This window comes from Dermacentor andersoni, chromosome 1 (assembly GCF_023375885.2).
Source record: "Dermacentor andersoni chromosome 1, qqDerAnde1_hic_scaffold, whole genome shotgun sequence".
In the NCBI taxonomy this organism is placed as follows: domain Eukaryota; kingdom Metazoa; phylum Arthropoda; class Arachnida; order Ixodida; family Ixodidae; genus Dermacentor; species Dermacentor andersoni.
This window is the reverse complement of record NC_092814.1, coordinates 238,866,979-238,988,874: the sequence shown is the minus strand read 5'-3', so window position 1 is coordinate 238,988,874 and position 121,896 is coordinate 238,866,979. Positions and strand designations below refer to the sequence as shown.

At 46.5% G+C, this 121,896-nt stretch overlaps 1 protein-coding gene across 1 annotated transcript; it reads right to left on the bottom strand.

Moving 5' to 3' along the window:
* Positions 1–2,517: 2,517 nt before the first annotated feature.
* Positions 2,518–87,134, bottom strand: LOC126547987 (nose resistant to fluoxetine protein 6-like). The gene is made up of 15 exons (XM_050196051.3): positions 86,526–87,134; positions 23,520–23,746; positions 22,810–22,924; positions 20,882–20,969; positions 18,348–18,445; positions 17,156–17,326; positions 15,356–15,449; positions 15,162–15,254; positions 12,494–12,662; positions 11,985–12,064; positions 11,466–11,588; positions 10,736–10,856; positions 6,757–6,943; positions 4,575–4,720; positions 2,518–3,914 (listed from the first exon to the last, which is right to left on the bottom strand). The coding sequence occupies exons 1-15, from the start codon at positions 86,845–86,847 to the stop codon at positions 3,642–3,644; spliced, it is 2,307 nt and encodes a 768-aa protein (XP_050052008.2). The 5' UTR covers positions 86,848–87,134; the 3' UTR covers positions 2,518–3,641.
* Between the last annotated feature and the right edge of the window lie 34,762 nt (positions 87,135–121,896).

Genomic DNA, 121,896 nt, shown 5'->3' with positions numbered 1-121,896 from the left:
TGAACAATGAACGCTCATGGGTGATTGTAGTGTAAATCGTGCCTATTTATGAGAAGCAAATGCTCAAACGTTCTTTAGATAAGATTTATTTAGATAAAATAACTCTATCGCTACCTTTTTTTTTTTTTTTGTACTCAATGCACGGAAACCTTAACGCGTCATTGCGTAGCGTATTTTGGGCAGAAGACTCAAATGATGACGCGAATATGAAACCTTTGGCGCCAACGTCCGATGGTACCATAGTCCTTATATTTGCTGTCTCGGTAGTAGGAGATTACAAAGCTTTTTCAACGCGATGTGTCATTCATAATACAGCCAGGTGCAAAGGAAAATGCGCCATCACGTAGAAGAATGCGGCACCACAGGAAGAACTAGCTGTTACAATATTCAGTAAGGAATATCATTCTTTACCAAAAGACTCCAATAAAAGTGTCATTATGGTAAGCGTAAATGCTTCGCATTGTAGCTAGTAACGTAAATAAGAATTCGTAAGATAGTCGGGTTCCGCGAGAGATATAGGTTGATGATGCAGCTGTCGGATCCTGTCCACGTATGTTTACTTAATAGTGCATAAGCATGTATACACTGACAGTGTCTGAGCCCTTATCTCTTCTCTCCTTGTTTTGTTGTCTTCTTTATTTCACTCACGCAGTGACATTCTCGTGTAGGTAAGATCAATTGAAAAATGAAATCTAGTTTTTTTTTATTTTTATTGAAGTGGATGTTAGGAGTGGTTGGCGCATTTATGTGGTGGCACCGGCTACTCCTTGTCACTTGGCAGACGAAACAAATTTGCGCAAAAAGAGAGAATAGCGACACTAAATATAAAACTCAGTAAAACACCGGATCAATAAAAAATATACAGTCCAACAGTACATGTGTAGTTATCCTCTCTGTCTTTCCTTACTTCCCCGTTTCTCTATCATTTGCTCTTTAATGTAGAAACACTCTTTCTCTGCCTTGCACAATCGTTAGGCTTTGAATAGAACGCTTTGGAACGGATGCCACGTAGTCGAAATCAGCGGCAGCTCTCTGGCGTTCCTCGTAATTCACCATGTAGGATTTCTACTTAGGTACCCAACTGGCTGCTTACGTCTTCACGGAAGCATATTCATGGCGCACGTGACATTGCAGCTCTGCACTATTATAATGCAAATAAGGCAAGCTCACCCCTCTGGCTACCCGCCGTGGTTGCTTAGTGGCTATGGTGCGGACTGCTAAGCACGAGGTTACGGGATCGAATCGCGACCACGGCGCCCGCATTTCGATGGGAGCGAAATGCGAAAACACCCGTGTACTAAGATTTAAGTGCACGTTAAAGAATCCCAGGTGGTAAAAATTTCCGGAGTCCCCCACTACGGCGTGCCTCATAATCAGATCCTGGATTTGGCATGTAAAGCACCATAATTGAATATTTTTTTGCACTCCTCAGGCTCTAAATATACCCTGCGGGCTCGGTACAGTCAGCAAACCAGCGCCTTGTGACAAAGCGCGGCAGAGAAGGCCGTTCACGTGAGTAAAACACAGAGCTATGCCTCGTCGCTTAGGCTTCTTCGCGCAACATTCACAGTCACCTCCGGGCGTGTTACATACGCTCGTATCCTTCTTGGCGACATAACGTCCCCCGTAGCGCATGCAGCCGACTCCGCCAGCAGTTGATGCATGCAGTAGACAGTACTCTACCTTATCGGTGCGTCACGGTTTTCAGTATGCGTCATCATCGGTAAGAATGAGAGGAAGGGAAGAAGCGCGATGTAGGTGCTTTGACAAGCTGCTTTCCTCGAAATGGTGCCAAGTGCATTCTTTCGAACTCAAATAAAAACAGCCAATTCGAAGCAGCAATTGGAGGCGAAAAGCTAAATAGATATGTAGCGTGGACTGCGTGCGTCTTAGTGCATCAGCCGAGCAACACACATAGACGCCGCGTTGGCTCAGCGACTGTTGCGTTTCGGTTCGGCGCAAAGGGCCGCGGGATCGTTTCCCGACCGCGCCACGAGCGTTCGCCTTTCTGCGGTAGCGAAATGAAAAAAAAAAAAAATACATTCGTCTACTTAGGTTTGGGTGCGCTTTAAAGAACCCCAGGTGGTCGAAAGTTATCTGGAGCCCTCCTCTGCGGCGCCCCGCATTGTCTGCATGTTCGTTCGGTACGTTAAACCCTACTATTTGACTTCATTTGAAGTTACTCCTACTCTTTTTGTGTGAATGAAAGATACCTCTAAATGATTTTACCGCATCGCAACATAATAAGGCGTAGACTTGCGGTCGGTGCTCGCAACGTACATTCGTAAACAAAACTGTGCACATTTGACACAGAGATGCGTCACTTACCATCGTCAGTCCTGCGTTATGCGGCCCTGTTGTCCTTTGCTTGTTCAGATAGGCGTAAATTTGTAATATAACTGTGGATGTCTGTAATGATCGTATTTTGTCTCATATGTAACGTATAACCAGTCCTTGTAGCCGACAGACACCCCTGCAGGCCTTTTTCGATTATTGTAGTCAAGGAAGAAATGAACACGCTTGGACAATTACACATTTATTTACAAAACAAGTTGTGACTTCCAAAAAACAACATCAGTTGCATGTGTGTATGTGTCCTGAGACAAACTGTCATCGCTGACAGTTAAAATGTACTATTCTCTCTGTTCTATATTTTCGTGAATTGAATAAGACACTGTAATAAAGCAGCAAAGCAAGTCATTTGTGGGCTGCTTTTCAATTCGCCATGGCACGCTTTGGTTCCCCTGTTTACGAATAACTGCGCCTAGTTGCTCATGTGCACAAAGTGAGGAATGTGTGGACCATTTATATTTTTAAAAATGGTGTGGTTCTACAAATAATATTATGTAGATTAGTAAAATATACTCAGACATCTCCATGGAAACAAATGCAACCTTTTCAAAGCGTGATCCAGGTAACGACAGCAGAAGATGAACATATGTTACGCTATGGTAGTTCATTTCTGCATTTTCAACAAAGGCGCGAAGCAAGCAGCATGTACTGACCAAGGCGTGGTGGCGCTAACTTCTCAAGTTTTTCTCGAACCTGTTTCTGCTTGACTTTTCCGGACAATTATGACAATGCCACCACACACGAGGGCGCTCGAACAACGAATACCGGTCGTGTTTTTGTTTTCTTGTTTCGCATTCAGATTCCTCCACACTTTCGCCTTCTGCAGTACGTAGCGCTACGTCGGTGCTTCGTAATCCTCGACAATTCGTTCTGCTTAGAGTCCGACGTGCAAGCATTTCAACAAAGCAGATAGATGACTGGTAGCCGTCGCTTTACTTGTGATGCAGAACGCCAGATAAATTAGATATAGATGACATATAACATCAAAAAAATGCTGTGCGCCTAACTTGTGTACGCAATACTAATGATCCGACGTTCGACCACAATGGTGTAGTCAAAGTCTGCGCTAGGTTGTCTATTAATGAAGAAAAAAATATGGGAGGTGTGCGCATAGTGAAGTCGGGGGACGGTGAACCGCCCGTCGTAGCTCATCATCAGTTTTCCGAGTAACAATATACAAGCGGAAACCTTTCAATGTACAAGCCAGTTTCCTCCTCAGAGGCGCTGCCGAGTGTTGTGAGAAGCATGTTGCAGCGACTGCGCGCGCGTCAGTCTGTCGTTTAGGGCTCTCAGAGCCTAGATGAGCTGTTCCGCTCGCCTCCCGCTGATCTCTTGTAGTCATCGGGATAGTGGTGTCCATTGATAACAAAGTCCACGGGAGGCGACTCGGCCGCGTACGCCGAGTTGGACAGGCCATTCCCTGAGCGGCCCTGCTTCTTTGGCGGGCCGGTAAAAGGCCTCAAGATTATCTTCTCCAGGTTAAGCATGGGCACTTCGAACAGCAGTGTGGCGATGAAGGCCGCACCGTACGAGAAGACCAGGTCCGACACCACGTTGTTAGCCTGAGAATAATGAGCAGCAGATGTCAATGGCGGCATCAAGACTCCCTTCGCATTCATTGTTTCTTTTAGAGATCCTCCACTTTCCTTGGAACAATTAATTACAGAGTTATTAGTGCCGACAGCAATCTACAACTCTTTCAAAGGGACAAGAGAAGAAAAAGGTGGCTCGGAAAGTGCGGAGCCTCTAATGCGAGCTGTTGTGCCAATAGTGATATAAAAAACACCCTGAAGCACCTAAATGAATACTAAAATATCTCACACCAAATGCACATAACGGTTCAGGTGAAAAGTAGCTCCCAATAACAAACGCGTCTAATCCTAATAGTACTATATATAGTATAATTTGGAAAACAAGCATTCCGTTAGGCTGTAGAAATAAGCTCGTGTTTAGAGCACATATAAGACGGCATAATGCCTGAAATCGCATTCCTGACCTTTCATCCCGTTGGTTTAAGCGCGGCGGTCTACATTGACGCAAGCAATGTGAAAATCAGCTTTTGCTTTTTACAGCAAGAACATCCCTGCAGAAGAAGGCTGTTATAGAGTCCCATACAGCCCCATTTGGTCAAACGTTAACGTTGAAGTATGTGCTGCAGGAAAAGTTTGATGTATACGATGGATGCGCTCGGCGTTTCGATAACAAGGACGAAATGTACTTGCCATCTCAGGAAAGTGCCTGAGGTAGAAACGCTCCCTCAGCTGGCCTTGCTTGTACCACATGACCACTGGGTGCAGTAGATACGTCATGAAGGTCAACCTGCTCAGTGGGACCAGTGCCTTCCACTGGAGAAACTGGCCAATCCAACCTGTGCAAGAAATGCGCCCGGAGAAGCGACTACGTATGAAATCTGCGTTTGTTATGAGCGGATTAACCTTATTATTCTCCACAGGAAATAGCTGTCAGGGGTGTTTTGTTTTAAAATTAAGGTACCCAGGAGACACCAGAGCCAACATTATCGCACTACGCTATAAAGTCTAAAGTTATCGAATGAGATAAGGGCGTGGCCGACTTTCATCTGTTTGTATACAGTCTGGAAGACAAAATTAGCTTTATAACTTCACAGGTCACGCTATGTACACCTGAAAGATAGAAACGCTGATTTCAGTAACATAAAAAATAGTCCCCTTAGATTTAGTTTAATGCTCATCCAGGAAATCAACGAAAAGGTTTACCGACAGGTTTAGTCTGTTCGAGTACACCTGTAGAATTGGAATGCAGCAGTTGGTATCGGTAGGCTCTACAAAATGACCTGTTAACGAGCTGAATTGCAATCGAAACCTATTGCTGCGAAAGTACAATCAGCCACGCTCAGACACAGCTCTTTCTTTTTTTCCATTAACATAAATAAAAAAAAAACGAGATGCTTGCACCAGTAGATAGTGCCGGCTGTTCCTTTGCGCAAGGGTGCGATGGAAACGCATCACACAATATCACAAAGGTAGAAATTATGCAGATCCCTATGCACTGTGAGAGTCGGTGTGCTCAAAGTTTTCACGAGGCAGCAAGAAATACGGTGCATTGCGATTAGAGACGCGCTGCAGATTTCAGTGACGGACGCAATCCTCACTGACCATGATGGATCTTGCTGAGCAAATGAAAGTTTTACTCAGCATTAAGTCGCAAGACACGACGGACTGCGCCTTGTAGAAACGCGCCACAGTACGATGAGAGACGCGCAGCGAATTTTGGCGGCGAATGCGTCCCGTAACTTCTGTCGTCATCATCAGGTAGAAAACGCGCGCGCTCACTTTTTGTAAGTAAATTGTTGCTATGCGACGCGGCTAACGCGTCGTGTCTCAAAGCGCTGGCTTGCACGAGGGAAATTCGTAAGAGTGTTTGACACCAGGGCATGCGTACGTGGTCTGATTGTTAGAGCATCGGGCTTCTGTTAGAGCATGGGGATTCGCTGGGCCAACTCTGTTCGAAACGTACCATCGGAACTCTAATTTATATGTACAGGGTGTCCCAGCTAACGTCTGCCAAGCTCTTAAACATACAATATACCAGCAAGCGACCAATGTTATTCTATCAGCAGTAACGTACCGCACCGGGAGGATTTTTTTTTTTTTGTAATTGAACTATCGATAATTAGGCGAGAAAAATTAACGAACATTTTGATTACTGAATTGAAGGCGCGAATTTAAATCTAAAAGTAATAATTGTGTTTTAGAACACCCTATTCAGCTGTTTTCAGTGTGCTGTGTCTTGTGTAATTATCTTTTTCCACGTTAAAAAGAAAACGCGCGAAATACGAAAATAACCGCGTGATCACGCGTCCGCGCGCCGCGACACCAGCGGTCACAGGCGTTACTGATTTTGATAGAGACATGGGATCCGACGACCCAAAGCAACACTGGCACTAGGTGAGCCACAACAGTAGCGTAGGGCTCCCAACTAAATTCACCCAACCACGGCTTTTTAGCGTGCATCGAAATACAAATGCGCGAGGGTGATTGCATTCCTCATTCGCGAGAATCCGGTCACCGCGGCCGGGAAGCGAAACCGCGACGTCGTGCTCAGCAACGGAACGCCATAGCCGCTGAGCCATCACGACGGGCTGTCCAGTAAGTTTTTGTACCTATTGTTACATATAGCAATTTTCCTCGCGCCTTAAATGTGATAGCTGAGCCCTATACTACGAGGCGAGTAATTGGTGCAAATCTCTTGCGAAGGCACGATGAACAGGCCTTCTGCTTGACGCAAATGCAATCGAGCGGAGCGCAGATCACGCAAGTCGGTCGGATTACCGCTGAGGAAGATTATATGTGCAGATAACCGACTTATTCTTGGAGCGTTTTACGGTTCGTCGCGCAGCAGGCACGATGCAACAACTTGACGTACCTCCGAGACCAAACTGCGAAGCGAACAGGATGTAGGCCACGGTGGCCGCCCAGGCTGTCCGGTGAGTGATGGCGAACACGTAGCCCACGATTCCCACTGTCTCGTAATGCTCGTGCCAGTCGCGGATCCCGTAAATCATGGCCAACTGAAGCGTGATGGCGGCCGCCCAACCAAGGATGGCCAGCGCCTGCGAGACACCGTCATGAGGTTGCGACCACAATTCTCGTGAAGATTTCTTTATCGCATTAGTCACCACTGTGCAGTCATCGCTGCGGTTAATGAAAGCGGAAATGGTTCGGAATGTCGCTAATATTTTATTTATTTATTTTTATTTATTTATTTCACAATAACCCTAAAGGCCCTCTAGGGAGGGTATTACATGATGTAATTACATCACCCAGCCGCGCCGAACGTACCGGGAACGCACGCATGTGAAATATCTGGAACGAAAACATTCTCATTCGGAGCACCTAATCACAAGTAACTTTCAAATCATCATGAGGTCATCGTTATTATATATTATAGATTCATTACTACAGGGAAAAAAAGTGCCTGTTCTTGGCGGCCACTTGGGGATGCCTTCAAAAAATGTCAGTACCAAGGCGGGTTCACGAAGAAGAGATAAAACGTGCGAGCAATCTACAGCGGACCATAAATGTTTTCGGGACATGGAAATCGTGATAAGGTTGAGACACCTGACGACCTCGCCAAAAAGCCGAGAATTTAGATGAGCAGTGCCATCTTTGTGTGAAGAAGTAAATACTTCTCTCTCTGATTCGAGAGTGGTGCCTTGGCTGCGATAAGATTTCGTTTTTTTTTTCTTTTCTCGGATCTCATGCTCCGAAAACGTTTGCGGTTTGGGGCATCCGCTCTAAAAATACGTTTCGAAAAGCGTATTTTTTATCGTGCTATACAGGAGCCGCTCTTGCTTTGTCGGTTTCGTGTTCTGACAGCTCAAACATTTCGAAAGAGCTTTGCGCGTCGTGGGAGGCGCAGCCATAACGCGTTCCGTTATGGTTGCGCCTCAGCACTCCCTAGCAAGCACTCCCTCGCGTCTGTGCGCCTGAATCTAGCAGCGTGCAAACCTTACCCGAAGTTCAACTTCGTACGCGACTCGCTTCACTTGCGATTGACACCGCGCTAAAACTTCGCCGCTTATTTCTTAAACGGCGTACGCGTATTCCGCGTTGCATAATTTATTCCCTTTACTCAGCGTGCCACCCCTGAAAAAATCTTCGGCACCCGATATTCGCTGCAAGCCGTGGTACAACAAAAGCGAAAGTGGCAGGTCCATATTGTAAACGTGCTTTTCGAAGCAAACGACCGAGCTTGGTACTACCCAGTTCACGAAAGAGGGCGCTTTTTAGCACCATTTTCGCAGCGCCCGCTGGGCAATGCAAGAGCCCCATAGCAAATTAGTGACAGCTAGCTATACGAAGTAAGGAAAGTAGATTTATCGGCCGTATAGACAGGTAAACATAGGCTTACTAACTAAATTAAAAAGCATGGTTATTGGTTGTTCATTTTTTTTACCGAATAGATGTGTTATAAAATTGCGTGAAAACGCATCTTGCATTAAATGTCAACGTTATTAAGATTGTTATTTCTGGATGTCACGCGCGCAAGAGCACACGTGAACGCATCTCATTTGATGACCACAGAAACTAGCTGTAAAAGCGCTAGAGTGAGGGAGCGAGGCAGCAGCAGCGAGCGAATTGATCTTCGTGTTGCGTCTCGCATCAATGCGAACTTAGCCGCTAAAAGACAGCCCGCGGCCGGAATCTGTCCCCGTCGCAGATGGCTTTCAAGATACAGCGGCCGGGCAGGCGCGCGTGGCAGCCCGGGTCGCATAAAGTAGAACGCCCCACCCCCCTCCTTAGCCTCCCCCCCCCCAGATCCTTACGCGTGACGGAAGACGGCGCGGCTCCTCCCCGCTTCCCTCGCTTGCGTGAGCGAGATTGAGCCGCTATCACAGGCTCACCCTCACGCGCTTTCACTAGTTCATATAGCACACGGCGCGCGCCGCTGATTTTATCGCCCTTAGACTTTATACGGAGCCTGACGGCGACAGCAGAAATGCGCTTGGAATGTATATATAATTGCTATCGCAATGAAAAAAAAAAAACTTAGCGGCTGTCATGACCCTCTACACACACTTGGAAAAAGGCACCTAGAGCCATTTATGAATAAGCAAACGTTCATCCTTACCTAATACGTTCCCCGACAGAAAAGGAAAGTGAGACTAGATAGGCGAGTGATATACAACAATTCGCCTTCGACATTGTGCACAAAAGAACGGGCATAACACTACTGGATGCCAGCGCGATGTCACGGCAGGTAGCAAAAACTGCAAGTATTTCACACATCTATTATCGCGTAACAGGTACTATAGTGATCATAAATGAAAGATCAAAGGCAGCAAATGCAGTGTATCTTCATGTTTCAGTGTAACTTCATGATTCGCGCGATTCCAGAGGACACAATGATTTGTGGAGGACATATCAAAAAACGAAATTCCTCTTACGTCCACTGAATGAAGGAAGATATGTCAGAATACGTTGGCAGGCTGTATGACATCAAAAAAGCAAAGCCTAGATGACGCGCTAGTTGTCTGGCAATGACGCAGTATTCGACAATACAAATTCCATTGCCCACCTGAATTTCATGGAGCTCGTAAATAAAGGGGCCTGTATAAAGATCACCTATGCCTTCTTGCTGGCTGTCGACGAATGAAAATCAACGGTACACCGAGTAGACCAGAAAAAGAAGCCATATGGCGTCTAACTACACTCACGAGCTGTCAAACGTGCAAGAGCTTCGATATTACGATGGCGAATAACGTGGGTCCACAAAGGTGTGAACCGCAATATCCGGAAGCAAATGTAGACACTATAGGTGATGTTACAAAGTTCCCCACGCCTTCACTCGAAGTTTCCAGGTGACCAGAAGTGTGCCTTGAAGGCTACAAGCAATCGCTATAATATTTCCATACAACCAGGCCGTGCCGCAAGCCTTATTTCGCTCTGCATGGAAGCTTTGACTAGCAGCGTGGTAACCGAGTACTGGGCATTACAAACCTGACATTAAAGTTGAGGAATAACGAACTATTGCGAGGGGAATGGAGTGCTGAAGGAATGATGAACATAGAATAAAAATCCAAATAGCATGAAATTCTAGGAAATGAAGCATGTCTCTGAAAGGAATCACAGCAACACAGTTTTCTTGTCTCGGCAGTGTACAAGTGATGAAAAGTAAGAACATCGAGACGACGGCAACGCGCACAAAAAAAAAAAAGAAAGAAAAGAAACAAACTTTTCAGAGAGTGTGTGACCATGACACGATAGCACATTGAAAAACACAGATATGGGAGCAATCATGTAGGAAAGGATGTCGTATAGTAAAAACTATACCGGAAAATTGTTTTATACTATAACAACGTTATAGTATAACTGTTATAGTATAACTATTATGCTATAACAAACGTTATACTATAACAAAAGCCATTTTATACTTACGTCTACTTCCGCATAAGGCAGAACACTTTCGCACCAGCGCTTCAGAATCGTAGCGGAAGCAAACAAATAGTTACTCTTGAACACACGTCTCTTGCTGTCAACACTTCACCTTTCTGCAAAGCACTCAAGCGAACAACGATTTTCTGTATGGCGATATTAAAAGTCAAGTGACGATGGGAGGCAATCGCCGGAGTGAAGGTGTTTGTGCGGGTGTTTTTTTTTTCTTTCGCTTTGTTTTGAACGCTGCACAAGCAGGATCCCTCCTGGCCTTTCCCCTGTCCTCCTCACCAGCCCCACTAAAGACTTTAGCAGGTCGACAAAAGTATGAATGTCATCAAGAGCGCCCCTTAGCCTATTGATAAGTTCAACATCCCAAGGACAGCTTATGTGCAGTTTCTGACCCCCCCCCCCTCCCCAACGCCTCGCTCCGCATTCGCTTAAAACACATGTCTTGCGACACATACCTTGCTGAAACGAATTTTCTGCTTCCTGAAGAAAATGAGGCCAAGGAAGAGTCCAACAGCGTAAGGTCCGTAATGCGTGTACGGCCTCCAATGAATGTAGAACGCTTCCTTCTTGATGAGGCTGAAATGAAATACGAACGATTGTCCTTTCTTTTTCCGGCAGCGTTCACACCCCACAGAACACGTCTCCAGGAAAGTCGGCGCGTATGACCGACGAACCATCAAGGACAAGCAGAGGCCTATGCAGCACTACAGAGCAAGTATTACCCCCAAAGTGATGAGCAGCTTATGCTTACACCAACTTTCTGTTATACTCTTCCCCATGCCAAAAAATGAATGCTTATGTCATAAGAGAAGCCAAACGAAAGTTCCATGATGCATTTTACCTTTTTAGTGCCGCTTAAAACTTAAGCATGAAGTTTACATTTTACCAACCAGAATATGATGTCACATTCTTACGAACAGATACGTTCTGCTTGCTCTTATGATAGTGTTGCTGCTCATACAACGACGTTGATGAAACAACTTTGTTATCAATCAGTTCTTTTGTAATTTGGCTTGATCACTTTAAAGGCAAACGATAAGAATAAGTATGGTGGCGGTTTGGTGAAGGTGCATTTTTCTATGCTTATTCGTGAAAAAATAAAGGGATTTCACGGTTCGTTTTCAGTTCGTAAGCGCATGCAAGATAAATAGAAAATTGAAGCTCGCATGGCGCAGATGTACTTACTCGACATCGGGGTGCAGGAAAATCATGATGGCAGGGAAGTTATAATAAACTATTATGACCGCCATTATTATGAAGGACACGACGAGAAACATGAGGTTGATAAGACTTCCAAGGATTGGGTGCCTGCCACAAATAAAGAATAGAGATTGCTGTTAAAAAGACGCGAACTTTTTCTTCGCGTTTATTGTTGACTTATTGCTTTATTTTTGTTATATATATTTTTGGTCGTTCAATCATTACGGTAGGATGTCACAATAGTGATGCATTATTTAGAGAGAAACAGGAACGAAATAACTGAAAAAAAAATTCTGTAATTTCTGAAGCATTATGTCTCTGAAAACACGACCTAAGTTGAAATACAGAATACAAAATACGAATTTACTATAGCTCCCCTTTCACACAGTGATAATAAATTTTAATTAGATGGATGTCTACGATCGGTAACATTTAAAAAATGTATGGTTTATGAAACCCCACAAAATATTTCGCGATGTTGACGACTGCAAAGAATTTCCTTACTTGTACATCGGTAAAACGACTGCAAGCGCAAGAATGTAAAACTGCATGTCGCATTGAAGATACCACGTTGTCTCCAGACACTGCATATAAGAGAAGCACAACACGAAACGACTCGTCAGGGCCGCGGTTAATGGCGACTAAAATGACATTCGCCAATGTCTGTTAGTAAATACGAGAGCCCTCGTTAATTAACTTGCACAGCTAAGACTAACTGGATCGTCTCTGGTTAGAAGCAATAAAGTTCTCCCTGACTACTGAGCTTTCACTACACAGAGATCCACCTAGACCGCGTGTAACAGGCCAGAGCGCAAACGAAAGTTTTAGTTTCAAAATTTACTTTCAGCCATGGTAGAGAACATAGAATGAAACGGCAACTTGATTTCACTTTTGTTTTAGACGATAAAGCTATTGAAGGTATAGGCGCACAGTCTACATGGCAGGCACATCTGCAGATACCGATATACTTTTTTTATGTATAATGTGCCAAAAGTTCAATATAAGGCACTCACAATGGAGTCGTAGGTGGTGACGAAGTTCGCAAAGAAAAGCAGAGTCTGCCACCAATTTTGCTCGCACTTATTCGCCTGCACGTCCGCAATCTCGTGCCACACGGGTCCCCGGCCAAACACGGGCAGCAGAATGATGATGGCCAGAGTGAAGCCCAATGGCGGAACAATCCTAGTGGGAAGAGTGACAGTGAAGCCTTGAAGCGCGTGAAGCACGCAACGATGTTTCACAGAACGCAATCGTGAGATAACCCGCGGCGTCTACAAATATAGTAAGACGCGCCGCTCCTGCCGTCATAACTCAGTCCGTGTCGCCACACATTGATCAAATGAGACCGCGACGATGTTGCTTTCTGTTCTTATAATAATCTGAGCGCAAAAAGGTTAACATGGCCTACACGTTTTAATTACTGTCACTGGAACTCCCGTGGGAGCGACAAATGCACTTTTCTGAGCGATACGTCTGCCTGTTTGGGAGAGATGCTATTTGAACCGAAGCTCAACTGGCGCTGCATGGTTTCGTTTTAGGGAGTGCGCCCATACAGCACTAAAAAAAAAAAAAAAAAACGCACGGTGACGTCAGAACACAAGGAAGCCCGTACAAGGACTTCATGATGGGATGTTTCTGTGGCATTGCTTATGTCAATATTAATTACAAACATAATCGCTAAATAAAAAAGCTAAATAACAAAGTTTATTCAACCCCTTGTTCGCCAAAGTCTGTTCCAAAGCACATAAATCACCCATGCAAGCAGCATTCTCGTAGCTAGCGTAGCGTTTTCATTAAAATTACTCGTATTTAAAAAGATTTCAAGCCACCGTCGTTCTAAGAGGCAGCGATCAAGGTGCTTTGCCAAGCTTCGATAGCCCAATTTTTCTTTTAAAATGAGGATCAGGCGCCGTATTCCGAAAGCTTTTAGTTTGTAAGTGCTTTTTGCGATACATTGGCTGGCCGCCTTTACTAATGATATGTCCAGCTGCTCCTTCAAACAGCTGCAACGTAGCCACGTTTTCGTGAACATGGGCCCGGGAAGCTGTATTCATAAAACTCCTCTTACGTAAGTGCTGCCCGCAACTGGTCGCCGCTGCGGTGGTCCTGTCGTCATCACGCCGATTGCTGTCATGATAGGTGGCCACTCGTTAGCTGACCGAAGAAGAAAAGCTGTTACGCTCGAGGAGTTTTGCCAGTACAGACACAAAATGGTAAAGGCAATCGGAAGTAAACGGCCGGCATTCACAAAAAATTACCTTCCTTATATACGCCGTCTGCGATTGGCTCCCGCCACCGCGGTCATCTTGTTATCGTGCTTGTTGCTCAAAATATGACTATGGGAGCCCGAACGCTGGCCATTGAAGAAGCGCCCTTACGATAAGCGATATTTTGTGAATATAGGTCTACGAGCACAAGGAAACGTCTGAAGCTTTTCGTTTGGGTTTTCCTATTTCCTAATAAACCCAACACGACGATTGGCTGGCACGAGCTCCTATGAAAAATGAAAAAAAAAAAGTTTAGCGGAAAAACGTTTATGTGAATACAGGCCTATGTATCCAATGTGTACAGCGGGCTATATAGGGTAGAGCAAGCGACGTGACGTTAAATATTATTTGTGAAGCGCAGCGAAGAGCAAAGATGTCACTAAAGGCGTTCTCTCATGGCTCATCGGCAGAGATTAACATGACTTGTCGGTGGCCTGATTGTGCTTCAATGATAGTCTTCTAATAATACAAATAATTTAAGTCATATTTAAACGTAGGTCTCCTGGAGTAAAAGATAAATAAAATAAATATTATTTAAGTGAAAAAAAAAAGATGCACAAGTGTATTAAATTAAATTATGCGGTTTTATCTGCAAAACCACGATCTGATGATTAGGCACGCCATAGTGGGGGACTCTGGAATTTTTGACCACCTGGGGTTGTTTAACGTGCACCTAAATCTAAATACACGGGTGTTTTCGCCCCCATCGAAATACGGAGGCCGTGGCCGGAATTCGATCCCGCGATCTCGGGATTAGCAGCGCAACACCATAGCTACTAAGCAACCACGGCGGGTGTACAAGTTCATGGTACGGGCGACTTAATTTAACTTTCAATTTGCAACTAGCTGCCTCGATCAATTATGAAATTAAGCGATTTTATTGAAATGACGTCCACAACCGTTCACACTGTTACTTTAAAAGAAGACATGCCGTGGTTGCTCAGTGTCTATGGTGTTAGGCTGCTAAGCACGAGGTCGCGGGATCGAATCCCGGCCACGGCGGCCGCATTTCGATGGGGGGCGAAATGCGAAAACACCCGTGTACTTAGAGTTAGGTGCACGTTAAAGAACCCGAGGTGGTCAAAATTTCCAGAGCCCTCCACTACGGCGTGCCTCATAATCAGAAATTGATTTAGGCACGTAAAACCCCAGAATTTTTTTTTTACTTTATAGGAAGCTGCTTTTCTTTTCCTTTTTTTTTTCCAGAAAACCTGTTTTTAAGTACTCCTTAAAACTGGTGTTGAAGCCCCTTGTCGTAAAGGGTTATAGGGTTCCGCTGGAGGGATGTACATTTAACAGTGATTCCACCTAAGATCTGTGCATTTATTATTTATCGGTCTATGCTCATTGGTAGCAAAACTTACGTACGATGTATCGACATGAAGTTGATAAAAAAACAAAAGGATGTTCTTACCTAAAAATACGATGGAAAAAGTAGATGAATATGTTGAGACGTCCTTTGTTTTCCGCCATATGCCGCAGAGTTGAATAGGCAAGGGTTACTCCACTAGAAAGTGAGACAAGAGTAATTAGCCAACGAATACATTGTCAGAAATTAGAAAAAGAAATAAAAGTTAGTTTTTTTTACTCGTGGATAACAATACATACCCGAGCATAAAGAATGTGTCAACAGCCAACCAACCATTCATCATAATTTGGAATGGCCACGTAAATGGATCTTGATGAATGTTCTCCAATGACACTGAAAACGACATTGATTGATAAAGTTCAATTTATTCCTGAAAGCACTTAGTGGTGATGATGAAAAACTTTATTTATCCTCATTAAAGGTAAGGGGGCAACGGAATAGAGGGTGGTGGGAGGAACTACTTGAAGTAGCCTCCTCTATCCTCTCAGCCCACTCCAGGATGGCCTCCTGAAAGGTTTAACTACTCTAAGTGGATTATATTGATTACTGCTACCTTCCTCATTTCTACACAGTTGAGACAGAAAAAGAAAAGACTGCGACAGGATGGGTATTGAGCAATTACAAAATATCACTAGTCATTTATAATCACCTCGGCAGGGAAAAGGTTGTGGCTTGGAGTTGCTTTCACGAATGCCTACTCAGCACTAATTGGAATGACTGATAGTCCTGCATGTGACGTTTGCGGATGCGAGGAGAACATTGACCACTTACTGTGTCATTGTCCTCAATTTCAAGCACAAAGACAATCTTTGTCCAACACATTGAGAACAATTAGATGATCGTCCTCTGAGTGAACAGACAGTACTAGAGCACCGTCCCCACCGATCATCGGCTCAGAAGGCAGTGAAGGCACTTTTGTGCTTTCTCAGAACATCTGGTTTGCGCGAGCGGCTTTAACTCAAGTACTGTCCATACACCTCTGTATACCTTCTCTCCCCCTTCTCTCTCTCTCCCTTCCCCTACTTCCTTCCCCCGCGTAGGGTACCCAACCAGACTCTTGACTGGTTAACATCCCTGCCTTCTTATATTTTTCTCTCTCTCTCTCTCTCTCTCGGCAAGGAAAACGTAAAAACGTGGCAGGGGCGAGCATATATTGTGCCACTTTTGTTAAGCAGGTTCGTAGGACCAGTCGTAACTTAGAGAACGCAACATTTTGATGCGTAGAAGTTTGTAATGAATAGAAATCTAAATAGTGTAGGACGAGAGATACAAAGTTAGGGAAGGGTACGAAAGTTAACTAGAACCACGCCCTGTTGGATCTTATGCCCTGGAGTATAGTAAATAGAAAAAAAAAATATTAGGCCTAGAATGGCACTACCAGTATGCATTTAGCTGCATCGCATACTTATCGCGGGTAATTTATAACGCTCTTCTTGCACTAGTTTAATCATGAGCAAGGCATGAGCAAGTGGTAGTCAACGTGGTGAGCGTTCAAGAATGCTGCGGATTCTGTCACGTACACTCACACCTGTACGACGTTACCATGGCTCGAAGCAATCGGGGGTGGAATTCAAAAAGCTTTACATTTGTAAGTGCTGTTTGCCATTGCCCTGTCTCCTTCGCTGATGATATGACGGACAAATAAAGTTTATTCCTATCCTATCCAACATCGGGATTGACTAGAATTAGCTCTTGCGAACAATTCTATAGTAAAATATATTTGTGAATACGGGCCAATGACCGGTATAATGCAGCGATTCCTTCTGCTCGGTTCTATTCCTTTCTTATCGCCTACCGATTTTGGTAACAACGTGCTCGTGGCTTCCATAGGACCACGAACGAAGCGCAAATAAGAAAAGGAATTGAAGTGGAATCGTTATATTATCCCAACCCAAGCTTCTAGTTTCTTATTTCACGGTTCGCGTAATCGCGTAAACGTTTGTAGTGAAATGCATGCCATGCAGTATTCTGAGGTTGAATGAGCTACGGCGCAGTGTCAGAACTGCCCCGGTAGGTAAACGGCGATAAATTGACAGTACCGACGCGTTCAGGGTTCATGAATATGTAGGAGTGGCACAGCACGACCCAGCACATGCTCAGGAACTTAATGCCATGGATGGTGCTAAGCATTCCTTGGGAGGACTTGGTGTTAAAGAGCTTCTGAGCGTTGTCGTAGAAAGAGAAGCACTTCATGACGTCAAAGAACACATCTGCAGAGAAAGGCAAAGAAAATGCGTGTGAATTCAAATGCAACGCAATAAAAGCCGTGGAAATCACAATCAAATGGTACCCCCGTACGGTTCACGCAGGCACACTGCAATGACAAAGAAAAATGTCCTGAGACATACTCTTGTTCTAGGGTACGCGGAGTAATAAGGTTAATCTTGCGGCAGTCCTTGAATCATACAGAAGTCATTGATGCATGTTTAGCGAGTTATCAGGAGCTGATATTCTGAATATCTTTGCAGAACATAAATAAAGGAAGCGTGCATAAAATTAGAGCAACAGGCGACAAAAATGAACCTCATATTCGAAATAAACACAACATTACATATACGTACAATTTTTCAGCACCATACATCAAAGAATAAATTTTTTTTATTATTTTTTTATTTAAGACGCATGGCTCCTCTCACACCGTATGCAGGTCAAGACATTTCATAGACAAAGAATGTCACTACTAAATCCGTCTCAATCTCGTGCCAGCGCGTTATTTTTATTCACGTAGTGCCTGTAGGATCCCTTGCCAGCCCGGAGACAGCCCCTCAGAAGTTGTGGCAAGCTTTAAAATGCACTATACATTCCGCAAGAGTGTGCCATATCTTACAGGCTAATCACGTTGCAAAAGTTCAGTTGCACTGTTTATTCTGGGACATGATTCTCTTGGGGAGAGACCAACGGGGCAACAGAAGAGTTGAGATTACGTAATTATTATTTATTACAAGCGTATTTATTACAAGCGGATTCGAACATAATTATGGTAATCCTAAGCTTGAAACTTGTACATTGTATACAAGAATGTTTTGCGCAAGCAATGCTGAACAGTCCGTAGATCGCGATGACAAAGCTTGACAACTTAGACGGACAGATCTTGTCACTCCATATGCCGCTGGCTTGAGTACCGCAGTAATTTGTACGTGTGTATGGGGCGCGTAATGAACAATGTATGGGACAGTGTATGCAGTAAGACTATGAGTTTCGATGCTGACGAAATGCATCTAGTCTACTCACTCGGTCTTAGGTTCTTTGGATCTTGAGAACATATCCGACGGCATGTGGTTAAAATAGTGCCCAGGACACACAGAATTACCACGATTCCAATGACGATGCTGTGCCAGAGAGCAGAACATAGCGACAAAGAGGTTTCACATTTATTGTGCGCATTCAAGCAATGCCGCCGCAATCACGTTTTCAATCACTCAATCACTGAAGCAGAACAACTTCATGCACAATGCCAATGTGATACGACTAGAGAACTTGACATCCCATCTTTGGAAAGCTACACTATAAACATGTAACATTACGTCTTTGTAAAGCATATCCGATTCTCTGAAATGACCAAATGCTGTAGGGCTTACACCACCCGTTGGAAGACTCCGCTCCACGCTTCTCAGGTGTGCACATGATGCAGCAAGAAGGCAATCACATATGAGCGAGCAGACTGAGAGAGGAAGAGACGAACAGCAGCAGAAGAAAAGAAGTGCCCGGGAACCTTAACGTATTTGGAAAACGCTTCCTTCAGAAAGCCTGTGATTTAGCTGCAGTGATGTTAGTTGTAAAGCTCGGTCACTCGTTTTCTAACGGTTCTGACGACGCTGCATCAGATGAAATAACTTAAAAGGACACTACCAAAATACATTAAGTTAGTCTTACATTATAGACTTGGAATTTCATGAAGGTCAGTATTCCGTTCAGCGGAAGCATCATAAGTGGCATAAGCATCATAAGTCATAAGTGGCGCGCAACCAGAAATCAACTAGAGACGCTACCTTGACCTTCCGCATCAGCTATCCATGATTCCAAACATTTTGTCAGCGTTTACTCACGGCTAGCCAATTGTTTATCAATACAAAAAAAAATGTTGCAGCGTGTTTGTTACTAAGATCAATATCGTAACTGTCCCAGAATTTCTCTGCGCGGATAAGACTTAAGTACGTTTAAATAGCGCGAAATTCGTGAAGTCAGACTGACATCCGCACCACCGCGTTCATGCGCAAAATTCAAAAAGGACAGTTGTCCGTTCATTTTCTTCGCTCGTAATCAACGTTTTCTTTGAAAAAAGAAGTGCGAGTAAAGGTTTCTAGACAAGTTTAAACTGGTGTATTAATCGTCTGTCTAAGCTTGGGCACGGAACGGAGAGTATATCGTTGAACATACCATCAGTAACACGTAGCGGGGCACTTGCTGAGCGCTGAGAACTGGGAAAAGAGTGTGAAGGAAACCGATCATGGACGTAAAGAGCGTGAACCCAAGGAACAAGTGGCCACTAGCGCAAAAAAAGAAAGAAAGAAAGAAAGAAAGAAAGAAAGAAAGAAAGAAAGAAAGAAAATACCAGACGCCAGGACTAGAGAAGCCAGAAAAAAAAAATTGTGAGCGTACGTCACGAAAAACGTGTAGCAAAAAAGAAAATTTCTTATGCCAGCCGTAAGACGCATAGAAAAGGATAATGAACTGGGAAGCATAAGCGAGTAGTAATGGGCGGTAAACTAAACCACTGTTTCTCATTTAACCTACTGCATGCAACAAAACTTTTTTTCATTTTCCGATTCGAAATTACCTGCACGCGAAAGTGCAGTAATTATTATGCAAAAAAGAAGTGAGGCGTGCAGACAGGACAAAAGAGTAGAGAAGTGGACAACACGAACGCCGACTAGCAACTGAAGGGAGCACTGAGGCGAAAAAAGAAAGGAGACACAAAACTCATCTGCGCAAGCTCAGGAATGGTAACACCACCTGTCAGTCGGGTACACGTGCCTGTCTACGTGAGAGATAACTGTTAAGGCACTTAATCTCGTCCTTATGTAAAGTAATCGAAAGCTGACTCACGCACGCACTTCCACCATTATAGATATGTCATGCATCTACCATAAGACGCGTATCTTCATTCTTATGCCTGTACAATATCGCGCATTCATCTAACTCTGGCGTGCAGTTACAATCTTGGCAATGTAGGGAAATATTAGAAGGCGATCCACCGGTTAACGACCTTTTATGTTCTATTAGCCTCTGATTAATACCCCGTCCCGTTGGCCCTACGTAGAACTGGCCACAGCTAAGGGGAATCTTATAAACCACACCCATACGACAGTCAGTAAAACTGTTGTTCTTATTGTGCTTCACTAGACAAATATCTGTTAGTTTCTTGCGTTTTACCTGCTCCTTTTTCCTCTGCACGGCAGCGCATCTCTTATCTAGCTTATCGGGAGCAGTGAAAGCAACATTAACATCATATCCACTTGCAACTTTTTTAAGCCTGTGCGACACTGAATGAATGTACGGAATATCCACTGCTCTTTTTTCGCTATTACTGCTTTCTGTAATCACGTCCGTCCCTTTCGAAACCGACTTCTTTAGGCGCTCAGCCACAGTGGCCACTGCCACACCAGTATAACCTGCTTCTAATAGGCAGAAATCACTGTGTAGTGTACTAAGCTGAGCTCTCCTATTGTGGTAGAATTTAGGTAAGCGCAACAACCCTACATCGCCAGAGAATTCACCCCAAATGTTGTGGTACGAATGAGCAAAAAACGAAGAAGCTGACTCACATTATAGCCAACTGGTTCTTCTTGATGGTGATTGGTCCGTCAACGTCGCAGTTGATTGCAGTAGCATTCCAATCCATGGGCTTTAGAACTGCACGCAATGAAACACTGTTTAATTAAAAGAATTTGCACAATCATAACTTCATCGCGTTCATGCAACGTGGTGCTCCCTGCTTTTCGTTTTCTTCCGTTGTCTCTCTTTCTCTCTCTCTCTCTCTCTTAGTCGTACTGTGATGAGCAAGCGCATAAAACCTCATTTAATACTTTATCGAACTTGTTAAAGATAAACAAAATTGATGTAGCCTGGAGTATTTAGCACTGTTTTAGAGAAAGAAAAACCATGGGACAAAAACAAATTGTTCCCTCATGTTCCTCAGGATACTTCAATAAAGTTCTTGTCATTTGTCCCAGAAAAGCATGAAATCGCACAGGTGATAGCCTGCGCCATATAGTTTCCCACAATTATTAGAGAAAACTCTGGCGATGATGCGATCGTTCAGCCACCATGGCGATGATGGGTAGTACATGGATTTGTCTAAAATTAGTGCTTGGTGCTTCGGACGTTGTTGTGGCTTTGTTTATCACGCTTTATCTGGGGCTAAATTTCAAAGCAATTTGAAAGACTCTGCAAGGAAGCATAATCGCTGCTAATTGCAGTGGTTACGCTTGTCCATGCGCCCGTGGCATAATGGTTTCAATATCGGGCTTCTGTGCTAGTGGTCCTCTGCTTGAATTCTGGTGTCGGACAATTTTAACAATGTTTATTTAATAATCTATAACGCAGAACTTTCTTAAAGATGATCACTTTGCAAAGTCTCGAAGACATTTAAAATCAGAAGGACGAAGTTTAGGCAAATCCATGTACTTCCCATCATTCCCATGCAGGCTGCATGAGCCTCTCCCATTGCAGCTCCCGTAGACACTAGCGCCACAGTTCCCTCTAGTAATTATTGTATAAAACTCTATGGCATGCGCAACGTTACGCGCGGGCCACTTGACCTAAGCAATCGCAGCAACACGTGAAAAGTCTGCGTATCACTACTGGGCTTTGTGTGTAGCTGGCCCGTCCGATATGAGGGCGCTTTTGTTCGGGACCTGCTTCTGACAAAAGTAGGATGGCTCGAGTTGAGCCACCGCATTCGGGCTAGGCACAAGGTTTCGTCCCAGCTCCAGCCCGTACAGAGGATTAATGGCCACTGATTTACGCAACCGAAGCCTGCTTCCAACATGCTCTCTTGAACAGCCATCGCGTCCACTCAAATTCCTCTACAATTTTCCTAAAAGATAAGGAAGAAAAATAAAATTCTGCGATGCCGTTTGGCCTATACTTCTGATAATACAAAATGTTAAAAAAACTCTATAATTTTTTTTTTTTAGAAATACGCGGGTGAAACTGCGCCGCAATGAATCACATCACCAAGAAAAGAGAATTGCTTCATGGAGTTTGGGGCGCATCGAAGGTTTTACTGTCTCAGCTATAACTGCAAAAAGTGTGTTCTGCGTCCGTGTGTGCCTCTCTTAAAAGCGTGTTGTGAAGAAAAGCATCTTCGTCACGCAGTTTTTACTTCGAATGCGCAGCGTCGAAAACAAGTTAATGGGGTACATAATCAGTGAATTTTCCGCTATAAATTTTATGGGTCATACATAAACGCGCATCACCTGTCTTGTAGCGGACAAACGAGGTTATTGAGACGTAGATGTTAAGGAAAAAAAGTTCACGCAACCAGAACCAAACTTTAAGTAAAAATTAAATCTGCGCATTTTCCCACTACTGTAAAGGCAGAGAGGATAACCAGATTACAGTTCGCAGTTTGCTACCCTTGTATTGGGGTTGGAAAAGTGAGAGTTGCAAAGAGTGTAAGAGAGAGAGAGAGAGAAGGAGTACGACCATAAAAATTTCCGTCACTGCAGTAGGCAAGAAGTATAGTTACCGACGTTGATGAGGGACTCAATGTCCTCTCCAGAACAGGCAGAAGGAATGCATATGCCCAGCTTTGGAGACAAGTGGTAGAAGTAGGGCGCCCCTCTGGCCATGTCCTCAAGGAGCTGTGTAAAAAAGCATGAGTTTGATCGCAGCAATATTTTATGTCTCGACGCATGTCCAGTCCTAAGCAAAGTCGTAGGATATTTTGTAATATAAATAAGCACAATCATTTATTGATTCCTTGAATTCACTGCCCTCCGACAAACCGAGATTTGTGTAGCATTAGTGCGGCTGCGCATTAGTTCAGCCACTCGAAGCCCTTCCTTGCTTTTCCTTCTCAAGTTTCAGATGGTTTTGTTTTTATTGTTCCCCTATTAGATGAGTGCAGGTATTATAGAACCGTCGTACCCGCCCTTTTATTTAAAAGTGCGTCCTCTATTATCAGCAATTGCAAACGCGGCAGGGGGTTGTAAAGAAAGTTGAGAGACGCCTGAAAAGTTGCGCAACAGCGTTATATCAATCTCGAGAAGCTGAAGGTACTAGACACCACACCTACTGTGTGACAGACAAGTTCGCGAAGACGCTTATGCAGTATGACGCTGAATATTCTCCCTGTCTATTCACCTTACCACTATGTATTGTGATAAATCTTTCGAATAATAATGAAAAACAAACGGTGTGAAGATATGACACCCATTATGCTGGAAGGGTCTTTACCCCTCCTTCTTCCAGCGTGGTGTTGAAGATGTTCTGGTGGTAGTTGAGGCGCTCCGGCTTGGGCGGCATCGGCGCGGCGAACTTGAGCGTGCAGTACTTGCCACGGAAGTTCTCCTCGCCCGTGTGTTCGTCCACCAGGCGAATCTTGAGGCACTCGTCGTAGTTGCCGAAGTCGGACAGCGTGCCCTCCAGGGTGCCGGCCGCCGGACGACCCGTTGAGTCGAGCACTGCGTGAAGCGCGGCACGCTGTTACACAAAAGCGTTACGTTTGGGGCGAGTTGGTTGTACGTGGTTCTTGTTAGACTTTTGCGCGCACAAAGACAGGACGTCGAACGAAGAAGAGACACACAACATGCGCAAACTTCAACTGGCTTTTATTGTGACAGCGACATATATATATACGCTTCCACAATCAGGAAATTCCTGATTTTTTTTCCTGATTGTGGAAGCGTATATATACATGTCGCTGTCACAATAAAAGCCACTTGAAGTTTGCGCATGTTGTGTGTCCCTTCTTCGTTCGACGTCCTGTCTTTGTGCGCGCAAAAGTCTAATAAGAACCATGCTGTTACACGTTCATCGAAACAGGCACCAGAAACTCCTAACTGGGCGGAAGGAAGGGCCGTGATGACAAATTTGTCGTGACTAACGTATTTTTCACTAAGAAAACTCTTGCTATACTTCAGCTTTGACTTGTTGGCGAGGTTCAGTTTTCCTTCGTTAGAGTAGGGATGGGGTCAACCTCAAATTAATAGGTAACAGAAACGAAGACAAACATGCCTGTATTATTCAGACAGTCTTGTTGCACATGCAAAGACAGTGGCAGCTTTTGCTGCAAGCAAGTCACGCGCAGACCTCACTGACCATCCTCTCTATCGTAGGAAGATTAATGGTAAGCCTTTATTTGTAGAATGACGTAAACTAAGTTTTACGCTAGCGGATAACTTCCCGCATGCTTAACCTTAGAAACATGTGGAGAAATACCCATCATGACGGCATAGAAATTCTTTAGCTTCTCGTTGGCGCGGAGGAGGCATCGTACTGGTTACTTTATTGTTAATCGAAGCTTTCCATGAACTAAAGTTCGTTTGTACGTCAGTACACCGCATAAACACTATATGTAGAGACTGTCCCACTATCATGCACCAATAAAAAAAAAGTTCGGCAGCATGTTACACTCCTGTAACACTTGAAGGCGAACGCCTGCTGCACACGTGCTAATCCATTAGGTTGTACGATCGGAGGGGTCAGTCTTCTTGCAAAACATAACGAGCCGCAGTGTGAAGTAAACGTATGGCGCTGTAGGTCGACATCCTCAACGACACATGCCAGTATCTAATGCACTACTACCTAATGGTTATTTCATTCTTTCTTTCGTTCCCTCTTGCTTTCCGTCTTTCTTTCTTTTCTCTTTCTTCCTTTCTTTAGTTCCTTCTTTCTTCGTTCTTTTTCTTTCTTCTTTCGTTCGTTGTTTCGTTCTTTCCTTCGTTCTTTCGTTTCTTCATTAATATTCAGCAATTGTATTTTTGCTTGCTTAGGGGAGTATGAGCTATTCCTGATGATGATATTTTTTGCATCACTGGACTAGACACCGCTTTGTTCGGATATGAGCCATTGCAACGAGCCACTTTGTGCTTTCGGCTTAAAACTTGTTTAACGCGAAGCCTTATACGTGTATGGAATACACTCCAGTGTATGTGTTAAGCAGCCACCTGTAGAAGCCTCCAGTATAAATTTTTTTGCGTTATACTCGATGCGTTTGTAATATTGAACCTATCTTTAAAACGTATTGGTTAATTTATTTTAATTGTTACATCTTTGCATAAAATATGTGACTACCAAACGTTGCACACAAACTGTTTCCTTTTATTTCATTTTTGGGGGGGCCGTTAACTTTTCTGGGGCTATTTTTTTCGCATTTAAAGGAAAGCGAGCGATACGCTATCTGAAAACAGCCGACCCGGGTTCCCGCTTGCGTGTCGCACCATCGCTGCTCTCGGACACATTCTGAACGAACTCAATGCTTGCACAGCATGGTATGGTATGGTAAAACTTTAATGAAGTCCTGCAGGTCGTGAGTCTTCACGAAGCGGGCCGCTCTCACGTGGGAACCGGAAGGCCGAGCCTCTCGGCCGCATCGTGGGCCTGCTGGACAGCCCAGAGTTGGTCAGCCAGAAGAGGGCTGCGGAGAACCGCCTCCCATCTGGCCGAGCTGTTAGCGATGATAGAGCGTGACCGGGCACACCGCCAGAGCATGTGGTCTAACGTGGTTATTTCTCCACAATCGTGGCAGGTAGCATTGGTGTAAATATCCGGATAGATTTTATGTAAAAGCGACGGATTGGGATAGGTATTCGTTTGTAGTAGACGGAGCGTTAATGCTTGATCTCTATTGAGGCGTGGATGAGGAACAAAGTAGGTTCTACGGCTGAGATAGTAGTGTTTAGTAATCTCGTTGTAGGTGGAGGGCGTGTCCCTGTTCTCTGGGTAGTCGGCTTCCGATGGGTCGAGGGTAGCGCGGAGGGCAAGTTCACGCGCAGCCCCGTGAGCCGACTCGTTGAGGTTGGGAGGAGCACCCTTTATCTGACCCTGGTGTGCGGGAAACCAATAAATGAAGTGGTGCGTGATTGCCTTGCCCCCAATAAGTCTGAGGGCCTGTTTGGAAATGGTGCCTTTTTCAAATGCTCTGACTGCAGATCTTGAATCACTATAGATGACATCCCGTGAGCTATCCAGCAGGGCTAGTGCAATAGCCATTTGTTCAGCTATTTCGGAGTCCTTCGTCCGAACCGAGGCAGCATTGGTGATTCCTTGCCGACCATCAACAGCGACGATGGTGAACGCCCGACGTCCCTTACAAGAAGCGGCATCCACAAAGCTGACCTGTCGCTGATCACTGTGTATTTGCCTAAGGAGGTTGGCCGCCCTTGCCCTCCTTCTACCGCGATTATGATCGGGGTGCATGTTCCTAGGTATTGGCGCGACCGTAATGTTCTCACGAATCGATGGAGGAACGTCAGAGAACTCCTCCGCTACTCTATGGGGGTGATATCCGAGTTCCTGCAAGATGGATCTCCCTGCCTTCGTTGATGTGAGGCGAGTTAGCTGTGCGCGCTCCTGGGCCTCTGCAATCTCTTCAAGAGTATTATGAATGCCAAGCTGCATTAAGCGCTCAGTAGTACGCTGCACAGCATGGAATGTCACTAACTCTCATAGCCAATGAAGAAAAGAAACGCTGCAGAAAATGCACCCCTTCAAAGATAGTGCTTAATAGAGAAGCTCGACAACAGCAACAGTCTGCCAAAATTTCGGCACACTCCACGCAAACTAACACACACACACACAGATATATATATATATATATATATATATATATATATATATATATATATATATATATATATATATATATATATATATACATATACATACATACATACATACATATATTTATATATTTATTTATTTATTTATTTATTTAATTCATACTGCGGACACGTGGTCCAAGCAGGGAGGGCGACATATGGTACATACAAAGAAAATCAGATTGACAAAACAAACAGAACAATGAAAAACAAGATTAGGAAGTGGATTGAATTTATACAATTCCATTCGGTTACAGTTCGAGGAAAAAAAGAAAACTTATATGTGTTTGTTCTTGCAAAGTAAGGGGTTAATGCATCATGTCTGCGGTGGCGTGTAGTTCTGGTCGATATCTGCGATAAATGTTCAGATGGGTCAAGGGATAAATTGTTAGTGTGCAGTAGTTTAAGGAATTCAAGTCTCTGTGTTTTTCTTCTGAGTTCGAGTGGTTCAAGGTTGTTAATTTCCATAAGTTCGGTGGGGGAATCACATCTGGAAAATTTGTTAAATATAAATCTGACCGCTTTTCTCTGAATTCTCTCAAGACTATTGATATTAGTTTTTGTGTATGGATCCCAAACTCTGCAAGCATATTCGAGCTTAGGTATAATTAGGGAGATGTAGCATAGCATTTTAACGTTAGGCGGGGCTTTCTTAAGTTTGTGTCTCAGCAGGCATAGTTTTCTAAAGGCTGAAGCGCAAGTGTTAGTTATGTGATCATTCCATGATCGTGAATTGTTAAGGGTCACTCCTAAGTATTTATAGCTAGTGACTTCATGAAGAGGTGATGGACCTAACTTATATGTATAAAGCAGGAGTGATTTCGTATGTGTCATTAGCAGTAGTACGCTTTTATCTCTGTTTAGTGTCATTCCCCAGCATCCGCACCCATGCAAGAATATTATTTAAACTACAACATAAACTAGTTTGATCATGGAGAGAAACAATATCTTTAAAGAGCACACAATCATCGGCAAATAATCGAATCTGTACGCCACCTTCAACCGTGTTTACAATATCATTAATATATAGAACAAAAAGAAGAGGACCGAGCACACTGCCCTGGGGAACACCCGATGTGACCGGAAGGCAGCCCGATTTTTCGGCATTTATCTCAACGAATTGTTTCCGGTTAGACAAATAAGCAGCAATCCAAGAGATAAACATCTGAGAGATTCCTGCATTTTCAAGTTTTAGGATTAATTTATCATGAGGGACCATATCGAATGCCTTACGGAAGTCAAGGAAAATTATGTCTGTTTGTCCGTTCTTGTCAAGGGTTGATGCAAACGAATGAACTACAGTGACCAGCTGTGTGACAGTCGAATACCCTCTTCTGAACCCGTGCTGGAAGTTAGTTAAAATTGAATACTTTTCTAAATATGTGGTTATGCTTTTTGCTATGATATGTTCGATGAGTTTGCAGTATGATGACGTTAAAGAAATAGGACGGTAATTATCTACAAGTAGACGGTCTCCCTTTTTATGAATTGGTGCTATTCGGGCTGTTCTCCAGTCATTCGGTAACTATATATATATATATATATATATATATATTATTGCGTGCTGGTGAACACTTCAAGGGTTAGATCTAGTAGTAAAACATGAATACCCCAGAAAAAGGATGGGAAAACGGAGCCGTGGTAGCTCAATTGGTAGAGCATCGCATGCGTAATGTGGAGACGTGGGATCGTTCCCCACCTGCGGCAAGTTGTTTTTTCATCCACTTTCATTGTTTGTTGGCTTGCTATATATATATATATATATATATATATATATATATATATATATATATATATATATATATATATATATATATATATATATATATACATATATTTATATATATACATATATGGTAAGGCGTTGCACGTGTGCCAAAACCACGATATTATTGTGTCGCATGCCGTAATGGGGGGCAGCAAGTTAACTTTGACCAGCTGGTGTTCTTTTACGTGCACCTAAACCTAAGTTTTATAATGTTTCATGACCACTTTAGAAGCTTACAAACACCACCAATAAGTCGCGACACGAGCTTGCTCAACAATGAAAGGCTCCCAAAATGTGTTCTTCCTACTCGTGTTTCTGAGGGAGAGGGAGGGAAAGAGATAAGTAGAAGGCAGGGAAGTTAACCAGAATAACGTCCGGTTCTGAGGGAGAAGTGAGGTGAACCATCCTACACCAAAAGAACACAGATAGTTGTCATGCTCACGAAATTCAAATGAAACCTGTTAAACTTGTGGCAAATATCATGTCTTAAAATACATATTGGATAGGCGCTTTTCCTCTGGAGTCTTCCCGGGCTCCATACAGACTGTTAAGATCATTGTCATTTATAACGAAGGAGACAAAAATAACTTAGACAATTACTGACCGATCTCAATACTAGCAGTCTTTTCAAAATTTCTAGAGAAATTGATGCATGTACGGCTCTAGTCATTTGCAAATAACGCAAACACAATAACTTATTTTAGATATGGCTTCCAGCAACTCATATCTACACGATTGGCTCTCCATCACCAAAAGAAGTTATATTAAGACATTTGATGATTGAAAACTATCCCTGAGAATATTTATTGACTTTAAAAAGGCATTTCATTTTTTAAACCGTAAGCTCGCCTTCGTGCATAGCGTTCGCCGCCAGCGTTTCCCGGTAAACATTACGGTGGCATAAGCTACGGTTGTCGGGAAGCGTGAGAAGCACTCAGGGATCTTTGAATGCTGTCGCGTTCCACTCTTAAAGGCGAAGCTCAACCGTCCTCCAATTATTAAAAAAATCGCTTGTGGCAGGTAACATAATTACGGTCCTTGTGCTCGATTATTCAGAGAGGTGGAGATGACTTGCACGAGAAATGGAAACATATCCAAATATTAGCATAAATCAACTAAATAACTTATTAATTAATAATTCTTTACGGCACGTACATATTGCAATTTACCATTTGTAGTTCATTGAGCTTGCAAGGCGTATCCACTTGGAATGAATGTTCAGAATTATGCCAGTTTGGAGATATGCGCCATCGAACTCGCTGTAAGCATACACTGTTGTTCCACTTATTTTTTTTTAATAAAACGCTGTCTTATGAAGCACAAAAGTACTTGGAACACCCATGTGTTTCGTCCCGCACTTTGGGAAATAATATCTCGAAATGGGTGTCATCCTCGAAATTCATTTCAAGTGTATACGTCTTGCAAAATCATGGCCTAAAGTTCGTAAATTGCAATATGTGCCGTAAAGTAATTAATTAAGGATCAAATTAGGGAATTCTTATTAATTAGTTTAATGTGTTTTGATTTCTCGCGGCATGTAATGTCCGCCTCTCTGAATAATCCAGCACAAGGACTCTAATTATGCTATCTGCAACAGGTGGTGTTAAAAAATTGCGTAAAACTTAAATATCACCCTGTATGCTACATCCTTTTGTTTGCCTATGCCTTACTTCATAGGTGTGTGCAGAAGATTTCACGTACCAAAGTTGAATTCAATATTTTTGTTCTGATTACTATCCCCTACTCATAGTCCTGGTTCTGTACAGCTATTCTGCACGGTGCTGTTTTGAATGTTTTCTGTTATCAGGATGAATAACAATTGCACAATGTCGGTCACTGCTGTACAGCTTTTTTGTAGTGAAGGTTGGTCAAGCTTCCTTAAAGTTTTTTCCTAATTTGCTACCGGGTTATAGACACGCATCCTCAATAATAAGTAGCATGTTCTTTTTTTTTTTTTTTTTCATTTCGCTCCCAGAACGTTAAACAACTCCAGGTGTTGAAAATTATTCCGGAGTCCCCCACGACGGCGTGCCTCATAATCATATCGTGGTTTTGTCAAGTAAGATACCCGAATGTATGCTGGTAGCTGAACTATTAAAATGATGTTTTACTAGCTCGGGAAATCTCAGCTCTAACAAACAAGAATTAACGACATCTGTGTTTATCTTCGCACTACAGGAGAAAGTAAACGTTTATGGCTATGATGATTTCTTCGGGTAATGACAGATTGTATTACGCAAGTAGCTAGCTTCAAGTTAATTATTTTCGATGAGTAGTTTCAAAGAAACGTAATACGGCCAAGTTTCCTTCGAGTCTTGCAGTCTCTAATGGTTGAATTCCATTTGCAAGCATGAGGAGGGGTAGTGAATCTTGGGTTTTATGTTTACTAAACACAAACGTCGCTACAGCTCCATGACTTCTTTCCCCTTCACCTGAGGTTCACAGATACACAGCATGCTCAGATATGGTCATACAGAAGCTGTGACGTAAAACACGCTCTGTACGCCAACATTTTAGCACACACCGCGATTTAAATTAAATATAAACACTATCGCAGATGGAGTTGTTAGAAGTTACGTAGTATGTTACACGTAAACGTTAAAGGTAGAAGTACCATAGCACAGTTAATTTTCTCGGGCATTCGTTGTACAATCGTTGCCCCATTCCTATAGCTTTTCGTTTGAGAATCCGCAGTATCGCACAATGTGTGCCCCCCGAATAGTGCTTTCAGTTCTTCCAAAAGGACGCACGTTTTCACCAGAGCTTCCGAGCGAACGCTTGTGGCCCACGACTCAAGTTCAGCCACCGCCACGCGCATACGGGTCGTCTAATTTTTTTCCCCTTTTTTTTTCCGCCGCCACTAGCGAAGCGCGTGCAGCTGTGGCAATCAACCAGCGTGGAGGAACGCACCACCAAGCCGCTCGACAACGGCAACAGCGGGAAGGAAGTGGCGCTGGCTCGTGAAAAGAACCGCGCGACTTCCCCCCAGCGGTCGCTTCCTCTTTCTGAAGCACGTTCTCAGCCGGCAGAGCGACGGCATTTCGGGCTCTGGGTGATTGGCCGATTCTTGGCACGCGCTCCTTCTGCGCCACCTGATCCAATGGCCACGCGTTCCGAGCCGGCTGGACGAGCTATAAACGGCTCGGCGGGAAATTGCCGATACATATCTCGGTTGTTAATCGATACCAGCGGCACGCCTCGACGGACGCGCAATTAGATTCTGCAGCAGTGGAATTTCACGTTCTCTTCTCCCTTTAAGAGAATGCGGTGCATCGTCTATCAATTATGCGGTGGATGCCCGTTACTCAATTTTCGCGCTACAGAGATTTCGTGAATCACACACAAAAAAAAAGAAAAAAATCTTGTGCTTCCCATAGCGCGCGCGCGTTAACTAAGCGCTTAATCCTGTGTCGCAACTGTCGACTTGACGGTGCGTATTCATGGAAGACAAGTTTACAAATGTGTGCATGTGATGATCAGTATACGCACTGAAGTCTATTCGATACTGGAATCAGCACATTTTACTAAAGCGAGAAAGCAAGGAGAGGAAAAGCTGGTTGACCACCCTGCCTCTACTCTCCTTACTTTCTGTCTGTCTGTCTGTCTGTCTGTCTGTCTGTCTGTCTGTCTGTCTGTCTGTCTGTCTGTCTGTCTGTCTGTCTGTCTGTCTGTCTGTCTGTCTGTCTGTCTGTCTGTCTGTCTGTCTGTCTGTTTCTTTCTTCCTTTCTTTCTTTCTTTCTTTCTTTCTTTCTTTGTTTCTTTCTTTCTTTCGTTCTTTCTTTCTTTCTTCTTTGCACCCGCAACGAATGAAATAGAACTAGCAGCAAGGATATCAACGGGAGCGCTGTCTCATGTTTAAGTATTGTGGGAATCTTTGAATAAACGAAGTAAAACAACCACTGCCAGAAGCTAGTCAGGCAACCTTAGGTCTTTAATAGGCCATACATACCGACTGTGGTCAACTCGTGAACATCGGCACGGCGGTCAACGACCGCAATAGGGACCAAATGAGAGGCGGTTATTACAGATGCGCGAGATGATGGGCATACTAGAGCAGCGCTAATGCCGTTCGTGGCCGGTACGATTCGCGCGTCTCCTCGCAGACGCCGCTAACACGGGCGGCGCAAGGAGCGCGCGCGCCGAAGAAGCAACCGAAACCGGGACGGACGCTTCGCGCCGCGCACCCGCCAAGTGGCGCAGCTCGCGCACATCTCCGAAAAGAGTGCGCGTGGTGGCCTTCCCACTTGAAAACGGGGCCACCGCACAGGGCACGGCGTGTGGCAATTGTTCTTTATTTAGCGGGACTCGAGCTTATCTCGCCCATTGTTCCCCGATCTCTGCCTGCGCATGCCTTCCAGCTTCGAGGGCGCGAATGCCAGCGAGGCAACAGGTCGCATCCCTCAGTGTATGCGACACTGTCGCGACGAGAGGCCAGGCGTTGCTGAGGAAATTGTGGACCCACGGGGTGTATTATTTAACTCGACGGCCGCCGTTGCTGTGCGACCCGACAGAGAGAGAAGAAAACAAACGATGGAGCGCGATTAGTACTTAAAGACCGCGGTCGCTATACAGTTACCCATCATATAGTATATAGCATTATTGCGTAGTGGAACAGCTTTTGTTTTTTTTTTCGGTTTTTCTTTTTCTAATTTTGTTTACTTGGTACAATGAAATGTGAAGGTCGTGGAACAAGTAAGGTGATGCGAATAAGAAAGTGAAAAGAGCCAAATCATTCCAATACTTCCTATGCGTCTGAGCACCGCAGCAGCAACAATAACAATAAAGCGTTCAGAGGTTGAGTAGGCTCTGTTTTGCCAAGTACAGTTCTCTGCATACCAGGATGGGAATAGTAACGTTTCAGGTCCCAAATTTCGAAACACCGACGCTTTTTTACATTGCGCCCATAACAAAGTGTAGCTGCCGCGACCGGTAATTGTGCTCGCTACATTGTGCTTGTGCAGCAAAATACCATGTATGCATTAAGCTAACGCAACAACTTTTGATTGCGGAAGCTACAAAAACGAGGACTATTCCGACGGGCTGCATAATATTTTCGCTTTCTCACGACACTGCGCATATATGTCAATATCGCCAACGCGCGAAGACGCGTTGAAATAGCAAACGCGTTAAAATCTCGCACGTCGTGACTCAAGGGAAAAAAGAAATATGAAAAGACAAGTCCGAAGACAGCAACATCGCTGATTAGAGGCGCGACATGTACCGTTTGGGGCTGATGTCAATCAAGCGGAGATTGAATAATTATCGCAATGAAATGATGCAGCTTAGGCAGCCAAGAATCCAACCCATATGTTTTCGGCCAGCCACTGCGGCGAATAGCTCGAACATTTTTGGGGTCAGCGCGGTGTAGGACCATTAATTTACGCGCGGCTTCTCTCCCGCCGTGTGCGAGGCAACGTGACAATCCATTGCCAATTCTCTTTTTGAGGCTGCATGCACACCCTCTCCCGTTGAGGATCATGTTTTCCCTCGTCGCCTAGAAACCGCTATTTCAAGTTTTGTCGTGCGACCATCAGCGTTATGTACTTCGTTCTGGAAGTGCAATGAACATATTTTGCTTGTTTGTTTCTCCATTTCTTTCTTTCTGGATTTCTTTCTATTGCATAGAATGAAAGTAATGGCTGCGACGGTTCAATAATCAGGCTCAATTTCCCTTTCTGCTGATGCAGAATAGCACTTCAGGCGACCACCTGCACGTAGTACGAGTGCAAGCACTGCCCTGATATCGAGATTGTCATGTCCTTCATACGCTGTGAACGACGGACCGAAAACATTTCATATATGGACAGGCCCCCAAGTATCTCTGTTAGTGTTTGCCAATTTCTTTGCAAGGGTTGTTCCCTATAGCGTGCCTAACAAAATTTATTGGGCGTTTATGTACAAATGGCCTCATAGAATGCAAAAATACAAGAGACGATTATCGTGTGCGCGTAATAGCACATCGATAGTGCACTATAAAGTTTTATGCTGTGCAACATTCAGAAAATGCGCAGAGTTACCCATACGCCCATTATACGGCCTACACCTTTGGTCGCACTCGCGAGGCCATATAGGACCCAAATTTTATACAAACATATTGACCGCCTTCAAATCACCGTAAAATCCGTTTGAGCCGAGCGACGAATGTACTTCGTTATGATTTCGCTTCTTTTTTATGTATCGTAAGGCTTGTTGGGTAATACTAATTACCGAAGCTCAAATAATAAGTGATTAACCGTTCTATTAATCGATTAAAGAGCTTTAATCGTGATTGATTATTGAATCTGTCAGCTCAGTGAATTTCACATGGGCGAAACGCGCCAATTACGCCCACTTAAGGTTATAATAGATTGCGTGCTCTTGCCGTACCCTCCCACTACAGGGCCGTTTGCCTACGCCAGGGTGCATTGAAGAAATGGCTCTTCGCTCGAGATAATGGACATTTCCCAGGCTTCAGCTTAGCTGCTGTGTAATTGATACATTTGCATCGCTTTCCGTAAATCGCTGATCTGTCCGTTATTTTGAATCCACGACTATCAGTTTGTGTGCAAAACTGATATTGAAGATTCAGAATAACGTACACCATGACGTAAGCCCCCAAGACGTCCGTAATGTAATGGCGGGCAGTGCAAACTGCACGACGTGTGGTTCTGAAGGAATTGCGAAGTGCCCTTTGGTTGACTTCCCTTCCTTTAAAGAACAAATACTTGCCCTTCGCATTCATCTGAGGCAATTAAACGACAGATATTTCGTAAAAAAAGAATAAATTATGGGGTTTTACGTGCCAACACCACTTTCTGATTATGAGGCACGCCGTAGTGGAGGACTCCGGAAATTTCGACCACCTGGGGCTCTTTAACGTGCACCTAAATCTAAGTACACGGGAGTTTTCGCATTTCGCCCACATCGAAATGCGGCCGCCGTGGCCGGGATTTGATCCCGCGACCTCGTGCTCAGCAACCCAACACCATAGCCACTGAGCAACCACGGCGGGTAGACATTTCGTAGAAGAAAATAATCATTGGCCCGTGTCCTCGTTTGTCTGCTATATAAAAGTAAAAAATGGTTTCTCGTGATCCAAATACATATGTGAATGTTTGTGACGGAACGACAAACGCTCGCGCTTGTGCTTGCATGCCTGTATTATTATTTTCTTCTTTTCTTAGCCTAATCTTTCTGCCCCTTCTTTCTTCACACCCTCGACGTAGGGCAGCTAACCGGGTGCAGCCTTGTTAACGTCCATACCTCTCCCTTATCAGCTCTCTCTCTCTCTCTCTCTCTCCTTCTGAGTCGTTATTCCAAAGATACAAGGCCTATTCGACAAAGTATAGTTACATCAAAGCACCGAGCATTGTATGAACTTTAATGTTAAAATCCAGTGTCAAATGCACCTGGAAAGGAAGTCGTATGCTTGTATAGTAAGCCACTAACCAAGGCTCATTTGTATTCCCTAGTTGCACGCGCGCGTGCCTCAGTGCAGCTAAATGTAGAGGGACTGGCCCACTAGCTGAATTCTCTGTAGCTCACTGGCTCGCCATTCAAGTGCACCATTCCGTCTTTCGTGTTGTTTTTTTCTCAGCGAGAAAAACCACTGTTGCATTCTGCGAGGTGGCTTGTTTCACTGCTCCGTGAACTGAAGCGAAAAGCCGCAAGCGTCTTCCGTTATCTTCATAGCCACCAACGTTGAGCGCTGGAAAACTTGTCAAGGCGAAGTCGACTGAGACACTATGGTGAGGAGGTTAACTGTAATCGAAATGGTCCTGTCAAAAGCAGCAAGTAACGGCTAGTGTACTTTACTCTATACGGGTAAAATAGGATTGTGCTGCTACTACTATACTATTATTATTATTATTATTATTATTATTATTATTATTATTTTTATGTTGTTGTTGTTGTTGTTGTTGTTGTTGTTGTTGTTGTTGTTGTTGTTGTTGTTGTTGTTGTTGTTGTTGTTGTTGTCGCTCTTCATAGAACATTGAATCGCGCCCACACCAACACGTACTTGCAAGTAAAAAAAATTCACAGATAAGAAAAATTGTGGCAGAACCCATCTCACGATGACTGTCGACGGTAATGCGTTAGCACTGAATCAACATAGAGACACACCGTATTGCTACTGTTGAAAGTGGTTATGTATGAGGTGTGTGCTGCACTGGTACTCCTCCTTCGCGCTTCTCTAAGAACATCCGGCGCTATGTAGCGCTGCCGCTGCGAAGACTGCACGTGGCCTACGAAATGGGTGGCGCTGCGATGCGTGGCGCAGGCTGAGAAACGTTTCATGCGGCAACCGGGCTCCACCCTCCCGCTTCATTCTGGACACGCTGCGTCATCTAGTGCACTGCTGAGAAGTCCGCACGTGGCCTCCGAGACCAGAAGCGTGGCGCGCCGGTGCCAGCACACACTGAGAATTATTCCCCTTGCTTACCGCACACTATAGGTACATACTGAGTGGCTCAAATAGCGAGAGGTTCTTTGAAGAGCTACACATGCCCAGTGCATTCATGGCGCAGCTCGCTAAAGCGCAACGTGAAATAGATTTATTGAAAAGCGTCTGATATCCTGTGCATTTGCGGCGCAGGCACCCTGCTAATGCGTCAGGTTGCTGTCCTTGAGGAACCCTTGTGACTTGGGTTCGATTCCGCTCAGCATCGAAAAAGATTAAGGGATATTTTTCCTCATCGTAGAGCGGTACAATCCTATTGGCACATGCCTAGATACCCAAGTTGGCATCGAAGATGTTCGTTAAAGAGCGGCACGCCTACTGGCATACCCAGAGCTCCAAGTCGGCGCCTAAGAGTTTCTTCGAGCAACGGTACCTCCCGACTCCCGCATCTTACAGTGACCCATGTCGGCGTGAAAGGTTCGTTGAAGAGCGGCACATATGTAAACATTGCCACATACACGGTGACGCAAGTAGTCGGGAAAACAGTTACATACATACATACATACATACATACATACATACATACATACATACATACATACATACATACATACATACACACACACACACACACACGCACGCACACACACACACACACACGCACACACACATACACATGCATGCATGCATGCATGCCTACATAGCCCTCAGAAAATGCGTGAAGTACCCAAAGAATAACGCATTAAAAGACGAACCAAGAAGCAGAAATGCGAGTCACTCGCATCTATAATCGCATCCACACTTGATGCGACAGCAGTACGGGTTAGAGAATGCTACACTAACCCACTGCCGACATAGCGTATTGCCCCATATTCGTCTCTATATTTTCGAGGCTGTAAATAATCTGAATTGTAACGATAAAGATTGATTGATTGAATAAAGATTGATATGTGGCTCATATGCGGCCGGAGTTTCCGTTACATACGTCGTTAGTGGCATGTCTTTGCCATGGTTCTTAAAGACGACGGGCTTGTGCGACCATCCGTGACTATTAATGCAATTTCTGCAAGACCACACGCGTCAGCGAACTCACCCCAATTTCCTTCTTTCCTTCCCTCCTCTCTCTCCCTGTGATCTTTGTTTTCCCCTTTCCCATTCCCCCGGTGTAGGGTAGCCAACCGGACGTTATTCTGGTTAATCTCCCTGCCTTCTACTTTTCTCTTTCCTCCTCCCTCATCTTTGCCATGGCAATCGTTATCTTTTTCCTGGGATACCTGTGATAGAAGTGTCATAGCTGTCAAACGCTGGCAAAACTAAACTGCGTGTCCTTCCGATTATTCTGGGTCAGGCCCTTCGCACATTTCTGAGGCTGGCAGTCCAGCAAACGCACTTTGTTAGACTGGTGCATTATATTACTATGTGCTGCCGTTAACTTCCCCACTTCTGCATTCACGTACTGTTCTTCCGTTTTTGATTGAGCGAGCTTCGACCATAGCAAGCAAGCAAGCAAGCAAGAAAGAAAGAAAGAAAGAAAGAAAGAAAGAAAGAAAGAAAGAAAGAAAGACAGACAGAAAGAAAGAAAGAAAGAAAGAAAGAAAGGGAAGCAAGCTTGGTTTGTGGAAGTATGATGTAAGTAGACAGCAATGCAGTAAGGTGTATGTTGACCACCTGACTTAGGCCAATGAACTCAGGCAATTGGCGATTGGAGCCAGAACAACGGCCACGGTGTTCTGAAACATCCCCCCCTCCCCCCCCCCCCCCACTTTTTCTCTTCTGACCTCTACGCCTGTGGCATGGTTGCGGGGATGAGCCTTCAACCAACCCCACCACATTGTAGTACAATCCTGTGGATGCGCATCGAGAAGCACTCACAGTGCGAGTAAGCCAGTTTCAAGCCTTCGCGGCTCCCTGCGACGGCACCATGTGAAGCATTTGCCAATTGGTGATGCGGCCGCTGCTTATCACCGACCGGGATTAAAGTTGCGCAACTGGGTCGGCCTACTCGGTCACGCAACTCCACGGAAAGGGAATGCGAAAACCCCTCGGGGGGGGGGGGGGGGGGGGGGGGGGGCAATTGGGGTCTTCCTCGTGAAAAGCTGACTGCGTGCCATTCGCTGATCAGGAGCTTGATAAAGAGTGCAACGAGGCAATTCGTCGCTGCTCAAGGCATGTGTCAAGTTGTGAGCGCCATGCACTTTGTCTGAACAATTTATTGCATGCTGAATGGGTTGCATTAAGATAAACAAGCAATAAACAATCAAACAAATCACTATCTCAACAGAAAATTCGTACATACATTGCTAACAATCATACGATGTTCGACGAAACAGCGCATACGACGGGACGAGTGAAAAACGGACAGGACAATGCGCTCAATATCAACTGATTCCTCATTCGAAGCGACATAGTAAAATTTGCAGGACGCTTAAGCTTCGCCTTTAACAGTGGAACGCGAAAGCATTCAAAGATAGATAGATAGATAGATAGATAGATAGATAGATAGATAGATAGATAGATAGATAGATAGCCCCCAAAAAGTGCGTGATGTACCCTAAGAATGATAACGCATTAAAATTGCCGTACGACGCGCCAGTCAGAACGCGCCAACACAATTCGGTGTAATATTAATGCGTTAGCGTCCTTAGGCTACATCACGTACTTTCCCGGGGTACATTTCTATGCATCTATGTCTCTACCCGTTTTCCCCCTACCTGGGTCACTGGATGCTCCATGGTCAAATGAAACACTTTCACACAGAAATGGAGCACTGGGTATGTGTCACTCGGTCTTTGGTGGTCTTCAATGAACCTCTCGGATGCTAACTTGGGTCAATATACCAGTATAGGCGTGCGCCGTTCTTCAACGAACATCTTTGACGCCAACTTGTAATTAGGCACCTGCCCCTGGCAATCTCCCACTCCACCACGACAAAAAGGAAGATGCGTTTAAATTTCCGAGATGCCCGGAGGAATCGAACCCAAGTCACAAGGTTTCCTCAAGGACTGCAACCCGATGCCTTATCAGGCTGCGCAGCGAATGCACTGGGAATGTGCCGCTCTTCAATGAACTTCCAGCCAACTCGGATCACTGAGTACATGCCACTAGGTGCGCTGCAAGAGCAGCAAGCACGGCAAGCCCCTCATGCATAACTCGTTTCGAAGATAAGGGTATGTTGCGTCGCTATATCGAGTCAGTGCTAAACGCATTATCGTCGACAGTCACCTAGAGATAGTTTCTGCCAAACTATTTATTTATTTATTTATTTATTTATTTATTTATCTATTTATTTATTTATTTATTATATTGTGAATTGTAAATGTTGGCAACAAGTACAATATATCACCGGCTTTAGTGCAAATGTAAATTCTTAAACGAACGAAGCGTGATCATCGGTTAAATGACACACTTCAGCTATATAGCAGCTCGCAGACAAACGAGAAAAGGAGGGGGTAAATTGCAACATTAAAAAAATGAAAAATACTAAAAGATTTTGAATAAGGACATGGAAAATAGATAATATATATCTCATTCTCATAATCTGCAGTGTGGACTCAGAAAACCGTCTTCTAGTGTTCACAGACACTCCACAGATAGTCATTTAAAAAAATTGACCTTTCACAGTCTTGTTCCCCTATTCCACAGAAAAAAAAAACATGATACATCATCAAAGCGAAATACACACGTAAACACAAAATCACACTTGAGGAGCCTACAAAAGAGAACTGTAACATCAGGAAACACACACACACACCAAACGAAAAAAAGGCTGTGGTTCGCTGTATATCAATAACCTCATATTATATCACTATCTCTTAGGAATGCTACCAAAGCCTACAAAGCAGTTTGTTACGCTGATACGTTACTCCAAAGTCCAATAAGCTTTTGCATGTTAAGAGAATGGTCATCAAGTTGGTAGAGTGCTGTTCTCTAAATACGCCTATGTGAGTCGTGTTGGAGACCACTCATTAGGAAGTGTTTTGCATTTTTCCACGAGTGTCCGCATTCGCAACAAGGCAAAGGTGCACGACGTATACGGTAATGAAAACTGCCTATATATGCTACTTATAACCTCAGGCGATGGATCACTGAGTTCATGTCGCGGCTATTGCAGATATGCACTGGGAAGCCTAACTGCGGATCCAGTCTATATCCATCCTAGATCGTGGTTCTGGCACATCAAACCCTATAAGTTTTCTTTTTTTAAGTCTCAAGCAGATGCTCGAAGAAAAATACGAGAATTGCGTAGATTCCTCCCTGGCTCGAAGTGTAGCTGCGGGTGGTTCATGTGGCTCAGCAGTCACCAGATAGGCAGAGGCCATAGTTGGCACTCCTAGTCGAACCCTCAAACGTCGATCCATAATCGATCGCGTACGGGCTTCCCGGGTGAACGATAAACTCTTCAACACTGGCAAACGATAATCCGTACACTGCCGAACGCGACTAGCGTGTATTTGGAAGAGAAATGACACTCCCCATCGAGGCCTCTAGACAAGCAGCGCATGAAACGAATGATCCCGCTCACTTTTTCTTCAACCTTAACCACGTGACTTTTCTAACAAAGTGAAGCATAAAGAACCACTCCAATGTATGTGTGATGACTGGCACAGTGAATGGACATTCCATTTTCAGAAAGCATAAAGTCCTTCAGTTGTTTGCCAGTGAAATAAGGAAAGGCAGTCTTTTCTCGAGATAATTCCATACTTCGAACTGGAAAGAACGAGTACACAACATCAACACCAGATCGCAGTTGCGGCTGCATAATGGTCGGATCCGATCCAGATACCCATACGCAGACATGAGCTGCATATATACTAATGGGCAACGGCGGAGGCATGTGTTGAAGGCAGCTGTGGCATCAAAATATTATGCAAGGTAGCACTGAGGACGCTGCCTTGGGGAACTCTATGAGATATGCAAAAGGGTGGTGTTTCAGGCCAAATGTTGCCATTCAAAGCTGTCAGGTTGCGCGCAATGGTACTTGACCGCCTAAGCATTAATATTCCCTCTAATCCCAGTTTGACGTATCCCGGTTTCACGAGTACTTTTGCCTATCCAACACATTTTCTCTACATATTTTCCTAAGGCTGAATGATTTTCTCTCGAAAAACGAAAAACGTTAGCTTGAACCTCGACTCAATGAAGTTGTTTGTCGAAGAAGTCTCTTAAAAAAATGAGATGTAACTGTGAAGCAATATTTCTTTTCTTACTCTGTCTATGCGCAGGCAATGGAATATATATATATATATAGTGCGTTAGGCGTATCAAACCATTCTATTTTAATTCTTGTTTCATTCGTGATACAGTACAGAGATAAAATATGGCTACAATAAAACACCAATACGCAGGCAGAAGATTAGACCTTGTTCACCTGCACTTCCTTAAAGTTACATTATGGGGTTTTACGTGCCAAAACCACTTTCTGATTATGAGGCACGCCGTAGTGGTGGACTCTGGAGATTTCGACCACCTGGGGTTCTTTAACGTGCACCTAAATCTAAGTGCACGGGTGTTTTCGCCCCCACCGAAATGCGGCCGCCGTGGCCGGGATACCCTGCACTTCCTGCACAGCACATCGTGCGGCACAGCAGGTGTACATCCTGTATCGTTTTGGAACAGTTCGAATACGTACATTGCGCTACTCCCCCGTAAATTGAGGAGTACGCGACATTTACCCGATAGTTTTGCGAGTTTCTGTAGTCTTCAAACACAACGCGTCAGGCCCTAACGGCGAGCGCTTTCAGAGGAAGTTTTAGTTCGGGCCCAACTCCGATGCGGCCCATTCAAATACATGTAATACGCAGAAACGCTTTTCTGAGATAGGTACTGGACTGATTTTAATGAAATTTGTTGTATTTGAGAGAGAAAGTTAAATTCTCGTGACTGTCGGTAGCGGAATTTCGATTTAGGGCTTTGATTTTGTTACAAGAATTTTCAAAAATTTGGAAGTTAAAAAAGATAGAAGTACGAAGTTTACAAATTAATAACTCTGTATCAAGAGCAGATATCGCGATTCTGTAAACGGCATCCACTAGATCATTGAAAGCGGACAAATTTGATAAGTCATTTGATATGTTACGTGAATTCGTTACGTTGTGTACAAGGGTTTTGCAAAAGTTGTATTTCCATATTAATCAATTTTTTTAAGAATCATGTGTGACATATCAATTTTGTCCATTTGGATGTACTACTATATACAATTCACCGAATTGTGATACCATTTTTTTTTTTTGCCGTGTTACGCATTTGTAAACTTGATAGTTTCGTTTTCAGAAAATGTGCAATTTTTGCCAATTTTTAATAAAAAATTGGCAATATAAATCGAAAATTCAACACCAGAATTCACTAGATTTTAGGTTTTTCGTTTGAATGCAACAAACCTCGTCAAATTTAGTGCAGTGGTTGCCGAGGAAAATGAATTCTCCTTTTACATGTATTTATATAGGAGCACCCGGCTAAAGCTTCCTCTTAAGTCCAAGTTCTTGCCACGGTCATTAAGAGATAACACAAGTAAGTATTCTATACCAGTTATCGGCCGCTTTTGCTAATATGTCCAGCAACTGGGCTGGCTGGAATTTATTCTCACGAACAATTCTAGCGTAATAGCTTTTCGTGAATAACGACCCAGGGCCCACATTCACGAAAAGCTATTACACAAGAATTGTTCGTAAAGGTGTATGCCAGCCATTCGCAATGGTGGACATATCACTCAGCAGGCGCCGGACGCCAGGTGAACAAGACACATCGTTACATCTTTCTCGCTCTCCCTCCTTTTCCCTCTCTCCCCAGCTGAATAGAACTATCCTTTACAAAACCGTCTGCTTTGCGTTAAGCAATTTTGCTACTGGTGCGATTTACACGTGGAGGTCCTATACAATACCACAGTAAGCTTCTAGAAAAGGTGAGCGAGCACCCATACCATTAATGGAGCGATTGGAAAGCGAACCACCGAACACCAGTAGCCAGGCAAAGCATGATCTTGCGGAGATACTGCCTTCTCGAGAAAGCTGCTGCAGCGGTGCGACACGGGCCGCATAAGTTCTACACGTAGAGGGGCCTCCTCTGCTTCCACGCTACAGTCAACGTTGTAGCAGACCTCGAGAGGGCGGCCGCGTATCACTTTCCGCTCCACATTCTCCACAGCCACGCGCACAGAGAAATGCTCGACACCGTCGAATTTCCTTCACATTTCTTTCTTGTTTCGTTCTACGGCACCATGCTCGGTGTGCGTGCCTTCATCGCAGCTCTGCTGCTTACTGGAATTTGAGAGGAACCACAGCAATCTGCATTCTACATCTAGCTGCCGCCGCCTGCATATTTTTTTTTCTTTTTAGCCCGCAATCCGTGCAACAAACATATTTAGAAGACAAGAAGCGTGCGCACAGATGGAAACTCGAAAACGAATATAAGCAAAGCAGGGGATGGCGGAAGTCCGTGGCTGCGGTATCACGAACGAGCGGTTGTGAGAGCCGGTCGCGCTCGCTGCCCAGCGTGCGAACGCGCACTGGAGTTTACGCGGTAATGGCGTCTAAAAATATGCGAGTTCCCTGATGGCGAGCGTGTCACCTACGGTAGACGCTTGCAGCGTCTTTTTACGAGGTAAAAAAGCGAGACTGTAGATGCCACGTATACGTGCTGGCGCATTCATGGTCCATCGTAGTGTCTAACGCTTAAACGTATACGGAAGCCTTATACCATGTTTTATCGACTACACCTTTCCGTCTTCCTTCAGACGACCGACGAGCGGTTCACAGTGCAAGCGCTCAGACTACTAACGCTACAGACTAGTACCTCAGAACTTGTCTGCCAGAAAAAAAGTGCACTCATTTGCTTCAATGATATCAGCAGGAAGAATGCGGGATTGAGGGATTGATTGCCTCAGCAGGAGGAAGTAAATCATCGCAGCATATTATTTTTTTATTTTGTTTGATCACATTGGTTTCAACGGTAACACTGTGTAACATCGCCTACGTATTCCAAATAATACACGCCGTTAATTAAAACCCATGAGAGAGAGAAACATAAGAGCAAGGTAGGGATGCTGAGCAGTCAAGAGTCCGCTTGCAAGCCCTACGCTGGGAAGGGAGAAGGAGAATAGAAAGAAAGGGGAGAGTGGGCTAGAGGAAACTAACACGGACAGTGCTACAGAGTCAAAGGCGCTCGCGCAAACTAGACGTTCTCAGAAAGCACAAAAGACCTTCAATGCCATCTGAGCCGATGATCGTTTGGGGCGGTGTTCTAGTATCGTCTGTTACTCTCAGGAGACGAACAGATTGTCAGATGAACATTATTGTCACATGATAGCCTCAGAAGACGGTCATCTAGTTTCTTGAATGCCTTGGACATAGATTGACTTTGGGCTTCTTCAAATTGAGGGCAGTAGCACAATAGGTGGTGAATGTTCTCTTCGCAGCAGCAGACATCACATGCAGGACTGTTAGCCATTCCAATTACTGCTGAATAAGGTTTCGTGAAGGCGACTCCCAACCACAACGGACACAGAAGCGACGCTTCGCGTCGGTACACTCTGGCCGGAGGTCCGAGCAGTTTAGTCTGTGCAGTCTGGTGCACCTTGTATGCGCGGTATTCCATTCGGCTAACGCGAGTGTGCGTGCTAGAATGCGAAGCTGAATGCGAAGCTGGAGAAAGGAAGAGAGACGTAGCCGTCTTCCTGGTTTGAAGTCCGAGCTGCCTTATCTGCGCCATCACCAATGATACTGCAATGGCTTGGTATACATTGAAAAGAGATACCATGGCCTTTTCCTCTCAAGTGATGGATAAGTTGCACGATTTCACACGTCAATTGATCGTGAGTTCCAAGTCGGAGGAACGATTGTATAGATTGCGAGGCCGGCCTTGAAGCAAAAGACTGCCCATTTTCCAGAGCGCTTTGCATTAATCACATGAAGTGCGCCGCGGGGAGCCGTGAGCTCTGCAGCTGTAGACGTAGTGATATGGGAAGTCTTGAACCATTGGGTTATTCCCCTTGTCGGCATAACTACAGCGCCACCGGAACTGGTTGATGTAGTTGAACCATCAGTATAAACGTGTGTGCAGTGGCTGTATTTCTCGTACAAGAGGAGTAAACTAAGTTGCTTGAACATAAACGACGGTAAGTCCGACTTTTTATGAAGTCCTGGGATTGTGAGGTTTACTTGAGTACGGCTCGCACACCATGGAGGAATCGAGCGTCTTGCCGCGGGTGCACAACCTGACGTAAGCGAGGTACGGTGTGCGAAAACAGTTGAACTGAATGTCGTGTGGAGTATTTCTACTGGGAGACGTGCGAGGTGATGGGTATACGGGGCCTGGGCGAAGTGTCTTATGTGCACACGCATCGTTTCAACAGTAATTCGCATTCTGATATGTAAACTTGAGCGATTGCAATAACTTCTGTGGTTGACGTGCTCCGCGGTAGACTAAGGCATATCTTAAGGGCTTGAGCTCGGATACCTCGGACTGTGTTCAGGTTAGTTTAGTAGGAGTTGGAGATGACCGCTAGGCTGTACTACAGGAACCCACTAAATAGGACTCTGTACAGTAGCAGCATAGTGTATTGACATTCCCCAGGTCTTTCCTGCTGGGAACCTAAACATATAGCAAATTGCCGTCAGGCGTTTTCTCACGTAATTCACATGAGGAGTCCAGGAGAGATCTCTGTCAATACCCACTCCCAAGAATCAGTGACTTGTGCTGTACAAGATCAACTGCCCGTCGGTGGATATCACATACGGAGGCATTGCTTTCCTGATATTTGACGTCCTTGTTCCCGAAGGTAGGATGATGTTAAAGTGCCTGCCTAGAAATGTCGACATAGAAATGTCGCCGGCATAGATGGAGAACCGAACGGTGCATGGAAGGATGTCAGCGAGTCCAGTGAGTGTTAGATCGAAGATTGTTGGGCTCAGTACTTCGTCCTGAGGGATCCAATGGTTACTCTAATGCTGGGAGCTTAGGCCATCCTCATAAAAAGGATCTCGTTTGTAGGTAGTTACTAATCCATAAGTAGATCTTGCCGCCAAGTCCTACTGCGTCTAACGTGCTGAAGATCGTTTCGTGTGTTATGTTATCGTATGCTCATTTAAAACCAAAAAACAAGGCAGCAATAACCGTCTGCAGGACTTCGGGCGCTCCACGTACGTCACCAAGTCGACAACGTTATCCATGGAAAGACGGCCACGCCTGAAACCGGCCATTGCGTCTGGATATACCTCGTAACGTCCGAGGTACCATTCTAATCGTGCAAGAGCCATCATCTCTATTAGTTTTCCGATGCAGCTAGCAAGAGCAATCGGTTGGTATGAAGCAATGTCTACAGGTGACTTGTCAGGCATGAGCAGGGGAATTAGGCGACTGGTTTTTCATTCCTGGGAAACCGTGACTGTCTACCAGGAGGTATTGAACAAGATCAGGAGCATTTTCCAAGCCTCTTCGCCAAGATTACATAGGATACAGTAGGTTAAACCGTCGGGTCCTGGCGATGATGAGCACTTGCAGAAGACAAGTGCAGCTTCGAGTTCGTCTTTAGTGAAAGGACTATTCAAGTGGGGTTCGCGTGAAGTTTTGTGAGTGGTCGAGCGTCGATGTTCAGCGGAACCAGTCTCGCCAGCAATTCTTCTGCAGAAATCGTCAGCGACATCAATTTCTCTGCATGATTCGTGAAGGGCCAAAGACTTAAAAGAGTGGCGCTGCTGATAGGTTCCACGGAGACCACGAACAGTTCTCCATATGTGAGAGAAATGTACTCTTGCATCCAAAGACTCGCATAACGACATCCATCTGTGCCATGCGACTTTGTCCATGCGACGCTGAATTTTCTTTGAGTTCGTCTGGCCATCCTCAAGTCATGTACGGATTTTGTACGCATATATCTTCGCTGCGCACGGCTGGAGAAGCTTCGCTCTGCACGAAGCTTCTCCAGATCACTGTAGTAGTTGGTGTGTGTAGACGTTCTCGAAAGCGAATACGGGACAACCTCTAGGGCGCCGTTTATAGTGTCTTATAGGCTTGAGGATAAGCCATCATGACACCCGTCTTCCACAATTAGTTTGAACATCGGCCAGTCGTTACATCGGAGGACGCCGGGTAACTTGGAGTCCGTCAGCCCTTCCATTCTAGTTAAATCGGGACGTGATCATTTAGCCGTGTTTCAATATCTGAAAACCACCTAGCCTTTCTAGTGAAGAAGCGTGAAACAAAGATGAAGTCTAGGCAGCTACTGTAGACAGTTCCACGCAGGAAGGTAGAGCTTCCACCATTTAACAAATACAGCTCTTGATCGGAGGAAAATGACACTAAGATTCTGCCCCTCGAGTTTATCGTAGAGCTTCGATCCCCATATATAGGGATGGGCATTAACATCTCCAGTCATCACGCAAGGCTGCGGAGTCACTGTTGTGATTCGCCGTAACTGCTCGAAGTCTAGCCGACTTTAGGGCAACATGTAGTCTCCAAATGCTGTGAAAGTAAACTTGCCTTTCCTCACTGTCAGACACACGTACTGGTTTTCATGTTAACGTGGCACTGGATGATGAACATACGTAAGATCACGACGTATGAAAGCGATAACCTTGCTGTATTCTCCGTGTGTGGCGTACATGAAGTACTCATACCCGGACAGTCTGATGTGAGCTGATAGGGGCTAATAATGGGGCACTGATTCATGAGCACGAACTATGGAAAGGCAGACATGCGCAAGTTAAGTCATCTGGCATTCCACTGAAATATTGATGCGTTCTGGACCTCGTCAAAAAAAGACGGCTTGTGGCGAGCCATAATTTCAACCAAGGCGCTGGAAACAAAATGCCCAGCACCTGTAGCGCGCTTTGCGCAGACGAAGTTTTCGTGTTGTTTAATATAACGTGAATGACATTCATGAGAGACTGCAAAATGTTAATGACCTGGAGATCATCAGCCAACGTCGCTTCCAACAGTAACCGCAGCCGTCGAGGTCGGTGCGTTTGGAGGCAACTCAGCAACGCGTTGTGCCCTCAGTAGCTCAGGCCAGTAGCTTCAGGACGGGCGAGTCTTTCCGCTTTGTTTGTTTTCCTTGTATCTGTCTTGGTGCTGCTGTGCGTTGATGCGGCAACCCCTCTGACAGAAGATGGTGTGTCACTAAATGCAGCTGCAGTTTTTTGTGAACGTCTTCGGTGTCGATGCCGACGTTGCCGAAGAGTGGCAGCAGCCTCTCAGTGCGTTGAATTGTCCCGCACCATTCGTTTGAGGATCGCGAATTCCTTCCGCACTTGCGGGCAAACCTTTGATGAGGCCTTGTGAGCACCACCGCAGTTAGGGCACTATGGAACATCTGTGCGGCAGTCGTCTTTTCAATGGGACTCTGAGAACAGCGGGCACACGAAGTTGTTCACACAGACACCTTTTGCGTGATCAATCTTGCAACACTTGATGCACTGGAGGGGCTTCGGTACGAATCATCGTACTGGACGGCGGACATTTCCTACTTTGAAGTGGGAAGGAAGATTGTCTCCTTCAAACAAAACTTTCACACAAAGTGCGTTTCCAAGTCTGGAAATCTTCGTAATTAAAGTGCCTTCTGTCGTTGATTTGATTAGTATTGGCAAGTCGTCATTCAGGATGGCAAGATGGCAACGTCGATGTCATAAATGACTCCCGCAGTACCATCATCGTCTGTAGGAATCATTGATCATACCTTTACATTGTCGAGCTTAGCTATATTACGTAGGCCTTGTAGGCCCTACGATGTAACATGTCAACTACTAGAACATTTTTCCTCGAGCTTATCCTCACGTCTTTATTCTCATTTGGTGCTATTTTCTAGAGCAATTAAGAGAGGAAATGCCTGTTTAGGAGCCGCAAATTGGTCGTGGGGTCCACGGGCACGAAGAACACAGTGTGCGGCCAGCGCCGCGGTGAACTCTTCAGAGCAGAAACACTTGCCGACGATGACGTCTACAGAACTCTTCTTTTTGCTGTTCTACTCATCAGGAGTATGAAGTCATCGTCCGAGGAGTCGTAGCTGTCTGAGCATAACTCAGTTGCCTACCTGTCTGTATCACTTGTCGAGCTTCCACGTTTCCTGGACGTTATCCGACCTGAAGGCTGCGCACCCCTTCATCCATTGCCGCAAGAAGGGAGCGGCACGTCTCGTAATTGCAGGGAAACAAAAATAAAATAAAATAGAGGCAACAGTACAAGCGTTTTCCTTCTTCTACTACTTCTTGTTCCTTAGTGAAATGGCGCAACTCACTCTGGGGAATCGACCATGAATAGGGTGGTGAAAAAACTGTTATCAATTTTATTTTTGAGTAAAATAAGGCCAAATAAAATAAGAATCTTGTAAAGTGGAATTAATCTGTCTACTGCTACGGATATGAATGATCAAAATCCAAGTTTGCAGTAAAAATTATGCGAGAATTATAAGTATAAAGAAGAATTTTAGAATGCAATTTTTTCTATCTCGCGCAGAAAGATGCAGATGGCTTCTCAAACGTTTCTGTGGCTGTAACCCAGCACGGTAGCCCAAAAGGAAAGAATTACTGGAAGAGTCAAATTCAAGCCAAGGTTTTGGAAGGGTTCTTCTAAAAATCTTTTCCTTTCAATAATGAACCGGCGGCATAACAAAAAGAAGTGTTGCAGAGAGAGAGAGAGAGAGACAAAAGGGAAGGAAAGACAGGGAGGTTAGCCAGTGTAAATACCGGCTGGCTACCCTGTGCTGGGGAAAGGGGTAAAGGGAATAAAATGAAAAGGAAGAGAGAAAAGAAAACAAGAAAAATGCACACAGTAACGCGATGCTACGCGCAACGATAGTCAAAGGCGTTCGCACAATTCACATGTCCTTAAGAACTTGAGCAAAGCCCTTGAGGCCTTGAGTGCCGAAACCCGTCTGGACCAGTGCCCTAGAACTTTCTCTTCTGTGAAGGGGCGATTGTCCAATTTTTCGAGCACGGTCACGAGCACTTTTCTTTGCACATTGTAACGTGGACAGTCACAGAGGAGGTGCGCGATCCTCTCTTCGCAGCCGCAGGTGTCGCAAGCAGGGCTGTCGGCCATTTCAATGCGGAAGGAATAGGAGTTCGTGAATGCCACGCCGAGCCATAGGCGGCACAGAAGTGTTGCTTCCGCTCGTGGCAACCTTGGTGGAAGACGGAGTTGCAAACTTGGATCCAATCTGTGAAGACGTGTGCGGGAATTCGCTGGTGTTCCACAGAGTTAGCAGAAGCTCGCAGAGATTCACTCTCATTGCATAAAGGACACGAAGGTGAGAGAGTGAAAAAAGAAAACATCCTTAATGAGCATCAGGATGGCTTGATTTGCAGGAGTGATTCCCTCTTCACGGGAATCCATGCACCGTCTTGGCTGTGACCGCTCTCTCAACCAACATGATCTGGTCCAATGGGGGGGGGGGGGGGGGGGGGGTGCTGGACAGCAGCGTCTCCCACTGCTTGGCGGTGGACGGGGTAACGGGTATAGGAAGCAAGATGGGATTTTGTTTGCAATCTACAGCAATGTGCTGGAGTTTTCTTAGCTGTACGAAGGTGATATAGCCAGACCAGACCTGTGGAGGTAAAAGTTCAGTGGGAGGACTCGGCATCGTAGTCTCGTAATCGTTACTTGAATTTTTCTAATGTAGCACCATTTGTTGTTCCAGTAAAAATGGAGATGCGGGAAATTAGATGTTGACGACATTGATTTAGCAAAGTTATTTGCAGTACTATATTTTTTGGATCGGTGCCACAGTATCAAAGCTGACGTAGGTAAAATGAGGATTATGGGACCATCGTGGAGTGCTACTGCGAGTGTATCTGCTTATTCATTTAAGGCTAGATATTTGTGGCCTAGCACTCACACTAAACGAACGAGGCGTAAAGTGGTGGGAGGAGAGAATAGACAGTTTCTAATGACTCTGAAAATTTGGATGTGGTTAGTGAAGAACAAACAGACAGACAATCTGTTAAAATTACGACTAAAAAATTATGGGGTTTTACGTGCCAAAACCACTTTCTGATTATGAGGCACGCCGTAGTGGAGGACTCCGGAAATTTTGACTACCTGGGGTTCTTTAACGTGCACCTAAATCTAAGTACACGGGTGTTTTCGCATTTAGCCCCCATCGAAATGCGGCCGCTGTGGCCGGGATTCGATCCCGCGACCTCGTGCTCAGCAGCCCAACACCATAGCCACTGAGCAACCACGGCGGGTAATTACGACTGATGACAGAAGTGATTGTAATTTGCGCAAAGCTAAGGCAGTTGCGATAATTCCCCATGAAAAATAGGCTTTAGGTCAGGTAGCCGAATGGAAAAAGATCAATTTATATACGGTGATTCAATGCCCACACCTGCCTGCTCTTCAGTGACAGAAGCATCAATTCCCTTCACGGTCTTTGTATCCAGGTGTGTAAGGTCTTCTAAAGTGCCATTCAGATATTTATAGGGCAGATATTTAGCAACAGACAGACAGACAAAGAACTTTAATTACAAGGTCCTGAGAAGCTTTGCCCTAGGGCAGAGCTGCGGGCCGCTCCCACGTGGGGACTGGTAGGCCGAGCCTAACCGCCGCATCGTGGGCTCTCTGGACAGCCCAAGTTTGACGTGAAATGTTTGGAAAAATATAATCAAATTCTCTTTTAGTGCTTGGAACAAAGGAATTTAGTGAGACCACCTCGCATAGGTGAGCATTTAATGGGTCCAATAGTTTCTGTACGAAAAGAACTTGAGGGAAACGTGAGCGATACCATTATACCATTGATCTTTAAAAAATGAGGCCGATTCTATGAAATAATCACTTCGTCTTCCTTCCCACAAAGTATTCAGGGAAGTGCAGGTGGCGTCCGCCCATCGGCATCCGAAATCACTGAGCTGAAAAAGGTTTGCCATGATTCATCCCTAGCTACGTAAAAGCGATTAGTCGTTCGTTGGACGTTAATTTCTTTTATCGTCATATTCCATCTAGCCACTTTGTAGCCATTCTTTGTGTGAACTGCCCCATTTTATTTTTGTTTATTTTTAATTTATTTTAATCCTATGGGATTGCACCAAGTTCCCCGACGAAGCTTCGACAAGTACAACGATTCCGCCGCGACTCGCGGCTGCGGCGGAATGCTACGACCACGAAAGCCAAACCTGGGCCGTCCAGCAGGTCTCGGCAGCTCTTGAAAGACAAATGCCGAGCGAAACCGACGGAACGTTGCCCCTCAGGGCGACCGACCGCGGGAGTAACACGCGCTGGAGTTGAGTAGAGACCACCCGCTGAGAAGACGTCAGGGCCCGCGCCACGGCGCCATTTAGTCATGGTGTCGTTCTGCAGGCGACTACATGAAGTTGTTTCTCTCTCTCTAATCGCCCCCTAGGCCTGGGGCAGTTCAATCTAAATCTGACAAGGTCATGGCGGAGAACAATACAACTTGGTCCTCACTTCTAAAGCAACAGCCAAAGCCAGAACGACAGCGGAAGTCACAACCGAAGCCACAGCTGATGCCACAGCCAATGCCACAGTCGGTGGTACAGCCGATGCCACAGCCGGATGAGATGCCACAGCCGGACGCGATACCGCAGCCGATGCCATAACCGAAGGCGATGCCGCAGCTGATGCCACAGCCGGAGCCGGAGCCACGTCAAGTGATACAGTTGCGCACGGCTGTAGAGCGAACAGCGCGGGTTCCTGACAAATTGCCCGGAGAAGACCGGCAAGTCGTTATGATGCTCCGGTCTCTGATGAATACCCTTCGAATGCTCTTAAATAACTTGCACACTCCGTCAGCGCAAAGTGCAAGTGCTGGATGCTCTCAATTCAGTACTTGCAACTCTGGAGTAAGTATCATGGCTCACCCGCATCATTATATTCGCACTGAAGTCAGAACGGCCGGGGTTTAGCTTAGAAATATACTGCCACGCACTGCAACGTACTGCTGACGCCCACCGGACCCTTGGTCTTCACTGGTGACTTCAACGTGCATCACCAGCTATGAACCACCAAGATTAACGGCAACCTAACGTATCGACGGAGCACTCGCTTTGACTTGACTGATTTCCAAGCACATTGCTGCGTGCACAGACAGTGTTCCCTCTATCACGCTTTCCTCTTTCTGTTCCCCCTTTCCCTTCCACCAGTGTAGGGTAGCAAACCGGACGCTCGTCTGGTTGACCTCCCTGTCTTTCCTCTCTTTGCTATCGCTCTCTCTCCCTCTCTTTAATTGTATCACCCTACAGTATGGTATGTCTGGTATGGAGAACTTTATTGGGTCCTGAAGGTCAACTACGTTGACGCGGGCCGCTCCCACGTTGGGACTGTCAGGCCGAGCCCTTCAGCCACATCGCGAGCCTTCTGGACTGCCCGTAATTGGTCAGAGAGTGATTCACTGTGTAGCATTTGCCGCCACCATTCTTGTTCCTTGTCACAGTCTGTGAAGACCGCGGGGCACTGCCAAAGCATGTGGTCAAGACTAATGATGCCATTGCACTTATTACAGTTGGTTTGAGTTTCCCTCTCCGGATAGATCCTGTTAATAAAATCTGGACTTGGGTATGTTCTTGTCTGTAGCAAACGTAATGTGACCGCTTGGGCTCTGCAAAGCTTACCGTGTGGCAATGGGTATTCCCTTCTGCTTAAATAATAATGCTTCGTGATTTCGTTATATGTTAATAATCGATCCTTGTGTTCCCCGGGTGAAGTGTAAGTTGCTCGGTCTTGAAGAGCACGGCTAGAAAGTCCTCGTGCTGCTTCATTTGCCGCCTCATTGAGGTTTCTCCGAGCTCCGTCCACCACCCCCAGATGTGCAGGAAACCAGCGGATTTCAATCCTCCCACTGTTGACCTTCTCTAGTAATTTTGTTGCTATCCGTGTCACATATCCGTTGGTAAAGTTGCGTATGGCTGTTCTAGAGTCACTGTATATATGTGTCCACCGATTAACCCGGATGGCTAAGGCGATTGCTACTTGTTCTGCTACTGTTGGGTCCTTGGTATAGACGGTGATGGCATCCCGTATGTTACCTTGAGTGTCTACAACAACGGAGGTATACGCATCCTTATTTTTAACCCAGGCAGTGTCAACGAACACCGCCTGCTGCTTATGTTGATCTATGTCTTGAAGGAGTGCCTTTGCCCTTGTCTTCCGTCTCTCGAGGTTATGTGTCGGGTGCATGTTCCTAGGGAACGGGGTCGTCTTTATTGTTTCTCGTAGTCCCGCTTGCAATTGTGTTAATAATTCTCCTTCATTGGTGTGGTTGTTAATTTATACGCCAATTTCTTCAAGTAGCGCCCTCCCAGGTCGTGTCCCCATTAGTCTCTCCTTGTGGGCCACCTGCTGAGCCTCAGCTATCTCCTCCAGTGTATTATGCAGCCCTAGGCGCAATAAGTTATCATTGGCCGTGCTGATGCAAAGTCCTAGTGCAGTCTTTATAAGTCGTCTGATTAAATCGTTTAGCTTGTTCTTATCAGCCTGTGTCCATTGTAGCATGCCAGCCACGTACGAGAAGTGGCAAAAGGCGAATGCATGTACCAATCTTATGGCACTGTCTTCTCCTAGCCCCTTATGCTTGTTGGTAACTCTACGCAGAAGCCTAATGACTTCTTCTGACTTGTTAGAGATGTGTTCTATCATCCTGCAATTAGATCCATTCGCTTGCAGGAGAAGTCCTAGCACTCTAATAGTCTCCACCTGCCTGATTGGTTCTCCATTCTTGGCGTATATGTCAATGCGGGGTTCTTCCTCTGGGATATCACCCTACAGTACGTTGAAGCCTTTTAGTGGTGTCGGCTACTCTTCGTCAGAGCGTCACTGGAAAGGAAAAGCGCAGGACAAGAGTTCGAGAAAACCAACCTATATTGAGCTCCGCAGACGAGTGGATCGACCAATTCAGAAGCAGTGTAAAGTTGGCATATTTAGTTTTATAAACACCTAATGACATCAACATGATGTTTAAAGCCATGGTGCATGCAATAACCTAACTTCACAGGCACAGAGGCGTTACACCAGAATTGCGCACGAACACACAAAAGCATTATTGTACACTATATAACTAAATCCATGGTAAAGTAATATAACCCATGTATAACCTTATCGCACATAGTTAACTTGGATCGAATACACAAAAGCTTTTCATTCTTAAGTGCTGTTTGCCATTGGTCGGCTTCCTTCGCTAATAATATGTGCAATATGATGATTGACTGGCTACTTCTTTTGCGATTTACGAACAGTTATATACTCGGCCGAGAATCACAAGCTCCGCCCATGCAGGATACCACACTGCACCTATCCTCTCGGTCTCCACGCTCCAAAACGTAGTTCCTGAAAGACGCCGATGTTGAAGGAAGTTCGCCTCCGCCGTGACGTCACGGAAATCAGCAAACCCCATTAGCTGCCGCATCTGTATGTATTTTTTTCAGCTAAACAGGTGGCGTATTTGCCACTGCATTCTTTGTTCTTCAACGGCACTGTGGCGTAAAAACTTTTTTGTGAATACGGGCTCCAATGTATTTAGACATATAGTAAACAGAAAGGGGTCTGGCCTTGATCATGTGACACCAGCTCGTGTTTCTACAATGGTCCTTCGCAGTCTTAAGAGGAACAAAGCGTAACGGTGACCAAACACAAGATAGTAAAAATGACGCCGCTGCAGCTCGAGGTTTGGTTGGCACAACACGCACGGACAACTGACACGTACAGCAGCGTATTGTGCGGGTGAGTACGGCGTCTGCACTCTAATCCGCCATTGCGGCGTTGCTTGATAGATTGGTACATAAACAGTTGTCGGAAATGTTGACTATATGCGCGGTATGTTGCCGGCTTCTCCAAAATGTTGAATTACGTTTGTCTTCATAGTACAGTCGTTCGTTTTCACAGCCTGTACCATCATTTGCTTAATAGTTTATTCTAAGCAATGTTAGCATATAGAAAGGCAACATTCCTGAGGCTACGCTTGATAAATCAGGCACTGCATTCTTGCACCAAGCTTTGGACAAGCTTTGGAGGCCGCTGTAGTACCACCAAGCTAGAACAACGAACTCTGCACTTAGAGTAGAGACTTTGGACGTTTCTTCTCAGTGCCCTTGGCTCTCTCGGTAGGATCAGCATAATATCAGTGCATGTATATCAATGCATCATGCTTCACGATAAGATAGCGGTAGCGCTTCAGTAATTAGAAAAATTAAACAGCGTGAAAACGGTGAAACAGCCTCTATTCTGGCGAGGCACGCACTTTCCCGGTGTTACGGAAGGAGGGAGTACCCAGTGTTCAGATGATGCACGTCGCTGATTCGTCATTGTTACGTTTCAACATGTGTCGCTCGCGTTTGAGCGGCGTTGCTCGCTCGCAGTCATTGCCACTATTATCGATCGGCGGCGGCTGACCTCCAAATGTAAGATTCTAGCCCTTCTTGCTATGCGTTACCTTAAGCGTGAAATATCGCTATACAACTCAACAGTTTACTAGGCAAAGTAATAATGCCCTAATAAATATAAAAACGTGTTTGCCGTGTCCATAATATCGCACTGTAATGCATACAACGCTCAGACAGATAGATTAAGCTAGTGGATCAGGAGGAAAGGTTGGAAGCACCCGCTTTCTGCGCGCTACATCATTCCACTTATATATGGGCTAAGCCGTTACGAGCGATAAAAAAAAAAAATTCTGATTCACGCAAAAAAAAATTAAAGATACTAATGCTGGATGACGCATGCCACATTTAAGTTTGAAATTGAAAAAAAGTAAGATTGAAAATACATTTCAAAAGCATATAAACTCAACAAAATGTAAAAGAATAAAAAAATGAAGTTCAGTCGCATAAGCACTCGGTACTTTAAAGCGAAGTTGCACGAAAAAGGAAAGAACCCACACAGTTGCACAATATAGATATATATATATAAAGTGTGCGCGCGCGCGTGTGTCTAGCGTGATGTCATGTATCACCGGGAACACCGTGCCGCGTTTATTGCCAGGTAAAGATGCCCAGCATTCATTAGAGAATGTGATCTCTAGCACCTGTAATTGACAAAACATAAATAAATATGTCGTTTCCCTCAAAGTCCTCGAAAACTGCCTCATAAAGGCCGGGTAGTGCCGGCAGAGAATCCCGTGTGTTCTTTCCTGTAAGTGCTGCCCGCATTTCATGACGCGTTCCTCGTACTTTTTCTGTCCGAGTGGCGCGTAATTGATTAATAAATTTAGCATTGATTACGAAAGTGTTCCCTTTTCTTCCCCTGGCGTGTTTATATTGGACGCGTTTAAGCAGATATTGCAGGCCGAATTCTCCGATTGCGAGGGCCATGCAGCTCCTCTACTTAGAGTTAGCGGCGGACCGCGCGGAAAAACCAGATCTTTCTTTATCGCGGCACGCCGGAGCATGTGCTGCACTCCGCTGTTCTACCAACACACTGAACTCCTTCCGCGGAAGTTAGGCCAACGCGTTACGAATCGCCTCGTTGCAAAACCACCGTGAGGCGCTCGCGCCGCCACGCAAGTCCCCGTGGAATGCGTAGTTACATCAGCCTAACGCTCGACTGCGCAACCGCGACCGCATCAGCACGCCTGTAAAAACCGATAGATAGCTATCAGCCGCACCGCGCTAACCCTGTCGATCGAAACGAGAGGTCTGCTGGGGCACGCGACAGGGTGTCCGCCCGCCGATGAACAGCGGCCAGCGCGCTTTCCCGGCTGCAGGAACCAGACAGGCCCGCGTGGAGGCCTTCGCCAGCGGCTTCCGGGTCGGCGCACGAGCAGCTCGCGGCAACGCTCGGACGAGCCTGTCGACGGCGGCGCGTGTTTGAGGCCGCCGACATTGCGGGTCGCCGCTGTCGGCGCTTTGCACGAGATCGGCCGTTCGCGTTTCCCTTCCGACTGGATTCGCCGATTTCACCGCGAGCTCCCGCGGGAAGCGGGCCAAGCCGTAAAGTCTGCGCCTTCACGTGCCCACTGGCAAGTGCCTGGTGGCGAAGGTGGTTAACTCTCCGCGATCACTTTCCTTTGCCCCTCTCTTGTGGCGCAAGTGAGCCGCCCGTGCTGCTTCTACGCCTCGAACTTATCGTTTTTTTTTTTTTTTTTTGCTTTATGCGTAAAAGCTAGTGGATGAGTTTCGCGCCTTGCTTGACTTTACTGTTTTGCAAATAGCCAGTCCATAAAGTAAGAGACACGTGGGAAAATGCATTCCGAGTTATGCAAAGTTTTAGCCTGTCCGTGAAACAAACCATTGCCCTTTTCGGAATACCGAAATATCGCAGACGCGGACGAGTACTGCCACCACCTTATGGCGCTAAGCTGAACAAGAGTCCAGAAAAGTGACATCGTAACCATCATGTTCTACACAGGTGCAAAGGTGTCGGCACGAACATTGACGCATGGGGAACCATGCAGCGCTGGCCAGGAGGCGCTGCGGCAGCTTGAGTGTGTAACTAAAATATGCTGACAGCGCCCGTTGAAAGACCACGAAGATTTCACGGCATATTTAATGGTAACAGACGCGTACCTGTACTAACGTTTGCTTAGGCCGATGCGTCCAGCCAAGTTCTGTCCGTCGCCATACGCGTTGCGAGAATCGCATGCGCTGCTTCGTTCTAGCTCATCAGTGCCCAGATAGGTTAGAAGCTGGACACATGTGCTTCGAATGAGCGGCGAATATGATGATGCAAAATCGTAGTATGCGTCACTGTAAACTGTGTCCACCACTCGCTAGGCTGTGTGTTAAGCCGCTGCTGTTGGCAGGCGAAGTTTCCGCTCTCGTTGCCCATAAGTGACTTCTTTCTTCCCCAGCACCTCACTCCCCACTCTTATTTTATTTTTTTATTTTTTTTTTGAGTGACGACACTTCATGCAACCCAAGAACAATGATAATGGTTGTTAAATAAAGCATAACGAGCGGCCACCACCAGCACTTCTGCCATTCGCTGTTCCGGTATTCAGCAAAGGCGAATATAGTATGCAGGCAGGCTCGTTAGACCGGTTATGTGATGAGCTCATTTTGCTGCTCGTGTTATTTGTTCGGCTATCTCTAACAGTAGTCCTAAATTCTGTCTCATTAACATTCCATGCGTAGACAACAGGAAGGGAAGAATATGCGGGACTCTTTACGCCAGCGCGTGAACGAGATATACTAGCTATAGGCGAGGGTGCCTTTGTGTGGGAACATGTGGCAGCTGTCAGTTCTTAACGGCTAGTGGCCATCTGGCTGATCATTGCCGTAGGTGCTCGTGCACTGCGCAGTTTCAAAGCACTGGTGTACTGAACAGGCTCAAGAAGCAGATCGATATAGAAATATTTGTAGCGTTTTGCATTAAAAAGCCGGTGATATGTGTGTAAGCACCCCGTCTCTGGCTGTCATCAAGAAAGAGTGTTCGTATCTGGAAAATAACCTGTCCATCGATTTGTTCCGCGCCGATTTCACCGCGAGCTCCCGCGGGAAGCGGGCCAAGCCGTAAAGTCTGCGCCTTCACGTGCCCGCTGGCAAGTGCCTGGTGGCGAAGGTGGTTAACTCTCCGCGATCACTTTCCTTTGCCCCTCTCTTGTGGCGCAAGTGCCACGCAAGGTCCACAGTTGCCTGGCGGCAACTGTGGACCAATTCCTTCCCTTGTTCCCACATGCTACCTATCTATCATCCCAAATAATACCCTTCCTATTTTCCTTACTGTGGGGCCAAACTCGCGGTGTACCACTCCACATGGCAATGCTCTAACCCGCCGGGTGTTTCCTCTTATACCCAACCCTACCCTCCTGGGAGTCTGCGCTGCTCAGCTCAAGCCGACAGGATCAGCAGCGGCTGATCCAGCGGGCTCGCAAATTCGCGCGTGGCAGTAGAGCCCTGGGGAAGTATTCTGTAAGAGTCCACCTAGAGGACATAATTATTTCGCTTGCTGCTGAAGTCCTGATTGGCTGCGGCGCCTGGCGGCTGCGGGCACGCAGCGCAGCCCAGCCAATCAGAACCTCAACAGCAGATGAAATGGATATGTCCGTGGACTCTTACAGTATCCCTCCCCAGGAATGAGGGCCCCACTCGTTGAGGAAGAATTTCCGACTTGTTTTCCAAATAAAAGTTCATTCTTTCTACTCTCTTCCGAGACGTTAGAGGGAAAAGGAAAGAAATTAATGTTGTCTTCCTTGCGTCTAGATTCCACGCATCCCATGAACCCTATGTTTGTTTGCATATAGTAAACATTAAGCTGAACTCTAGCGTTCTGTCATGTGTGCTTCTCACTGTTGTCCGATGTCTTTTCTGTGCTAGTTAGTTAATGATCTCTCAAGTCTGGAATCATCTGGCTTTGCTTCGCTCCATATTCGTCTCTGGATTATCTGTCTTGTGTACCACAGCCCCTGACTAAAGATCCTCTTAGCGCACACGTTTTACCCATTTGCAGATGGCGCATTAATTTGAATAATCGTTTCCTTTTTCTCACTTTTCTTTCCGGGGAGACGGGGGGGGGGGGGGGGATTGGCTCGAGGTTGAAACTTAATGAGGTGTATTTCCGTCGATAACTAATTTATATTTCTCTAATTACAACGCTATCAATTGCTGATGTCACTATAATAGGGTCCTAAAAAGCCTCGCGTTCACCTGCGCGAGTATTAGTGGTACACAGCGAGAAAAAACGGATACACGCGCTACGCGCTATATAACAAGCATGCAACCATGCAGTCTTACAAACTCGCCCTAGTTTCTGTGCTATCAAATATTAGTCTTAATAATCCAACTATTCTCCCACTAGCTCATCCTTTATTACACAAGAACAATAAATCACTTTTACTGAAATGCGCAAGATGAACGAAGAATATGCACGTCGATTGTATATGTCAACATTACAGACGGTAGTAAATATACAAGAGGCAGCATATTTATTAACTGACCTTGCCGACGTTTCAAGCGTCGTAATTTCAAGAGTCTTGCTGGATTTATATTACAACATCAAGAAACTATACAAGCGTTTGTACATAAAGCATAATATTGTAAAATGTATAAAACTATAGGCTTATGCAAAGTCTTCAGTGCCACGTATTTTTTCCCCTATGATTTTTACTGACGCCCACAAAAACGTATTATTCTCGGCGGGACGTATACGCTAGCTCAGCATTGCGAAGTCCGTTTAACGCTTCGCAATGGCCGCGTTTTTATTCGGGCTCGTAATGTGAGTTATGTAGCCACCGATGAAATCTGAAGAAGCATGGTGAGCACATGAGCCATGGTAGCAGCGTAGTTATTGCGTGACTTGAAATGTACGCGCCGTTACCGGAGAGAGAGATATATAGAGAGATAAACGTTTATTTATGAACTAGCGATAGAGAGAAAGATCTCTCTTCGCCCTCAGGTAGGCGACTTCCTCATTCGAGGAATCCGTGGGCTCTCTCTGCCACCCTGGCCCGGCCCACCAACTTTCGCTGGTCATTCAGCCCTGGGCAAGACAGCATGGACTCCCACAGTTCTTCCTTGCCCTCTTCCATCTTGTCTGAATCGGCTGTTTTTTCATCCGCCGTCTTCGGTTTTCGAGGGGGTCCCGCGGGCCCCGAACACTCCATTACCAAGTGGTGCAGGGTGTCCGGAACTCCGGCAAAACTTGCAGAGTTACGAGAATCGCATTGCATATATCCTATGCAATAACATACCGTTAGCATAGGAGTTCGTTTGCAGTCTTCTTAAAGTAACTGTGTCTTCTCTGTTGAGTTTCCGGTGAGGTAGGGGTACATTTTGCGTTCGAGTTTATGGTGCTGTAGTATACTGGCGTATTTCTCGGCGACATCTTCCTGCCTCGTCGCCTTTCTGGTCCCCTCTAGCAGGAAAGCCCGGCTTGTATGCTCTCGGGCTGCGTCGTCAGCGCTTTGTTCCCCGCCAGGGACTCATGTTCCGGAGTCCACATGATGTAGGTCTCTGGAAGGCGTACTGGTTTCAGTAAGGATGCTAAGGACTTGCTTCGAGATTTTTCCTGTTTTGGTAATTGCGACACGCCGCTTGGGAGTCGCTGATTACCACGGCTGAGTCAGTGCACGTGTAAATGGCGAGCGCGATACCGGAGTTTTTTTTTTCTGCTCCATGAACACTTTTTATGAAATTGTAATACTGAGCATTGTGTCACTTTGGGGTGAATTGAATTTTCCAGGGGCAGCCGTCCTGTCAAGCGTTCTTGCCTTTTCACTGGTCCCCATAGCTAGGTGCCTATACATTTTTTTTTTTTCTGGTTACTTTAAATAAGTTTCAACTTCAACGACTTGCCAAGGAAAGCGTTCCTCGCGGCTTTCGCTCACGTAATCCCCCCCCCCCCCCCCCCCCCGAGCGCCTCAGACTTCTTTTCTCGAGTGCCATGGTTAAAATGAGAGAAGCACTCGTTTCGTGATCTCCACTCTCAAACATTAGCACGCTCAGCTAAATACAGAGCAACGCTCGTTCATTTCTGCGACCACAGAGATGTGGTCACAGGATCGACAGCCCGCGTGTGCTTGCGCACAGACTCGCCCCGCTCCGCCTTGCAGGCCGTCAAGTTGCGCGAGCGTCGCAAACGAATATTATTCGGCTACTGGTCAACGAACTGGTCAGAGAACTGCCGCTACTCTTTGTCCGCCCCGAGACAAAGCACGGACGGCACGGGCCTGGCCGAGGTCAACAAACTCATTTGTCTGGCCCGAAGCACGGCTACAACGCGGTCCGTTTTCACGCTTCGGATGGCGCAGACGAGCAATCGGCTGCATGCAGCTACTGCAGCATTGGCGACGACTGTAGAGGCGAAACTGTCCCGCACGGGCCAACCTGTCCTCGTCCTTTGATCCTGCGCCCCGCGCCACGCATTCTGCAGGCCGCCTAGTAAGGCGTGCGTGGACGCCTTACGCAACGACCGCGACATGCGGGTCGACATGGCCGCGACACAAATCGGCGTAATCGTCTACGGGCCTCGTCTCTCGGCGCGAGGGCTTTAGCGTCGCGTACATACAGAAACACCAGCGAGCACCTTGCGCGAAGGGTTTAGCTTTCCCAGCCTGGCGATATCTTTCGAACTTAGTGGAATAACAGGCGTTAAAGAAAATCTCAGCTTCCCCTGAAAGGCGAAGCATCTATTTCGATAGAAAACTAGTGGACAGCTACACGAAGTAACGACAGTAGTTTTATCGGCCGTATAAAGTGTGAGCCGCCATCGCCGGCTCACCCTCGCACGCGTTCATTCGCACATAGAGCATACTGCGCGCGGCAACGATTTCATCGTCATTAGACTTTATACAGAACCTCACTGTGACGCCGACTCCCATGGCAAAAGTGCGCCTGCAGTGCCCATATATTAGCTATCGCAGTAAAAAAACACCCGAGTGGTTTAAGGATGGTGCCGACTGTAATGCAGTGCACATACCGCTCTTCTTGCTACATTTTATACCTATGCCGCCCAAAACACTGCCGAGCGCTTCACGAGACGAAACAAGACAGAACCAAGTCCTTTGCGCGTCGATATAGGACAATTACTACAATGACAGATCATAGCAGTGATGAAGCAGTAACTGGCAACGCCTCGCCCTCGCTCACAAAGGCTTCCTCAACGCGCGTATACCGTATACCCGCTATTTCTGGAGAACATGCTTCTTGCCTGCACATCGTGACAGTGCAAAATAGAAGTGGCGATTTCTTTTCTCTTTTTCTTTTTTTCGCCGATAGTGTCGATTTACATTAAGATCCGGTGTTTATAACATGAGCGACCCCGTAGAGGTAGATTTCCGGATATATTTTTACCTCTTGGGTATCTTTAACTCTATCTCAAATTGCTGATTATTGTAACTGTCTCTCTCTCTCTCTTTTCTCCATATATCTTTTTTTTTTCTTTTCCATTCCGCTGTCAACGCAATGCTGCCGCCGCAATCGAAACCAAGGTCCAGTGCTCAGCATCAGCACCCTGCGGTCAACCATGGCAGGCCGGCCGCTTTTGCGCCTTTTGAAACAAATGTACGAAAAACACGCCGGTAGGTCGGACCCGTGTCCTTGCGCAAATTTCGGAAAGAAATGAAAACAATTCATTGTTATTATTAACAGGCACGCTTAATTACATGTTCATTGTGTCTTCGTGTTCATGGAGCATTTGTATTTGTTGCATTTAGAGTGCGGCATCCATATGTCCAACGCCTTCTGTGTGAACATCTTGGTTTTGTGAACATTTATGCTGTGTGAGCTAATGTGTTGCATGTGAACATTTCGGTTTCGTGAGTATTTATGCTATGTGAACTCATCTGTTGCGTGAACATTTAATTATATTGCAGTATACTGAGACTTAGTACGTGAATGCTCGTACATGTGTTTATTTGTCCAGTTTGGTGATTTTTGACAACTTTTCCACGATAACTATCACGTAAGAGAAGAGGAGTAGCCGGCGCCACACATAGGCATCAACCTCTACTTAAATACATTTATTAAAAAAAAATGAAAACAAGCAGAGCTTGAAAATTGCCTAATTGGTGTAGCTTCGTAGTCCTGTTGCAGAGTGGCCGGCACAGTGCCACACGAAGTTAATAGAAAACAGGGAACACACGACAAGGGAAGCACAAACTGCCAAGAAAGAAGAATCTATTCCCGTAGATGCTGTAGCAGCGCGGTTTAGATGCGCAAAAAAAAAGGAAGATAAAAGGGTGTAAAGGCAAATCTGACGGGCGTCTCGCTAGAGAATATAAAGAGGAATATTATCTTAAGAATTTAGTTTGAAGGTGAGAGAGGGACAATGACGGCTCGGTTACGCAAGCTTCTGCAGCAGCTACGACATGGAAAGGGCTTCCCATATTCGCTCTTGTTACTTTATTCTTGCCTCTGAGCAGAACTTCCGTTCTGTCAAAAGATGGCACACAACCACATCTTGTGCAATGCGCAGCCAAGCTCCCGGTGCTATAACTAGGCTGACAGCGTGTCTGTGCTCCCAGAGCATCTCGTTTAGGCACCGATTTGTTTGTCCAACGTAAGCGCGATTTCACGAGAGTGGTATCTTATAAACAACTCCTACTTCACACGCGGCAAATTTGTGTGCGTATTTAACGTTTTTTCTTTCTAAAAATTATTCTTCAATATTCTTTTTTTTTTTTTTTTTCGACTAAACCTCAGTTGACAGTTTGTGCTTCGCTTGTCGTGTGTTCCTTATTTTCTACTAACTTCGTATATGTCACCGTGCCTGCCACAGCACAACAGAACGATGATTCCGAAAATATCGCGAATAGAGGTATCGGCAGCAAGCGAAATTGCGTAGTGGGAATGAGACTCATTAGTTACACAGGCGGCATAACCGTGCATCTGTATAGTAGAGAGTCAGCATGGATGGATGGATGGATGGATGGATGGATGGATGGATGGATGGATGGATGGATGGATGGACGGACGGACGGATGGACGGACGGACGGACGGACGGACGGACGGACGGATGCTATGAGCGTCGCCCTAAACGGAGCGATGGGTTGCACCACCAAGCTCTTTTTCTTATTTTGCCTCTTGCCTTACCTATGTTTTCATTCTTTTTAAACCGACGAAAGATTCCCCGCAATGCTTGAGCGAACAGCGCCATTTGTGCCAGAAACTTCTTTCGGGGCATGTCAATACCAGACGCCAGTCCTGAGAAGTACAGGGCATTTGCCGTACATTTGGTGCACTTTCGTTTTAAAATTATATATTCCAGATCGTAATGACTTTGTAAAGAGTACACATTACAAAGGCTGTCGTCGCAGGCACAACTGTTTAAATATCTAACAAAAGGTCGATGAGCCAGTTGGAGTTACTCAATGTAGAGTCCTTGCAACACTCAAAGCAGAAACGAACGTTGCCCTCCACGTCATGAAGAGAGCTCGTCACGAGTGTGACATGTCCATGCATCTATCTTGCTGTATATTGTCCCTTTTGCGGTAATTTTAGCGACGGCTTCATTTAGTTTTTTTTTTTTTTCACACACTTGGGATATTGCTTTCCATAGGACAGTACCATAATCGCCGAAGCTTGATCGCGTCTCTAATTTCTGGCCATATTTATGCATTCGTATTCTTTTTGACAACTGTGATAATCGGGCTTCGTACGACCATGCTGTAATGGCTGGTGAAAACAAGAATACAACCAGTATTACCTCACCTTCCCACTTACAAAGGAAACAATTACTACGACGTTTGATGACCAACGCAAGACAAAGAAGGTCGCGTAAGCGCGCGGCGCAATGAAAACTGTACTTCCGCTGTCACTATCTTCGCATTGGTGCTTGAGGATGCTCAGTGGAAGGATAAGCTTGCGTTGTAAAAATGCCACAGACACTTCCAACTCTTTGGACGATGACGCCAGTACTAATAAAAACCGTGTATGTACCTTTAACAGCGTGTAAATAAGACCTTCGACTCTTGAAATAATTTAAATACGCGCTGTGACCCTTTTCTCGTATTTGCAATAACAGCCTGTGCAACCGACATCAGAAGAAATGTGTTCAGCCTTCGTTCTTGATTCCATAGTTGATAGGAGATATGAGCAAAATAAGCGCAATAAGAATGTGATCGCAACGCGATTAGCCGGCGATCTCTTGAAAGGGTCGACACGCACAAAATGGTGCTCTCCGCACAGGCGTAGAGAGAGGTGGCTGAAAGTATGAGTTATATGCATATACATATATTATATTTGGCTTAGACCATACTGGACGATCGGTCGTTGTCCGTGCAGGTGCTACTTGAAACCGTCCCCATCGCTCGTCGGCCCACAAAGCTATTAGGGCACTTTTGTTTTTCTTTAGGGCAACTGACCTATGTGAACGCCTTTGACTCTCTCAGGCCCTTCGCGTGGGTGGGAGAGCTCACCGCGGCTTTCCTCCCCCTCCCCTCCCTCTGTCTATCTTTCTATTCCCTCTTTCCCGCCACCAGAGTAGGGTAGCCAACCAGACGCATTTCTGGTTAACATCCCTGTCTTCTCTCTTTATTTTCTTCTCCTCCTCCTAGCTTCGACCATAAATTGCGTTACGAATTTTTAGAGCGCAGCTCTTAGGCGCCCGTTTCCACGGCGAGCGTCGGCGTCGTCCTTCAGCGTCTTCGTACCGAACGAACGAGCACAGCAAAAGGGTAAAAGAGGGAACGCGGATGAAAGACGGCGATAGCAAAGCGAGCGCGAGAAGGAAAGCGAAGAAGGAGGGTATGGCGAAAGTGTGAGAAGAGCGTTGTGCCGCGCATAACAGGCTTTGTGCAACGATGGTTACGAGATGGCGCCAGGCTAGCGCGCGTCGTCTGTACGGAAACAAAGCGATTTATGAGTGCAGGTCTGTCTGCGGCAGCAGCCGTGAATCGCGCCCACGCGTCACGATTAGCGAGGAAGTCGCGCCACATTTCGCTCCGTTTGCAACGTGCTGCACGAGACAGAGTGTCCGCCCCTGCCACTATATGGCGAAATTAAGAGACGTATATAGCTGCGCTCAAATTTCACATTAGGGAGTATCGTAATCGTCGTTGAACTTCTTTAATAACTCTAAAATTCAATGTCATTGCGCGCGCCTTTATCTCGTAAGTAGGCATTCAGTTTTGCGGATAGCAAGTGTCTTTTATGTTTGAAGCTATAAAATATCTGAATGTAGATAAAACCAGGGTAAAAAACGGTGATCGCGCCGTGCGTTCAGAACTTCTCCTCCGGAGTTTTGTCACCGTTTCGTGTGCCATCACCGAAATTCCCGCCATTACCGGCGCTGTTCGCTTCACAGTAAGGCTGCTGCACGCTACATGCACCTGTATTGCTTAGGAATTCTGCGAGCTCTCTTAAATTCTTGTAACACCAGGATTGAAAGAACGAAACGGACGTAGCTGAGTGGGCGAGGACTCACATTCGAGAATGCAGGCTTTCTGTATATTCACTGAGCCGTTGCGGTGATTCCGCTTGCTCTTGTCCATCATGAAATCGTGTTGTTTTTAACCCGTCTGTCCATGGAAACGGCGAATCCATTCAAAAAGTCATGCTTCGCAGGTGCCGCGCGCGAGTTGTCTGCTTTTCTGTGTATCGTTGAGAATACACTCAGCTCAACCGTATTTTGCGTAGTGTAAAAAGCGTGAGCAGTTTCAGTACATTCTTGTTCTACCTTCTCCGAGGCGTGGGCAAGAAAATCCGACCAGCTACCCGCCATACTTGGAGTACTCCAGCAAAACAGCGCTCCGCGAGAACAGCGAAACTGGGCTAGAACTATAGGATGTATCGGTGTCTCGGCATCACCTCTTCGACGTCTATCAGTCGCGCAGAGAAAGAAGAAAATTCGGCGCGCTGCTGCTATTCGCGTCGGCCTGCTGAAGGCGCAAACAAGTACACACGCAACCGTTTTCAGGGAGACGGACTTATATCATCGCATAGTAGCGGCGTTGCACTGGGCTCGCGGCGAGAGCAGAGAAACTGACCGGCCCCGTCCCGAAAACAATGCGCGCGAAAGAAAGCAACAGCAGCAGAGCCGCCCATAACGAAAGCCGAGAAAAGAAAGGCGCTCGCTGCCGCCCCCGTGCCCATGGCAAGCTCGCGGTCTTGGAAGCTGCGCGGCTCTTCCGCGGCCGGTTCACTCGGCGTGGCGGTTCCTTGTGCTTAGTGGAGTCAAAGCCCGCTTGAAGGAAGTGCGTGGCGCCAGCAGTCGGCCCTGCGTGCCCGCCGCCGTACGCGTTCGGCGGCGGCCGACAGGCACGGCAGTCGCCGGACTGCCGGATGGATGAGGCGCCGGGCCGACAGCTGCCTGCTGTAGCGACGCCGCGCGAGTGCTAATAACAACTGCGCGTGATGGTTTGCTCGTTCGCGGAGGTGGCGGTCACCGGCGCCGCACGGCCGCTGATGGAAGTAAACAGACGTTGTGTAGGGTGCATCGTAGACGCGCCTCGCCTCCCACTGTTCGCAGTTCTACGCTGTCCATGGTGTTAGACGAGTTCCTTCTTGTTACTGAAAGGCGAGCGTGCAAACACGGACACACGACGGGACGAAGAGGACAACGCAGACTAGCAACTGAAGGATCGCACAATGGGAGAAACGAAAGAAGATACAAAACTTTAATGCGCATGCTCAAGGGAAGGCAGCGCCAACCCGGCAGTCATGAACACGTGCAGCCACTCGCGAAGGATAACTGTTTATAGGCATGACAATTCTTCTTTATTAATAGCATAAGTTCGCTAAGCAGGCGGATGCTGTCTATAAAGAGTATTACGTAGCGTCTTCGGAGCCTATGTAAATGATTTTTTTTTTTTAGTTTCGTATACCAGGCCGATAACACAGCTGAGTCATTAAGTTTTCAACATAAGCAAAAGAAAAACGTGGAACTCCAAGCTACGAATATACGGCTAGCTATTATAAATACACAATTGTTGTAAAGTTATTACAATTACAACCTTGTCCCCCGTCAAAACTATGCGGCCATTATTGAGTAACCAACGTATAACCCAGAAGATCGCTAGCTAAAAATTTTTTTCTGTATGTTTTTCTGTCCAGCAACAATCTCCTTGAAGTATAGCAACACGACGAACGCGAGCGCATCTGCCTCCCTGTGCGACTTGCGCGACTGTACCATAACCGGCTAATTTAACAAATTTTCACTGGTGAAAGCGTAAACTTTCTTCTGTTGTTTATTTTAGTTTCTTTGAAAGCGCTATATCTCAATTATTTAACCATCGTAGTTGAAGGAGAGGAAGTATACTATATTTTACAAAAATATTCTTAGTAAAGGAAGCAAAACGCGCGTTAGATATATACAGCGGAACACCCCTAAATGTTTCTTTCAATCGCACCGGCTAAATATTCAGTGCTTCAATCAGTGAAAAAGCTGCGGGACCCCTTCATACCGTACTAATTAAAAAAGCTTCAGTTGCGTTTTTCAGTCCACGCTGGGTGTTGTACGGCCGTGTGTTGGCCATAGGCGGGACAAAGAACGCACATAACTACGTATACCACTGTGGAAAGGTCGGCGGCAAACTTGTGCCAGCATTTTATGCAGCTCGGTAGGGTTAAATGGGGTCCAACTAGAGCCCTTGGAAGCATAACTCCACTGGTTCCTCCTACTAGCTTATATGAAACATGTAAACTCATTGTTCAAAAAATGAATAAATTAAACAGAAGAAATGAAGAAGACACATTGGTACGCGCTAACACTAACACATACAAGCAGAAAAACAAAGACAAAACTTCAAAAACTAACGCTCGAGTCACTGGATCAAATCGGATCTTATATTCTGAACACAAGACCGCAGTAATAAAAGAAAAGGCATTACACTGCGATGAAACCTGTCTTTTAAATGCCACTATTATTATCTTGTTTCCTCGAACAAATGAATCAAAGAACACCGCGTAACATAGGGGCACGCATAAAGATATGAGATAGCCTGCATGGTTGCCATTTTTCCTTCTGGACTATTTCCTTCTAACTAATATTTTTTTTTCTTTTTTTTTTTACTTTTTGCCATTTGTGTCAATAAGTAGTATGCGATATTCCCCAATGTTGAGTCGCAACGGAAAGGAGAAACGCTGCTCAGGGAGGATGCTTAAATCTATTTCGACTGACGCTATAGCGGACGAATCGTGATCCAAGATTGGTGGCGCCGTACGGTGACCGCAACAGTGACCCATGCACCGCGCTGTTATCGCGGCAAAGGGCGCCCGTTCACCTCAACTCCGCGGCCAATTCCGATGCAGCGCGTGCCTTGCCTTCCTCGTGACCCAAGAAGACATTCGAACGAGGCGGGCTCGCATCACGTAGAAGGCGCCCCCAGCATTTCATTCTCTTTTTCTATGAGTCCTGAGGTCCCTCTATTATTATCTCGACCTTAACGACGTCGCTGTTGTTAAGAGCTGCGCTCCACGTCGTAGACCAGCTCTGTGTATATGGAGGTCAGCGGCGGCAGCGTTTCCCCGCCAAGTCTGCTGTTCGAGTCACATTTGCGCGCGCTGCGAGCTTTGTTCCTGTTTCCGCGAAGAGTATATGCTCCCTTTCGCTTTCGTTGGCCCTATCAAATGAGCGACATAGTCACGAACTCCCTCGAAGGAGATTTTCCTTTTTTTTTTCCTGAACTACCAAAAACAGAACCTTCTCAAGGCGCGAAATGGTACGGCATTATTACTACTATATTTAAAACAGCATTTCGTTATTTCTTATTATTATTTCGTTATTTCGTCATTTCGTATGTATACACACACACACACACACACACACACACACACACATATATATATATATATGACCAATCAACCTGAGCCTAGAAGGCTTATTTATGTATGGATATCTTGGCACGAATGAAGTGAGAGCACTGTTTGTAAGTACTTTAGACAGTGTGGACAACTGAAAAGGAGAGGTAATCATTATTATTATTATTATTATTATTATTATTTTTTTTTTTGAACACATACATACAATTAACAGGAAAGGGAAAGCGAGGAGCAGGCTGGCAACTGCCACCGGAAGGGGCACAACGCCTGCCTGCTCTTCAGAAGGGAGGTGCCAGCAACACAGAAATGTAAGATAGGAACGAGGGGAGGAAAGAGGAAAGGAAGAGCAACAGGACAAATCTAAAGAATAAATTAGAACACAGTACAGATCACACACAGTAGGACCGGTCACTGAAGGTCACGCTACTACAGAATGTTGAATAGAATAGTTTCGACGCTACAAACGTGAACCTAAGTTAGTTAACTCTAGAATAGTAAGTAGAGCGCAATGAGCATGGTCACATTTAGACGCACAACCACTGGGGTACAAACATTCGTCGAGTGTCGTGCACAGCAGGCCAAGCAGATGACAGTCTCTCACTAGCGACAGGCGCTGCGCACTGATAGCGGGACACTCAAATATAAGGTGCTGAAGTGCCTCGCAGCAGCCACAAGACGTACACGATGGACTGGCCACACGCCCTTGTCTGTATAAACGTTCGTGCACGTTCACGCAGCCAAGCCTTAGCTTGAGTAGTTGTGCTCTAGCGCGACGAGGCAAGCCTCGGCCGCGAACACGGAGCGGCAACGTTCCATTTGCGACGCGCTGATTTGTACGCTGCTTGATTAGGTAGGTAGGAAATTAGCAGACGAGCGTCATCAAGCTTGCACAAAATTTCTGGGCAGTCACAGTTGTTATGAGTGCAAGTTGAAGCGAGTCGGTCAGCCTCTTCATTTCCGATTATTCCTATGTGTGAAGGTATCCATTGAGCAACGAGAGATACCCCATGTGATGAAATTTTGCTCGCAGTGTCAGTAATGCTGCGCACAACGGAGCAATCAATCTCACTGCGTTGTAACCTGCTAGGAGCAGCGCGAGAGTCCGTAAAAATGACAATCTTCAATGTAGTTAACTCCTCTTGCACGTATTTCAATGCAACATTAATTGCTGCTAGCTCCGCAGTTGTTGACGACGTTGGATGAGGTAATTGAAAGATACGCCTTACTTGAGTCGAAGGGCAGAAAAAAAGGTGCAGAGGCACCTTGACCGTCGCTGTGTACAGGTGCATCTGTGAATACTTGAAGATAATCTGGAAACTTATCGAACATGTGAAACTGAGCCAATTGGAATATCGCCGAAACAGGCATATCAGACTTTTTGTGCATGTCAGGGATTGTGAGGTAAATGGGGAATACCAGTTTCGTGATATCTTTTGGAGGCGGATGCGTAACTGAAGCAGCATGTTCAGAAATGTCAGTAATATTCATAAATAATGCCGCCAGTTTTCCCATGCGAGATAACAGGCGGTGAATGAGACGATCAAGGAGCGATTGACCATTCGATGCACGGTGCAGACGCACAATATGACATATAGCTCTCTGGTCTGCTTGCAGCCTCAGGGGTAACTGACGCGCTTCAGTGAATACTGCAACAGATTGCGCCTCACAAGGTAACCCAAGCATTAGTCGAAGGGCAACGCGATTATCTCGTTCCAGTTGGGCCATCAAACTGGGTGGTATACGTTCAGGACTGGTAAAGCATACATGATGCCTGAGAGTACAGATGACTGGTACACCTGGAGAGCCGTTGTTTGGTCGTAGCCTGCACCTCTGGCAGTCAAGGCGGCCAAATACTTAAGGAGGGAGTGCGATTTGCGTCCTACAAATTTAACGGCAGGACGCAAAGAGATGCGATCATCCACAATTAACCCCAAATACCGGTGTTGTCGCATCCAGCTTATAGGCGTTTCGTCAAGGTACAGTCTGCTCATTGTTCGACGAGCGCGTTGTTTAGGGTGATATGATGTTGCAGCCGATTTAGCAAATGATATGAGCCGGCCAACTTCCCCCAAGTACTCCGAAGTCGCGTTTGGAGCTCTTTGCAAGCTTGCACAAAGCCGCGGACCAAGGTACGAAGGGCCGCTTATCCACAGAGCAATGTCATCTGCGTAGGCAGCTGTGCTCACAGGGAAGTCACTCTCCCGAGGCAAACTACCTGGAAGCGCGGCGAGTACGGCGTTAAACAAAACTGGCGATAAAACGCTGCCCTGTGGGACACCGCACTTCACATTTCGGTATTCGCTAGTTACTCCTCCGACGCGCACTTTCATCCGGCGCTCCGATAGAAAATTATGCACAAAGCGGAGCAGATGACCCGAAATTCCCACGGTTGCAAGAGCGAAAATAATCGTCTTATGCGGAACTGAATCGAAAGCTTGCTGTATGTCTAGAAAGAGCATGTAGGCGGAATGCTTGTTTCCTTTAGCAAATTCGAGCGCTGAGACAAGGTCTGAGATGCTGCCCAGAGCTGAACGCCGGCGACGAAAGCCACTCATGACATCAGGGAAAAAATTCAGCAAAAATCATAAGCCATACAGCAAGGTCGGTGTGCTTTTGGCAGTGCGCCTGATTAGAAAATTACCAAGTTATAGCAATGCTCTTTCAAGGGCAACGTGCTTCGTGAAATTTAAACTAAACGAAAACACTCGACTAACAGGTAACAAGCTGCAGTCAATGGCGTGGTGGGTGCGGCGTTGATCCGCACATATTTTAGTTTCTTTTTCATATCCACGAGACAAACAAACAAACGAAAATCTTCTTAAGCAAAAACTTCTGGCAGACAACTGCACAGCGAATACTTCAAGTTCATAGCGCATACTTCGAAGAACTGCAGAGTGTAGTCCTTGTCTGGACGCCCCCGGAAAACTTTTCGAATAACACCTTTCAATCTAAACGAATATTTGCAGATTTTAGTAAGTTTACTAGACAAATTCGCTGTAAAGCGCAATACAAAAACACTTGCTCGTGATAGCTCGCAGCAGTATGCCCCTGGCATCATTGGTCTACGATCGTATCCCACTTTCTTTTGAACACCCTGTTCGATGTACCAGAAATGACGAACAGCATTTGTCAGAAATATGCAGTCCGCTCTTCATGTGGCGAAGACCGAATCCGAGTGGAGTAGCTGGCGTGATGTTGCAGCGCCCTGACACTCAGGGAAATCAGAAAAACCCCCGTCCTCACGCTCCTGGCCAAGAGTTCTCGGCCAGCGGAGTTCTCTCGGCCAGGGAGGGCCACCTGACGGCTCGGAGTCAGCGCCCAATGCTGAGATACTGAGCGGGTGTTAGACAATTGACAATGTTTTTGCGCACGATGTCAGCCTTCCTAATTGTGCCATTCCGTTAGATAGCCTAAGTGCCTCCAGAGAGAGAGAGAGAAAGGCAAAGGAAAGACAGGCAGGTTAACGAGAGATTATCTCCGGTTAACTACCCTGTACCGGGGGAGGGGCAAAGGGAAGTGATAGGTGAGAGAGAGAGACAAAGGATGAAAAAAAAACATGCACTGACACACACACAGTGCCCATAGAAACAGAACTGTTTCTATGGGCACTGTCACGCAGTCTGCGAAGGCGTTCCTAGTGATAAGCGGTGTCACCATCCAATCCTACGTCACACAGTGTGCAGTTACAATTTGTCACAAAGTCCCGTGCCTTTTAAGTAACGCAGTAGCGCCTTCATATCGGATCGCGCTGATGTTCCCGTAGGCCAATTTACAAGGATGTTGTTTTCCGTTAGTGGGTGCTTGTCCAGTTGGTCTAGGGTGGCGGAGAGGACTGCTCTTTGCGGGTTGAAACGAGGGCACTCACAAAGAAGGTGCGCGATTGTTTCATTGCACCCACAGAATTCACAAAGTGGGCTGTTAGCCATTCCGATAAGAAAGGAGTACGCATTTGAAAATGCTACTCCACGCTATAGACGGACTAGAAGGGTGCAGTTACGTCGTGGAAGGTCGGGCGGAATGCGGAGCTGTAAATTAGGTTCCAGGGTATGACGGCGTGCACTTGTGAATTCCAATGAATTCATTAAGCTAATGTTAATTCACGCGCAAGTGCGGAAAGTTTTTTTCGTTGCGTCGGCTCTCAAAAGAAGAATGGCAACGCAATTGACGCCGTCATGGGCAGATCGGGCAGCTGCGTCCGCTCGATCATTACCATGTATGCCACAGTGACTAGGCAACCACTGATATATTATATCGTGTCCTTCGTCAACTATGTGATGGTGGACTTCTCTGACCTTTGCGATGAGCTGCTGATGTGATCCATGGCGCAGTTCTGAGAGTACACTTTGTAGGACTGCCTTGGAATCACAGAAGATTGATCATGCATGGGGAGGTTCCTCCTGAATGACATGAAGAGCCGCAAGCAGGGCTACCAGTTCAGCAGCTGTCGTTGATGATCCATGTCCCGTTTTTTGCTGTATTTTGACTGATCTTGCTGGTAACACGACAGCGGCAGCTGAACTTCTAGGTGTGGCCGAGCCATCGATGTAAACATGTGCGCGGCCACTGTGCTTCTCGTGTAAAAGTCCTAATGTGGCCTGCTTCAGGGCAAACAACGGCATGTTAGCTTTCTTCGTGATTCCTGGGATGGTGAGGCGCATTTCAGGTTTGTGCAGGCATCATAAAGGTAAGGATGGTCTTGCTGCAGGCATGTAGTTCAAAGGCAACGAGGTACGATTGGCAACAATTATACGACTGAAAGTTGTGTATGGCCTGCAGGTAAATCAGCAAGATGGTAAGAAGGTAGTTGGGCAACGTGCCAAATATGCGCCCTGAGAGCGTCGGTGGCTATGTACGTTGATATTGGATGATCTCGAGCTGTGACAATCGCTGGTGCTGTAAACGCACACTTCGGAAGACGGAGATACGTTCTTACAGGGCTTGAGCTTGTAGTCCCTGGAGTACACGCAGGTTTGTTTTGCAGGTGTTACAAAGCACAGGGAGGCTGTATCTTGCGAAACCGATGAAGAAGGCGTTATAAAACTCCAACATTGACCGCACCAATGCGCCCCATTACTTTCCGCCGCGAAATTTAAGGAGATGTATTTTTTTGTCACAAACCTCCTCTTTAGGTATAAAACGTGCGGGCTCCATCTCTCATCTCTCCCTTGCTCATAGCAGCTGAAGCTTCGGCTCAGGACACTTGTTCTTAAGATTACTGCTATACACGCCAAACCAGGTAGGCTTCTTTTTTTTCTTACAGCGATATCTGTTATGGGCCCCTGGTTGTTTTGATATCTGCCAGTCTCGTCGCTGGAATCCCAAACAATTTTGCAAGAAGATTACAACGAAAGAAAATTTCTCATAGTGCCACAAGGGTTCGAACTTACGACCAACATACTGAGAGTCCACGGTTCTACCTCTCAGTCAGTCTGTCGGTACTACAGCAGTGGAAAACACTGATACTGGAGAGGGCGATCGCGTCAGTATGGCTGGCATGATTGGTTAACACCCGCTCAGCATATGTGTACTGCATAGAACTGGCATCCGTGCCTTCGTGTTCAATCACATCGCCTTCAGAGTTGGGGAGGTGATGCTAAATTAGGGTTTCTACTTCTACATGTGACTACAACGATTGATCACGTCTGATTATCTTTATAAGTCTTGTTGTTCTAGCACTCGGCTTCTTCGCATGTTTACTCGATGTCAGTAACGTCGTCTTGTTTTTGCATCGAAGCTGTTAAGGGCTAGTTCCCCCAGTGTCGTGTCCGTGTGTCTACACAAAACTTGAGCCTTCTCCTCCGGCGTCCGCATCAAACGCCGCCTGCGTTCGTGCCGTCGAGTACGCGCCGTGATTGACGTGGCCTTACTAGAATGAAACGTCATTACGTAGGCCCATCCCGAAGATCGTGCAATACCGGGGCGACCCGCGGCGGAGGTGCAGTTCGCCATTAAGGGGCCCACATACACAGCTTCGCTGGTCATCCTTCTTCACAGAGTGGAAAGAGACCGAGTTTTATTTTTTCATTTCTCTATCTTTATTTTTAAGGATAGCGCGTGAGCTAATAATTGAGTACCCGCAACATGAATTTGAGAAAAGCCTAACGAATCCAGCAGTAAGAAGCTAAAGGGTAGTTTTAGTCGAGCCATTGGCTAAATCAGGATAGGTACGCGGATGAAGAAAAATCCGAGTCTTTCCACTTCACCACCGGGAGGTGCAACTTCCACTAACGAAAACGGCTGGAACATTTTTTTTTTTTTTTGCTTTCTAAGGGCTACTGCGAACTACATTTCGGCAGATACTGCATCAATGCTTCGCGTTCCGGGCGGAAAAATTTTTTTCTTTCGTTCAGTCGCTCATATGCGGACGACACAAAGTGCCTTAATATTGAAATACGCCGCTTATGTGACGTGGCAACCCTTTCAGCATTGTGTACAGCTTTATATAAAAGGTAAGCTCCAGTGCGGCGGGAATCGTGTGGCAAAATCACTTCCGGAGTCGGCGTAGCTGGCGAACACGAGATCGAGGGCACCAAGGAATGCCAACACCGCTTATCAGGAACGCGTGAAAGGCACGGTGCCGTGCTAGGCGAAACACGTGACCATTGCGTGTTCTAGCGGCCAGCTCCGTCGTGTTTACCTTAAACGGTTACCAAAATAGCGGCACCAGTTCGACATGTTCCCATCCGCTCCACTTCGCTAACTGAAAACGGAGCAACTGCAGCAGCTCAGAGTTGGACGCTTCTCGCATGGAAACGCCGATCCGAGAGAGCGCTCTCGGAGAAAAACGACAACGAAGTAGGCTTCGAGCGGGCGCTCTCGACATCTCCGGCTCTCTCTGGCAGCGAAGGGCATTTCGTTCCACGCGGTCCGGAACGCTGTCTTTTAGGCCGGCCTCATTTCCTCTCCGTTCTGTCAGCGGGGACAGAATGTACGCGGGAGCGCCTTTGGTGGCGGTCGCTCGGACACGCCGTGCTTCAGAAGCGTCCCGGATCGCTTGCTCTACGCTCACGCAGAGCCGCCGACCCTGCTGTGCTGCTCTGCTCCCTGCACCGCGTGCTCCCAGTGCGGCCTGTCCGCTTGTGGAGAAAGGAACCTGCAGATGCAAATTACTGCACTCCTGCCCGCTTTTTTTCTTCTTCTTTTATTTGTCTATGTCGAAGTATTCTTGCGCACGTGAAATGAGACTACGACGCTGTTGTGCTGTCTGGCCATTTCTTCGGCCGTTAGCCTTGCCTCACTATAGTTGTTTCCATAACTAATAAGAAAGTTGCGCACTAATACATAGAAATGCAAATGCACACGCTCGCAAGAACTTGTTGGGATGCATGACGTGTTTCGGCAGTTTTGCTTGATCACATTTGGTGCAGACCGGTCGTGCATCTGGTTAACCTCTCTGTGAGCGTGTAAACGCCGTTAAGAAACATCGACAAAAGAAATGACGACGCCTGTTAACCGTGTTTACACGCTCGCGATGCTCAACCAATTCGCCAAACTGGCGCTGTTAAGCTCCCTGTGTCTCCCCTCTGTATCTTTGGTGACACACACTTTGTCCTCGTCACGAGTCATTGGAAGGTAGAAGCGTAAGCTTGACATTCTTGTGAGTCTTTATTAGCACACTTCCCCTTGGTGCATCCGTCGCAATACACGTGGCCGCGGACACTGTCACACTCCTTACATGAAACTATCACCAACACCTCTAAAATATCGATAGGACTTGAAACGTGAAACGACTCAAGAGTGATTTTGTTTCTTTCGTTGGCTGAATGGGTGATTAAGTTCACTGATGGTTGCTCTTGAGAGATGGCCATCTTCCGTGAAATAATTATTCTAACACGAAATGGCGCATATTCAAAATCAAGAACAAGGGCCGACCCTCTCGCGCAGCCGTCTTTCTTGTCTTGCGCAACTGTTGAAAGCGAAGCTTCCCGGCGGCGCCGTCAGTGTTTAATTACAGGCCGAGGCAAAATGTTAAGAATGACGAATGACGACCCCTTTCGCAGTCGGACGCGCAACCCCTTGTCAACTTTAACGGAGGGCGAGACGTCTGTTGAGTGAGTGAGCACGCACAGATAGAAGATGATCAGCGCGCGCGGTGTTTGACAAGATGAAGAAAGGCCAGCCCCCCCCGCCCCCCGTCGTGGGGCCGGCGAGCAAAGTGCCTCGGCTGTTTGCTCCGCGAAGCGTTCCACTGACCGGAATCGCCGGGGCGCGATACCGAGCGCGCTCCCGTATAAATGACCCCCTTGCTGCGGCCGGAACCGGGGTGGAGGCAAGCGGCAGCGAAACCTGCAGCCGCAGGCGGCGTTCGGTTGCCCAACGCGAAAGGGACGCACACGCCCAACGTTCGCGCCGAATCCTCTCGGGGTCTCGGGGACGCGCCGTCCCCGTGCGGTCGGCCACACGGCGCTGCTGCTGCTGCTCGCTGTCCTCCGCCGATGCCCGAATCATCGAGTCACGCGAACACATGCCGCTGACAGGCGTCACCACGTGAACTTACGGGAGTGAATTCGGTGTCTATAGAGCAGGAAAACGGGTGCTACCGCGGTGGAAGCGACGTCGGCGCCAAAACGCGTCGAACGGGAGGTGATATTTCCTCTTGTCATTTCCTTCCCAATGTACTCTCTCTCTCTCTTTCTCTCTCTCTCTCTCTCTCTCTCTATATATATATATATATATATATATATTGTAATCTCCGGAGAGGGTTCAGGGCCTGCTTTAATGATCGCCAAGGCACAAATAACTGTTCATATCGTAGGACCCACGTCGTCCTCCTCTTTCTCCACTCTCGCTTCCGGCGTATTTTACTTGCAGGGGCCCTTTGTGCTGATATATACATATTGATCTTGTTTAAAATAAGGTTATGGTGGTACTATACTGAAACTGTTGCTCTCTTAAGAGAGATGTTGAATTATGAGTTGTAGAGAGCGAGGAAGAGGAGCTTAAATTAAAGGCAAGGACGGCTAATGAAAGAGTACGATAGCGATATGGTGGTGGTGGTGGTTGTGGGGATGAAAAACCTACGCTGAACGTACATGTACATTGCGTGCGAGATATTTCTGTGCAATGTGTGGATGCAGTTCGACGCAAGGTGAAGATCGCCGAGCTCAATTCAGGCTCCAATCCAAGTATAGTTCGGATGCGCAACAAATAGCTAGGCTTGGCACAGTGTCGTTCTATTTTCACGGGATGTGAATGACTCGTCATCCTTTCCAATTCTTTTTACGAAAGCTGCGCTGGAATTCTTGTCAACTTATGGACTAGACTCTGCGTGTGATGTGATATGTTGTGCCTTTCTCCTTTCTTTTCCTGTCTTTATCTCATTCCTTCTCTCTTTTTATTTTTCAAATAAACAACTTCATAATTTAATCTATTCAGCCCTTGAATACAAAGCAGTGATCACAAAAGGTACGTTCTTGATACTAGTACCGCACCAAACGAATGGTGTAAACAGGACGGAGTGCAATATAAATAAATAAATAAATAAATAAATAAATAAATAAATAAATATTAATAATAACGATAATGATACTAGTAATAATAATCATAACAACAATAACAATAATAAAAGCTTAAGAGCGAGCTAGCAAAACTGAACGGCATGTCCAAATTGCATGTGCCTCATTGGTATTCCTATTTCTCGTCTTGTACAATGTCACCGTAAGGCAGTATAACTCCTCTTTGTAATTCCTTCGACGACTGCTTACCAGATAAATGTCTTAGCATTTACAGTATTACAAAGTGGAAAAAATAATTGGTCAAATATGACCTGGCTGCTGATGCATTACTATGAGGTATTCGTGCAAGCATGCGTAAGAACCCTGCTGGGTAAGTGACCTGCATACAGGAAGTAACGTGCATTCAATGTTTACATTCCATCAGCGTTTACCTTGTTCTGCTGTTTAAGAGCACTCGCGTTTTCTAATAACTAAGAGGACACATTCTTCCGATGCCTTTTTCAGACATCGTATATTAAGGCTAAGACTAATGTTACTTGGCTCGGTATAAACGAGATAGTACGTTGGAGGACATAACAAAAATAAAAAATGTTCTGCTGCTGGCAATTTCCGTTCTTCTGGCACATAAATGGCGGGTTTAAGCAAATTTCCCCTCATGTAAAGAAAATATGTTAGAAACGGAAGCAGCGAAAACAAAAAGCAGAGCACTACAGAAATTATCTGGCAGGCCAGCTACCGGAAAATCATTTTTCCAGAAAAGTTTTGCACAGTATAAGGTGCCCTTCTTCCGCCGCATTGAAATGCGCAGGGTTAAATGGAATGATTATACTACACTCGAAAGAAAGCAGCAAATAATACCCCAAAGTAGCATCTTGCTAATATGGAGAGCATACCTGTCATGCGTTCTCTAGTTTCAAAGCTTGGGACTGTAAGTTGTGACAACAAGATGAAGGGTAAAAGATGGCACCTAAAAGCTAGTGCCACACAACGTTTCTCTTTCGCGTAAAATTAGGCAGCAATTCTGGTCACTAGTATAAATGTTATCGACGTTCTTCTAAGAGAGGCGATCACTTTCGGTAGCCAAGGTGCCATGGGTGGAGAAGAGCTCGCATTCCAGTGATTGCGCCGCGACAATGTAGACGAACCTTTGTCGACACTAACAGTCTCAAAAAAAAAAAAGATATGCTGTCAACAAGCCATCGGCAGATAAGGTGCAAAGTGGGTGAAAACAATCAGTATACATGTACAAGAGAATATGATTCACAAAGGCCGACGCCCCATTAGAAGGAACGCATGTTCTGATAGTCGCCGCCTTCTATTCTCCCGTCCGGTTCCTGCCAACCTGCCCCTATTTACACATCAAAAGTGCCCGCGCAAGCAGAGCGGCCAAGATTGCCGCGGACATGAAGGCGAGAATTCCTGCAAAGAACGTGGCGGCTTTCCCCACGTGACCTCATTCAGTGATTTCCGGAACTTGTCATATGCGAACGAACTAAATTCTGGAAGCGAAAGGTTAAACTATACAGCAGAATAGCGTGAAATGAAGAGCGTTAGATGGCAGAACCCTACTGCCCTACGGACACGCTAAGAGAGAGAGAGAGAGAGAGAAAAAAAAAAAGAAAAGGTCAGAAAACATCGGCTCCAGCTTCGTCGCGAATTCCTCTCGCAGAGGCTGTCAATCTCCATTCGCTTCTGTCGGCGCTGGCAGTTGTCTCCTGCCCGCGCAGCTTTCCTCGCGCAACGCACGCACCGTCCGATGACCGCGTCTGCGTGGCCGCGAGACTGCTTTTATTTTATGCTATTTTTCCTCGTAGCGCCGGCCGCGCTTCGCGTCCGAATCGCTGCGCTCAGCTTCCGGATTTTCTAGCGGTGGCCGCCGCGCGCTGAGCAAGTGAGCGCGATCGCCCGGCTGCACGCAGCTCCGGTGTCTCTCCTCCTCGCGGCCCACGGCGCGGTGTCCACGGGACACCGATATCGTGCTTTCCGGCCGGCGTGTCGGAAGCTTCCTTCCTGGTACAAGGGAGACCGCGATCCCAATCAACGCCGTCTTTCACGGGCGTGTCTTATTGGGCACCGTTCCTTTTTAGCGCGAGCCGACAAGGCGAGTGTACTCTTCTCGCCGAGCTCTGGTATGCGCGCCTCCGTCTCGCTGTCGACGATGTCGACGAAGGTACTCTTGGTCGTGATTCTATGTTATTGTTTCTTTATCTCCTTAACGGTGCAGTTCTCTTACTTCTTTTTCTTTTATTACGATTCTTTCAAGTACTTTTCAAATGTGTGTTTGTGAGCGGTATGCACTCGCATTCCTGTATTTTGTGTCTTTCAAAAAGCATCGCGCATGCATGGGTTAAAGCATGCAATAACGCCAGTGCGATGGCACCTCAGTGAACGTTTAAGAGCTTAAGTCGGAAAAGATTCCTCCGCAGCCCTCCACCACGGTGTCAAGTGTAGCTTTAGGACTTAAGTCCCAAAACTACCTACAATTTTTTTCAGAGTGCAAAAGAGCACACGGGCTGAAAAAGCGAATGCTCAACGAAGTATTCAAAACGAAACAAGCACATTATGTTCTGAGCTTAGCGAATGATATTAACGAAATCATCCTTCCAAAAAAAAAAAAAAAAATACCCGCCGTGGTTGCTCAGTGGCTATGGTGTTGGGCTGCTGAGCACGAGGTCGCGGGATCGAATCCCGGCCAGGGCGGCCGCATTTCGATGGGGGCGAAATGCGAAAACACCCGTGTACTTAGATTTAGGTGCACGTTAAAGAACCCCAGATGGTCGAAATTTCCGGAGTCCTCTACTACGGCGTGCCTCATAATCAGAAAGTGGTTTTGGCACGTAAAACCTCATAATTAAAAAAAAACTATCCTGGCTGCTCAAGTACTTTGAAGATTAACTTTGAACACACCAACAGAGGCAACCTCTGAGGAGATATGCAATGACGGTTATACATCTATTAATTGTTTTCGTTTTTAAACACGCTGATCGCACCATACTATTTGCATTTAATTGACGGCAACCTGGGCTTAATGAACTGTAGTTCCGGAAAGTAGTAGCTTGAAGGGAAGGTAGTGCGGCGCTGGTTTGAAACGCCGGCTCGATGCACGGAACAATGGTAGAATACCGCCGTGCAGGAGCTTCGCACGTACAAATAGGCACGCGCAACTTTTAGTGGCCGCACTCAAAGCGAACAGCGAGGTATAGCGCAAAGCTGAGCCGTGAACAGCCTCTATCGCAACCTTCACCAAACAGACGTCTCTTTTGGAAGTGTTTAAGAGAACCATGGACACTCACAACGTCCGAAACACTGCACGGCCCTGATTAAACACAATTATCCTACTGTCTAGGATAAAAACAAGAAACAAACTACCGAATGATAGAACCACTTTTCAGTCAGATTCTTTTTCATGTGGTCTATAGTTTAGGTTTACTTACTTCAGCCGGTGGCCGACCACTATACAGCATATACTTAGCCGCTTTCTAGAGCTACTGTGGATAACAAGCTCTGTAAAAGCTTATCGCTGTCTTTGTACACTGAAAAAAAAAGAATGACACCAACTGAGACATTACTGTTGCAAGAACGCTGTGTTTAAGATAGTATATGTGAAACTGTATTAATTGTTCCTTAAAAGAAGACAACACTGCTCCTACCCGACACTTTCTCGCCAGTTCTCAGTTTTTGGATCACCCACTGCTGAAATTGGAAGCCTGGCAAACAGAAACTACGATACCTCAGGGTCCGTGTTCACAAAACTTCTCTCATGTAAGAACATTTCCACGTCAGCCGGTGTTCGGGTGCACGCCACTTATTATAGCGATCGGTATAGTAACGAGAAGCTCGCCTCGTATACCATGGTCATTTGCGGACGGCATTCAAGTTTTGTCACCAAGTATCTGCGAAAATGTACTGAATTGTTATCAGAAGGCACTGCAGCGCTTCTATATACCGCGGAGATGTTTCCGGTAGTATTTGGTAACCATGTTGGTGGCTAACGTGAAATGCGACTGGGATAAATAACGCCAAGTAGTCCAGGCATAATCGTAGTGTTACTCTCAGAAGAGAGAGCATAGAAGCCACTCTGTTTGGACATCTGCTCAATCCATCATTCAACGTCACCATAAATGTGCCTATTCGTAATCACACCAGTACGCAGAGCGACAAACTGAACGATGATATTGAGTAGCACAGTCTACCTATACAGAGAACGCACTCTAGAAACGGCATAAACTTTCGGCCAAAACCACGTCTAAGACAAATGTGACAGTTGTGAGCAGGCACATGTAACTTCAACCATGCTTCAATTGGGCGAACATTTCTGAAAGCGCGTGAATTTGTTTCCGCGGATCATCACTGTATAGCCACTGAATTGACTGATTGATGTTGTCATCGTAAGGAGTACGACAGCTCTGCGTGAACAGTATGCTACGAGACAAAAAGCAACATTTGAGTGCAGCTTCTGAATTAGAGGGACAATGTTTCTGAGCCATTTCTTTGTACATGAATACAGAAGTCACGGAAACTTGATTACCGGCCTTTGAACTCCCTTCTGTAAACTTCCGCCATCTGCGAAAGTGTTTTGTCTTTTTTTTTTTCCAAAGCAGACAATAACGTGCGAGAGTAGCGTGTTTCCTATGCGTACGTATACACATATCAAAATAAATCACCTCATTTCGAAGCAAACATACTGTTTGCCCGTTGTGTTAGCTATATGCGAAATACTTGAACGTATGAACGAATTCATAAGGGAACCCAAACTACAGTGGCTTTACCATGAACGACGACTGTTTCACCTATTTGGATTTTTCTGCGTTTTGACACTTTTATAAATAACATAATCGCGAATGCGTCTAGAATATATTCTAGGATGAACTGGAATATATTCTAGCTCGTATGAGGGGCAAAGGGCATCTGTCACTGCGAGCCTTGTCTCAGCGCGCGCGCATCACCGGTCGCGGGTTTCGCACTCACGTCTGATGGCCCAGGACTTGAGCTGGCGCAGTCCGAGCATGACCTTGAAGTTGGCCGCCTGGCACTCGGGTGACATGCCGGCTTCGCCGCTGGCACGCAGCATTTGTGGCAAAAGCCGGCGCAGCTGGGTGTCCACCGTCGACTTGAGCATCGACTCGACCTTTGCCCACGACTGGCGCACGGCCTCGGCTGCGTCGGGCGTTGTCGTCGGCGGAACGTCGGTGGTCGGCGGCAGGGTCGTCGTCTCATCCGGCGTCGTCTGCGCTACAGCCGCCTGCACCGCGAGTAGCAGGAGCGTCGTCTTCCACGGGCCGAGCCCCATGCTGCCAGAGGTGCGGATGCCGGGTGGACCTGTACTACTCCAGCACGCGCGGTGGTCGAGACGCTAGAGAGCTGGTGGCTACTGCTGGACGGATGGCGCCTCAACGTTCCGTAAGCCGGCGGCCGCTGCTCATGACCCGAAGATGCCGAGTGTAGACGAGCGACTGGCGCTGGCCACCCGTGGGATCTCTGGAGCGTTGCCGGGCCCCGTGGAAAGGTGGTGCCAGTGGACCGGGCCAGGTGCACGTGCGCGCGGCAAGAAAGAAACGCTGACGTCGGCCAGCCAGCGTTGGCCGGCGCCAATGGCAGGCCCGTTTACGTGACCAGGGGAAAGGGGAGGGGGCCACCGCGGGGGGAAAGCACAATTCGGGGAGGAAAGCGGCGGCCGGCGCGGGAGTCGCGCGGCTCTGCACAGCACCCACACACGCCGAGGGAAGAAAACGCGCAAGAAACTCACGAGGGTGACCTAAATTAGGGGACCCTCGCTGTCGCGCCGAGGGCACAGAAGGAAACGTGGACAACAAGGCGGCCGACCGCGCGTGTGTGTGTGCGCGGCCATCTTCAGCAGAATCCGCAGGAACTCAGCGGCCACGCGTTAATTTTTATTTCTTTCTTTTCCTCCGCGGAGACGGTCTACATTTCGGTCGTGCTTCTCCGGCAGCCGCGCAGCGGAACACGGCTGCTGCGGCGGTTGCGGCTGCCGGATTGTCCCGGCTGCGCGACATCCATGCTTGCTGCTACTTCTGTGCTTACAGTTGTGAACGCACCTGCGACTGAGTGCCGTGTACTGGTGGTTAACCTCCGGCAAGCAATTACCGGCACGCGCAAAGCAGGTGTGCGCTGGCAAAAAATATTTTGCTATTGCCGAGTGTTGTATTGCCTCCGCACACACAGTTGTGTGAATAAGTTTATTAAGGCCGCATTGCTTTCGCCAGGCTTTGGTGCGCTTACACTGTGCGTATAGTCTTTTGTTGTCGCGATATCAGCCACTAGAGAGGGCGAGTGAGAAATCAAACAGGAAAGTAGAAAGGTTGACTAGACGAACCATAGAGATAAATACAGAGATGAGCTTCTGGTTTACCACCCTACACAGGTGTGAAAGCTAAGGGGATAGAAAAAGTGAGGGGCAGAGATATAGTGAGCAATGTATGATCACAAGAGGATATACATCAAAAACTAGACAAGGCCACTCACGCTGGTGCACTTCAAAAACTAGACACGCGTACATTGCTTTTTGCACCAGCGAATGCTATGGCCATGCGCAGTTCTAGAAACATCTCATCTACAAAAGGGAGGCACTGGCCTAATCGAACCCGTTAGATAGACGCTTATGTTCCTTCGCTTGAATTTTGAGAGCGTCTCTGCACCAGTGTTTTAAATTTTGCCACAACTGAATGTACGAATCTCTCGTTTTCCATGCAGTAAGAAAAAATAGGGCCGGCGGCTAGCTCAGTATTTGGCGCATTGAACTAGCAGCCACATTTTATCATTGTGACCTAGGTTCGAAACCTGCAGGTGTCGAAATGCAAACTTTATTTTTCATTTATTTTCCCGTTTCGCAAACGAAATATTAGGACTTTTGTTAATTATACTTACCTTTATATATGGCTTTTATTTAGATTGTAAACTTCCACCTTTTACCTAGCCGCTTAGACTGGGTCAACGAACATTTCATCTTCTAAGAAAAAAAAAAAGGTAGAAAGTTATTTCCTAATTACGAAATACCTAGAAAGCATGAGAATGCCGCCAAATGATGGGTGAATGTAACAGAATGTGTCAAAAGAACACTCACTCATGATTGCAACACCTAATAGCATATACACTAATTTAGAGCATTCCACTTTAATCACGACATTATAAGTTAGGTTCAATATACATTCTCAGAAGTTCACATGTTCTTGTCTTTAATAGTCATACGGAATTGATAAATGCGCGCTCAGTATCAATTATGCATGTTTTCTCTTTCTCTGTATCAGTTCGCGCGTGTGCATGTGCGTGCTTGTGCATGGGTGCGCGCGCGTGTGTGTTTGTGTGTAGATTCGCACGGGTGGCAAAGGTGGACACACATCCGGTTCAAAGCCAATTGCCAGAGACATCAGTATGAAGGCTGCGCTATTGGAGTGCGACTGTAAATCGTAGCGCTAGACAGCATTACGGAGGAAAACTGATTATGCTGCAATGTTAGCATGGAATAAATTATAATATACAAATTCTTAACCATGTAATAATTCTTGATGTAATTTCTATTTTCAATTTAAGAAGAAATAATTTTCTCTATGCTTTCTTTGGCTTCATTAGCTGTTGGCTTCATGTGGTTTTGACTAACAAAAATAGGACCCCTCGGTTCCATTTCTATTCTCGTTCCCATTTATCAACGTAATATTGACGTAATTTCTTATGCGCCGTCTATGAATTTGAGCACACATTGACATGTCCTTCTACTTCCTGACCTACTGCACATCTGATCCATATGCGGGTGGTGGTGCGGCGGAAGTATAGAATGCCTACCGCTTTCGCGCTCTTTTGTTCCTGCTTCTGCCTGAGCTATTATTTGTGTCTGCGTTCTTGCTGCTCTCATATGGCTCCAAATTTCTTTGCTCTAGCTGTGCATATTTTTTTTAACGGATAGCTTGTTATTGTTTCATCCGCTTGGCGCGGCACTCTTCACACCCATGCGTCTCCGCCACTGGAAGAAGCGTTGTTCTATGACAGGCTGTGCAAGTGTTCACGGCGTCAGTTTCGCACTCCATCGTTTCTCAGAGTTATATCGTACGTACATCGTGATGTGTTACACCAGCACATTACAATTTCCTTCGTGCAAACGAGGGCTGCACGACAGCGAAAAAGGCAGTACAGCGAATGTTTGCTGGCGTTGTCCTTGATAGCGAGAAACAAGCTGTGAAGTATGAATCAACAGGCCCAGCTGTGTACGTTGTTAGGATGCGCCGGCACCGATACGTGCTTCATACACGGATACCTTAGCTGGGGTAAACTGCAGTTTAGTAATCGCAGTAATTATGTTGTATCATAAGAAGCCAACAAACACTGACACCATGTCATGGTGATGACATAGTGTCAGTGTTTTTTGGCTTCTTGTGATATGACTAATAAAAATCAGGCCCCTCGGTTAACCCCATTTCTTCTCGTTCAGTAATTATTATGGTCATTTCCATGAATTCGTACTTTCGGCACAGCTACGTTAATTGCGTACCGAGGGAAAACGCCACTAGCAGGAATCGAAGCTGCAGACTTCTTAATGGCGTCCCTCAGAACAGCACGTGTGGGCACGTGTTCAGATATGCCACTTGATAACGTGTCGCTATTGTGTTCCTATCGCGTAATCCGGTTTAAAGGTCATTAGAGAAAACAGAAAGAGCCACCACCGAAACGCATCACGAATGAGCCGTGTACTGCAGCCGGGCTCCCCTCTCACGCTTCCATCTGGACGCGCTGCGCCATCTAGCGGCGCTCGCGCGAAGCCCCCCTCTTTTTGTGGCCTCCGAGATTTCACCAGTTGCGCGCCGGTGCGTGCTAATGCTGAGGACTAATCGCTCGCTGCGCAACCCGTCGCCATAACCGAGCGGACCCAGCATCGGGATGCTGGACTTGGGTACCTAGGTTCGATGCCAACTCGCACCGAAGTTTTTCGAGTTTTTCTTCTGATTAGAAAAACGTCCAGAGTAAAGAGGCTAGAAACACGATACCAAACCGCAAAGTATGAGAAGTAGGCTAGAAATTCTAAGTGCAATCGATTTAAGAAACTTCGAAGACAAAGCATATCGCTACTTTTCCTGACACGCAGACTCACCCACATGCATTATGCGCAAGTCAGGGCCTGGGCACGACACGCGGTCTGGTCTATTCGCGAGAACTCGCCCTGCTTTTCGTGTCGTTATGGATTTGTTTATAGCGATAGCCATTAGATGGAAACTCCAGGCGAATCTTCGCCGCCATTGTTATGTTTCGTATCAAGTGCGATAAAAATGAGCAGTCCGCGCACCGTATGGGGGCAAGCGTGTGAGGGCAAGCATGTGAACGTGAAGCAAGAAGAAATAACCTGTAAGTGACAGTACCTCTTTTGGAGTTACCCGCTTCGATTAGCAATTTTTAAAAAAAGGCGCCTGTGTAAGACCACAGAGATGACTCACAATGCAAAAGTTCAGTTCAAAATTACAAATTTTCTTTTTTTCTTCTTTTCATGCACCGCCTTCTCTCTTGCAGAGCAAACTTTGCCGCGGTATATAGCTTCTTCACCATGAGCGAAAGCCCCTGTATCAACCTGGTTTGCTCACAGGCACAAGAAGCGAAACGGAAAGAAGCCTTGCAAGCTAAACCGCGTTTCCTGCACAGCAGAACACGTACCGTAGTGTACGAAACGTAATTGTAGTTTAGGGGCTTAAAGGGAAGTTTCAAAAAACCAGGAGCGGCGGAGGCGAAATAGCGTGCCTGCCCCACAGTTTCGTCAGAAAAATAAGAACAATGTTCCTGTATTTCTCTTTAGGTAACAAAGCGTCGAGCAAAACGAGCGTGCAAAACCACAACGCCACTGCTGAACGGCGGCCTCTGCTGCAGGCAGCCATATACAAGGTGGCGAGAGGGATATGAAACATTTCTCCCGACCGCAGGTGTCCGACCGCTTTACATCGTTGCTTTACTCTTTTCTAGCACAGTTACTTTCCCTGCAAGCAAGCGACGCGAAGAGCACTTTCCCGCTCAATAAAGAATTCACCGTAAGCGAGGCTGAAGGGAGGAAAAGAATATATATTAGAAGGAGCGTCGGAGAGTGCAGGGAGCGCCCGCTGGACGCGCGCTTTCGTTCTCGGAAAGTGCGCGTACGCGCGGCCGGCGTTCCGCAGCGCACTGCGCCCCGTAGCCTTCGTGATGCTCGTAGTCGTTGCGGCTCCTCCGTTTGCAGCAGCGGTTGATCGGCTCTGGGCAAAAGGTCAACGCCTTGCCGACGAGAGCCGGCGGCTCGTTTTATCGCGACAGAAACGTGCGAGCTTTAACTCGCGTTGGCGCGTGAATTTAGCCATGCCTTTTTACGTATTGCTGAGAAAGAGAGAGAGAGAGAGAGAGAGGGGAGGGAGAACATATAGAGATTAAAGGTAGAGAGGTAAACCAGACGATCGTCCGGTTCGCTACCTTACACCAGGGGTAAGAGAAAGGGGGAATAGAAGGAGGAAATGAGGGAGAGAGCGAACACTCTGCGCACACAGTAGGACACACAGCAGAGATATCCAATTGGTCGCTAAAGCAGGCGTTCCTCAAAAACATCAGTATAGCACGAATAGCTTTCTGCACCATCGACGGATGTGGCCAGGGTCCAAGAATTTTTTGTCTCATAAAATGTTCTACTAGAGTCCAGTCGCCATAGTGTGGCCTGTAAAGAGATGCGATGGACATCGTATTGAGGGCAAGTGCAGAACGGGTGTTCGACAGTTTCTTCAAAACTGCAGCTTTCGCGTATTGGTTTATCGGCCATTTCAAGACAGAAATAATACGCGTTCGTAAGTACCACACCAAGACATAAGTGGTAGGTTAGCGTTGTGTCCATGCGGGAAAAGCTAGTTGGCACTTGCAGCCGTAAAAAATGCGCAGGGTGCCTAGGGGGCAATTAGACGCGCTCAAAGATCTCCAGAATACTTGTGTGGATGAGCAAGCAAGCAAGCGAACTTCGATCCCTTGCAGCTTCCGCCTTCGCCGGTGGAATTGTAGTAGGTTGGGTGCCTTCGTGGGTAAACCGGGCAGCCTTGTTAGCGAGGTTGTCACCGACAGTGCCACAATGGCCCGGAAGCCATTGAAAGATGAAATGATGTATATTGAGGTACTCAAAAGCAGCTCTTCAGAGCGTCAAGTCTGCTTTACGTTACAGTATATATGAGCAGCCGATATCTGAAATAAGAGAAGGTAATCACCATGCTCTGTAAAAGGTCATGCGCTTTTCCCAGAGCATGATGGTTACTTTCTCTTATTTCAGATATCATCTGCTCATATCTACTGTGACGTAAAGCAGATTTGACCCTCTGAAGAGCTGCTTTTTGTTCACAAAACACAACCAATTTCTCTGCTTGTTGGTAACTGACAAAGTTTACAGCGGCATGGAGGACCGCTGTGCGACGGATTCCGCGGATGGCGGAATCCTGCCACTAAGGTCGTGGGCTTCAAACACAGCGTTCGGCTGCGGCTGGCTGAATGAGAGCAACAGTCCTTATTACGACCAGCCGCTTATACAAAACCCGTAATTCCGGACGGTTGGATATGACCTGCAAGGTGCCAGTGATAGTGCCGTATTTATTTATTTATTTTCAATACTGCTTCTCTCAACCGAAAGCATAGCATGGAGGGCAATACAAGATGTCAATACAAAAATAGGAAAGTGCTTCAAATAGGCAAATATGCAATTAATACAAATATAATGACTGTATAAAAAGAGGAAGGGGGTATACAGTAACAAAAACACAAAATAGAGGTTACATAAATATAGGCAATGCATTGCAATGCATTCTAACATTATGTAGCAGGTATTGGTAGCGTGCCTTGACGCACACTACATACAGGTGCCCTAATGACAGATATCTGGCAGCTTTGGCAGCGATGTCTTAAGCAGAAGCTTGTATTGAGGGGGATCGCACACTCGCGAGTGACGAGATTAGAAGGAAAGGAAACGGATAAGCGAAGAAAACGACTAAAATAGAGAAATGCGTGGCGTCCACTACATTTCAGAATGGGGAAATAGAGGGGAGCAGTTTTTTCCCTGCCACTGGTAATGTCACTGAACAGTACCTAGATAAAACTTGCATGACGCTATCGCAGGCGAACAGGGGCTTCGAATACAGACGAAACAAAGCGGCTCTTCAATACATCCTTCTGTTATGCGCTGTCGCGAAAATGCGCAACACAACGCGACCGGAGTAGGCTAAGGCCTTCTGACGCCGCTAAACACGTATCTATGGGAAGTCTTGGCACCGCCGAACCTTCCATGCTCTCGAAGCATGCCAATGCCGGTAACCTCAGCACCGCCACTATACACGTCAGGACAGTTCCTTTGACGATCACAGTGGGCTACACTTTTTTCGTACAGACAGCACGTGAAAGCTCGTACAAGGGGACCCGCTTGTACAGGGAAGGTAAAGTCTGAGTTTCCACTGCACTCGCCAAGCTCAAACCAGCGCCAGCCCACTATAGTGCGTGCTAGCGGGAATGTGCTTGTACCCATCAAATGTACTCTTTCGTCGGTAGCGAACAGCTCTGTATATAACAGCATGATCACTGTTCATCACTGGGCTACTATGCTTGCTCCAACTATATACGACAGCCAGTTAAATGCTTGACATTATAAGTTCCATCTGTCCTCCATAATTCCATATGTTATGCCGTCGTCACCATTGTGTCATGATCAAGCCACCTCCTCATCCTCAACTCCACACCCACCGAATGGCGAAGAAAAACAAAATTAATATCAGCATCGCGACTATAGCCATCGAACTCGTGTCCTTGCGACAATTCGGTAGGCGAACGCACTAACCGCAGTGCTCTCGCACAACTTTCGCGTCGCTTTCCGCTTTGTGCGCGGATTTTCGCGCCACGCTGACAACGATAGATGCGGCGTCTTTGCACATATTTCGGAGGCCACAGTAGACAATACTGCAGTGGAGGAAGACCATGTTGTGCGCGTCGCAAAGTAATCGTTCTTGAAAAAATGACGGTGTCCGCTGTGAGAGCCTGCTGCTGTCGCATAGTAAAGGAGCGTTCACACTGGGAAGCTTTCTGTCGCGCGAGTAGACAAAATTCATTGGAGCTTTCTTCCCACACGACGACGTGTTCATCGACGCCCGCCGTTTGGTTACTTCTCACAGGTTCGTTCCAAATGTATGGCTAGTGCAAGAGTATTCGGTATATATGTGTGTAGCCAAAAAATTATGCAGATATCAAGGGATCTCCTTCGCTGCTGCCGTCCCGCTGTGAGTGCACGCAATGTGGGAATCGGGAAGCGAAGCTTTAATTAGTCAGCAAGGCGAAAATCTCGCGTTCTGATTGGCTTACGACAAGCGATTCTCTTTCGCGGGCGACGAAAATCATGTACTGATAGGCGCGGGCAGGGCTTTTTTTCTATTGCGCGACTTCGCACGACGTAGATTTTCCGGTCGCCACAATAGCCCATTCATTTCTCATTGCAATGACCGAGTCGTGTAATGGTGACTCGTGCAGCTGTGAAGAGAGAACCGGACAAGTGTGGGGCCTTTGTCATCGTATGGTGTCGAGTAGAACGTTCTTCGGACTGTATTAAACTGGCTAAATCCTAGACCATTCTCCGAGACGAAGATTCTTGCACCATTGCCTCATGCGACGCAGTCTAATTAGGCAACGCGAGCATTACATTCAAGCCCGGTTATAACGAAACTTGTCCGAGCGCTAAAGATAGCTTGACAAACCAAGTTATATACCAAGTAATTCGATATATCCATGCCGGCGTATAACAAACCTTCTTGATTAGTCTTTTATATTTGACTACAAGAGAGAGAGCCAAATATGCTGAAACATCGCTTGGCGACTCAGCCCTGTAAGCAGCGCACGCGTAAGCAAAGATGCAAACCGACAGGATCTAGCTCTCCGCCGGCTTGTGTATCGTACCAACTCGTATACCTGGTTACGTCCGAACATGATGTAAAAGCATGCCCAGCCCGATTAACTGGAAAAACAAAAATACATGCTCGGAAAGAATCTGCGAAAAAAAAAAAGCCGTGGCCGGTGGTTTTATGACACTGGTTGTAGGCGCTGGAAGTTCGATATATATATATTCTATTCATCTTTGTTTATTTATTTATTACAGTACTGAAATTCTCGGAGCGGATACGGCTAAAGGCAAACATTTGCCTGACTAGACCGTGCCACTCGTACAGTGGCAGCAGTATGGCAAAAATGGCAGACATTCAAGAAAGCACACATGAAATTAAACTAGTACACGTATTTTCAAACAGTTCAGTACACAATTCATGAAAAAGAAACAAAAAGCTTACTCTCATAATTTGCCATGACAAATGCTATAAAAGAACGTATACCAAGTGCTTTATACTTGTAGTTTAACATTAGAATTAGTCTTCTGACAGTAACAATTCTTTTTATCGTCTTCTTAAAACATTGATTTGAAATTCCAGAGTTTACGAGGTCGAATGCTAAAGGGTAGTTGTATAGAAGGTTAGGAAGTTGCATTGCCAGTTTTTTTATCTCCGTATTTTGTTCTGCAACATGGTTTAACTGTGAGATTTTGCTGAAGTTATAGCCTGGCGATCGTTTTACCATGGTATTTGCTTTGGAAGGAACGCTTGTCTACTCAGAATTGCCGCGAAATTTGGAGGAATCATTTATAATTGTGAAGTTTTCATGCTGTTACAATTTTATGTTTGCTACGGTATGGTTTAGTGGTATCAGTACGTGCTAACTTCCCTGTTGCACGCAGTGCGTGGTTTTAAAGTGTTTGAAGGGATCCTAAGTTACATTGTGAAGTTGTCGCCAAAACCAGGAAACAATAAGTTAATCGACAATTTATACGTGCATTATAAATATTGCTCTTCACATTTATTGATAGAAAATATCGCAACCTGGGGCGCTATAACGTAAAACTATTTCAATCTTTTCTATTCCAATTCTGCAATCAGCCCTCCGCGATTGGTCAAAACTTTTTTGACCACCCCCACTACACCTGTCTGTCACGCGACGTCACGAAAACCGTGATAGCTCCTCATCTGATATGACGTGTACACACTGATTTTGTATGATTTTACCGAACAAAAGAAAAATACTTATTTCTCATTCGACACATTCTCGCCAGTAGTCCTCGGCTATTGGTCAAAAGTTTTCGCGCTGCACCCACTTCACCTGCCTGTCCCGCAGCGTCACAAAATCGCAAAAACTCACCGCGTCGAAGTGACGCGTACGCGTTAAAGATGCATTAATATGCCGAACAAAACTGAATGTTCTTCCGAATAGCCGCAGGTTGCCTCGTTCCGAAAGGAATAAACGATAGCTGCCGCCGATCGCTCAAGCACTGGCTACTGGCACCTGCCAGAAAGCATGGGTTTATTTGTGTATAATAAAACTTTTTCCGCGGCCGTGTAACGTTTTCGAGCACTTTCGGCACATTAGCGACCTCATTCTGCCAACCCTTCTTTGCCGAGGATCCGTTTTAGCGTCATTCTTAAGCTTCCGTTGCATGCCGCCGTGATTTTCGACCAGCCACCGCAAGCCAAGTAAGGGAAAGCATACCAATCGCAGACCCTCTTCATCCGGTCATCGATATTCAGTGCAGTGGCTCTGCCCATCGAATCCCTCTCCACTTGAGTGTGCTCCTCGCCTCTTGTCAGCCAAATAGATAAGTCAAGCCGCTCAGTGTAGGCAATGTTATTCGTCTTTCAAGCAAACAAAAGTGACCTCCTTCCTATGAACGAGGAGAGCGTTTGATTGGTCTGTTCAGACAACCCTGCGGGTGACTGCTCAATGTTTGCGTCGGCGGTTACGCAAATTTGACGTCAGGAGATTGGAATAAAAACATATTGGAGTAGTTTTACGTTATAGCGCCCCTGTTTAGCGCACCTATAGCAAGAGTAATACTCTTCCTGAGAACATCTACGTGCGGTGACCAAGACAGATTCTCACGGAATATAATACCTAAAAATTTCGCTGTTGGTGCCTGTTCGATGTTGACTTTTTGAAATTTAAGTTATATAAGGTTCAGTCCCTTTAAAGAGATTTATTTTCCTTGAATCGCTAAACACTATTGCGTGTTCGATATAGAGCATAATTCATTGCACTCGGGATCATTATACAGTCTAGGCATTGTAAAGTGCCTAGACTTACGTTAAGCTGTTTTGTACCTATGTTACTGCTGCACACTGTCGAATTGTACCATAGGGGGCCGAGATTATTCAAGCTGCAGTAATGCAGCTCCCCCCCCCCCTTTGCTCTCTTTGTTGAGAGATGAAATAAAGTTTGATTTGATTTGATTTGAGTTTGCATGCAGTGTCTGAAAGTGACTCTATTGCCTATCTCCCTCTCCCATCTTTCTTTTACCCCCCGCCGTCCTCTCGTGTAGGGTAGCAAATAGGACTCACGTCTGGTGGTCCTCCCTACCTTTACTTTCTCTATCTCTCTCTTACGAGGAGTACACGTTTACTTTATTGGCTTAAATACTTCGAGTAGCGACACCTAAGCAATGACGTCCGCTAGTTCAAGAGAAGAAAGAGAGAGAGAGAGAGAGAAAGCAGGAATCCGTAAACCCGTAAACATCTGAGCGCTCAGCGAGCCGGAGTATCCACAAATGCCCGCTGTGTGCGTTGAGAGCGGTGTGCGGAGAGAAGGTGGCGGCAACTCTTTCGTACGGCGCGTTGTCCCTTCCATGGTAGCTACCGGGCCTGATTCGCTTCACCGGTGCGCATCTGGCCACCGTGTTTGTTGTTCAACCACCGCGTGCTCCACATCGGCAATCCTGAATTGGGTGAATCAGTGGACCCCGAAACGTCTGGCTGCTCTGACACATACATACATACATACATACATACATACATACATACATACATACATACATACATACATACACATACACACACAATATATATATATATATACATATATATATATATATATATATATATATATATATATATATATATATATATATATATATATATATATATATATATATATATATATATATATTTCAAATGTAGTGGGTAAGTGGTTGCTACTTGCTCCATTGTACTTGCCCCATATGAAATAGACAGCTGACTCGATGCGGTGTGTGTGTGGAGCGCATCGAGTCAAGTGTTACGGGCAGGCGGACTGACATATTTCGGAGGGAAGTAGCCCTAAAATGCTTATGCATTAAAAGCGGCTTCAGTCAGTTCGTGACTCGGTCGGTCGTGGCGCCCTCTCGATTCTTACGGAGAATTACCAATGAACTATTTTCGGCGCGCTTTGCAGGTGGCAGAATCGATCAGCCCTTCCGGGCTCAGATCCTTCGACATATAATAGTCGCACTGACCTTATGCACACAGGTGAATATGTAGGCGGATTCGCACGCAGGCGGATCGCGCCTTTAAGATTTTCTATGGTGCCTGAAAAAGGCAAGCCGCCCTTTTCCGTACAAGGGAAGCGCATCGCAGCAAATGCGAAACTATATCTGCACGAAGTTAAACCTGACGCATAGCACAGGCATCCAGTCCCATAACCGCCAGTGACATTGCGATCAGTCTAAAGGAAATTCTTACACATGTGAAACGAATATGTGTAAGAAATAAAACATCTGCAAGACGACGACGTGTAGAATAAAGGATGATGTGTAGGTTGTATTGACATGAAAGGGGAAATTGGAGAAAATGCCGACGAGTAAAAGAAGACGAGGATGAGGAACCTAAACTGCGAGCTTCTTGAAGAAAACGACAATGACGCCTTACAGCTCGTGCTCGCAAGCACAAGAACGAAGGAATAACAACAAAAGCGGCCTATCATCGCGTGCCACACCTAGACAAGCAACGAACTAGCAAACGCCGCGTCAAGGCCAGCGCAAATAAAACTTCAAAAACGAAGGGAAGCCACGAGGTCACGTAGCGCGAGAAGAGTTGTGAATCCAGCGAAGCTGCCACTACAGACGCCCCAGCCTGGTTCAACTGCGCGTGCTCGGCCTCGCCACATCGATTTGTTGGTTGCTCCTCCACGTCGTCTCTGCTAAGCTTTCGCTCAACGGCACGTCGCTGTTCGACACGGCATTTCGTGAGTGAACTTTTGAACTGGTTCGAAAGTTGCCACGTGAAGCTATAGCGCATTCAGATTGTAATATTTTTTTTCTCTGCAACGCTCATAATCAGCAGGACACCTTGAGCGCAGTTGATGGCCAACGACACCAGGTTCAGGTACGTAGCTGCTCATTTCCTACTACTGTTAAAGCCTTTAATTTTGCGTCTCCAAATCTAGGCGAATCAGGAACTTGGGAATATTCGCAACAGTAAACTTGACAATTTCGTGTTTGCGCCGTGCGGCTGACTTGGACCACAACAGCTTCTTTGCCGTGTTTTTTCATTCATTTCTGCCTTTTGTAAAATGTAGACTTTGTATCCTACGCGGCAGTTCAGTCACACGTGTCTCATACATTTCACAATCGCGACGCAGCCGAAGCACTGTAAAGATAACAAAGTGCCTGTTTGACTTACTGATGTAAAGTCACCTCACGCCACCTGCATTATATACATATATACGGACACACACACACACACACGCACACAATTCGGGTCGCGCTGGGCATCGGTGCGCAGTGGATCCCTACACTCCATATGCATCGGACACAGCGTTCTAATTTAGCCCCGCATTATTTCCCCTGCTTATTTTTGGTGTGGCAGTTTTATACCAAGAGGCAAATCGGTCTACTTTTTGTTGCATCTGGAAATGGAGGAGAAACAAAATCGAAGAGACGCGGATAGTTTTCAGAGTGGGCGCCGCTTCACACTGTGGTCAAGATGCGCTGCAATGATGAATCCTTCGGTCTTAGTGCACGCCTAGCAGCAGAACTATCGCGAAAGCAGTTTCCCACTCATGCGCGAAATATTGCTACATTACTGTTTTTTAAAGTGATCTCGTACAATTAAACATATATGTGCTCCCCTATATATGACATTAGTGTGATGAGTGGGGGCAAAGTATGCTTTCCTTTGCAACAGAAAATGGACAGCTATTCTACAGCAATGTTGAGTCAGAAACGTTGCTCAACAGCACGAAAACGTACGTTGAATGAAGTAGGCAGCTGTGCTCATCACATAACCCTAAAGAAATATTGCAGGAGGTGTATATGTATCTTACTTTCTGAACTTTCACTGCGCTAGTACAAACGAACGTCCCGTGTCAGCTAAGAGGCTACGACTGTGGAGAAAGAATAGATAAAGAAGGAAAGGCAAGGAGCTCAACCAAGGTCATGCCTGGTTGGCTACACTGCCCGTGGGGAAGGGAGAAAGAGAAATAAGAAGGAAGAAAGACAGCCAGTGAGCGGCACAACTGCAGATGAATTTTTCAAGAAGCGCATCAGCACTTCGGAAGCCTTGTGCATATCTAGAATTCTTCGGCCAAGGTCACAGGGTTATCTGAGAACAGTCTGTCGTCTAAGCGGCCGAGGCTGTACTATGCAGAACATATTCTTGATAGTCGTAGGATGGACAGATGGCACAGAATGTGCAAGGAATTGCATGCGACGCTGTTGTGTATACCGATGTGGAATGAATAAGTGTTCGTGAAAGCAACGCCTAACCACATACGACACACTCAAGTTCCACGTCAGGAGAGTCCTGGTGGCAGGCGATGTCGCAAGTCGGGGTCCAATGAATACAAGCGGGAATTATCGAAGCCTGGCGAACTCCAATGTCGAATTGCGTTGCAACGAGCAAATGAATAAACTTGTCGCGCTATATCGCGGTTCTCGACACTGATCTTGCTAGTGAGCCGAGCGCGCAGCCTCGTCTGCCCTATCGTTGCCGGCACTTCCGCAGTGGCTCACCTGTCGCTGAAATATAATGCTGTGGCCGTACTCGAAAGTATGGTGGTGAGCGTGCCGTTCATGTGAGCCGTGACGAAACTCAAACTGCAGAGTTTGTAGGACGGCCTGTTTATTCAAGCTGTGAACACCCTGTCCCAGGTAGGACGCTTAATTAACCCACATATGTCGTACATAATACAACCACATCGAACATTGGAAAACTCATCAGTATACCAAGTAATTCCGGCGCAGTTCGCCGCATCAGAACGTCGATGATAGGAAATGCGGTGACACGACGATACGAAAGCACTAGCTCTGGGCCTTGGGCAGCGTGAGCTGCTTGAGCATGACTTCAGGGCAGAGGAAAGCTATGCTTTTCTAAATTGTAAAAGAAACAAACTACAGCAACGATGCAACGATGGTTGCAACGATGCAACGATAATTGCTTAAGAGACATTCGCCGCCCTGGCTAGAACATAGAATCAAGAGGACAACCGTGAGCTTTTGGAAGCGCAAATAACAGATATGTCACTTGTGCTTGAGTCCCGTTTTCACTGACAGACACTCACTAGCACTTACGCTCACACTAGGTACCCACACGCGCAATCACAATCGTGCGTTTCAAAGCTCAGCGTTATCGAATACCGGTGCTATAATTAATACAACTTGCTTTTCATTCGTTGAGTCTTCGTTACTTGTGAAGCACATTGCCTCACATAAGATGGTCAATTTCCTACAGAGTACGTTTAAGTTAGCGGGTAATACATAACTCAAAGAAAAAGTTAAAAGCTTCTGCAATATCTGTGGAGAAAAGAAATTGGGGAGCCTGCAACATTTCCGGGGGCTACTGCGAAAACACTAAAAGGAACACATTGGGGGACTACATGGGGGACTACATTCGGCCTCGCGTTTACGAAGATATATAGGCGTCTTGCCGCTTTGCAGGCCGAGCCGCGTTGCGCTGGGCCCGTGCTTCTTCTTCCGAGGCGTACTTTCGCGGTCGACCATGTGGCCTCGCAAACGCCACCGACGTAGATGCTCTTGTATGTATTTTGCTGCACGCAATGGTGACAAGCGATACATGGTGTGTCCCATCGCATCAAGAAACCCGCAGGCCGGGCTGGTATGAAGGTCGTGTTTACTGTGCCTAACAAGTTGGGAAGGATGTGCAAAAAAGTCAACGAAAGCCGGAGAACACCTGGACTGTGCAATAAGTAACATGTCGCCAAGCCTGTAGATTGCAGTACCAATGTAGTGTATTCCATTCCCACCTCCTGCGGCTGCACTTACATAGGGCAAACTGGACGCTGTATCAATGAACGTTTGCTTGAGCGTGCGCACTGTGTCAAGATTAAGACTGGCAGTAATCTGGCTGTTCATTGTGAAAAGTGTAGCTGTTCACCACTCCTTGACGACACACGTGTGTTGAAAAGGTACAGCAATCAGATGGCCAGAGAAATCTTTGAGGCATTTTCAATGTGTCAGTTAGGAGCCACCTGTGTTAGTTCACCTCCCATAGCACTTTGTGATAAAGAACTTAAGTTCCTTAGAAGTTAATCAGTTTGGCCTGTGTCCACCTTGTTATGGTTACTTTTATATTGTTTAATGTTATTGACGCATGCGCAGCAGGAGTTGACCGACGATGACTCGCCTTCCCCTTCTTCTTTCACTCTCTTTATGCCCGTTGCAAATTGTATATATTTGCGCAGGCTCCAATAGAGGTGTTGTTGGCAGTCAGCGCTCGTCCTGTGTCCTCCCTTGTCCGTGTTTCTTTTTTTTTTTTGGCGCTGTTTTAAATATGAGTGACAAGCCAACGCGCGCGTCCTCTTGTATACAAGTGGCGAGCCCTCTACTCGACGTCGCAAACCGCTAGGCGCGCCGCGCCACAGGTGCACCGAGCACCCCCTCTCCCATGACGTCACGAAGTGCTTGGTGCGCCGCGCAAACTAGACGCTCCCTTGTAACAGGTAGGTAGGTAACACTTCTGTCTCTCACTGCAAAGCTACATCAGTGGCACCTGGGCTCGAATCCGCCTACGGGAAACACGTTCCAAATTTTCTTTTGAGATCTCTTATTATACCTCGATATGTCTACATAACCACTTTCCATACATTATGACATTTTCCTTTGCTCTACATCGATCTCATTACATACTATACTTACATTTTAGCGTTCCTTCCATAAAATGAACCACCACGTACCGCCGGACACCGGCGAAACTCCCAATGAGCCAAGTAGTGCTTTCGCACTAAAAAAAAGAAAAAACGGCGGCATGTACAAGAAAAAAGAGAAGTCAGATGTTGCCCGTCACTGAAAATATCTTGACCCTTTCAGCTGCTGTGTACTGTACGACAAGATAGTGAATCAACAGCAATAGTGTTGCTGAAAGTAATCATATTTAAACGTGTGGCATGCATCCTGAGACACTTCCGGTTGAAAATGCGCTACAAGTTTGAATGACGTGTGAACAATGTTTTTGTAAGATAAGTGGGAAGGCGGCTTGGTATTCTTGCTCGTTGTCTTGGCAAAATTAACTAAAGAATTGAAAATTCTTAATTTATTCTGCAGCTGTACGCTTGCGCAGTAAATAAGATTTCAATCGACCGAAATAATTGCCGCCTGAAAGGGCTAAAGCAAGAAGCGACGGCTGCGAATTATAGGTCACGCTCGCGGCGCAGATAATGGCAAAAAAAATTTTGACGGTAACTTTAGCATACTCCAAAGAGGGTGAAAGCGAAAGCCTGCGCGCTCAAGATACATTAATTAAATTACATGACATTTTCATTCGAATGCGTCATTACTCCATACTAGTTTTCTCCCACCAAAGGTCATGGTCTCGAGTGCCTTAGTTGGTGCTACCTTAATTTATTGTGCCATAATTAAAGGTCGCGGGTTGGGCTCCCACCGAAGGTCGTGGGTTCGAGTGCCTGAATGAACTCTATACTAATGAACGGTGCCTTCTTTTTTTTCTTTTTTTTTTGGGGGGGGGGCGCACGATTAGCGGTATCAGAGCCAGCTGTGGAAGAAGGCGACGACGAACGCGCGAGGTGTGTCACAAGCCCGTGTCACCACGAGGCGAGCTCACATCACTTTCTGCACCGCACGCCGCCTTTTACAGACCATCGGGGGCTATATATGAGCCACTTAAGGCTTTCGCCTTAATAAGTTGCAGCTGGATTTCATGAACACCAAATATAGGCCACGACAGGCCAGGTGAAAAGTTAACGGTTAAGGAAGCTGACGAAGTGCGAATGTGCTGTTTCTATGGTATACGGCCTTGCTACAGCACGGGAAATACGCGCAGCATGACGCGCGCGCTGAGTTGCCGCGTGTCGGAGCCATGGGAAGGCCACACGGGGGTCTCCTTGGTGGTGCACCGACGCTACATGGATGAAAGCAGCGACTCGGGCAGCCCATAGTAGTACGGGACGACAAATCGGGCCCACCAACTGGTGAGTGCCATCGCGGCTCGGCAGCGATCACGTGAAAGCGCAATGACGCAGCGAGCAATGCCGAGACAGTGCACCTTGTGTCGTCCTGGCCAACCGTGGCCCCGTAACATAACACTCCGCTTCTGATTGATCAACTGCCGCGAAAATGGGTCTCGGACCCATCCGCGAGGCATGCACGCGTTTTTGTCGCTGCTGCCGCAAGTGTGCGAATTTTTGCCGCAATGCGACCATAACCCGCCGTGGTTGCTTAGTGGATATACGGTGTTGGGCTGCTAAGCACGAGGTCGCGGTATCGACTCCCTGCCACGGCGGCTGCATTTAGATGGGGGCAAAATGCGAAAATTAACACCCGTGTGCTTAGATTTAGGTGCACGTTAAAGAACCCCAGGTAGTCGAAATTTCCGGAGTCCCCCATCTACGGCGCGCTTCATCTGATTGTGAGGCACGCCGTACTGGGGGACTCCGGAAATTTGGACCAGCTGGGGTTCTTTACCGTGCACCTAAGATCAGATCGTGGTTTTGACAGGTGAAACGCCATAATTTAATTTAACACGACCATACATTTAGAAGGTTTTCGGGAAATTTCTCCCTGCCTTTCTTTTTTCTTCCTTAATTTATTACACGCGAGAAACGGTTTATTAATTGCTGCAGCATATTTTCACTCGCTCATACTCTCTTGCACGCTCATGCTCGCACACTAACTTCTCTTTACTCGTTAGCAAGTTAGATCACTCACTAGGCATTTGACAAGCGCCACGTTTCGCCTTAAAACGTTCCTTTTTCTCTGTTCGCATTATTCAGCCTTGTCTAACGTGCCCCGCTGCTTCCAGATGCGTGAATCGACATATACTTATGGATGCACAAATGTTCAATATTTCGAATAATAATTGAATTGCCTTTGCTATTCTATTCGTAATCAATTCGAGCATTCACTATTCGAAATTGTATATTGTTCGTTCCTATTCGAATATAAGGGATAACAACACTAATTGTGGTTTCCAGGGACAAATACCCTTGCAAGTGCCGACTGAATGTCTCTGCTAGCTGCAGGAGAGCTTCGCTCGTTACGCAGATGCACCAGTTCCCGAGCGGACGCGCGTAGCCAGATAACTGCTGCTCAATATTTCAGCACGTTATTCAATAAGAATGCCTTACCTTTATGCAGGCCGATAAATCCGTTGTCTCGATGCAAGCAAAACAATATATTATTTTGGTCGTCTGACCATGTTTGCATCTCATTAAAACAATATGCGACACTGTAGGCCGAGACATTTATCTACTTGAACGAATGCAGCAGTGCTCTACGTGCATCGGGTAACATTTTGTTCATTTGCTTTATTACTTCCACTGTCATAGACAGGCAAATAACTCAAAGCAGCAGTTTACTATTTGCAATGTCCTCAGTTGACCGGACGTCTGGTCGTGAACGGCCTTACATGCATGTATCGAATAATGTCAATAAGCCTTCTTTACCAAACGAACATTAGGTAGTCGATAGGATATTCGAAGGACATTTTTCTCGAATATTCTTATCAAATTGGATTCGTAAATTTCTCTATTCGAACATCCTATCATATATATGTATATATATATATATTGAAGTGGGGTTTATTGCAGCTCGTTCGAGGAATCGCAGGTAGCGCTAGATCACGAGTCCTAGCGTTTCGCATCAACAACCCGAGCTCGTGTCTCGCGCCGCAGCGGTGGCAGTCCGCACAGTGCCACATGCATATTACCCACTACAACTACAGTGCCACGTGCATATTACCCACTACAACTTCCCCCGCGGCGAAGAGGAGCCATCCTGGCGACCTAAGGTGATGATACGATAAGGGGGTCGTGGTACGGCTTCAGGCGGCTGACGTGAACGGTCTCGCGACCACGGCGGCGTTTGTCCGAAGATGGCGTCACCGGTTCGACCACATAATTCACAGGTGAAGTACACGCGACGATCCGGTACGGACCTTGATATTTCGGAGCAAGCTTTGGGCTAAGGCCTGGAGCTTGGAAGGGCAGCCGAAGCCTGACGTGAGAGTCCACGGCGAAGGACTGTGTGGGCTGATCGTTATCGTGGCGATCTTTGTGGATTCCTTGGGTATCCGACGTGAACGAGCGAGCCAGTTGGCGGCACTCTTCGGCATGGCGAGCAACTTCGGAAAGAGGGGTGAATTCAGAGGCATCCGGGTGATATGGTAGTACGGTGTCGAGGGTAGTGGATGGTTCACGCCCATAAAGAAGGAAAAATGGTGAGAAGCCTGTGGTAGCCTGTACGGCGGTATTGTATGCGTACGTCACAAAAGGGAGGACATCGTCCCAATTGGAATGATCAGACGCAACATACATGGTGAGCATGTCCCCAAGAGTGCGGTTGAATCGTTCCGTTAGACCGTTAGTTTGTGGGTGATACGCCGTAGTGGTGCGGTGAATAGTGCGGCACGCGGCGAGTAGCTCATTAATAAGTTCGGACAAGAAGACACGGCCTCGGTCACTGAGCAGTTCTCGCGGTGCGCCGTGCCGTAAGACGAAATGCCGTAAGATGAATGCGGCGACGTCGCGAGCAGCAGCCGAAGCAAGTGCAGCAGTTTCAGCATATCTTGTCAGGTGGTCTACTGCGACAATTATCCAACGATTTCCGTTAGCACTGCATGGAAGAGGCCCATAGAGGTCGATGCCAACCCGATCAAAAGGACGTGCAGGACACGGTAAAGGTCGCAGAGGGCCTGTCGTATGAGAAGATGTCTTGCGTCGCTGACAGGCTGCACATGACCGAATGTATTTGCGGACATAAGAATACATGCCGCGCCAGTAGTACCGCTGTCCGAGCCGCTCGTAGGTTTTCAGGACGCCAGCATGAGCTTGTTGTGGGTCTGCATGGAAATACGTGCATACGTCGGAACGCAAATGGCGAGGGATGACTAGCAGCCATTTGCGACCGTCTGGCTGATAGTTTCGGCAGTACAAGATGGCGTCCCGTAGCACGAAGTGGGTGGCTTGGCGGCGAAGGGCTCGAGGGCATGTAGACGTTGAAGAACTGCTAAGAATGTCAATGAGAGACACAATCCACGGATCTTTTCTCTGTTCAGACGGCATGTCAGTAACAGCAAGCGTAGCAACCGGGCACTCTATGGATGAAGGTGGCGTTTCGTCGGAACGCATGGGCGAACGGGAGAGCGCATCTGCATCAGAATGTTGGCGCCCGGATCGATAAATGACGCGAATGTCAAATTCTTGAAGCCGAAGAGCCCAACGTCCAAGACGCCTCGACGGGTCTTTCAGTGCCGCAAGCCAGCAGAGCGCGTGGTGGTCTGTCACAACGTCGAACGGACGGCCATACAAGTAAGGGCGAAATTTGTTTAAGGCCCAAACTATAGCCAAACATTCTTTTTCCGTGACAGAATAATTGTATTCTGCCTTCGTGAGAGCACGACTCGCATATGCAACCACATATTCTGGAAAGCCAGGCTTCCGTTGTGCAAGGACGGCTCCAAGACCAACGCCGCTGGCGTCGGTATGAACTTCAGTCGGTGCACTCGGGTCGTAGTGGCGTAGAACAGGCGGTGAGGTAAGCCGACGACGCAAAGTGGCGAAGGCTTGGTCACATGCCGGAGTCCAGTCGCGAAGGTCACCAGGGCCAGCCAGGAGCTTCGTCAGGGGAGCGATGATGCAGGCAAAATTGCGCACAAAGCGTCGAAAATAAGAGCAAAGACCGACAAAACTTCGGAGCTCTTTCACTGTAGTCGGCCGCGGAAATTCTGCGACAGCACAAAGCTTGTCAGGGTCGGGAAGGACGCCGTCTTTGGACACGACATGGCCAAGTATGGTCAGCTGGCGGGCTCCGAAGCGGCACTTTTTCAAGTTAAGTTGAAGGCCGGCGGTGGTAAGGCAAGTAAGGACTTCGCGTAGACGAGAGAGGTGAGTGGTGAAATCAGGGGAGAAAACTACCACGTCGTCTAAATAACACAAGCACGTCTTCCATTTGAGGCCTCGTAGAATATTGTCCATCATCCTTTCGAATGTCGCGGGTGCATTGCAAAGGCCGAATGGCATTACTGTAAACTCATACAGGCCATCAGGCGTAATAAAAGCTGATCGCAGGTAGCGCTAGATCACGAGTCCTAGCGTTTCGCATCAACAACCCGAGCTCGTGTCTCGCGCCGCAGCGGTGGCAGTCCGTACAGTGCCACATGCATATTACCCACTACAATATATATATATATATATATATATATATATATATATATATATATATATATATATATATATATATATATATATATATAACAGCAACATTTTACACAGTGCGTTGTTTTCAAATACGAGCCTCGTCACCGCTTGCGACTTCTGGGATAAAGCTGTTTCCCGAAATAGCAACTTGAACTTGCAACGCTACGAGAGCAACCCAAACAGAGACACACTGCCCATGCATCGGAGGCGTGCCGTAATCGTGAGAAGCGTTACCAGACGTCTCGTCTTTGTCCGCGGCCGATGTGATTTGCTCTCATTCTATTTGCTGTTTGAACGGCGCCTTTCACGCGTGTGCATTGTCGGAAGCCGTTGCTGCCGATGCTTCATGATGCGATTGCAAGAGCGACCGATGCAACGGCGGAAACACCAGTCCGGCCAAAGTTTCCTGAAAGGAGCAGCACGTTGAGGCGAGACACACTTTGCTTGAGCTGTTGTAGTTGACGCCTGCCTACAGGCACGATCGGAAATATTTAAACGGGCCTTCTTTTTTTCCCTCCTCCTCTCTCCTACGCGGAGAGACAGCGCGCCGCCACGCATCCAAATATAGTCGTGCACTGGAAGAAGTGAGCAACGTCGTTCGCGACGTCGCTTAACGAGTCGGAGAGACGGCGGAAGGGGCCGGTGTGCACGCCGAAGGCACAAACCAGACCGATTCGCGCAATCGATTCGCGGCGAAGGAAGGAAAGCACTGGCCGTGTTACGCGCGAGGCGCCCTCGCTTCGGAAGGCAGCACAACGGGATGCCGGTTTCGGTGCGGGCCCACCCGGCGCCTCACGTTCCCGCCACGAGGAAGCGGCGCAAGAACAGCCGCATCTGTAGCAGGAAGGCACCTGCTGGCCGTGGTGCTCAAAACCGATGGCGCTGCAGGCATCGTCGCGCCCTAAAGCGTTCGTCTTTTCGATGCTGTACGCCTGCAAGTTTATGCCAAGGGTCGTTTATTTAAACCTGTGCTGCCACTGAGGACCCACTGCATTCTCCCCTCCTACTGGGTCATTGGATTGTCTTTCTAACTTACTGTTGTTGTTTTTTTTTTTTTTGCCATAAATAAAGCTGTTGTTACCCCCTCCCCATTCGACCGAGAAGCTACACTGCAGAGCACGACGTAACTAAGAATGACGTGTAAACCATGTGAAACCATTTATAAGCAAATGGTTCGATTTTTTAACGTTCCCCTTCCAACAAGAATGTGCAAATTAAATCTGTTTAACAATGCTGCGGCGGATGGATTTTGCCCGGCTAAACAGGCAGGTCCTGCTGTAGGTTGGTCGACGATTAAACGGCAGAGAAGTGGGATGATTGGTGCATAAGTGAATTATACGTTGCTGCGGTTATAGAACTCTGCAGCGGTTTTTAAATTGAACCAGCCTTATTGACCGCCTGTGCCAACAAGCTGAACATTCAAGTTCGCCGGTGACTCTGACCTTACCTTGCTTTATCTACCCTTGATTTGTCTTTTCGCACATGTCTTTATTGTGTGAGGAAACTCGAGCAATTTCTTGAGTAATGATTAAACACATCAAATATAAAATTACTCCTGCCCTATCCCACCAGAAATCTCGGTTTCGCGAAGGTATGTGCTTTCAGAGGACGCATCAATTGACTCACCAGACTGCAGTGTTGTTTGCGATCTCTTCCTTTTCGTTTGGGTAACGTCTGTTCACTGAGCATGAACTGCTAACAGCCGTCTCCCTCGCTGATCTTCGTAGCGTTACTTCAAAGGCGACGTGGACAAGGATGTTTTTATATGCGAGCAGCATGGCAAATACACAACACAACGCACGCACCCACTGTATACGCTTGAACTGAGCTCCAGCTGGTAGTTTATTGTAACCGCCATAGTTTATGTGTGGAGGTCCACGAGGGTATTAGTCGAGAGCATTTTGTTAATACCGACTGTTCATAATTAAGCTTTATAATGTTCTTAAGATTAGGCACTGGGAGGCATGCGAAGACCACCTGTGCAAATAAGTTATGTGGCCAGGGGGACACTAAGTGAGATAATAATTATCGCTGTCAGCAGTCCAATTAACTAAAATTCAATAATTAACGTTTTATTGACTGCAGTAAGTGGGTATATTTGCACAGGTGGTGTTCGCATGCCTCCCAGTGCTTATACTTAAGAACATTATAAAGCTTAATTATGAACACCCTGTAGATATTGCGCATTCTATATTCGCAAAACTGTTCTCATTTCGACGTACCTAGTGTGCTAACTCTGCGCGTTGAAATTATGTTAATCTCGAGAAGCTGGCGTCAGCTGCTGGTATAAAAATCTTGTTTCATACAAATCAAACAACGCTGAAATTGACTGCCGCGCAATACGGAAATAATAGTGTGAGATGTAGCCGACCGCAGCATGGAATATTTTCAAGAAGCACTTAGAGCCACTCTGGGAAATACTTGCCATATGCTGCGAGTTCCACGCAACACTTTTTTCTTTCGTTTTTTAACGGATTGGCAGGAGCCAAGGGATGAGGGAGGGTTGAAGTTTAAATGGCGCAAAAGCATCTTGCGCGAGTAGCGCTTTTTTCTAAATGAAGTCAAGCCTTTTCTACGTCATAAAAGAGCAGATTTCGAAAGAACGCAATACACATAGTGCACTAAACTCATCTTTCGCACGCTTGCTTGAAGGCTGGAGAACCTGGCCGTCAATTAAGGCACGCAATTTTCTGCTAAAACAAAAGCCCAGATATGTGGCCGAACAAACCGCAGTTTTATTGTTGTGCAATGACTGCGCTCGTTAAAGTCTTTGTCTAGGTCACGTAGCCTGCGGCAAACTATACAGCTTTGCCTGGCTCCACGTGAAATTGGGGTCACCCTTAATCGTGCTGTTGCGTGACGGACACTGTTAGGCTTCCAATTGCAGCGTCTTCCGCTTTGAGGCCATGAAGTGGTACTATCGGTAACATTGTTGTAAATGCTCTCGTAAAGCGGACAGCGTGTATACATCTCGGCGCAAGTTGGCCGCAGCGCACTGCACCACAGCACGTAACGTCACAGGTGCCGTCGTGAAGCTGTCCCTATAGAAGACTGATGCTACGTGCCTGAGTGAAATGCGCTCAAAAAACGAACTTGCACCAAGTAGGTCGGTTTCGTAAATATGCACTATATTCAGTTTATTTTTTAATTCTTTCTTTAATTGAGATAAGAATAGACAGAGGAGTTGTCGACATTTGCTGGCGACGGCTACCCATATTCACAGGATTGATTTTATAGGATAAAAATTTAAGTAAATATAATCGCTTTTTAAAAGAGAGAGATAGTAAGATGTCCAACACACCAAGAGTGAAATTCTCTTTCGAGAATTTCTCCTTTGCAGAGAAGTCCCGTGGATGCCTGGTGCACACACGTTTCAAATACATGTGTAGAAATGCAACTGTTCGAATGCGACAATTGCTGACGACGCAGTAGAGTCAATAATTGCCACAAATGCCGGCGTCTTCAAAGAAGCGCTGAAGTGCTTTCATAGCTTTGTGATGCACTTTTGAAGGTCATGGCTTGGCAAGTAAGAAAAGCCAGTGTGAGTCAATTAAATACAGTTCTTGTTCAAGGCGCTGTCTATCTGTGGTGTGCTTGGGACAGTCTATACTAGTGGCTCGTATACCTCCTCGTCGTCGTGACCGTGCGAACATGTCGGAGAGGCCACACCCTTAATTCAGGATAAGAAGTGCTTTGTGCAAGCAGTTTCGAGGCGAAGACGATGTAAGAGGGTGTCGATACGTCGTGAAAGATGAGGGTCTATAGCTGGTACTCAAGATGTGAGTCAACTGCGTACAAGATCGATTCTTTTGTGCTCTCTGTGAACCAGTTGGACACACACAGTTGTCGCTTGAGGCCTCGTCATGTGCGGCAGGTGTCGGACTGGGATATGGAAATAACGCGGGTGTTCGAATGTTCATGAGCCGCTTTTACCAAGGCATCCGCCATTTCATTTCGTTTGATTCCGCAGTGACTCCGAACGCACTAGACTACAACATGTTCTGTTAACGCTGTAGCTCTAGTAAGTTCTTTTAGTAGAGCGTAGGTTACACGTGCGCCTGTTTGTCCTAGGAGTGGCATTTTGAATGCATGTAAGAGGCGCCAAGAAATCAGTGATGACGACCCCATTTCTCTGCGTCCTTGAGTTCTCCTTCTGCAACAAAATACATGAGCTACAAGGCTAGTAGCACCGGAAACAAAATAAGCTTTTCAGTAAATATATATGTCTGCGTGCGCAGCTGGAGCTTCCTCGTAATGATGGGCGGCCACAGTTTGTCTAAGCAATTGGGCTGCCTTCGCATACCCGGCTTTTTGTGTTTACCTTCGAGATACTAATTTATTCTCACAGCTCAATCACAAACGTGCCGATCAAGATGCACAAGAAAATGAAAAAAGAGGACAGGACTGAGCTCAGTGTCGTCGCGCGCTGTCATGTTCTCTTTTTCTTTTCTTGTGCATCGTGCATAGCGCGTTTATAATTCAAATGTGAACCAACTAGTCCACGAGCAAGTATTGTTATTTTCGCAGGTATTTAGTATCGCAATCATGCGCTTTATTTGGTCATTAATTGCCACCATTCGGCTGTTTTCAGAACATTACGAGAAAAAGCACTTGGTTCGAGAAAGAGTGTGTAAGGAGATTAAAGGTAGAGAGGTCAGCCAGACGATCGTCCGGTTCGCTATCCTACACCAGGGATAAGAGAAAGGGGAAACAGAAGGAGGAAAACAAGAAGGGGGCGAACACTGTGCAAACACAGTAGGACGCCCAGCAGGACTACAATCGGCCACTGAGGGCGGTGTTCATCAAAAACTGCAATAGCGCCACAATAGCTTTCTGCGCCATCGACGGATGTGGCTAGGGTTCAGGAATTTTCGTATCAGAGAATGTTCTACTAAAGCCCATTCGGCTTCGTGCCGCCACTAAAGAAATGTGCTGGATGTCGTATTGGGAGGTCAAGTGCACGACAGGTGTTCGATAGTTTCTTCAAACCTACAAGTGTCGCACATTGGTGTATCGGTCATTTCAAGACCGAAAGAATAACGTTCGTAAATGCCACACCAAGTCACAGGTGGTAGAGCAGTGTTGCATCCCCGCGGGAGAGGCTAGGTGGCACTTGGAGCCGTGAAAAAAGGTCCTGGGTACGTAGGTAATAATTAGATATGCTCGAAGAGCTCCAGAAAGCTTGTGTCGTGATGCGAGCAAGCAAACTAATTTCTCTTGCAGCGTCCGTCTTCGGCAGTCTTGTTTCGTTGTTTATTAAATGCGACAATATGGGAAGTTTGCCTACTGATGTGCCCACTATCCCAAAATCGTAGCTAACACACACCCATATTAAAAAAACTACATGAGAGGCCAGTATAAATGGAAAAATAAATATAAATAATCAAAAGATTTCGCAACCGCCCGGAACGAAAATTTCTAAATACACTCTATAAGTACACAAATGTTTTGATGTAAACTGTAGATATATACGTGCATAACACAGAGTCAGCGTATGACCTGTACCAAGCACGATTAATCTGCTCATGATTAAATGCATTAGTTCAAAGCAGAGTGTAGAGGAAGTCTTTGGCGCGATAATGTTGCGAAGATAATAAACTGATATACAATAAGAAAAATCACAGCAATAAACACTAAATGTTCACTGGTACGACAAAGTAATCATGGCGTTGTTTCAGGGCATAATTTATGTCACTTAATAGCACTATTCACGAAGAACTAATGATATCACTGTCCTCAAGAAGATCGCGCAAGGCTTTTACTGCTCCCCTTTGACCAGGACCAGAGACCGAGCAATTTCTTTACAAATAAGAAACATCTATCTATAGGCGTTAAGGCGATATTGAAATGTCTCCCGATGTTGGTCGATTTGGGGACATTCGATGAGGATATATTTTGCGATGGTTCCTGGGTACCACAGCGTCCGCAGTCCGAAGAGGATATTTTCCGTATACGCCATAACAAAAAAAAAAAAAAGGAAAGGGGGGGGGTGCACCAAATCAAGACGCAAGTGATGAGAGAGTGTGCCTGAAGCCCTTTCTGTGTTCGAGTTTGGTGAGAAGCGTAATAAAGGGTCAATGTTGTACAAAAAAAAAGATGGTTTCGTCCACTCATCGAACCACAGGGCCTTTGATAATCTGCCTTTCAGTCCATGAAGCGTTGTTTTGGCATAAGATGCAGCAAATTGTATTGGAGCGAGTTCATTCAACTTTTGCACCGCAGCAGCCATTCTGTTCGCTACTTACTTCTCCATTATTAATAGACAATGTGGCTTGCGGATGTGATGTGATGACTGGAAAAAGACGCCAGGCTCAATAATGTTTTTTATTTCGTAGCAAAGCAACAATATGTCACCATTAAAATGGTATTGTAATATCTCCAAAGCTGCTTTGGAGTCCGAGTAAATTGCCCAATGTGGATTACGCGTACTTTCGGTCACAAATTCCACAACTTGTAGAATGCCAACAAGTTTTGCTGACGCAGATGACGTTTTGTGCGAGAGATGGTGTAGGGGTTGAAGGACGGACTTCGGGATGAAAACACTTGGGAGGTTTATTTTACATTATATACAGAGAGGTGAGAGACAAGTAACAGTTGTACAGTCATTACGGGCCGGCAGCAACTCGGACGCTGCGGCCCGCGGCAAGAAGTTCAAGAGAGGTCAATCAGGGAATCCTCAGGTCTCTCTGGAATGCTTCTTTTAAACCCTTCGAGGACTGGAAGTCGCGTCATGTTCGGCCAATGGGAGAGTCCGCTCCGATGACGCCACCTTCGGCCAATGGTAGGCACCCGTGCGGTGATGTCACACCCGGCGGCTCCCCGCGGTCTTGCCTTGCTGTGGTGCAATGCGCTTCCTCAAAGGCGGAGAAGGGGGACGATTGGGCCCCATTGTCCGAGGGCTCACCTGCTCCCGGTGGTACGGCCCCGCTGTGGTGGCAAATGCCTTCTTCAAAGGCGAAGAAGGGGGACGCTTGGGCCTTCCCGGTACATCGCAGCCGTCTTATTTCGGGACCCACTTTCCTTGCAACAATGCCGGGCTACCCCTTCGTTTTCTGGAAAACTCAAGCATTGAATAGCTACCGGCGGCGTACGAACTTGTTGGCACGTGAACTTGTTGGCTCGAACGATCCTCTGGAATGTGTCATCCGTGTTTCTGCATCCCTTACTTAGAAGTGGCGCGATTCGAAGTGGTCTGGGGAAATTGAAGTAGGCTCAGGAAACAGCACCATATCTAACAGCTCGTCCTCGCCCCGGATGTTCTGAATGGCCAGTGAACTCAATTCGCTGGCCATGAGGAACGCCGAAAGAACCTGCAGGGTATTGGTGTCGGGCCTCGTTTGACGAACTTCGGGATCCTGGGCCCTGGAGAACATACGTCAAACAAACAAAACAACACAGCGCTGCACCACGTGCAAGCGCAGGCTCTTCACCCCTGACTCGCCAGGCTATTATTGAGTCAAAGTGAACCCTGATCTTTTACTTCCCCAATTTTGACTAAACAGTTCCAACCACCTTTCCAAACCGCTATCCATTTCTCCTCGAATGCCGACAAGACCAGAGTACTATTGTTGTTGCAAAACAAAGGGTCGTTGACGATGCAAACAACAAATGAAAACAGCCGAACATAACTTAAGTGGCCTAACTACACGAACAGCATGCTTCCAATCTATCGCAGTGGCGTACTTATCGCACGTATTGGTGCCACTGAACAATCTGGTCAACCTCACAAGTACGTAATCACAAGCGCACTAGCCTTGTAGTCACTAAACAGAACGCGTACTTGCGTTGTAGGCAAACTTTTCATTTACGCTTACTCACGTTTCTTCCTTTAGTCCCTCTAGGACACGTGACTTAAACGAACAATTAAACTCGCGGGACTTACACACTCCGCAGAACTCTTAAAATGATGCGTCTTCTACTAACTCTTTCCACGCACGCTCACTAAAGAAGTCAGAATACGGCTGCCCTCAACACAAACCAGCAACCCAGTCATAAATCTGCTTCCTTCCGTCCACACAGGACACGCGCTAATGGAACTAAGAACGCTTCTCAGTGTAAATCATGCACTCACTGAAAACCTACGCGCTTAACCTTAGAAAATTCAAAAACACTCAAAAAGAAAGAAGGTTAAATAACACACACGCGCGTTACGATAGGCCTTTCAACAATAACCTTGACCCTCAGGTTACTCACACACACAAAAAGAAAGCCTATTTACTCATTAACTAACACTCGCGAGACTACATGTTTACACAAACCTCATCTTTCAAATCTCCGAGCTTCCCAAACGAAAACACAAACAAAGCTAAAACCTTACATATTGAAAGAAATCCTAGTCTCAAATCGCGAAAACTTTCCGATGCTCAAAATAAAAAACAACACACTTCATTTCTACGGAAGGGCTCTCGGCCTCCCTTTCCAAACGCTTACGTCTGACTCATACTTTGAGTCGGACTCGAGGTGGTCGCGGTTTGAAAGCTGCTCTGGCTGCCGAGGAACAACAAAAGGGCTGACTCACTATCAGCTCCCCCAAGACGTTACGGTCTCCTGCCAATTTGCGTCCTGGCGCCCCGCTTTCCTCACAAACTCGATTGACCGCGTCGCTACTCCCCACCTGGTCTCGTCTTGCCACCTTGCGCTTCTTCGTACTGCACGCTGAGCTATAAAAAGAACTACGGAACGACGAGGAGTTTAACTGCCCCGTGCCCTTTGTCCGCGTCCGCGCAGAACATGCTTCGCGGTCTCTTTTTGACCTGTGGCTCGAACGTTTTGAATACGTCAACATCGTCCGAGACGACCGCACCTTTTTCCTCGCGCCCTGCCCGTTTGGGTCTCTCGCCATCTTTGGCGGCGCTACATTAGTTACTGTCTTTCGGTCTTTACCGCGCTTCTTTTTACGGCGCTTTCTCTTTGCACTCGCTTTCATGTCGCCTTCTCGTGCCTCGTGCTGGCCGGTACACATTTCGTCGGCCCGGATCGGTCTCTTACCCGCACAGTCTGAGTGATTTACATTTAAATCTACCCTCACTTTGCCTCGACAGGCGGACAGCCCAACCGACTCTGGAACAATGCAGCAGGCTTCACTCGAGTTAGACAACTCGCACTCTTGCGAACTGCCCTCTACTACATTGCTCAGCTCACGCTGTGCATCGACACACAGTCCGTCGGTATCGATCGCTGTCTCACGCGCACAGTCCGAATGATTCCTAACTAAATCATCCATCTCTAGGCTACCTAGACTGGCGGAGAGCTGCACCGATCCCTGAACAATGCAGTTGTTCTCTCGTGGACTACGGAGCTCGCCATCCCGAGAACTACTCTCAACTGCATCGTCCAGTTCGCACTTCACTTCTGCACGCAGATCTGACCTGACATGGGTGCTCGCGTCTGTCGGGTCAGCAGTACCCTTTTCTTCGCTAGCAACCTCACTAACATTACCAGCGACGTACACGCGCGGTAACTGTGCCAATTTGTTCGCAGCTGGCCTAGCTGTCTCTACAGTCATCTGTTGGCACAGCACCTCGTCGCTCTCCTTGCGGCCTTTAACGGCCTCTGTTGCCACTAAGGCATCGTTAGCGGCTAGCCTTTTCCCTTCACTTATCAATCGGCAGCCAATCTCACAGGCACTACTCTTCTCGTCGGCTTTTGGCGAAAATCCGCTCGATGCTGCCTCATTCTTTCGCTCTGTACTACCTACAGAATTCTCAGACAGCCGTTGTCTCTGTGCCATTAACTGATCACAATACTGTATCTCTTTGATCAGTGCTGCCTTCTCTCTCTCGTACTTTTGCTTACGTTCGTGATACTCGCGTTCGCGTTCATTCTCGCGTTCTTGACGCTCACGCCAAAGAGTAAGTTCTTGAAGCTCACGCTTCTGTTCATTCTCGCGCTCTTCACGCTTACGCTTACTCTTACTTTCACGACGCTCACGCACACGTTCACGACGCTCACGCTCCCGTGGCTCCTGTATCACCTCCCAAGCAAGCTCACTGCTTTTGCCATCATTGCCACTATCGTTAATCGCCTTTATGATAGCTGGCGTTTTCATCCGTTCGTCCGCCTCAACTCCCAAATCGTCGCACACCAACAACAAGTCTAACCTCGCCAACCTTCTAAGATCCATGGCAGCTGCCCCGACTGGTGGTTAGAACTGTTTTCCTTAATTAATTTGTGCAAATACACAATGCATCAAACTCCCGATTCCCAGAACTATCAAAATGAACACACAACATTTGAGTCTGGCGAATAAAAAGGAAAAAAACCACGCGCTCACTTACGGTTGCAGCACCCCGCCATCCGGTTCATTTGTCCGCTGTTCCCGGTTCCTCCGGACTCCCTGGGTCGAAGGCTCGCTCTTCTTCGCTACTCCCAGTTTCTTCGGACCTCTTTCGACGAAGGCTCTCTCTTCTTCGCTCTTCCCGGTTCCTTAGGATCTCTCTCGACGAAGGTTGATCCGTAGCGCTGCCACCATCTGTTGCATTCGGAGGCGATCCCACCGCTGCCACCAGATGTAGGGGTTGAGGGACGGACTTCGGGATGAAAACACTTGGGAGGTTTATTTTACATTATATACCGAGAGGTGAGAGACAAGTAACAGTTGTACAGTCATTACGGGCCGGCAGCAACTCGGACGCTGCGGCCCGCGGCAAGAAGTTCAAGAGAGGTCAATCAGGGAATCCTCAGGTCTCTCTGGAATGCTTCTTTTAAACCCTTCGAGGACTGGAAGTCGCGTCATGTTCGGCCAATGGGAGAGCCCGCTCCGATGACGCCACCTTCGGCCAATGGTAGGCACCCGTGCGGTGATGTCACACCCGGCGGCTCCCCGCGGTCTTGCCTTGCTGTGGTGCAATGCGCTTCTTCAAAGGCGGAGAAGGGGGACGATTGGGCCCCATTGTCCGAGGGCTCACCTGCTCCCGGTGGTACGGCCCCGCTGTGGTGGCAAATGCATTCTTCAAAGGCGAAGAAGGGGGACGCTTGGGCCTTCCCGGTACATCGCAGCCGTCTTGTTTCGGGACCCACTTTCCTTGCAACAATGCCGGGCTACCCCTTCGTTTTCTGGAAAACTCAAGCATTGAATAGCTACCGGCGGCGTACGAACTTGTTGGCACGTGAACTTGTTGGCTCGAGCGATCCTCTGAAATGTGTCATCCGTGTTTCTGCATCCCTTACTTAGAAGTGGCGCGATTCGAAGTGGTCTGGGGAAATTGAAGTAGGTTCAGGAAACAGCCCCATATCTAACAATGGTAACATTTCCTTGCATCGCATGCTGCTATGTAAAATGTAGCACTCGAACTGACACCTGTCGTTGATGCATCTGGGAAGACAAACGTATGGTTTTCCTACAGCCGACTCATTGCAGTAGCGTCAGAAATTTTTCTTCCGATGGCGATGGCGAATGTTGTAGTCCAAACATCACTTTGATTTAACGACGCACATTTTCTTAAGTGTCATGATTTATTCTTGATTTACTTACGGGCTGAAAATTGCATGATAAACACAATTTGTTGCGAGCATGAATCGCTTAAATGCTCAAGAGAAACGTTGCGATGCGAGCCCAGAACAGAATTGAACACCAGAGAACAATAAAGGAGCCGCCGTGAGCCTTCTCAACGAATCCACGAAAAATGATAAAAAAATATTCACGTGGAATTCACAATACCCGTGGTGACTTACCGATTTGCAATGGTAGACTTCCACGTAGTTACCTTAGTATGTAAGTGTATTTTTACAGGGGTCACGACACATGCCGCCTTCTATTCGATTACATGTTTCCTTTTTCCTTACCAATGATTGAAAACTGCACAAACTTAGCATTATATTGTTTAGTTAGTTAGTTTCGTACGTTATAACTATCCTCAAGTCAGAGGATACTGCAAATGTGCGCATTAAGGTTTATGAAAGTAAAGACGGCCTTTTGACCTTAAAAGCAGTAAACTGATCACAACGCGCGGCACCTTTCTGCAGTTCCTCCTCTCGCTGCATGTGCGTGCCACGCGAGCGTACTTCGTGCCCACTGTCAACCTGCTTCCCAGTATAGAAACAATCAGAAGGCAACTAAAAGGAAATACCACGAGAACCGCCTCCGGTGCGGACTGAGTATCCGCCTTAAGGATGTTGACACCAGGTCGTGCACATCTATGGGACACTCGAAGCACGCCGGATTTGTTCCTACATGAGAAAGTGAGAGAGAGAGAGAAACGACAAGGGGAACGTCAGTATGCGCGAGTACGGAGTAATACCGACCAAAGCTGAACGCGCTGCGCTCCTCCGTGTTCCCGGCGATACGCTAATGCCTTGGCCTTTGAACTGGACAAACAAGGCGGCAGAAGCGTGGCCTCACGAACGAGTGCCCAAGCCGCATCGAGCGCTGCTTTCCATGAACCGCTTGCCACTCGCGTGGCACCCGGTGAGCGTTGTCGCTCAGGGGCAATTCGAAGAGCGCCAGACGGCTTGTCAGTTCTCGCCGCGAGGTGCGCATGTCCACGCGGACCATTACAGAGTCGTTGCGATGCCGCCTGTTCAACTCGGGCGCCTTTCGAGGAAAAAGTGGTCGGGTGAAGCAATGCAGGCTATACATAGAGCGGCCCTGCCCTGTTCGACACCCTCCCTTTCGCCCACTGCCGAATACGGACCCACCATCGGAACATCGGAATTGAAAAAAAGAAAACTTTCGCCTGTCACTGAAGATGTTTGCGCGTTGGCACCGACGTGCAGACAAGCGTTGCACGAATGAACGGCACGGTTTCGAGTTTCCGTCTCGATACAGCGTGTATACACCCCGGCTAACAATCCGCGAAGTGTACTCGCCGTTTGTCGGTCCGCAACAATGGCCTCGTGCGGCCGATGCATTCGGGCCCGACGC

Coding starts and splice junctions, on each gene's coding strand:
- LOC126547987 (XM_050196051.3), bottom strand. CDS start 86,847: ATGGGGCTCGGCCCGTGGAAGACGACGCTCCTGCTACTCGCGGTGCAG. Junction 18,446..20,881: donor AAGAACCAGTTGGCTATAAT/GTGAGTCAGCTT, acceptor TCTCTGGCACAG/CATCGTCATTGGAATCGTGG. Junction 11,589..11,984: donor GTCGTTTTACCGATGTACAA/GTAAGGAAATTC, acceptor TATTTGTGGCAG/GCACCCAATCCTTGGAAGTC.